The sequence below is a fragment of the Phoenix dactylifera genome, chromosome 4 (assembly GCF_051530095.1).
Source record: "Phoenix dactylifera cultivar Ajwa chromosome 4, Ajwa_hap1_PhDact_Kaust_v1.1, whole genome shotgun sequence".
Lineage (NCBI taxonomy): Eukaryota > Viridiplantae > Streptophyta > Magnoliopsida > Arecales > Arecaceae > Phoenix > Phoenix dactylifera.
Window position 1 is genome coordinate 41664913 of NC_143193.1, and position 144179 is coordinate 41809091.

The window sequence follows — 144179 nt, forward strand, 5'->3', positions numbered from 1 at the left end:
AGTTTCACAACCAAGCATCATAAGCAGCAAGTCACTAGACAAAACTGAGCCAATTAAAGAACAAGAGTGCAGTTTAAGTAAACATCCTGTAGTTGCACACTTCCAATAACATATCAATCATGTTTTAGTTGAGAAGAAAACATAAAAATATAAAAAAGAAATTATGTTTCTGTTTTATTATTGTGTTGAAAAGACAATTTTTGGGAAAGAAACCATTGACAACAGGTAAATATCATTAAAAGATATCAATGGCCTAAGAAAATGTTCTAAACCACATTGAAAATGGCATCATCTTCTCTAAAGTGTTCGTGTCAAAGCAGAAACCATTTTTTGTACATTTTAGAAGACTGCTAGAAAAGTAGGCTGCTTAATATTCAAAACATGATCCACCAACAGATACACCTAAAAAATGAATAAAAACATCAGAGAAGAAAGATCCATTTGCTTCTAATGGACAATTTCAGGATTTGTATATGTTGCTCAGCCAATAAATTGATAAAAACAAAAGCAAGAGCCAAAAAAATGAGTTTAGATTATATTGGTCATGAATTATTGTTTCAGTTGCACATTGCCTGAGAACTCAAACATTTTGAGTTTTTTTTGGCCAGTATTCTTGTCATTTGTTAACTCTAAACAAAGAAAAAAACAGGAACATTATCATCTCTTGGACAATGGCTGATGTGCAGAACATATGATCAGCAAAACTGATGAATAATATGAAAAAGTGACCTGTATTTGACAATTGCACTCCAATCTAATTACAACAGAAGCCATGTAAATAAAAAAAAGGTGCACATATTGATCAGAAGTCATCTAATTACATATCCAATTTAAAATGTCCCAACATATTAGCTCTCATGCTCAAATTTAAAACAGAAGCAAAGTTGGTTCAAGGTGCAATCCACCACGTTAGGCTACGAACTAGTTATTTAGTCCTGGAGGAGATCTGAGCTTAGCTTTAACATATACTACTGCTAAGAGATAATGTCAAGCTCCAGATTGCATTAATTTTGTCACATACAAGTCCATGCATTTAAGGTAGCTAACTATTTTATGAAATGGCGCTATGATGGAAAGAATTTAGGTCTAAATGTGTGCAACATCAGCTATAAGAAAACATAATGATGAAAGTTTAACCATCTGTAGCTGTGAATGTTTTCTACTCGCTGATTCTTGCTTCTCGCTTATCTATTCTGATCAAAATCTATGATTGATGCTCCCTGGCTAGTCTCTTCTCCCTCCATGTGGTCAAAAGCCTAATGCTTCCTACGTGGTGCGAAACACACAGAAGGAGAAAGTATTCAACATTCCAAGCATAGATCTAAGACTTCAAAAAGGTTTCAAAGAAGAGGATTTGTTTAAGAAGTTGAAGGCTGAATATACTGCAAAAAATAATGTAACTTTGACCAAACTGCTTTAATCAAATTCCCAATCGAAAACAGGATTTTCAACTCTCTCTCAAAGAAAAAGCTTTAGTGAAAATATTGCATATATCCAGACCATTGAAAACTTAAAAACAAGATGATACCTTCAAGTCCCTAAAACAATCATAACTGACGTCAGTCTCTTCAAATACCTAGTGAGCATGTTTGGTGCAACTTTGGTCAAGATTTATGATATATCCTGATGGATTATAAAAGAATGAGATTTCTTGCAGTAATCTGCGTGCGCCAAATTCTTTGAGGTTGATCACTCATGAATCACTAACAATACTTCCCACATCCAATTTAGTTATTCATTTCTAACATTTCAATGTCACATAGTCATCATGCCTTACAAACCAAATGCTACTAGTCCATGTCATCTTAGACCAGACCTTCACAAAAAGGAAGCACTTGTTCCTAAACAAATAATAATGAACAGACTAAGATTGAGTTTGAGAAATAGCATAAGAGAAACAAGCATCGATGATTTGTTTGTCTAAATTTAAAAAGAAAGAATTCAAAAATTCAAATATGGCATCTTTTGGAGGGTTACAAATATGATAATTATATAGGGAATACAGGTACCCAAATAACAACAATTGAGGCTTTGAAACTCACAAATTTTTCCTTAGATTTTCTTTTATGGAAATTTATATTACTATGATGATGCTTGATTCTATAACTGAAGGCCCTGTGTATTTATCTCTTCTTCATAGGTAGCTTTAAGAGGGGGGAAAAGCGGCACCATAATTCCAGATTTGAAATATCTATTGCATTCCCTTTCAAACCCCTCTATCTCCCATGAACTTCCTCATATTTGGTACCAGGTTGGCCTAATTAACGATGTAAGCCTATGCCATTGTACTCTTTACTTTCTTTATTCACTCCATTAGTCTCCACTTCCTCATAAAAAAATGCACAATTAAAATGATATTCAAGCTAATGTGCCACATGATATGATGACCTTACTGATTCCTAATAATGTATTAGATTGTGAATTTCTACCATGAAACAGATATTTTGGTCCTTATCTGATTGCTTATAGCATTTTACTCATCCATCCATCTGAATACAAATATTGTTCTTAATTCTGCATTCCAGTCCTACGACATGTTGCTGGTAAGTTTATAACCATAACAAGATCCTTCGCTACCATTTCATTTTATAGCACACCCTTTTTAACTTCTCCAATTTAACCATTTAAATGTTCTTCCATCAATTTCATATTCCATTTCTAGCACCATCCTTTATAGGAATAAGCTATATCTGAACTCCATGGTTTTTTGTTTTCTTGTTCTCCTTCGGATTGCATCTAGTAATTAATGTCGCACACTCAACAAAGACGCTTTTCTTCTAACGTTAATGCCACTACATTGCATGTGTTCTGAATTTTCACAATGTAAAGCTCACAATTTTCTAGAATTCACTTATCAAGATATAGTTCAGAATCCAACTGTTCGGACAGTTGTCAATTTTACCATCCATTATCATTTTATCAGAGCGAGATAATAAATACATAAGCTTAAAGGCTTCATGAAAAAGAAGGACCTCGAAATGATATGATGAATACCCTACACCTTTAACAAGATGCCAGAGCCACTTCAAAAGATAAGAGAAACTAGAATCACTTGCCCTCCTCACACTGAAACATCAGTCACCTTTCCTTAGCAAACCACCATTATAATACAAAATTGTAGTGTTTGTTATCAGATCCTTTTCCCCTTAAGACTGAAAGAGCTTTTGAATTATTCCAACACAGTTAAATCAGGAACGTTCTAGAAAGAGAATACAGTTCACTCAACATAAGAAATGGGAACTCTTCTCAACATAATGGAACTCTTCTCGAACCATGCATAACATCACCAGCTCCAACCATGCATAACATCACCACTCAACATAATGGAACTCTTCTCGAACTAAAGCTAGAAAATAAGTTCTCATTCTACGAACCAAATTTTAAATCCTTCTAAAGCACCTTTTTCTTTTACCAAAACCATTGACCAGGAGACCTCAACATACAGGGTTGCACAGCTGGAAGGGTGAGCCGGGAAAAGGAAATGTGTTAATAAAGGCCACAAACAGTCCCAATTTACATCATCATGAAATTCCTAGCTCACCTCCTCCTGAATCCTAATTATAAACTCAGAAGCCACAAGGAACATATAAGATATCATTTCCCTGATAATGGAGCTGCTCTTATAAGAGTGCACGCTCTCTAACACAAAATATCAAGCTCTTGCTCATCATGAATATCCCCCTCCTCCAAATGACACCTAATATTATATATATAACTAGTAGAAGAAAATTATGTGCATTACGCGCATACAAGAAAAAAACCAAGACATATCTCTATCAATGATAAAATATAAACATCTTTGGGCTATGAAAATACCCCATTACATATCTCGTATGACATCATGAAATACTGCACAAACTGGGGAAGGAAGCTGATGTGCAGGAGCTGCAGTGCTTCACACCTTATTATCATGATACGCCCTAACAAACTAAGGCTCAACCCACATGCACATAAAACAACTTATCTACAGGAGAAGTAATTAAAATAAATTGCTATAATGCGCAGAATACCAGACCTAGTCCCAATGCAAGATACATGATTACTAAATAATCACAATTCTTCATAATTCTGTCAGGATGAAGTTTTTTTTCTCTATTCTATCCAGATAGAGTCAAAAACCATTGATACGTTATAAACAGGCAGCTCATAAGAAGGTTTCGCATGATGATGTTGTTACCCAAGGGGCACCTCCAGTAAATTTGAAAGCCACATTCAACTGCATACATGTCTTTTCTTCAGACATATGGCAATCACCAATTATAAGTAGCCTAACCCCGTGCTTTGCTTTTAAAAACTGCCTCAAACAAGTTTGCTATGAAAAAACCAGGACTTTTGTCCCTTTGGTCATCAACAGAAAATCCTAAGCTCTTACACTGCTTCACCAGCAACAGAATCAAGCCCTATGCCTTCAAGCAATGTCAAGCCTAACTTAAGCGTGTTGTCCAACGAGTTTTAGAATTCAGCAAACACTAAATTTTCCATGAAACAGAATGCACTGGCAGATCCAAGTCTAGTCAGCCACCCTCCTCAGTGCCATAGTTTTAGTTTACATTAAGTTGCATCTCAAACTACTCAATCTCCAAGACAATTTAACAAGTAAAATGGATCCTCCTTTTTTTCAAGTCCTTACAGATGGAAGTGTTGATAGGACCTCCACAATATCCACTGCAACTGGGCACAAATCCTTTCTCTTCATGCACAGGGGAACAAAAAGGGCAAGTACGCCATACTTGTCCACAAGGAAAACCTCTTTTATCCCCAAAAACATAACTTTCTTGGAAGAAAAAAAATCCCTCAAGCAATCAATCAATATAATTCTAAACAATACCCTTTCCTGTAGCATGAAATCAAATCATCTCAAGCCCCAAAAAACAAATATGAGAGAGGGGAAAAATACAGGAATAAAGAAATTGACCTGATAGATCAAATAACAAATAAAATCGACTCCAAAGAACATAAATAAACGTGTATATATTTTTTAACAAAATGAACATAAAGATTTCTTTTTCTTTTTTTTTTTTTGATAAGACTTAGTAAGCAAATCTCGCCTCAAACTTCATAAAAACAAGCAGAATCACTCAAATCAAGAAGAAACACCCCCTAAAAACTCACCTCGATGAGATCAGAAACAGTGGATCTCCCGAGATAGAAGCCCTAGAACCGATCAAGGACCTCCAAAGAACCAGTGGACTGGGACTCCTCAAAGACTCCCCTTCTCTCTAATTCTCCTCCTCTATTTATCCAGGAAGATTTCGGGTGGAGTTTGGGCTCCGGCGGCCGCTCCGAACTCGTGACCGGATTTTTTGGGGAACCAAAAGAAGAAGGGAGGCGAAGAAGAGGAGGCGGTGATAGTGGGTGGAGAATGGAAACCACCTTAAAACCGAAAAATATAAAAAAGCCGAAGAATAATAACGGGGTAAAAAGGACAAGATTCGTGGCCGACTATTCAAAATCGCTCGCCGATTCCGAGTCCGGCTCGCGTGGAATTCGCGATTGTTTCCTCGCCATCCTCGCCATTTCATCGCGAGCATATTTTAAAACGAGATAACGCAGAGCTAATTCTCCCCTGCCGCCGAAAGCACAGATGTTGGTGATTGATTGGCTCTAATCTGGCCCAAATCTCTCCTTTCTACCAATATCCTTCTGCCACTTAAGTCGGCAAATTCTTCGGCGATTTATACCCAGTGATCCCTAATAAAAATAGAAGGACAATTCTCACGAAACCGAGCGAAACGGCGATAGACTGTATTTTCCCATCATGACCCACCCTTTGCGCCAATTATTTGATGCCACGATGGTTAGGAATTGTTGTGGTAGAAAAAATTATTAGGTGGATCATAACCACAAATAAATCCATCTAATAATTCCACTTCAGGATAAAATAAATACACCCTCCATATTTTCACCGTATTTTATTTTTATAATACTATCATTCAATAGTCCTCAAATGGATGATAGAAGATGGAGATCATATTAATTGAAAGGGTCAATCATAGAAAAATCAAACCAGAGTTACAAGTCAATCATAACTAGAGATCTTATTTCCAAAGATAAAAAAGATGCGGACTAAAAGCTTACGTATTCCAAAAATTTGGCTAAACCATCACACTGATTCGCTTCTCTGAAAGCACGAATAATAATGAAAAAAATCTAAAGATGCAGCACGACAAGCAACATGCAGAAGAAGAAGATGGTTGTAAGAATCTGTAATCGATATCGAGCAATCCATTTGATCTCCATTAATGAATCACCCTCCAGCCAAACTCTCCAATATCCAAGTTGTTTGAGTGGCAACAAACAAAGCATTCCAAGAAGCCTGAGGGTTCCCAGAGGGTTACATTTCTTTTTCTTTTGATTCATAGCCAGGCTGGTTGAATGTGTTCAACCTGATCTGCTGCTTATTTTTTGGCAAAGGTGTATGTGGTCCATGCTGCATGTACAGCATGATGAGCTTAGAATGGAATGGATGGTTGTGATCATTTTCTTCTTCTCAATAGGTTGGTGGACATGGTAAGTATCTTTTCCCATTTTACAGTTTAATTGGATATCAAAAGCCTCCATGTAACATGTTGAGAAAGTGTGAAGGGACATATTCAGATTCTTATGGTCTTGGCGAAGGTAGCAAATCTTATCATTAACTATGAAGAATAAAAGTACATTTTAAGCTTATGGAATATAACTTTTGGGGAATTAGATTTTGAAATGGTTGGCATCTGGTGCTACCTGTCCTGGTTGAACTTTTAGGTCCACTTGATTCTAGATAAAAATGGTGGTGAACTATTTATTAGACAACAAATGGCATGCCTCCCTTCTGAATCCCTTTCCCTCATGCAATTAACTTTAATAAATGGAGGCATTATGATGTTTGATTATAGATGGAATTTATATCAAACAATAAGAGCCGGAGTACATCTTTTAGGAATGAAGAGAGTGCAGATGTGACATGAAAAATCTCCCACAAGGAAGATATATGATGGATGTAAACTCATGCCATAATGAACTATTTAATATCTTTATCAATTGAAAAGAATGCACATCTACCATGTAATTCTTTTTGAGAGATTTCTACTTACAATAGCACTATTGAAAAATAAATATATATCTAGCGGTGGTGGCGTGGATGTGATGGTGAGAAATGGGATGGTCTTTCAGGCCAAGTATGTATTCAGAAAGGTTAACGGAGATGCGGATTATCTCGGACACTCCGCGGCCTTTTATTTTATGATTTTATTGGATGTATTCGTATTCGTAATACATGAAATACCTGTTTTAGCAGCAAAAATAAATATATAAAAAACAAGCATCATTATAGTTCCAACCCTATTTTTTTTTGCTCCGATGTGACATCTAGCAAATAGTTAAATTCTAATGTGACCCTTATCTATATATCCCACTTATTGCACCAATCTCCAACTGCCATGAAGATCAAAAGATCCAACAAGAAATAATTTTTTAATTTTTGGTAAAGCCAGATATATTATATTATTTTAGAGTAAAAACATGCATGAAAATCAACTTGAAAAATACTCGAAAGGTGAGTAGGAACGATAGAAGCCGAAATTCGCAAAGTGGCCACGTAGGCTGAGTGAAAGTGATTTTTTTTTATTGAATTCTTTAGAAAAGGAAGTATATTTGTCAATTCTTATTCTAATCAAAAGAAGAACAAAAAGATAAGCACGCATCTTCAGAAAAAGCACAGCATACCTCATTACTCAACGACAACGAAGGCCACAAGAAGACATGCTGGGGTTTGGAATTTGGGAGGGCTGACGCATGCCTGTGTAAGCCAGGCAGCAGATCAAATGCGATGCCCTCGACAGCAACCTAAATAATCGACACCTGGACCTTGAAATGCGAACCAGCCAGTCTTATTCAAACAATCGAGCTCCGCTCTTTGGTCTCTTTCCCAACCAAAACACTCGTATGTTTCACCTTCTATGAAAGAATCATTAAAGGTCTAAAATAACGGAGGTTGCAACGAAATAACAACCCAAGTTTGAATAATGAAAGTTCCACCTTTGCTACCTATTTTATGTCATTCATCTTTTACAAATTAATATCTTACCATAAGTTTACAGATAAATTGGATTGGAGAATAAGGACATATAATGCGAAACCCAAATAATTGGGAAAGATTTAATGATTATGATTATGAATTTTAATCTTGAACAAGCATGAAAATTATGACTCTTTCCTTGGATAGATTGATTGTAGAGTATTAAGTACCTCGATTCATACCTGAACCAACTTGAAATTAATATACCATATATTTCATAACTCTCTTAAATTTATTTTTAATTTTAACATATAGGTAGTTATCAACATGTGTCTTTTTCTAGCAAAAGAAATATGTCCTTTCAATTATTCTTATTTTAATCATATATATTTATTATGGCTTGTGTTTGGATTATTCTTGATATCTGGAGAATCCGGTAGACAGACAAAACAAGTTATAAATTCGATTCAATCTGGCTTAAATAGAAATCGATTGTCTTTGGGTTTTTTTTTTTTTTTTTTCAAAATCACTTTCAGCCCTAGTGGCATTATTTCTAATTCCAGCGAGTAAAATAATTCTTTTAAATGATTAACAATGCTTAATCAAATAAAGTTATTATGTTTTCATTATTTCATACTTTTATTTTATGATAAATAATAACTATTATAGCAACTACTATTTCATTTTCAAGTATTCACAATTCAACTAAATCTAGATAAATAATGGTTAAGATGTATAGAAAAAAAAGGTCCTTCATGTGGCTTTGCTTCCTTTGGCGACCCGATTGCCCATTTCCTCGACCTCATCCTCGTCCTCCTAATTCAGCATCATGCATCTTGATCGCAATAGAAGTCCTTATCATTATAATCTATTATGGAACACTTTTGATGTACCCCAATGATATATGTCCCTGTTCCTCTAGAAATACTTAAGCTTGTCTTCCTTTCTCTTGTTGTATTTTATTCCACTTCTTTTCTTCCGGTCGTTGCAACGTTGGGAAGATTTGAAGGAGTTCTCCACCTTGCGTGTGTGGACCGAAGCCATTCAATCCGTTTTGGAGAAGGCGGTGGAATTGCGAGGATTTGGTGGGATTTCGGTGAGATGTCCGCTTGACTTGCAAACGCCGCGTCTTTTCTCCACCCATTTAGCACGTAAACCTCATGGTTTGGTCGCACACGTAGTTAATTTGATGACTGCGAGAGGAAGGCAAGAGGTCTTGCAGGTCCGTAGGATGACATGAGAAGACTCTATGGGGAATGCGCGTTGTACGCTGACCCATGCAAGAGACGTGAGAGATTCATCGACGTATTTAAGAGGGTTGAATGCAGGGGCGGCCCAAGCCTTAGGCGACCTAGGCGGTCGCCCAAGGCCCCGGCTCGAGAGAAGGCCCCCGCGGCCCCGCGCGACGGCATCGTAGCCTCGTAGGCTACTAGGCTCCTAGCCTTTCAGCTCGGCCTCCCGCTCCTAGCTAGCTACAGTGTCACTGTCTGTAGAGTAGAGGCAAGGCCGCAGGAGCCAACGGCTACCTCGACAAGACGCGGGTGCTCCACTCCCATCGGCCATCGCCCATCATTCCTCTCTGGCTCTCTTTAAAATCCTCATCGTCTCCACTTTTCCTCCACTCCTCAGTCCTCAATCCTCTTCTGTTCTGTACTTCTGTAACTCTGTTCGACTGGGTCTCTGGCTCTCTTTAAAATCCTCATCGTGCTCCCGCGCCTCCGCCAGTCCGCCTCCCAGTCCCCGCCTCCCCGGGCCCCGGCATCCCGCGACGGTCCCCGCCAGCCCGCCTCCCCGGCATCCAGGCGGTCCCACCGCCCGCGACCTCCTCGGCTCCTCGCCTCCCTCCCGGGCCCCCGGCTCCCGTGAGGCCGTGTCGCCGTGACCCCGTCGGCCCGTCCGGCTCAATCCAGCGAGCCGGCGAGGTCGTCTCCTCCACGGCTCCGCCTGAGCGCCTCCCAGTCCCCGGCAGCATCCCGGCAATCCTGCGAGGCTACGACCTCCTCGCCTCCCTCCCGGGCCTCCGGCCCCGGCTCCCGCCTTCCGTGACCAGTGAGGCAGAGGCAGTGCCGCAGGCCGCAGCCCGCAGGCCGCAGTGACCTCCACCGCTCCACGGCTCCACCTCCTCGCCAGTCGCCTCCCTCCCCGGCCCCGGCTCCTGTGACCATGTCTTGCCGTCACTCCCGTCTCCCGTGAGCTGTGACCTCCTCCGCTCCTCGCTCGCCCCCGGCCCCGGCTCCCGTGAGGCGTGAGGCCGTGACGGCAGACGGCGTGAGGCTCCCTCCCCGGCCCCAGCTCCCGTAGTCCCGTGAGGCCGTGACCCCGGCGGGCCCGTCCGTCCCCTCAGTCCCTCCCTCACGTCTGACGGTCTGACTTCTGAGACTGAGCCTGTCACTGCTGTCAGTCTGACACTGTGACGGTGACTCAGTGGGCATACACGGTGTGATTCTTCTAATCCCCTTTTGATTGTGATTCTTCTAATCCTCTTTTAATTATATTTTCAAATTTCAACATCCAGCGTTTAATTCCCCTAATTTTGTTGCAATTTCTATAATTTTGTTACAATTTTTCACTTCTATTTTATACTTATTAAAAATTTATTATTATTATTATTATTATTATTATTTTAAAAAAGGCCTCATTTAGTGAGTTCGCCCTAGGCCCCCAAATGTATTGGGCCGCCCCTGGTTGAATGCAACTGGGTCGACTGGACTTGGTCATGCCTGAATCCAGAATCTAGACCCATGGCTTCAGTTTGGAGTTGGGGCTGGGTTGAGGGCTATTCCCAACTCAAGTTCAATATTAGATTTTCTCCAACACAAGCTAGCCCCATCTTAAGCTATAATCATATTCATGCTGGATTGAGTTAGTCTGTATTTGAGCTAACTTCGGTCTACTTAGGCCAAATTGTATAAGTAATTTGAGATTTAAAAAACAAAATGTTAAGTTTGTTTTTTGGGTTGGGATCTTATTTCGCGCATATGTCTAGTTCTATAACTCAATAGGACTGAAAATATAGTTAAATGAAACAAAGTATTATGTGTAACTTAAAAACTCAACTAAGCCTTTATCCCAAACTAATTGAGGTTCACTACATGAATCTTTTTTCTTCATTCTGCTTTGTTTAGAGCCGCACTTTTTGAAAGATAGAAGGATATCATGTCATTACTTACTATTTTATCTAATATGAGTTATGGCCTACCTCTACCTTTTTTTCCCCCCCATTTTATATGTATCAAATTATTTCTTTGTACCTATACATCTTTTGATCTACTTTGTATGTGTCCAAACTATCTAAATAGTTACTCTCTCAATTTGTTTCCAATTGGTGCTATCTCTATCTTTTTATGAATAACTCTATTTCTCATTTTCTTTTAGTATATTACCATATTATTTTTCCCAACATTCTATACCGTAAAGCATAACTAATCATATAATAAATTTTATATAAAATATAAATATAATATACATGTTTATCCAGTTTGGTTGAGTTCGATCAAACTAGGTAAAAGATAAGAACTTCATGCTTTTATTGACAAATGGAGTTAACATGTCTTCCCTTTATTTTTGATCATGCTCTTACTGACAAATGTAGTTAGCACATCTTCCCTTTATTTCTCAATTGTAAGTGAGAGAAAAATACAAACATGCAGAAAATTTTTGTTCAAATTTTTGGTTGTAGTCAAATATGAATTATACATAATATTTAGAGAAAATTATAGTATCACCCCCTCTAATTCAAGCAATTCTCACTCAGATCTTCTATTTTTTAAATTTTTTAATTGGGTCTTTTGAGTTACCAAAATGACGTGATATGGTCTTTCGAAGGGATGACGACAAGGTGGGTACAGATCACATGAGTTGGACTAGGCAGATTGTGGCAGATCAAGTCGGATAAAGCTACATAATTTCTTTCATACGAATCAAATAAATAAAAAATAATATAAAATTAAATCTTCATACTTCATATAACATTAAACAAAATAGAGTTGGCGACATAAAATAGAATGAACCAAATTTTTAACAATAATAGATATGCAACAAACAAAAATATTATTCTTTAGAAAGTCAAACTTTCTTGAAGCAAGAATATAATCATCCCAAAAAAGTATAAATAGGCATGTAACTTGTAGTTGTTCAATTCATTTATCTTTCTCACGATTGATTGCAAAAGTTTCTTCTTCATTGTCATCATAATCATCAAGGATATATTGAATTATGCTACCTTATAGTTGCATAGATAAATCTAAAAAACATATAAAGAAAAATAAACTCCATAAGTCAATAGTATATAGAATATAATAATAACTATAATAAACAAATAAATCTTTAGAAAAAAAGCATTTTTCTTGCATTTAATTTCAGCGCATAACCAATTTTGAGCACACATCAATACCTCCAATGTTTTATAATAAAGTTTACTATGATGTGGGTTCAACAGTCTTTACCATTTATGCTGAAAGTAGACTTTGAAGCCACTATTGATATAGGAATAGCTAGAATATCCCTTGCTATCAACCATAGAGTACGATAATTGACTCCATGATTTTTCTATCAAGCCAAAATATCAAAATCCTCAGTTCTTGGTAGCACTGCACCCTCGAGGTGGTGATCCAACTTTACTTTCACATTCTCAATCTTCTTTTACTACCAACAAACAAATCAAAGCCAGAAAAAAAGGTCCAGTCTCTATCACAAAAGATAAAGTACCATAAAAACAAGCATTAGATGTCATTCTCTCATACTCATTAAGCAATTCATAGCAAATATTCTTAAATCCTTTCAATTTCATCTAAAGCTCTATTACCATAAATTTGAGTGAACATCCACTCCAACAATTTCATCTTGAATCTTGAATCCAAAATAGTTGCCACTCCCATGACACCATGGATTACATTTCAATAACTATCAAACTTCCCTGGCATACTTGATTTAGAAAATTTCTAATCAACTCATTTGGAGGCTTAAGCCATCCACAATGCTATTTTCATCTCACATACCTCGGTTAAATATGTATCATCTGTGCATAAGTAGTTTTAGAAAACATCTTCGAAACATTATAAAATAACTCGAACTTCTCACAAATATCTTTTGCTACCTTCCACTCTTTGGCTGGCATGCAAGTATAAGATGAAGCACATTGTTTTAGGCAAAAAAAGATATCTTTATAAACCAATGAAGTAGAAAGCATAAAAGATATAGAGTTCCGTCGAGCCTTGCAATCAAGAACCAACTCTTTGGTGCATGAAATACGTAATTGCCTTGTTATTTCTTCAAATTTCTGCCTTCTCATTATTAATCCAATCCAAAGCGCAACACTATCAAGTATCTTCTCAATACATTCTTCAGTAATTTGCAAAACATCTTGAACAACCAAATTTAGAATATGTGCGACACAATGCATAAACATAAGCGAACCATGCAATATAAGTAAACTACTTTGAAGTTTTTCCAAGAGATCTCTAATCATGGAATCATTGGTACTACAATTATCAACGGTCAAAGTAGACTTCCTATCAATATTCCATTCTAACGAGATCAAGAAGAAAAACAGAAAGAACTTCTCTTTTGTGTGGAGAAGGAACATAAATAAACCTAAAAAAGTAATTGAGCAAATTATAAGAATATAGCTTGACAACAAAACTATTTAAAGAGAAACAAAATCACGAATATTTTCTATTTGTCATAGATAAGTTACTACATAAAAGACAAATTAAAATCATCAATGAAATTGCATATGTAAATTTAAAAATTGCATTTTGATTGGAAAATATACCTTAAAATCTAGTTCTGTAATACCTAAGAATCATCAATCAATTGTGCTGTGGCAACCATTAACCCTTTCCTTCTTGATTGTGTTTCCAGAAACCATCTTAAATAATGGTTGAAGAGAATACAGATATCTTCTAAACCCAATGTATTCAATTACATTAAGAGGGAACTCATGCAAGGTAATCATATTAGCAAGCTCCTTTCTAGTCACATCTTGATCAAAATGATAATTGCTCAAGCTCTTTTTACTATCTGCCTTATTTTGTTCATTTCCCAAAGCTTTTAACCTCATATCCGTTATATCCCTATATTTTAGTCTTAGACATCTTTTAAGTGTTCATGCAAATGAGATGTTCCATGTCCGCTCCCCTTAAAAGATATTTTTTACAAAAACCACATTGTGCTGTGTCTTCCCCATCAACTTTTATTTTCATAAAATGATTTCACACATCCAATGTCAACTTTCTCTGTTCCACTTTCATCAATATCAACTGTATCACAAGTAAATTCATTACTAGTCGGGGTCGAAGTATTATTTGCTTGTGAAGATATGGACCTAAAAGAACCAAAGAAATATAAATAAGAAATTCAGATGATCAACAAAAAGTGTCAAGCAAGCAGAACCAATAAATAAGAACATGGTATTGGCACCATCCCCCAACATACAAGAAAATGATAAAAAAAAATAAGATGATTGAAGAATAAATAAACAAAGTGAATTTTCAATGTGCATGTTATAAAGCTCAATTTTAGAGATGTGTGTAATGTAAACTTTGCATGCTCAAGAAAATAAACATTTGGATTCATTACTAGTCAGGGTAGAACCACTATTTGCTATGTATATATTTGTACTACAAATTTTGCTTATGAGGTTAGACATATCCATGCTCATGATACTTTAGATTCTGACAAATCATCCATCTTCTATTTGGTAAGCAATGAAGAAATAAAGCTAGAAATTCAGATCTTCTTGCTCAGTATTTATTGTAAGCTAAAAGAACTTTTCATAATGCATATCTGATCTATTAGTTTTTCTGATTCAATTATTCAGCCTTGGGAAGTAAGTATGTGGAATGCTAACAAGCAAGGAACCTTCTGTTTGCTGAGAATATTGACCCACATTATACAACATCAAAAATAGAGGTATGCTTCTAAATATGATTAACTCGATCCACATTGCTTTTGTCAACTAGTTGGTGCCATTTTCCCTTTCTATTCTTGCTATTGTTTTTCTTGTCTTCCCCTGTATTAATTAAAATTAGTTTGATGTTGGCATTGGGCAAGTTGATAGAAACTCGGGAAAGACTATAAAAGAGATCGCTTTTGATATCAACGAAATTGAGAAATTGGAAAAAAGTTTAGAAAACACTCATACTATTATTGATCTTCTAGTCATATATGCCACAAAAATATAAAAAGTAAATAAGACTATAAAGGGAATGCTAATAACGAAATAATAAGTGCGACTATAGATGAACATATATAGCTTTGACAAATCAAGGAGCACACGAGACATATTATGTAATGCTTATGGGGCAGCTCATGATATGATGGACTACAAATCAGGAGCAAACAAAAAGAGTGCCAGCATATGACCAAGTAATACATCAACATAAACTCATCCTAACAAAATTTGGAATCATATAATGGTGTAGATGGCATGACAGCACCATGCTATCTCCTCCCTTCTCTTGCACTCCTCTAACCACAAACCCTAGCCCCCCGTTACCTAATCATAGAGTAAACGCCGTTCAAATCAAAAAGAAGATCATAACAACCCACACCTAAGCGAGAGATTGTGGGCGTTGGTGTCAGCGCAGTGACAGTGCCAACGAGGGATGAGGGCTCAAAGAGATGAATACCTTTACCAGGGCAACCCTGTTCTTAGAGAGGAGAGTGGGTGCAGCTAAGATTTGGGAAGGGCAAAAGAGAGGGGATGAGCAGCCAAAGATAGGACGACAATCAAAGGGAGGAGATTGGATGTATTACTACGGCTTGCATTTGGAATTGGAAATAGTCAAAGAGAGGAGATGATAGACGACCGGACGAGCGACTCGAGTGAAGGGTGGATGGGGAGAGGAATTTAGTGAAAGGTTTTGAGTTATATGTATCAGGTTGGGTTTGGAGCGGGCATTGCTATTTGCCACACCCGCCCTAAATCTGCTGTGGGTTTTAAAATCAAAACATGTCCCAACTACCGACTTTAAATGGATTGGGTAAAATCCATCCCATTCGGGTCGAGTACCTAATTTAGCAGCTTGAATTGTTAGCTACCTAACACCGTTAGCACACCATCACAAAGGACAAAAATGTCATCTTCCTCTTTAACCTTCTTCAAAGTCCATTTTGCTACCCCCAATTATCTTCCATTCTATCCATTCCATTTTGATCGTCCGCTCCCATCCTTCTTTGATGATCCTCCGACATTTATCAACGATCATTCAGCCAGACCTTTGACCATTCTAGCGGTCTCTAGGCTAGCCAACCGAGCCATCTTGGGAGGCCATCTGACCCCCTTCTCCAACTCGTGAAGAGAGTATATCCCATCTTCCAATAGTAAGCATTATATCTAATTTTCTCCTTAAAAACACTAATTTAGATGATATTCAGTTTCATGTTGCTGTCTTAAATTTTTTTTTGGGCTCAATTAGCCAATGTGCCTCTTAACGGGTTTACAGTTAATATGCATGTGCTCCTCTATTTTTATATGCCCTCTCCATTTGTTAATGTTTCAATATGATCGTTTGTGCTTGGTTCGTGGGGATTTAGGGTTCTATAGTCCCTCTTTAGACATTTGGATGTAATATGGTTCAAGGTTGGAGGAACTGGTACCGGGCACCGTACCGGTTCTCCGACGGAATGGCTCTGTACAGGTCGTGTCGGGCCTGTACCGAGAGAGGGGCTGTGCAAAGAGAAAAAGAGAAAGAGAGAGCGAGTGGGAGAGAGAGGGCTGGAGGAGAGTGGAGGACGCCGGCCTCCGACGGCCTCTGCCACCCACCCTTTCTCTCTCTCCTTCTCCTTCTCTAGCTCCCTCTTTCCTTCTCCTTCTCCAGCTCCGGCAATGGGTTCTATGTCCGTTGCCGAAACCGTACCGGTGTCACTGCTATGGCTCGGGACGGCCAGAACTGTTCGGTTTAGGACGGTTCCGCCGATCCTGATATTATTGAAAATCTCCAATGTTTACTATTTAAAACTACTTTAATCAATTTTTTTACTTCATGCATATGCTCTCCTATGATTCCTTTAAGATAATTTTTTATGCCTTGTTCACTGGTACGTAGGGTTTTATGGCCCTCTTCTTTTGTAGTTTTGGTATTTAGGGTTATGTGGTTACGATGTGCATAGTTAATCACTAGTTGATATTTTTTGGGGTACTAGAGAAAGTTTTTGGTTTTTTAATGCCAAAAAAACAATCCTGCTAGTAGAGATGGTCAACCACCAATCCTACAAGCATGCTTAGAGGAATAAGTATAAGACCTCGTAGGCATGTGTAAGGCACTAGGCTATTGCCATTTTGTTTCAAATTATGTTACCCTTTCCTTTACCTTGTTTAATTCCTATAGTTTGACTACAGTAGAATGATTTGTTCTCTATTTTAAGTCCAGTTTGGCAATATATTCATGTATGACAAATAAGGAAACTATGCTTAGAAGTTACCTGACCCATGACCTATGCCATCACCAAAGATCGAGAAATCATGAGCTATGGATCTTTTTTAACAAGTAAATTGACCATTAGCTTTCATCAACTCTTCTTTGAAAGCCTGAATTTCCCATATTTCCAAAGTGGAAGATGGAGGCAATCCACATGAACCATCTTCAAGTGACCTAAACCGCAATTGTTGTTCGTCAGCGAGTGTGCTTGCAAACATACTCATATCAACCTCTGAAAGTTCTGCAACTAGAAATCCCACAACAAATGGATGTTTCACCATTGGAAGAACCACAGCTCCATAGTCAGGTACAACTTCCACCTAGAACTCACAAGTGCAAAGAAATCATCAGCAAATAAAAGATTAGCAACTAGTGTCTTTAATTAATGGATTCAAGATATGGTCAATCTTAGTCATCCCAGATCGGACCAGCAAAAGTTCGGGTCCTGGGACAGCTACAGGACACTGGGTCCATGTAAACTAGGATCCAGGTCTGTACTTATGGGTCCTGGTCGGGTTAGTGACCTCGGATCAGCTAATACTAACCAGTACAGGCCTCAGACTCTATTGAAAGAAGAGCAAAAGAATTTTGCATCTTGTACGTGGAGGAGAGACCAAAAGAGAAAAGAGAGAGAGCAAGAAAATAAGGGAAGAGGAAGAGCCAATACCAATAACCGTACCATAAAACCAACCACCAGCTCAAAAAACCTACACTGTTCCTAATTTTGACAAACAAACACTAAAAACCCTCTAAACAATCATTAAGATGACAGACAATGAAAAACAAAAGAGAAACAGAGGTATGTAAAAAAAAATGGCATCCCAGGTGTCGGGACAGCGTTGCTGTACCAGTCTCTAATTAAAATCACGTCCAGGAGTGGGATTTAAAACCTTTCTTTAGTTTTTATTGAAAATGGCTAGTTAGATGAACATACATGCTGTCCTGAAAGAGCAGCTTCAGCAGCATGTAAACCAGCTGCCATATAGCAAGTTTACTAATTAAAGTTACATAATCTGCACCTAAAACATCAATTCCTGGATAAAATGCAACTCGACATAGTTCTAACTTCTAAGTTTCTAACTGGTCCATAATCGCCAGCTGGTCTCGCATTCACCTACAAAATAGATATTTGAGAATTGTTTCCGAAGATGAGAAGACACAGCAATCAACTGCACAAATTGTTCATAAAAAAACCATTCTATAAATTTGCAATTGATTTAAATTTTTTAATCAGATTTTTTGCATGGCAATCAATTGCAGGGAATCACAAATGTATGATATGAGAATATACAAAAGTAAGATATTGTGATGAATATTGTGATGAATGCCCAGCCTATATATTGAACTTAAATTCAATTCAACTCTCACCAATTTAAAACTATTTTTCAATAAGAATGTAGACTGAAGAAATTGCCAAAATGATCCTACAAGCACTCTGGTACTAATCTAGATATAAAAACCATAAAGAAAATTTTTTGAATTATAAGCCATTCTATGATATTGTGGGAATGAACGATAGAATAGAAAATCTAAAAAAAAAATATTGCAAGAATCTCAGACAACTAAATCAATTGTATGCCAAGAAGAAGTAGAAGCTATCACATGCAGGAGTCAAGACAAAGCATGGTCATCGTACCATACCGAATCAGGCAGTATAAGTACTGAACGTACCGGTTTAGTACCGTACACGGTGTGAAAGACGTACCGACACTGGGTATGCCGAATTGGCTCTGTACTGTACCGTAACAATACAATGATAGCGTAGCACCGATACGGAGCCCCAGTACCGAGACGGCATACCTTGGGACAAAGTATACACTAAGATAACAAAAGTAGTAATTAGGGACATTTAGAATGAAATTTCTGCATAAAGGTTGAATACAAATTGTTAAAAAGCATTTTAGAACAGTGACAAATATTAGTAGTTACGGTACTACACATAGATAACATAATTTGTAATCAAAATGGTATACACTAAGGGTCTATTACAAGCCTAGAACCATCTACATCAAACTTTCTAACACTATCCAAGAAGATAAATGATGAGAAATGTTAATGCAAATGATAAAACGTTAACTGATAAGTGAAGAACGTTAAAAGCTAACTCAAATTACAAAGATCAATAATGTATCATGGCCAAAACTAATAGAGCAAGCAGAGAGCATATTGAATGCAATTTCAATAGGAGAAAAGAAAAAGAAACTTTGGCCCTAGTCAAAATTGATGGATAAGCAGTACCAAAAAAATGATGGATAAGCAATATTATAACATGATCAGCTTCATTTATTATGCAAAAAGACGAGTGAGATAGATGAAGCCATCAAAACACACGTAACAGAAGTAGGGTTCTATACATTAAAGGAAGAGATTTCCCCAGGGTCTTATATGGCCAATTCATTACTTTGGATTTGAAGCAAAATTCCGTAAAAATGATAGACAATACGACCTCAATGTTGTAAGTCCAACCAGACAATAGTAGAGATGAGGACATCAAGATGGATGTGATGGAAAAGCATATATTAACATTAGAGGTGTTAAAAATGTGTGGCAAAAAATGATGCATCAAGCTTGTTCAAGCACGATCGTTAAGCTCATCATATTTAACTATTTGGCATTTCACCAAACAATTGAGAAGACAACTTGTGGAATGATATCTTACCTATATTTCTAAATGTATGCATTACTAAGTTGTAGACATTAGTACTTGTCTGTGTGTGCATACATATAGTTAGACAAAACACTAAAATATTGAACATCAGATGCATTTGTCAGCTGAAAAATTTGGAAGCAGATTCATAAATCATAACACAAATAATTATGCAATTTCATAGTAATTTGAAGGTTCAATAGGTGAATAATATTGTAAATCACTAAATCTTTTGGAATTGAGAAAAAAAGGAAAAATCACTGTACTAGTAACCCATTGTCAGCGTCCACTGCCTATAATCATAAGATGAGGAAAGGCTTAGCATGTGCATATGAAAAACATTATAAAAGTCTAAAGAAAATGCTAATACTTAAGAAAAATGAATTTTCTGTTACCATATTCTTAAACCTGCGTCTTTGAGAAACATAATGTTAAGCTTTTTGTTCAGTTCAGCAGAAGTGGACAAAGTAATGCTGAAGCAACTCTAGTTATTGAATTAGAGTCTTAATATGCTCAGAATAACAAAATACATTTCTCAAAAATTGTCACATCCGGATTTCTTGGGATGTGAAAGGTAAAAGGCCTCCCCAGACCCTACTATCCATCTCACCAGCCAAATAAAATGCTCACTGATATGGCTCATAGCAGCACAGAAGAAATCCTATCAACATGAGAACTAGCATCCTTAGGCCCTTGATATGTGTGTGAGAGAGAGTGAGAGAGTAAAGATAATACATACATATATCTGTCCATAAATGCATATATACAAACACAAGCATACACACGTCATACAAACACAAATCTAGAATTCTAGATGTACCTTAAGTTAAAGCACTATAGAAAATGGATCCACAAGCATGTAATTTGATCAATCAAAGAACATGATTGCTATATGCATAATTAACACTATAAAATTCTTAACCAAATCAACTAAAGGGAGTAATATTTGTACAGTTTCATAGCAGAATATGAATAATACCTGTTCAAGCAAAAGCCACAATGATTAAAGGCTCCCTTATCTTGACCACTGAATCCATTTCTCTCTCTCCACCCATAACCATATCCATCATCTCATTCTCGCCATCACCACTGCCAGCTCTTTTCCCTTCTCTTCCTTAATAGTTTTCTCCCATCACTACCTCCCTCATCGTAGCCTCCCTTACCAACCCACCTATTTCCCTCTCTATCCCAATCCATCAAATCACCTCTCTTTATTCCCCCATCACCACCATCCCAGTAGTCCCCCTCCCTTAGTCCATTCAGTCATAGACTCTCTTTCTTCCCTCATCTTGCCATCCACAGGAGCCCAAAGAACCCTAAAAATTAGGCATCAGTCTCCAAGCATAGAGAAACTGTAGATTAGGAGGCAGATTATCGTGAACAGTAGATCTGTGCATTAAAATAGGAAAGAAACAGATTACTATTTTTACTTTTTGGAATTCTTTTAGGGTTTCTGTAAGATGGAAATTCTCGTCACCACTTCCCTCATTGTAGCCTTCCTTCACAAACCTACCTTTCTCTCTCTCTCTACCCATCCCATCAGATTCTCTCTTTATTCCCCCATCAAATAGTCCCCACTCCATTTCCTTAGCCCCTTCAATCATAGCCTCTCTCTTTCTTCCCCCACCATCCCACGCATGGAGCCCAGAACCCTAAACATTAGGGATGAGTCTCCATACAGAGAGGCTGTAGATAAAGAGATAGAGATTTTCATGAAAGGTAGGAATGTGCATCCAATAGGTAAAACAGCCTAGGATTTTTTGAGAATTCTTTTGGAATTTATATTAGATGGAAATTGGAAATAACGTTCAGCATTTCCATTATTTTGAGCTGTGATTTCAGAATCCCAAGAAATCTATCATCACCGTAAGAAAATTGAGAAGAATCTCAAAGGACTTTATTAATTTCTGGTTGATTAATAACTAAGTACGTAGGTGGGGTATTTATAGGAGAGATCTCCTAGGCTTTTCCTAATTCCCTTAGGATACAAATTTACTCAAACAAAATAAAGAGAAAGTATAAATTAAGTACTGGACTTCAAACTCGTCTAACATGAGTTTCTAGAAGAAATAAACAAGAAAATTTGGCAAAAAATAAAGTAAAAATCGTCATGAAATTATTAAACCATGTAAGGCGTTTTCATTGATATATGGAAGTTCATTAGTATTGACACATCTTCAATAAACCATCATACATCCAACTGTCATTTTGGGTGATTCAACATGCATTGGAAAGCTAGCTCGATGTTGGATAATGTAGAGATAGTTTCATCTGAAAATTTAACTGTGTTGATGATGATGAAGCTTCATTTGGATTGATGGGAACTAGACTACTTTTCTCAATACAATTGGATATAAACATCAAAATTTGAGCTTATTGGACACTGCGACTCAAGTGCCACCTTGTTTCCTTCCTTGAAAAGAAGTGCTTATTGGTCCGGTGTTCTTCTAGAGTCTGTTCTATTTCATTGATATATCATTGAACAAAACTCAAGAAATTGTCCATCAAGCTTGTTCAAGCATATCTGATGTAGCCATTCCATCCTTTCGAGCTTCGGTGAGATTCCATCACATATATTATTTTTTTTTTAAAAAATCTCTTTTTTGTATTTGAATCCTTCATGATTTTTGTTTCACCTTGGTAAGTATATCGTCCTCCGCTTTTGCATCATAACCCCCATAAGATGTGGTTATTGTTCACGGCCATTGTACCATGAATAGTATTATGTGAACAGTACCTATAGAGTAGCTATGCCCATCAAGTTGTTGTATAAGACCTAAGATCTTTCAATCTCATCCGTTGATTCAAAATAAACTAGTAAAAACCAAAAATAACCAGGAATAAAAGGAAACTAAGCAAATTGGCAAATAAAAAATAAATTTGAGAAAATTGTAAGACCTGCAGCCCTGCAATACATTACGACATGATTTTACATCTCCATCATTCACTTCTATCATGCAAGAAGCTGTCTAGAGTTCTTCTAGTTCAAACGTCAGCCACTCTGGCTGATTCCTTCTCGAAATGATAGACATATGATACAGTTAACACTTGCCACCATGATTGCATAATTCCTTGTGAGACTATGAGGTTCACATGATTATTCTCATCTTGCATTTGCTGTTTTTCTCTCTTTTGCTGTCCTTCCACTACCATAAATCTTTCACCCTGCAGTCCTAAAGCATCTGAAACAGCAGTTGTTATCAGCCATTAAACAGGCCTTTCTAAACATCTGGCCAGGACTGCAATAGGTCACATATTGATTTAACTAGATTTACTGAGAAGCAGTCTATTCTGATTCCCAATACAAGCCTAAACAGTCCATGAGAATGCACTTAGTGTGGGATATATTAAGTGAATGCAAATGGAAGGGAACATGTTCTGGATTATGCTTGTATATAAGGAAGTTCTGTAAGGAAGTTGACCAAGTTGTTTTGAAATAAACATGAGAAGTTTTTTTCTTTCTAACCTGCTCCCTTCTTGGTGTATTCTTTGGGCACAGCAAACCCATATTAGTGGTTGTTCTTTTTGATTTCCTACTTCTCCATCAATCAGCCCCTTTGAGTCTTCCATTTGCATTCTTTCACCTTAAAAATTCACTCATACTTTCATCCCATATTGCTAAGAGTTTATCTAACATTTTCTAGATGTTTTTTGTTTTCAGAATAGTGTGAAACATAGTAGCAATTCCCTTAATGGTTCTATCTCCATGACATCCAGCAAAAGTCATCAAACCCTTTATGTGATATCTAAGTTTGATAGAAGGTCTAGCAAGTGCACATTCTTCAGAATGTCCTTAGTAACAGTATAAGGACCTATTTCCTTTGAGCCAATTAAATACTTTAGTGTGAGGACTACAAATAGTCATCTCACCATCCATTTTTTTTTTAAAAAAAAAGAATCTCATCCAAGCCATGTTTTGAGCATCATGACCTCTGTCTCTAGAGGAGTAGTTATCTTACTTAAAATCTGCAAAGGCCTTATGAGATTTTTAGGCAGAAGTATCACCGTCTATGCTTACATTGATTTGTCGATGAACCAACCAACATATTATTTAAGACTTCATTAAATGGCAGTTATAGATGAAAAATGATTCTCCATGCAATAAATGCAATTACAAAAGGAAAATGTGCAACATCTTAATCAAAGTTGATATGTAGTTTGGAGTCGAGGAAACTACAAGTGATGACATAACCTGGAATACTGAGGCCATATGGGTATCCTTAGACATCAAAGAAGATTTGGTCATTCTTAATTAGATACCCTCAGTCAGATTTCTCATTTTATAAAATATGGTAGATTCAACCCCGAGATTTATCAAGATATTTTCAACTACATCAAGGGAAAAAAAATTTATTTTGTAGTATAGCACTCTAAAGCACATAAGAAGGAGACGAATGCATACCAACCATTATGAAGGACCTTAGGAAGCAAAAGCAACATTAAGTAGAGTTAAGGTGGCCATGTTCCTCTCAATCTTTCATACAAATTACCACATCTTCGAGGACAGGTTTTGCCAACAATGGAAGCTGAATTGCATATTTGCGTGTCCACAACATGCATCATTTCTGCCATCAATATTTATTGGTAATACATTAGCTTGTCAAGCCCAAGAAGGTCATGCTGGATTTAATGCAGTAAAGGGCTACTTTGAAAGCCATAAAAGTTAGCTGCACACTAACCAAACAATGGAACATATTCATACGAGACAAATATGCCACCTTTCTTTCATGTAAACAGGCTCGGTGCAACAAATCATTCTATATTGGCAACTACTTCAAGAACCCTTATTGCTATCACTTGAGAGGGGTTTGATAAGGTTGAGTTTAGAGGTTTTAAATTCTAAAATCATGATTTTATCATTTCCTGACTCAAAAGAGTAGGTATTGAAAGTTGAGAAATTTTCTGGGAAGTGTTTGGTCGTTGAAAAGGAAAGATCTAGGATACAAAGTTTCAAGATGATAGGGAGGAGAAATTTATGAACTTAGAAAATCTTACTAAAGTAAGAAAATCTTTCAATTTCATGATTTAAGGAGTTTTATGAATTTCTACAGCACCACCAGACAGCAGAATTCTAAAATAATGAATTGGAATTTCTAAAATCACCAAATATAGTGATTGTAAAGTGCATCCAAATGCACCCTTACTTCCTTAATTCATAACAGAGTGTAAATAACTATCTGTTGATCCACAGTTGCCAACAGTTACATTAGCAAATGCAGGATCATCTACCTGCATGCATCTCAAAACAGGCTCTAAAGTCCTTGATTTCAAGTGAGATCTCCATGTCCACATTTCTTGATAGATTCACTAACAATACTTCTATTAACCTTGTTAATGACATGTAATATAATGCCTCCAATAAAAGCATCCTGTGTGCTAGACGCCTAAGATATAAGCTAGCACATTGGTTGATTTTCTTCAATTGTATGAGACTTCATATCCTTCTTGTTATATTTCAGGATCCAACAACAAGGTCACGCTGGTCAACATGAAGTGAATAACCAATACTACTTTGATCAGATCATAGACTTTATGATGCCAATTTGCAAGTGAATCTAGAACTCTACAAGTGGCAACATTGACTGAGACTTTAATATAGGTGAGAAATCTCAATTTATCAATAAATTCTTAGTGTATGAGTCTAAATTAGAGTTCACTTAAAGTTAGAGGTGTATGAGGTAAATATCACAAACCATCCTTTAATAATTGCACTAAGAAATACACCTATATACTCTTGGGCTGTGTTTGGATGAGGAATAAAAAGGAACAATGCCATTTATCCTAGTTATTTCAGCCTTTTTAACCAAGCACTCATTTGAGCACTTAGGTTAAATCAATTTTTCAAAAGGTAAAATTTAAAAACATATATTTAAGAAAAACAAGTACACAATAAATGCTTCAGTTTTTGTCTTTCCAACACATTTACCCTGCTCAACCCAAGAATCATTTACTCCTATGAAAAAGTGGAATAGTTTATTCCTCCATTTTTCTCTCTAGCTTATTCAGTTTAACTAAGCTAACCCAAATATTTTATTCTCAAACCACATGCAGCCTTGAAGTAGGTTATCAATGGTTTTAGGTTTTGAAACTTTATCATGTCAACTATGATGCTTAAAGTGATTAGGCTAGACTAGTTGTTCCTAGAAAAAAAAATATGATTGTTCTAGAATTACTTAGTATAAAGTAATGGAAGATCAATAAAATGTCTTACACGCACATATGTGCTTTTTAGCCTGATAAAGTGATGAGTGTTAATCTAATATGCTTTCAGACTTATCTAGAAGAATATTAGATGAAGGTCAAGCTTTTATTGTATTTCATGCAATCCAATTAATATTATTCATGAATGCTTTTTGATTTTTGTTAATCAAGATGCTTTAATTACCTCTTTTACAAGGTCTCTATCATACCAATCCATATGGACCATACCATATCATACCAGTAAGGTACCGGTACGGTACTGAGATTCAGTTCAGTATACGAGTCAAATCGAGCGGAACCATCGTGTTGTTCCATACCATCTGAAATTGGGATGCATACCACACCCACCTATGCGGTACCATGGTTGTAAGAACTCAGGATCTCACCTAAGATAGTATTGGGTTTCTTGATTCTATATAAGTACCTAAGATCTACCCAGCGAATAATCGATGTGGGACTAAACACACGCCCGCACGGATCCTCATATATTTTTCTTGTGCAACAATCCAGGACTTCACGCAAAATGGCTAGCCGGAAGTATTATTTAGGTTCCTTGATCCTATATAAGTACCCAAGGTTTACCCAACGAATAATCAATGTAGGACTAAACACACGCCCGCACGGGTCCTCACATACTCTCTTTGTTTAAGCCCTGACGTCCTCGTCAGACTAAGAATTTAAATCCATTCAAATCTGATCACAAGCACCAAGATCGGCCCGTGGTCAGCCCCAATGGATTTGTGTTGCAATGTTCCCCAGTCCATATAGGTTATGGGTCGGGACCACTCGGATACTATTTGTAATAACCCAAAACTTCACCCAAAAAGGCTAGGTGGAAGGTATTTAGATTTCTTGATCCTATATAAGTGCCCAAGATCTACCCAGCGAATAACCGATGTAGAACAAAACACACGCCCGCACAGATCCTCACAATGGCTAAGAGTGAGAATAAAATGTTGAAATCTATCTCGGTAAGGGATGCATTTCTTACCATATCAACCATATCTTACCAAACTGATAATGCACTAAAATGGCTCATGGTACTGGTTTTATAGGTCTTGTTCTCTGTAATCTTCATCTCATCTGCTTATTCTACTAACTTCATGTGTTTTCTTCCATTCTCATGCTATTTCTCCTCGATCTTCTCTTTCTTATATATCTCCAACATGCACCAAAGCATTCCACTACTACTTACTGAAAAATCATCAAGAAAAGCTTTGAACATACAGAAGTATTCATTCATGAAAGTTGTTGTAAAACTAACTTCAAACATTCTTTATCTTCTTCAATTGCACAAAGAACAAGAAGCAAGTTCCAAACTTCCTAAAAATCTCACATATTGATTGTCAAAATTAGATAAATAACACCAACTTAAACACCTTACTGGTAATCAAACAACATCAATGTAGCATCAACGTCACAAATAAAATACATGACGGGAGTCGAAACATATATGTAAGCATTGCCCTAATATTTACTAAAAAATTATCCAACAAAGCTTTTGATGTACAAAAGCTTTCATGAAAGTAGTCATCTTTGAACAGTCTTTGCCTTCTTCGATCACGCAAAGAACAACCAGCAAAGTTCATACCTTCTTGGAAATCTCACATATTGAGCATCAAAATTAGAAAAATAACACCAACTTAACCAGCGTACTAGTAATCCAAACAACGTAATGGTAACATTAACATCACCAAAGATAAAGTGCATGACAGGAGTTGAAACACAAATGCAATCAATCTATGATCGAAATCTGAAGTAGATTTCCTTTATCAACATTCGGTAGATGATTTAGTTTGGAAAACAAAGACATCATCTGGGACGGTTTGAGGATCAACAAACCGGCAAGATGGCATCATGCTCGACAACTATTCGGATTAAATCCAGCATCTCGACGAAGAACTGCAGGAACTCGAGGCTGGGCAGGAGAAGCGAGGCGAGGACCAGCCCGCCCTCGCCGCGCTTCTCCCCGCGGTGCGTGAACTCCACCGGCGTGGCGGGTGAGACCCGACGGATGGCGGCGGCGGAGGAGGGAGGCAATTCATCGGTTGCGGAGTCCAGTGAGGACTGGGGATGGGTGGTGGTTTCGGGTCGGCTTGTGGGGGAGGGTGGGAAATGGATGGCGCTGTTGAGTAGAAAAGAGGGATATGGATGGCGCCGGCGCCGGCCGTGGCGGAGAGCAGGTTCTTACGGGAGGCTTCGGAAGTGGAGGCAACGGTTACCTGTAGATGCTCAACTGCCACTTGCCCAGGCGCTCGGGAAAAAGCTTCGAAGTTTCAGTTTTTATGGCACATTTATCCCGAGATTTGTCGCTTGCTGGGGAGTTCAGCAGGGAAATCATCATCCCCTGGTATATGAACCCGTCAGGTAATAAAATTTTAAAATTAAATTTTAGGGGTAATTAATGGCCAGTCCATTGTTGGACCGGACTATAAATTTTAGTCCCTGTTGACTCTTTTTGTAACAGCCGATCCATCCCAGCTTTCCATTTGAGATGAAAATAGCTCTGAAGTTCTCACCGATTCGGCTTCATCCCCTCCCTTTTTTCACTCTTATCTTCACACGGAAATAGCTCTCATCGTAGATTTCATATTTTCCCCTTTTTGTAATCGTATCTCCCCACGAAATTTTCCATCTTCCTCATCGATTCCGATTAATCTGCTGTCCCCTGTTTCAAACCCTAAGACCGTAAACAAGTTCCCACCGGCAAATCACTCTTGCTCCCTTGTCCTGTTAATCCGTTCTTCTGTCGACTCTATTTTCCGGCAAGTCTCCGACTGAGAGTTCTAAGTCGACGGCATTTTGTCGAGTCCCACACCAAAAGCTTTCCTTGACGCTCGCGACTTCGCCCTGATAGTTGGTCGACGGCGCTTCGTTCGACATTGCTTCCCAAACCCTCTCCGAGGCGTATTGCCAGTCCTTCTACGGTTTGTAAACCCTGCATTATACTTTCTCGATTTGTTTTTCCTAGCAACAAACTGTTATATAGTATTGTAGGGCATTTATTTTAAAAATGTGCGGATGCTTAGGATTTGAGAAATTATCAGATAAAAATGTTGTGATATCAAAATGGAGATTTTTGTCTTCAAAAAGCCTGATTATTTGATTCCATTTCTGTCCGTTGTTATAGTTTTTTAAAATCATTCATTATCCCGTCAATGTTTTACTCAATTATATGTTTCTATATTTGAGTTGATTTTATTCACAATTAGTTTTTGAATATATTTGTGTTGCAGACATTTTTGATGGCTCCAATTCAGACTAGACGCAAAGCATCTACTGTTGGCCCAAAAAATATGGTCAACAGTAGGTGTTACTTCAGTCATTTTGTCAATTTTATCGTCACCCTAGTCCCGTTAATATCTCATAAGCAGAAGGTTAGGATCACCGGCACACCTTTTGGGCATTTGCTAGGTCTTCCATATATTAAACAGAGTAGGCTTGTCCTAGACACTCTGCTCTCCTTCTGGGATGACGAGGAGGAGGGTTTTTGGTTTGGTAAGATTTTAGTTCCTTTTGTAGGGAGCGATTTTGCACTAATTCTTGGTTTAAGTGCGACGGGCGATGAGGTAGAACTGCATAGGAAGAGGAGGGTTACGTCTGACCTCATCATCCGTTTTTTTGAGGGGGACCATAAAAAAACCAATAGAAATGCAGTTAAAAATAAATTACAATTTCTTGTTGGAAAGAGCGGACAACAAGATGTAGAGGATTTCACAAAATTATGGCTTCTATATCTCTTTGTAACTATACTCTTTCCAACTATACACTATTATGTTCCTAAGGCATTATGTTTATATCTTGATTATTTAGACTGCTTAGGTTCATATAGTTGGGGTCTTGCTGTTTTTGCTTTTCTTCGCCAACAAATACCTAGTCTAGCCGATAGTGTAAGGTCAAGGAATATCACCGGCAAGGGATCAGCTAAATATATGGACGGTTGCACGGTTACTTTGGTGGTAAACATCTTAATGTTTGTTTTAAATTTCATTGTTAAGATATATATTTACTTCTAATTTGATGTTTCCATTGATTTTTTGCAGGCATGGGTTGTTGAGCATGCGAACGGCCTTGTTGGAAGCCAACGACCCCCCTTCATGTATCCACGTCTCCTGCGTTGGAGCAATGCCCCATTCCCTCACAAGGTGGACGTGATTGCTGAAATCATGAAGAAGTTAAAACGATATCAGTTTTGAATTTTTATTTCTTACATCAAAAATAATTTAAGTTGATGCCGAACTTAAGTTTTTGCTTGCATCAGGTGATCGAGAAGCTAGAGCCTAGAGAGGAGGAGTTGCACATTCTCTCGCGAGGAAGGCCACGAGACGTTGCTCCGATAGAGACGCGAAGCGATGATGCATTGCAAAAGGGTGTACGAAAAAGTTTCAATGTTTGTACAAAAAACTTACAAGCATACTAGACTTAGTCACGTACCTTTCAATTGGCGGCACACACTTATGTACATATAGCACACACCTCTCATGTATCTGCACATCATTATTTCTTGGCAGCACACACTTACAACTACTCGACACACATCTTTCTTGACTTGGCACGCATCTTTAAATTGATGGAAAGTTATTGTTTCTATATGGCACTCAATCTATCCTGTCTCTAACCATTATTATTTCGCAATTAAACTAACTTAAATCCATTTGGCACCTATTTACTTCCATTCGGTATGCACTTTTCATTTGCCAGCATACACTTAGCTCCATTTGGCACACACCTATCTTCTCTACACACATCATTAATTCTTGCTAGCACATGCTTACAAACACCTGGCGCACATATAATTCCATTTGGCATTTAGTTAAATACATACACTTAGTTGGATAATTTTTTTGTTTTAGTTACCTTCATCTAGCCATAGCGAACCCCATCCAATGGAAAGCATAGAGAAACGCATGAGATTGGTTGAGAGGTGTTTAATAACACATGGCTTCAGTTTACAAGACCCTGAAACCATTGGGGATGACGAAGGGGGGGACGATCGCCGGTTGGTCCTGATAGATAAGAGGTTTTCCAGAGTCGAGAAGGTCATCTAAGATAAGGGTCTCTTGTCGGATGACCAACGAAGTGAGCATGCGACCGGTTCTACTGTGGTAAGCAAAGTTTGATGAATTATTAACTCATTCTTCTTGTCGAACTTGTATTTTTGTAAGAAATTAATGCCACACATTCTCAGGTGAGGGAAGAGCATACTGCACTTGTTGAAGCTCTGGACCTAGTTGCAGTGGAATTAGAGGATATGCAACATAGTACAGAAGTGGTAGAGGTTTGTAATTATTTTCTTCCGGCATTCTTTGATTTTAGATTTGTAGTGTATATCGTTATTACATAAAATGCATATTCCTATCAGATTATTTGGCCCACTGATGTCCAAGGCGAAAAGTTCCTCCGAGATGCCATAGTTTTGGATGAGGCTATGGACCAAGGTGTAGCGGAAGAAGAGGATATGCACCATAGTGCAGATGACTTGGAGGTAGACTAACTTTTGCATCCTAAGGTAAATTATAATTTCACAATTAAATCATTATTGGTAATTACTGAAATTGCATATTACTAGCAGGTTATTTGGGCGACTGATACTGGTTGCGAGAAGAAATATGGATCGACCACCGAATATGTCTCCTCCTTATGCAGACGCGTGAAGTTTGGAGCACGCGAGAGAAAGGCAACGGAGAAAGCAAAAGCCATATCCCAATTTTTGAAGACTTATTGTAATACCCTGAAAAATTTATATGTAAAGAATAGAATAATCATTAAATTAATCAGAGAAGGTTAATATTGGAAAGAATCAAAAGATAATGGCATAATTGTAGATGCATTGAAGTGGCAAGGGCAAAATGGAGATTTAGCATTGTGATGAGACTTAAAAGGGGGTTTGAATAGACTGAGGCGGTGGATTTGAGCTGAGGGATTCACAGAGAAAAGAAAAAGAGGAGTCTCAGGCAGAGGAAAAGAAAGAAAGAAAAGAAGAAGAAGAAGAAGAAAGAAGAAGGGAAGGGGGAATCGCAGAGGTGGAAGAAGAATCGGTGGTGTTGCCGGCTGAAAGGAGAAGTGCTAGTCTCCTTCCCCTCTACGCAAAGACCTTGATTTTTCGAAAAGAAAAAGATAAATACCCATCCCTACCAAGTCTTTTAATCAAATTAGGCTATACAAAGGATGGATGTGATCTAGAGAGGTTAGATAGAAGTGTTAGAGCGCGTTAAAAGCGAGAAAATTGGATTTCGACAAGGTTTTCCGATGCTGCAAAAAATCTGTGTCGAAGTCCTAAGTTCAGTGAATTGTTTCGGAGGTCAATCGGCCTCCGTTGTCGATATATGTTACTATTCTGGAAACCCCTATGAGTGTAGAATGTTAGGTAAAAATTTCATAAAATTTGGAGTCTGAAAAGTGGATCAAAACTGGAATGAAGTAACCCGCTGTCAGTTCGGGTTACTGTTCATTTGGGATGAAGAAGGTGAGAAAAAATGATGGGGGTCGACTCACGCCTCAGTAAAATTTTAGATGAAAGAGGAATTCGATTCTTTCACGCACCTTGACCTTATAGCAATGGTGTAAGGTGTGTGGGTGATGCTCTTGCATCATGATACATATAAGGGGAAGATTAATTGATAGGAAAAAGGGAAAAAGGAAAGGATTTGGTAAAGGGGAGAGTTAAGTCAATTAAGATTTTCTATATTTATGATTGGCACGCAGATTATGGCACTTGATACAAGACAAATGTATTGTAAATGTATGTATCAGTTGGGCAAGAAGCTAGGAAACAAGAAGAAGAAGTCCCCTGCTGCCTGTAAAGTTTTCGAGGCGTATCGAGGTCGTGTCGGATTGACAGGTGAGTGGGAGTTAAGTACCTTGCACCATGAGCATTCTTAATTCATTTTCATGAATGTCACCAAGTGTGAATTGATTCCACTTGAGCATATTGACTGATATTGTAGTAGAATCCTCAACAATCTTGTTTCTCCATGCTTGATTATTTTGTACATACATTTGAGGGAACATTGAGAGGATTACAAGGGTAAAAGAATAGTCAAATTGGTTCTGAGTTGTGAAATGACTTCTTTTGTAAATTGATTTCATTTTCTCTATTTCAAAGACTTGTAGAGCCTTTTCAGTGGTATGTTGAGTTGCATTACACTTCCTTGACTCCTCGCTCCCAACTCTGATGTTAGTTTATGATTGGGTTGTGGTCGAGTGAGTGGTAGTCTTGATTATACTCCTTTATAGTTGAGTATTGGGAAGGTGCATTATGTCATTTATGCATGGCTTGGCAGTATCTACAGAACACCTATAGTCGATGGGGTTAGACATTGGTCTATATGCACATAGTTGTCCCCTGGGTGGATGCAACCCAGTCCCTTCCTAGGGGGAACACAGCCCTAGGCGTAAGATCGGCCGGTCCTGCGACTTATATCTGCTTGCCGCCGGGCATAGTAAGACCCCGCGAGGTGCAGTATGGCTTACCGCTGGGCAAAGTAAGACCCCGCGAGGTGCCGTTTAGTATTCAGATATAAGATGATTTTATGGATTTATGTTATGGATACTAGCCAGCATTTACATGATCAGTGTGGTGTCTTATTCTGCATATGCATGTGATAGTAGAAAGTTGTTGTGGTTCGCCTGGGGCGTAAGACCCACCTTCCGATAGCTGTCTAGTGATGACTTCGCATATTGACATCCTGATTTACATATTTCAGTGTTACGATCTGTTGAGCATATTCATGATGTATCATTCATATTTATTTGATTATTCTATATATGCTCCAGATGAGTTGATTGTGATTGTGGTGATACTGTGATGATTTACTCCATATTTCTTATGTTGAGTTATATGTATCCTGTTATTGATGACTGCTCATATGTTCTTGAGATTTTATCTCGAGCCATAATTATATCTTGTCTCATGTGCATAGTACTCTCTACTCCACTCATTGAGTATTCATATACTCACTCCCTCAGTTGATATCCTTGTTGCAGGGCAGGTGCCGTATAGAGAGGTGCAGGACTAGAGGTTGCCTGCTAGCTGTGTTGCTTCATAGTATAATGTAGAATAGAGGTTTATATACTTTTGGTGTATTATAAACTTTTCAGTTGTATATAATGTGTAGTTATAGACATAGATCCTGTTGTGGATATGGGTTGGCCATGGATGGATTGGGAACTAGGTTTTATACAGATCAGTTGTGTGTGCCTATGATAATGTATTGCTATATATTATCCAGGTTTATTATGTGACAGGTCATGTGATTGCTGCTCTGACAGGTGGAGTAGTTGTATGTTTGATATATCCTGACAGGTTAACTTAGATCAAAAGTGCTCATTTTGTGCATATATCATGCCAAAGTGTTTCGGAGGTTTAAGGATGTTTGTGTTAGGTTAGTAGGGTTCTATGCGGTGGGTGGTGGCCTTATGCCTACCCGCACCTTAGGACCGTCGCGGCGGCCCGCCGGATCGGGGCGGGGTAAGTGACAGAAGGTGGTATCAGAGCAAATGTTAAGAAGAGTCCTGTCAGAGCAATAGGGCGAGTCAGGATTAAGTATAGGATTATACTATGGAGCATAGGATTTTTCTGTATGTTATTTTATGAGTCATTTACAATTCAGTAAAATATATTATGGCTCAGTGTGTAACGACTGTCCTCTCTTTTTGACTCTTTTAGAGACATATAAAGAATACCTCCAAGGAGAGGATCTGCTCGTCCTGGAAGGAGGATGGAGCCAGATATAGCATTGGATGCGGGTTCCGCACATGTCAAGCCCCAAAAAGAAAAATCTCTTCCTGCAGACAGGCGGAGAGTTGATGATCAAGGGGAGGTAGGAAGTAGAGATCCACTGATAGAACAACTTTTGGTGGAGAATCAGGCTTTAAGAGAGCAGATTGCTCGAGAAAAGCCTCCTGCCCCGTCAGCGGCATCTATCCCACCTCCTGCACCTATGCCGAGAAGTATGGCAAGGCGGGCTCTGGATGATGAGGGGTTTATGTACAAGACTTTCTGAGGCTCAGAACTCCGGAGTTTAAGGAGGAAGAAGGTGAGGATCCTTAGAGATTCGTGGAGAAAATAGAGAAAATGATTCGGAGATTGTCTTGTTCTGATGCAAGGGCCATAGAGCTTGTAGGGCTCACTATGAAAGAAAATGCCTGGGACTGGTACCAGAGGCACGTGGAGGACAGATTGTATAGTAGAAATCCTCCAACCTGGAAAGAGTTCAGGCAAGCAGTAATGGATGAATTCTTATCTCCGACGGAGAGGCAGAATTGGGCTCTTCAGCTTGAGAGGCTGAAGCAGATGCCCGGAATGAGCGTAGCTGAGTACGCTCGTGAGTTCACCAGATTGGGGAGGTATGCTCCTTACATTATCCCCACTAAAGCTGTCAGGATAGCAAGATTAAGGCGGGGTCTGATTTCTCCGCTTTATAATGCAGTGCTAGCAGTAGAGGTCTCCACTTTGTCCAAGCTTATTGATAAAGCAAAACAGTGGGAGACCAGAAGCAAAGAAGAAAGGGCTAAAAGAAAACAGAAGAAAATAAATGTGGGGAAAGGGCAAAGTAGCAGAGGTAGATCCGAGGGAGCAGGTCTTCTGGAGGGCCCGATAGAGCAGTCTATACGCTCTGCTCCACCTGCCCCACGTAAGAGGAAATAGAGGGAAAAAGGTCGATCACAGGATACTTTTCTACCATCAGTACCTTGTCCTCCAGTCACTATGGCCAGAACTGAATCCAGGTTCCAATCATGGCCAGTGTGTAGCATATGTGGGAAGCAGCACCCTGGCAGATGCAGAATGGGCCAGAGAGTGTGCTACAGATGTGGACAGCCGGGTCATTTTGCTAGAAAATGCCCGCTGGGTGCCACCCAGCAGTTTGTGCCTTTGGCATCCACCCTTCTGTGCAGATGGACAGGTCTAGTAGTAGGGGGCTTGTAGGCAGAGGCAGAGGTCAGACACAAGCATCGCAACAGAGTGCCGGACCATCTCAGCTGTCAGCTCCCATAGGCAGAGGACAAGGAAGGGTGTTCACAGTTAATCCGCAAGAGGCACAAGCATCGAATGCAGCGGTGACAGGTATGCTCCTTATTGATAAGATTAAAGCTAGAGTACTGTTTGATTCTGGGGCTACCCATTCCTTTGTATCCCCTTATTTTGCTAAAAAGTTAGCTAGGGATAAGATACTGATGCACATTCCCTTAGCTATTAGTACTCCTGTAGGGGACAGTATATAAGTGAGATATGTATATCCTACCTGTGTGGTAGAGATAAAGGGTAAAATACTCCCAGTCGATTTGATTGAGTTGGCAGTGTTAGACTTTGATGTCATTTTGGGCATGGATTGGTTATCAGACAATCGTGCCACCATTAACTGCCAAGAAAAGAATGTTATCTTCAGACCTTTAGATGGGGGTGAATTTGCATATCAGGGGGATCGGAGTGAGGTCCCAGTGAATTTGGTGTCTGCAATGAAAGCAAAGAGGCTGCTGGAAAAGGGGTGTCAAGGCTATCTAGCTTATGTGATGGACACCTAGGTGGAGTCTGTTGATCTGCAATAGATTCCAGTTATTAGGGAATATCCAAATGTATTTTTGGGAGAATTACCAGGATTACCACCTGATAGAGAGATTGAGTTCAATATTGAACTTTTTCCGAGTACAAACCCCATATCAATTGCTCCCTATCGTATGGCACCCACAGAGCTGAGAGAGCTGAAGGTGCAATTGCAAGATCTGCTAGACAAGGGATTTATTAGGCCCAGTACTTCACCGTGGGGTGCCCCAGTTTTGTTTGTGAAGAAGAAGGATGGGTCACTAAGACTATGTATGGATTATAGACAGTTGAATAAAGTGACCATCAAAAACAGATACCCACTTTCCAGAATAGATGACTTGTTTGATCAACTACAGGAAGCTGAGTACTTCTCGAAGATTGATATGTAGTCTGGGTATCATCAGTTGAAAATCAGAAAGGAAGATATATTGAAGACTGCATTCAGAACGAGATATGGGCACTAGGAGTTTCTAGTGCTTCTGTTTGGGCTGACAAATGCCCCAGCAGCGTTCATGGATTTGATGAATAGGATTTTTAAACTTTATCTTGATAGATTTGTGATGTCTTTATAGATGATATCCTCATATACTCTAAGAGTCAGATTGATCATGAAGAGCATTTGAGGATAGTGCTGCAAACCTTAAGAGAACATAAGCTGTATGCCAAACTTACCAAATATGAGTTCTGGCTACAAGAAGTTGGATTCTTGGGACACATAATATGCAAAGAAGGTATCAGGGTGGATCCCAAGAAGATTGAGGTAGTTATGAATTGGCCGAGACCAACAAATGTAACAGAAATCAGAAGTTTTCTAGGTGTGGCTGGGTACCATAGGAAGTTTGTAAAGGACTTCTCAAAAATAGCTGCCCCATTGACAATGCTGACTCGGAAGCAAGTTAAGTTCACCTGGACAGATTCTTGTGAATAGAGTTTCCAGAAGAAAACAACTTCGAGTAAGTTTCTTTTATTAACTGTGCAATCTCACATTTCTCACAAATAAAGTACCTTAAACATTTCAATGAAATATGTAGACACACAATTTGGGAGGATGCAGATAATTTGAGACCATCATGCACTAGTGATGCCGTAGTCCAGCTCCTTCATGATGGGCCACTATGCAATGACGTATGTAAATTAGTGATGTACCTCACTTTAATCTACATCATTTGCTTTTTAACATATTTTCTGAAGTATAGGTCATGAACGTGTATTTTTCTGTGATGGAGCTATTCCATCGAGAGTACGTTGAGCCCATTGATAATTCAAGTATTTACCTGCGTAGCGAGATACAGGTTCTTTACATCAACATTTTAAATTTCGTAACTGCGTATTAAAAATATTTAGTTGTGTGCCATTATAAATTTTATAGGCTACTGTGGTTCAACATCTTTCAAGCATCCATGAGGTGACAGCTGATGTTACTAGAAGTATTTTTGATTCTTTGCAGCCTAGTATTCGGAAGTGGTTAGGGCAAATTCAACTTTCCAATCTCAAACAGTGTAGATATTTATTTATTCCAATGAATACGGGATGGCATTGTTATCTAATTGCTTTGGACTTGATGAAGCAACGTTTTGAATGCTACAACTCAATGTGGAGCTTTCATGCATCAGATGCTGCTATCAAATATGTGGGTATCAATTATATAATTTTTTATATCTTTTTTGTTTTTAAATTGAATCACAAGTTAAGCAAATATAATATATTGTGGACATTCTTGTAGACATCATTTTTGAGGTATTGGCTAAAAGACTGCATTGGATACCATATCCCTGATTGTCCCATTCGAGAAATTCGAGAGCGCGCACAATAGACACCCGATAGTGTGGACAACGGGGTGTATGTGCTCATGTTTGCAGAGGTATTGATACGTGGCACTTGCAGACCATTGCTGGAGGAGTTCCAAGATCCCTCTTTATACAGGAGCTGGGTTGCAGGAAAAATTTTGTTAAATAATCGCTGTCCTACATTTGATAGGTTCTGGTCATGGTATGACGAGAAGAAAAAATAGGCATAGAGATTAGAGCCTTCAGATGTAAAATAGTCTTTTAACATTTTTAATTTCTGTGTAATGTTACATTGAGACAAATATGATGATTAAATTGAATGATTTTTCAACTAAGTAATTTGCCTATCTCTCTTTGCTGTCGTGCTCTATAGAGGATGCCATGATATTGCGTCTGTGTAATTTGCTAAATTTTATATGTGCCATGCCGTGCCATAATCTCATGACCGTGAGCCATGTGATCTTATGTAATGAATGGGTGTAATGAATTGCTACTGTATCTAATATGCCTCTTAAAATGAGCCAAGAATTCTCATGTGGCACTCTCATCACACAAGTAATTCCCTAGCTCAAATCCATAAATGGTCCAAAATTGGAAAAGCAGGTTTCAGTTGAAAACAACCTTCTACGATAGACTTCAACAAGTGTGCCGTTGCAAATGTTGTTGTATGCAAACATTAACAAAATGTGTGCCAGGCTATTAGATGTGTGTTCATTATTGGTATACTGTGTGCTTGGCTTTAGACAATGTCATCTTGGCATATGTTAAATGTGTGCCAAAATAAGCTTCAGAAGTTCCATGCATAATTAAAAGTGTGCAATATAGTACTGATGTCTGACAAGCTATATAACCTGATAATGAGCCATGGATTGTAAATGTGTGCCACGTGCCAAGCTTTTAGAAGTGTGTTCATAGCGTACTTAGATGTGTTCTAAGTATACTTTTTTGATTGCATATAAGTCTCAATTGTGTGCTAGGATTTTCCGTGCATAGTACAATGTGTGCAGAAAAGAACTGATTGTGTGCTTGGTTTTAGAAAGTATGTCCGAAGCATACTTAAATGTGTGTCCAAAGCATACTTGAAGCATACTTCAATATAGTGTCTTCAAAGCATACGTTACTGTGTGCAGTGATTTACTAAATGTGTGCCAAGATAAACTTCAGGTGTTCCATGCATAATTAAATGTGTGCACTGTAGTACTGATGTCTGCCAAGCTATATAACTGATAATGAGCCATGGATTGTAAATGTGTGCCATGGCAATCAATGGTGTGACAAGGGTAGCTTACTATTAATCGGTATAGAGACACACAAAAATATGAATTTCTTGAAGTTTGTGTGATATATTTATGAAATAACAGCAACAATAGCAGTGTGTTGTTGCAATATCTGAAATTCATATTTCAATTGACCATCATTCTTTTAAACAAATTTCCTAACTCTCTTCTAGAATTGGAGCAAAATGGTTGTAATGGCACACCGAATTTTCTAAAATGCATGGTGCCAGTTGAACCATTTTCCTCCATTTCGCAATTTTAGTTAAGGAATGTGTTTGAAAGCCAATGCAACCTTCTGAGATAGTCTTAAACTAGTGTGTTCCAAGCAAATGTTGCTGTGTGCAAACTTTAACAAAATGTGTTCCAGGCTTTCAGAAGTATGTACACCGCATACTGAAATGTGTTCCAAGCATACTTTATTGTTTAAATAGAAGTCTCAATTGCGTGCTAGGATTGCAAAAGTTTCTTACTATACTTATGTCATCTGAGTGAAACCATCAGTTTCCATTGCTACCGGCTATAGCATAATTAAATGTGTGCACTGTAATTAGTAATGTGTGCCAGGCTTCATTTCTATGCCGATGTAGACTTGTGAAGCATTGATGACCAAGGGAAAGAAGACGAATTAAACTCCTTCTGAAATTATTGATGACTGTTTGTGGCATCAATAAGAATATAACTGAGTTTCTAAGACCGCCATTTGATTTTAACAGTGTGCCATGGTATACCTTATATTATTAACAGTTCCCAGACTTACACATACTGTGTTCCATGCATAATTAAATATGTGCAATGTAGTCTGAAATGTGTGGCAGTCTTCATTTCAAGACCGATGCAAACTTCTGAAGGGTTGATGACCAAGGGAAAGAAGAATTATTAAACATCTCTGAATTTATGCAATAATAGAATCCATAATAGTGTGCCAGTTCAACCATTTTCCTCCAATTAAGGGTATTAGTTTCAAAGCCAATGCAAGCCACTGAAGTGTACACCAGTATGGAATGTGCGCCAGAATTTAGAAATTGTGTTCGAAGTATACTTAACTGAGTGCCATGCTATGTTAATGTGTGCCATGGTGTGCCATGTTATATTAACTGTTTGTAGACTTATAAATACAGTGTTCCAGTAACAATAAACGTTGTGCTGGGAATAGCTACATGCTGAGAAGTACTTATGTCTGACAAGATACATAACCTGATTCAACAAAACAGATTGTTACTGTGTGTCATGGTGTGCCATGGTTTGCCAAGGGTTGCTTACTACCAATCTTTATAGAGACATGCAAACATATGAAGTTCTTGATGTTTGTGTCTTATATTTCTCCAATAAAAAGAACATGACTATGAGAAAAATGAAAAATTCAGATCTCCATACATTACACCTAATATCCAAAATATTTAGTCGATGGCCACATTACAAGTCTTTCTGTTGTGCCCAAGCTTCTCGCAGTGTCCACATTTAATATGACGCACTAACTCCCCTTGCAAAGGTCTTCTCTTCTTTTTAGGTCTACCTGAACGAGTCTTTGTGATTGGGGGTAGAATATGAATCTCTTCTGAGGCACTATAAGGCTCCTTTATATCAAGAATTGGACTAATAGCTTCGGCATATGTTGCTCTATACAATTCAGTTTGGAAACAATTATCAGTGAAGTGGTACAGTGATCTACCAGCCTTCTCAATGCATGCACATGCATGCTTACATGGCATGTGGAATATTCGCCGCTCGCCGCAAGAGCAATTGCTATTCTGGAGGTCAACTTTGCACGAGTAGTTTGTATCCTTTACGTTATATATCATTATGTTTGACGTAAATACGGATAATCTCTGACCGTATTCAGCATTTCTATGCAATATTTTCTCAGGATCAGGGCATAGATGTGTTTGAATATTGTAACTTCGATTACACTGTTCATGCATCAATGTTATTAACATAAAGCCTGATATGGTCAACCATTTGAGGAACGGGGAGATGGCAATCCTCCATGATCCAACTGTTGAAACACTCTGCCATGTTAGACATCATAATACGCCATCGTGGACCTGGGAATACTGCATTTATCCAATGCTTTGGATTTGCATGCAGGAGAAAAGTTCTACTTCCTGGAGCTTCTAATGTAAGCTTGCTAATTAATTTGTAGAAAACATTCAGCATTGGAGTATAGGCAGCAGCATTTAGTAAATCGAGCAGCCTCTTTCTCTCACTTGCACGATAATGGACAAGCACCTGCATTAACAATAATCAAACGATGAGATCTACAACATCCTAAATTAGTTAGATAAATTATGGGTTGAAAATTAAGAATATGACATTCCATATCTAATTCTTGAAGTTGTCTTTCACGTGACGGAAACTATATGAGTGGTAACTGCCAGAAAAGTACTTCGACACTGATTTAATAATTTCTTGATGTCTATCCGTCATAAATATGATTTGCTCACTTCGCCACTCACTGCAACTATAAATTGCTTCTTTCAAAATTTGACAAAACCAGTCCCAATTGTCATCAGTCTCTGTATCGACCACACCGTAAGCAATAGGAAATATATCGTCATTCGCATCTTTGGAAGTTGCACCAAGTACTACTCTTCCATCCTTATGCTTTATAAATGTTCCATCCATAAAAATCAGAGGTCTACATCCTCTTATGAAACCAACTACTGAAGCATGAAATAAAATGAATAGGCATCTGAATCGACCTTCAATAGTTTCATACTCAGCTATGCTATCGGGGTTGGTCTCAAGAATGGCGTCGCAATACCAGCGTATCCGATCATAAGATTTTGATCTGTAACCATAAAAGTCCTTCATAGCCACCTCTTTCCCATGCTAAGCTTGATGATACGGCAATTCAACACCATATTCTCGACGAATATCCTTTACGATATCAATCGGCCTATATAATGGCATATCTTGAAGTTTTTCTTTAACAATATTTGAAACCCAACGTTTCGAAGCCTTAGGATGCGAGCGAACTTGCAACCCTCCGCCACATGTATGCTGACTGTTCATTTTTTTATTTGTAAATCTTTCTTGATTGCCAACTCGGGAAGCATGGACACGCCATTCACATCTTTCGTATAAACATTGCACGGTCAGTCGCATACGATCATTCTTTACAAATACAAAATCTCTATAATTTGCAATGCAGAAGTTGCGAATCGTGTCACGAAGAGTGTCCACATCATTGAACTCTTAACCGACACCCTCTATAGAGGTTTTCCAAGCATCCAAAGAATTTGTTTGACTAGGTTGCTCTTCGATTGCAGCTCTTGTTTCTTCAACAACTCGACCAAAATTACTTGAGCTATCATTCGAAAATTTTTTAGATCTGCAACTCCACTCGACATTTTGGGATGGGCCACTATCCCTACAATAAGTTAAACAAAAATTTGGCATACTAACTAATAAATTTGTGCTTAACATGAACAAACTTACATATGAAATATGCAATACAACAAAGTTTCAAATAAGATTACCAAAATAGAAACATATGCAATTAACTTCTGCATTACCTCATATCAATGACGACATCGGCTGCTTCGATCAAGCATGGAATGTGACTAACAAACAACTCAATCACCGGCGCATTTAAGTTGATGTGTATTTGATGCACATTCCGAACATCCTTATCGCTCAGGAGCGTAACAAGTATTCTAGACTTGTTTAGAATAAAATATTTAACTTCTACCATTGTATTAAAAAGATGTCTCCACCTTTCCACTATTTTCTTGTAAATTTGATCGAGATTAGTGTCCTCGAAGATGGAAATAATAGGAGCTTTCCACCATAAGAACCAATAGCCATGAAAACATGGCTACTTGTTTTTTCTGAAGCCATGACAATGGAAAAAGGATAGAGAGATGAACTAATTGAAGTTTCGAATGCTATTTCAACAATGAAGCAAAGGAAATGCTGCCACAGGAACTATTTTTCGTATATCAGCAATTGAAGTCACACAAGAAGTTTTGCAAATAGGATATGAGCAATGGCAGACACACAAGAAGCTAATTTAGCTAAAACAAGGTTTTCATTTGATGACAATCAGAAAACAGAGAAGAACAGAGGGATGTCTCAGTGGATTATGAGAAATCAGATTAGAATTTCAACCTCTTATACTCTTGTGCAATGAAACCATGCAGCTAAAAATCGAAAGGGACTCTAAGCAAACGAATGAGGAAGAATCTGAATTTTCGCCAACTCAGAGATAAGAAACTCGCTGTTTCTTCAACGGTTCACCTATAACATCTAACATTTCTTTGCCTCACTAACAATAGAGAAACACTCCCCCGACTCTCTGCCAACAGATAAGTTTGCAAAAGGGATATCGCAAAGAATCAGTAATTACCGCAACATGAAACAGAGACGTGGGAGCCGAACCAACCGAGAAGCTCTCCCGACTCACCGCAACAGGAAAAAGAAACGTGGGCGCCGAACCAACCGAGTAGCTCTCCTCGACTCCTTTCCAATGCAGATACTTAACCACGATACCAATGGAGAAAATCTCCCCTTCCACTTGATTATTTCTGCTACAACAAACATGAAAGGAAGAAGCCGAACTGTTTCCCCTTTTTCCTGTTTGCGGACGACTGCCAATGGAGATACTTCCTTAACCACGATACCAATGGAGAAAATCTCCCTTTTCTAGTTGATTATTTATGCTACAATAAACAGAAACGAAGAAGCCGAACTGTTTTCCCTTTCCATTGTTTGCGGACGATTTTCCAACTGTTTCTTCTCTTAAACCATAACGGCAACAAAAGGCAACATCGGAAAAAAAAAACAAAACAAACCTCTGTTAAGGACCGGTAATTAAGATTAACTCTAATCTTGGACCGGAAAGCTCGGTTTGGGTCAACAGGGACTTAGCGTTACACTGTAGTCATCGGGGGGAAGGGGGGTCGGGAATTAATTTACGCTAAATTTTATTTATGATTTTCTCAGCAGAGTGTGAACTGGATTTTGGTTGGCGTATTCGTCACATTTTTCTATTAATGGCATTAATTATGTATCAGGAGATAAGCCTTAAAACGCCGTGCAGGAACACGTGGAAGTGCATCTCGAGCCTTAAGGCCCTAAAGCCCACCGTTGTCGGGCAGAGCTGCGGGCTGCTTGGAAGAATTTATTCTATGCGAGGAGGATTCTTAGCGCCTAGCAGGTGCATTTCGAGAAGAATTTTTCTATGGCGATCGACTGAATTCAGAATGTGGATAGGTACGATGACGGTCATCTTCTCATCCTAGAGACTCGGAGATTGGTTCAGAAGATGGATGATTTTCAGACAGCACATGTGTACCAAAAGACGAATAGAGCAATTGATTGGATTGCCTCCTACGTCGTCCGGCACTCCGGAGAGCTTTTTTGAACATCTATAGCTGACATTTCCATTCTTTTGTACTCTTTACTTTCTTTTATTTTGGCTCGATGTACTCATGTTAGAGCTACATGAACTGTCGTTTTCACAAAAAAAAAATAAAAAAAACACGTAGAAGTGTCTGAACCTTGGCATCATGTGGCAATATCCATCAATATGATATTCAATAGTGGCTCATCAATAGTGGTAATTTTGTAATTTTAAAGAAAAGCATGGTTAGTTTTGAAAGGATAAAAAAAAAGTAGAGGTTACCATCTACTCTCTCTCTCTACTTTCCCCTCTCCCTCTTTTTCTTGCCTCTCCTCATTACTCTTTCATCCTAAGTCGATCATGAGGATGATAGTGTTATTTTGATGATTAACAAGCAATTATCTAGAGTATATTATAAGTTAAATTGATACTTCATTTATAAGTTCATTACTCTCAGTATATTTGTATGAATTGATATAGATACATGTCTTTGTTCATTTGAATGAATCTAACCTTGAGATGCAGCAAAATGTAGATTGAGTCGACCCAAAGGATGATTGGGTCGACCCCGGCACATCAAGAAGTCATTTGGCACACTTCTGCAAAATTGGCACAGATGAACAGTGAGTTGGGTCGACCCAAGGTAAGCATGAGTCGACCCAAACTTCAAGAACCTCAAAACATGAAAGAAATATGTTCTCTGGATTTACTGAGAGGGTCGACCCAAACAGTGGTTGAGTCGACCCAAGCTTGAGTCGACCCAAACCCTGAGAGGGTCGACCCAAAGGCAAGACAGAAAGGCAGACAGAAAATGGTTCTCTGGAATTACTGAGAGGGTCGACCCAAGAAGAAGTTGAGTCGACCCAAGTGAACTTTGAGTCGACCCAAAGAATGGTTGGGTCGACCCATGGGAAGGAAGGCTGAAATTTCAAGTTTCTGTGTTTTCTGAGAGGGTCGACCCAAGGAATGTTTGAGTCGACCCAAGTGAAAGTTGGGTCGACCCAAGGACAGGTTGAGCCGATCCAAACACGGGCTGAAGCATAACGGCTAGTTCTGCAGATGTACTTTTTGTCCTTCCCAAGGTCAGTAACGGCTAGTTTTTCAAATCTAACCATTGGGGCTTGTCCAAAGGATGTGGGAAGCTATTTAAAGGGGGACTATTCATAAGATAGAACAACTTTTGAAAGAGATATCAAAGAGTACACAAGAAAACAAAAGTGCCCTAATCTTCTTCATTCAAGTGCTTCATTCAAGAATCAAAGAAAGGGGTTGAGCAGATTCAAAGAGTCATCAAGAGCTCCATCCTCCCTTGAAGAGTGAAGCATCCTTGACAAAGAAGAGCAAAGCCACTTCAAAGCGATAAATACTTTCTAACTCTTCTTTGTAGTTAATATTGTTTCATTTGCTCATTTAGGAGTTTGAATCTTTCTTTTTGTTTGTCGAACTATTTGTAAAGGTTCGTTGGTGAACCCGTAAAACCAACAAAGGTTTTTGGTGAACCCGAAAAACCAAAGTGTAAAGGTTCGTTGGTGAGCCCGCAAAACCAACAAAGGTTTTTGGTGAACCCGGAAAACCAAAGTGTATAGGTTCGTTGGTGAGCCCGTAAAACCAACAAAGGTTTTTGGATTGTGAGCCCGGAAAACAATCCAACTGTAATCCGCGAGATTATAGTGAATTCCCAAGGGGTCGCTTGGGGAGTGGACGTAGGTGCTAAGGAGAGCACCGAACCACTATATATTGTTGTGTTTGTGTTGTGCTTGTGTTTACATTTATTCTTGCATTATCTTCCATCTTTGTTCTAGTTTAACTCATTCAAATAATCTAAGAAAGCAACCACCGCACTCATATAAGAAAGCCTTTAAAACACCAAAATTGAGAAGAAACCAATTCACCCCCCCCCCCCCCTCTTGGATTGTCGCCTTGGGCAACAAGTGGTATCAGAGCAAGGTGCTCTAATAGTACTCATTGATCTCACAATCAAGAGTTAAAGATTATGACAACCCAAGTGGGATGTTCTATGAGTGAGGGGCAATCCACAAATAGACCACCTCTATTTAATGGCACAAACTACACATATTGGAAAGCTAGAATGAGGATATTCATTCAAGCTTCAGACTATGAACTATGGCAAATCATCACTAGAGGACCTCACACACCCACACTTAACATAGAGGGCACTATCATACCCAAACCAGAAATGGATTGGAATGAAAGTGATAGAAGATTAGCACAGTTAAATGCAAAAGCTATAAATGTACTTTACTGCTCATTAGATGTAAATGAGTTTAATAGAATATCTACTTGCACTACTGCCAAAGAAATTTGGGACAGACTTGAGGTCACACATGAAGGGACCAATCAAGTTAAGGAGTCAAAGATAAACATATTAGTATACAAGTATGAATTGTTTAAAATGAAATCTACTGAGTCCATAACTGAAATGTTTACTCGTTTTATTGACATTATAAATGGGCTTAAGAGTTTAGGAAAATCTTACTCTAACTCTGATTTGGTGCGAAAAATTCTCAGGTCTCTACCAAGGAATTGGGAGGCCAAGGTAACCGCTATTCAAGAAGCAAAGGACCTCAACACACTACAGTTAGAGGAGCTTCTAGGATCACTCATGACCCATGAGTTGACAATGAGGCAAAATTCAGAAGATGAGGTCAAGAGAAGAAAGCCCATTGCTCTAAAGACTACCACCCCTAAACAACTAACTGAATCGGAAGATTCGGATGATGATGAAGAAATCGATGAAGAAGGGATGGCTGTGCTTGGGAGAAGATTCAGAAAATTTATGAGAGGTAAGAATAGGTTCCATAAAAAAAAACCCTTTCTTAAAGGTAACACAAGCAAAGAAAAGGGTAAGGACAAAGAAAAGAAAAAAGAAACTCCCATTTGCTATGAGTGTAACAAACCCGGGCATTATAAGATAGATTGCCCAGATTTGAAGTGGATGGCAAGAAAGTTGAAAAAGAAAAATTTCATGGCTGAATGGAGTGAAAGTGAGGAATCAAGCTCAGAGGAGGAAGATCATCAAGAGATGGCCCAAATGTGTCATATGGCCAATGACGATGAGGTAGATTCTGAACTTGACTGTGATTTTACTGTTGATGAATTACATGATGCATTCTTAGAACTCATGGAAGAACATAAGAAACTAATTAATAGAAATAAAGTTCTAAAAGAAGAAAATCAATCTCTTATCAAAGATAAGTTAAAGCTGTCACATAACTGTGAAACATTAAGTAGAAAACTTGCAAATGAAACCAAGAATCTAATTGCTGAAAATATCAAGCTAAAAGAAGATGCTGAAGAATATAAATCATTGGTAGATAAATTTACTCTTAGTTCTACCAAATTAAATTTGATTCTTAATAGCCAAAAAGCTGTATATGATAAGGCCGGTTTAGGATATAGAACGAATAGGAAACAAAAATTCTTAAAGAATATTTTTGTAAAAGCTAAAAGTGAAAATATTACTTGCTATTGCTGCAATAAGTTAGGACATAGAGCATATGAATGTAACTTTAGAAAGTCCAGTCAAAACAAGTTAAGTTATAATCAAAAGATTAAATTCAAGAAAGTTTGGGTTCCAAAAGGAACATGGAGTACTAACCCTAAAGGACCCAACTTAGTTTGGGTACCTAAAGTTTCTTCTTGATCTTGATTGCAGGTGTGTCTTGCAGCTGATAAAGTGGAAAAACGATAGTATCTAGATAGCAGCTGTTCAAGACACATGACCGGTGACGAAGATCAATTTGTCACCTTGGAATCAAAGAAGGGTGGGGTAGTAACCTATGGAGACAATGGTAAAGGGCATATCATTGAAAAGGGTAAAATTTTCATTGCTCCATCTATTTTTGTAGAAAATGTCTTATTAGTTAAGGGTTTGAAACATAACCTTCTTAGTATAAGTCAATTTTGTGATAAAGGGTTTAAAGTTACATTTGAAGCATCTGTATGCATAATCACTAATCCTAAAGATAATAGCATTGTACTTGTAGGACAAAGGCAAAGAAATATTTACTTAGTAGATCTTCATGAGTTAGGCAAGAAAAATGGTTTATGCTTAATTACTAATGAAGAAAAGAAAAATGAAACTAGTTGGCTTTGGCATCGAAGATTAGGACATGCTAGTATGGAATTAATATCAAAACTAGTTAAGAAGGAATTAATAAAAGATGTGCCCAAACTGATCTTTGAAAAGGACAAAATATGTGGACCATGTTCATTGGGAAAACAAACTAGATCATCTTTCAAATCGAAGAATGTAGTATCAACAACTAGACCATTTGAACTCATACACATGGATTTATTTGGACCTACTAGAACTACAAGTCTAGGAGGGAAGAAATATGGACTAGTCATTGTTGATGATTTTTCAAGGTATACATGGGTTTCATTTTTGGCACATAAGAATGAAGCATTTTCAGAATTTTTGAAACTATATAATAATATCATAAATGAAAAGAAACTCACCTTAGTAGCAATTCGAAGTGATCATGGTACGGAATTTGAAAATCAACACTTTGAAGAATTTTGCACTAAAAATGGAATATCACATCAATTTTCAGCACCTAGAACGCCTCAACAAAATGGAGTTGTTGAAAGGAAAAATAGGACATTGGCAGAAATGGCACGCACAATGTTGTGTGAGTCAAATCTTCCAAAGTACTTTTGGGCTGAAGCTATAAACACTTCTTGCCATATTCTAAATCGAGTTTTAATACGACCTATAACCAAGAAAACTCCTTATGAACTCTGGAAGAATAAGAAACCAACTGCTAAATATCTTAAAGTGTTTGGATGTAGATGTTTTATCTTAAACAATGGCAAGGAGGATCTAAGTAAATTTGATGCCAAGTCAGATGAAGGTATCTTCTTAGGATACTCCACATCTAGCAGGGCATACAGAGTATTCAATAAAAGAACCTTAGTAGTGGAAGAGTCAGTCAATATTATATTTGATGAGTCTGATAGTGAGTCTGCTAGGAAAGAAAATATTGTTGATGATGATACAGGAATTATCGACTTTGAAAAGTTGAATATTGATGACGTGCCAAATCAAGATAAGGGAGATGATTGCGTGCCACCACAACCCCAAAACTTGCCAAAAGAATGGAGGTATGCACATGGACATCCTAAAGACTTAATCATTGGTGATCCATCTCAAGGGGTAAGAACTCGATCATCTCTTAGGAATTTAAATGATTATCTTGCTTTCGTTTCACAATTAGAACCTAAGAATTATGAAGAAGCTGAAAAAGATAATAACTGGATAAATGCCATGCAAGAAGAATTAAATCAATTCAAAAGAAGTAATGTATGGACATTAACTGAAAGACCAAAGCATAATTCAGTAATTGGAATAAAATGGATATTTAGAAATAAATTAGATGAAAATGGATTAGTTATAAGAAATAAGGCTAGACTTGTAGCTAAGGGATACAATCAAGAAGAAGGAATAGATTTTGATGAAACATTTGCTCCAGTAGCTAGATTAAAGGCTATTAGATTACTTCTAGCATTTGCATGTTTTATGGATTTCAAATTATATCAAATGGATGTGAAGAGTGCATTCTTAAATGATTTTATTGAGGAGGAAGTATATGTAGAACAACATCCAGGTTTTGAGAATCATGAATTTCCAAATCATGTGTTTAAACTACATAAGGCATTATATGGATTAAAGCAAGCACCTAGGGCTTGGTATGATCGATTAAGCAAATTTCTGCTTAATAATGACTTTAGTAGAGGAAATGTAGATAAAACTCTATTTCTCAAAAGAAAGGACAAAAATCTATTAGTGATACAAATATATGTAGATGACATAATCTTTGGTGCCACAAATGATACTCTTTGCAAAGAATTTGCTGATTTAATGCATGGAGAATTTGAAATGAGTTTGATGGGAGAACTAAGCTTCTTTCTAGGATTACAAATCAAACAAACTAAAGAAGGCATTTTCATTCATCAAACTAAGTATACAAAGGAAATACTAAAGAAGTTTGGGAATGAAAATCATAAGGGAGTTGGCACTCCAATGAACCCTACTAGTAAGCTAGACAAAGATGAAAAAGGGAAGAGTATTGATATTAAGCTCTATAGAGGAATAATTGGATCCTTGCTCTACCTTACTGCTAGTAGACCCGACATCGTATTTAGTGTAGGAATATGTGCTAGATACCAATCCGATCCTAAGGAGTCACATTTAAGTGCTGTTAAGAGAATCCTTAGATATTTAAGAAGAACTACCAATATAGGTTTATGGTACTCAAGAGACTCATGTCTAGATTTGCTTGCATATTCAGATGCTGATTTTGCCGGATGCAAATTAGATAGGAAGAGCACAAGTGGCACATGTCAATTCTTAGGAAACAACTTAGTATCATGGTTCAGCAAAAAGCAGAATTCAGTGGCACTCTCCACAGCTGAAGCTGAATATATAGCTGCTGGCAGTTGTTGTACTCAAGTATTATGGCTTAAACAACAACTAGAGGACTATGGAGTTAAGGTAGACAATATTCCTATTAGATGTGATAATACTAGTGCCATCAATCTTACTAAAAATTCAGTTCAGCATTCTAAAGCCAAACACATAGAAATAAGGTATCACTTTATTAGGGATCATGTGCAAAATGGAAATGTATGCATTGAGCATATATGCACTGAAAAACAATTAGCCGACATATTTACAAAACCATTGAGTGAAGATAGATTCTGCATGCTAAGGAGGGAATTAGGCATATGTGATCCTTTTTATTGAAGAAATATAAAAGGGAGCTAGTAGTCTCATGATACATTCCTCTAACTTCAAAAATCCCATGAAACATGAGTCAAATTTGTTATCTATAGATTCCTTACTCATGTATCATTGTCCCATAAAGAGTTTATAAGGATTGGAAGTAAGGAAAACTTTTTAGAAGCAAAAAGGAAGAGAAAAGAAAAAGTCTGCACTTGGGTCGACCCAACCCAGAATAGGGTCGACCCAACGTTGAGTCGACCCAAGAAAAATCTTGAGTCGACCCAACGTCGGGACCCCACTGTTAAAAGGGGACCCGAGAGCATTTCTAGGGCACTGTTTGCCCTTTGTCTTCTTCCGAAAAACCTAGTCCCCACTCTCCAATCTCCACTAAACTCCTCCAAACAGTAGATTTCCTTAAGATCTTGGAGAAATGGGACCCAAACGAGCCGTAGCCAAGAGATCCGGAAGAGTCACACGGATCCAACGGGAGGAAAGGCAACCTACCGAGCCATCTACGGTGTCTCCACGACGTGAGGCACGTGCGGAGGCCCCTCCTCCTCCTTCCCCCTCAGTGATACTTGCAAGATTTGCGGAGAGGCCGGTTACTACGGGGAGAAGGATCCATTCCGAGTTCTTCAATCAAGAAGGGTTTCGGTTGTGGGAATGGATCCAAAGGCAAGGTTGGGAGTATCTTTGCTCCCTAGATGTGGTGATCTACCCCGGATTGGTTCAGGAGTTCTATGCCTTCCTCAAAACTGGTATAGGAGGGCTTGTTTCGGAAGTTCGAGGGGTTCGAATTCGAGTTTCCGAGGAGAGCTTGAGTGAGCTACTTCATCTACCCTGCATAGGAGCCACTCCGGAAAAGCCAGAAAACAAAATGAGAGCTCTACAGTTGATCATGGAAAATGAGAACTTCGACTTTTCCACGAAGGTAATAGCTAGTTCTCTTTCCGCTGAAATGAGATTACTGCTCAATATGATAAATAGGATTTTATTTCCAAAGACCGGGAGATTCGATCTCATCACAGAGCGAGATCTAGCAGTGATGGAGTGTATGATTCAGGGGATTCCCCTAAATCTTCCGGCCATGATACTGAGACAGATGAGGAAGGTGATGTGCAGCAACAGGGTATCACTACCTTATGGTATGATACTCACCTTGATTTTTAGACAGCACGGTTTAGCTCTCGAGGAGGAGGCATCCAAGAGTCTACATCATACTGATACATACACTGCACGGACACTTATACGCATGGGATATGAGAAAGTGAACGGGCAGTGGATTCACACTGGAGCAGGCATTCAGGGTGAGGCACCAGAGGGAGATGCACTAGAGGATGAAGATGAGGAGCATATGGATCATCCTACTGCACCCTCAGAGGCTGGACCATCGTCATCCGTTCCTCCGACAGATACGGATGAGTTCTGGAGCAGGATGACTGAGCTCATGTCAGCTCAGGCGAGGACTATCACTGACGGACTGACGAGCCGATTGGACGCCCGATTAGACGTCATGTCTGCTGAGATCAGTGATCTGAGGCAGCAGATTGGAGCACTCCGGAGAGAGAGAGAGACCCATGGACCATCTGTGCCACAGGCTGCTGAGTCAGAGATTTCGGCACAGAGTCATCCAGCTCGTCGTGCTCCACGCCAGACACAGTCTCACCAGGCTCGACCTCTCCTCGCCACGTACACTAGGAGGATGAGGACTAGATCCCAGCCGTTAGAGTCTCCCTAGGTTGATCTTAGCATCTATGTTTAGAGCCTAGGCTAGATATCTAGTTCTCATATGTATCTTGCTTTTATCATGTATCTTTAAATCTTGATTAAGGAACATTGTATCTGTTTTTTTTGTTTTTGGACATGAATGTATGAAAATGTTCCTATTTTGATCAATGAAGTTTGAAGTTTGTTGTTTATTGCATCTTTTCCATATATCTTTTTGATGATAACAAAAAGGGGGAGAAGTAAAGAAAGAGTATTTATTTATTTTAGGAAGTAAAGAAAGAGTATTTATTTGAGGAGAAGTAAAGATCTTAGGTGAGAAGTAAAGATTTTGTGTAGATTAGATAAAGCAACAAAAAGGGGAGAAGTAAAGATATCTTTAGAGTAAGTAAAGAAAGAATAATAAGAGCAAAAGTAAAGAAAGTTAAAGAAAGGAGAAGTAGAGAAAAAGAAATAAGAATTTATGCAAGAAAAGAGAAATAATTGGGCAAACAAATTAAAAATCATATAAGAAAGCTTATACATCTAGGGGGGAGCAATTTGTAACAATGAAACTGATTAAATCAAAAATTTTCTATCAAATTTCAGAATTTGGCACATATAAATTCAGAATTTGGCACGCACCTCTCGCACCCCGATACATAACCTGAAACTCATTTTTATCTCAAATTTTTGAAGTTTCATCGCTAATAAATTATAAATGAAAGGGGGAGCAATTCAAAGAGTCAAATTGGCAACATTTAAATAATATAGGGGGAGATTTCACTCTTATATATGAAAAGCTGAAATTCAGCAATTTAAACCCTTTTATAAACTGTTTTTAAAGACAAGTATCAATAGGCTTATACTCTTTATTTTGTAATCATCAAAAAGGGGGAGATTGAGGATGATAGTGTTATTTTGATGATTAACAAGCAATTATCTAGAGTATATTATAAGTTAAATTGATACTTCATTTATAAGTTCATTACTCTCAGTATATTTGTATGAATTGATATAGATACATGTCTTTGTTCATTTGAATGAATCTAACCTTGAGATGCAGCAAAGTGTAGATTGAGTCGACCCAAAGGATGATTGGGTCGACCCCGGCACATCAAGAAGTCATTTGGCACACTTCTGCAAAATTGGCACAGATGAACAGTGAGTTGGGTCGACCCAAGGTAAGCATGAGTCGACCCAAACTTCAAGAACCTCAAAACATGAAAGAAATATGTTCTCTGGATTTACTGAGAGGGTCGACCCAAACAGTGGTTGAGTCGACCCAAGCTTGAGTCGACCCAAACCCTGAGAGGGTCGACCCAAAGGCAAGACAGAAAGGCAGACAGAAAATGGTTCTCTGGAATTACTGAGAGGGTCGACCCAAGAAGAAGTTGAGTCAACCCAAGTGAACTTTGAGTCGACCCAAAGAATGGTTGGGTCGACCCATGGGAAGGAAGGCTGAAATTTCAAGTTTCTGTGTTTTCTGAGAGGGTCGACCCAAGGAATGTTTGAGTCGACCCAAGTGAAAGTTGGGTCGACCCAAGGACAGGTTGAGCCGACCCAAACACGGGCTGAAGCATAACGGCTAGTTCTGCAGATGTACTTTTTGTCCTTCCCAAGGTCAGTAACGGCTAGTTTTTCAAATCTAACCATTGGGGCTTGTCCAAAGGATGTGGGAAGCTATTTAAAGGGGGACTATTCATAAGATAGAACAACTTTTGAAAGAGATATCAAAGAGTACACAAGAAAACAAAAGTGCCCTAATCTTCTTCATTCAAGTGCTTCATTCAAGAATCAAAGAAAGGGGTTGAGCAGATTCAAAGAGTCATCAAGAGCTCCATCCTCCCTTGAAGAGTGAAGCATCCTTGACAAAGAAGAGCAAAGCCACTTCAAAGCGATAAATACTTTCTAACTCTTCTTTGTAGTTAATATTGTTTCATTTGCTCATTTAGGAGTTTGAATCTTTCTTTTTGTTTGTCGAACTATTTGTAAAGGTTCGTTGGTGAACCCGTAAAACCAACAAAGGTTTTTGGTGAACCCGAAAAACCAAAGTGTAAAGGTTCGTTGGTGAGCCCGCAAAACCAACAAAGGTTTTTGGTGAACCCGGAAAACCAAAGTGTATAGGTTCGTTGGTGAGCCCGTAAAACCAACAAAGGTTTTTGGATTGTGAGCCCGGAAAACAATCCAACTGTAATCCGCGAGATTATAGTGAATTCCCAAGGGGTCGCTTGGGGAGTGGACGTAGGTGCTAAGGAGAGCACCGAACCACTATATATTGTTGTGTTTGTGTTGTGCTTGTGTTTACATTTATTCTTGCATTATCTTCCATCTTTGTTCTAGTTTAACTCATTCAAATAATCTAAGAAAGCAACCACCGCACTCATATAAGAAAGCCTTTAAAACACCAAAATTGAGAAGAAACCAATTCACCCCCCCCCCCCCCTCTTGGATTGTCACCTTGGGCAACAGATCATAATCCCTAGGAAGCACTACCACCATTTTTGTTGGAGTTCGTTGCTCCACTAGCTCAAGTCACCAGTTGTAAGGGCTCCTCCTCCCTCCCTCCTACCATCAAGTGATCGAGGACAACTTAGCAAACTACTGCCACCATTTTGATATAACATAGATGTGCATATATTTATTTTCATTTTAAATTTTCGTATCGTATATGTATGATGAATGAAGATAATACTTTAGTTGCATATATTGATATGAAAAAATATTGATTAGTTAGGTTATGCACAACTGCTATTTAAATGTACTGCTAAAAGCACTCTCCTTATGCTTTAAGAGGATGCTCTAATAAAAATTAGTTTTTTTGACAAATCTTTTTTGATTGGGCATATGCTCAAGGAGAGCATCTAATGCAAAGCATCTATGTATGTACTGGCTAGCACCTATGGAGGAATTCTATTGGGAATATTGATATATATTTTGTTTGACAGACCCCCAGATGCATGGGAGGCGGCATTGGGGTAAATAGGTAGATATTAGCTATATTATTGTTCATTACACATTACTTCTGAATTGTTGTATATTTTTTCATTGATCGTGCCCTTTGATATGGCTATAAATGATGAGTAGACAATTTTCTAGTATTAGGTTCAGCTAACTTTTTCATTTAAAATAATGCTAATGCTCATCCAAATCTGTTTTCCTATATGTACTTAAAGGTCGTTTTGCTTCATATGGCTACTTCTTGCTAAATGTAGCATTTTATGGCATTTGATGAAGAGTAACCTATGTATCTTTAGTAATATTTATTTTGTCCCTAAAAGAAAAATTGTGCTTTAAATTTAAAATGCGTCTATGATGTCAAAGCTTTAGAAATGATCGTGCCGATCAGGACATAGTTCCAGCAGAAGGCAAAATTGAGCCCTGGTGAAACCTTCTCACCCCCTGCCACCCCCTTTCCCACCCTGCGCGCACACATACTTATCTAGTTATCTCCCTTTCCCAACTCAAATACTACTTTGTTATTACTTTGCTTTTGACCATAAATGGATGAAGACGAGACCCGAAGGACTTCAAGACCTATATATCTTGTCAACGTGTTAGTCAATTGTAACCCTGAACCGAACTAAGAATGCATGGTCCTTGCTATGGGTGCAATAAACCCCGACCCAACTTAGTTTCTTGTTCGAGTCCTAATTTTGGACCCAGACCTAACCTAATAGAAAATCGGGTCGGATCAGATTTGCCGCTATAATATTTGGCCCAACAGGTTATTCGGATCGGGTCGAGTTGGGTCGGATCCATGTATAACCCGAACCCAACTCAAAAAATTTGGGTCCAGTTTGGGTCTGAGTTGGGTTTCTGTTTGGGTCAAACCATCCATGGCCTCCCTCTTCCCTATATTGTAAAGAAACTTACATTCTTCCTAAGGATTGCTCCCTGATAATTGGCCATTATAGGGCAGTCTTCAAATGGGGCTGAATGATTACCAACTGAAGGCACCACATGCATGTAAGGAGCAATGACATCCTTCTTGAGATTCGCAATCTCAACTAGGTATCTTCTGAAATCTATGAGCAGAAACATAGCCGACCCAAGCTTCCTCCGAGCCTCCAACATGTTGCTTGGATGATGGGCTACAATCACATGATCCTTTCCACTCGCTCTCCTCCACTCCTTTTGGCTCATCAAGTAGCCCACCGATTCATTTTGCAAAAGCTCATTCTGACCAACCTTTCCCTACCCATGGAGCTTAGAATGCCTGTTGCAGCTTAATGATAAGAAGAACTACACAAAGATCACATTTGCATGGCTCGAATCCATTACTCTAATTGCTGAACAAGGCCTGATGACACCTAGAGAATTTAAAGAGAGAAGATCCAATGTAAGCCAGTATTCGATATTGTGCTACAAATTTAAGCCACCCGGGTAGGTCGGGATACGATTACAAACATCCAGCCATATCTAATTTTTTCTTCCCCTTCCAACCTAATAGTCCAAAATGAAACTTAGGAGGCAAGTCATACATATGAGCAAAGCCTGATTCGAGTCGCATCGTTTTCTTTTTCCTTCGCCTGAGACCCTCACATCCTTCTTAGAATTGGAATTTTGTCGAACACTGATTTGAGATATCATAGGAGGAGGAGGAGGAGGCAATAAGTCAAGATGATGATTGCTATGATCCCTGAATCGGGTGTTGAGCTCTAATGTCTTATAGGCAAGTGCTAGCATAAGAATTGATTCAGGCATGAGGTAACTGCTGCCGGACCTTAGAAGAGTGAAGCAAGAGAAAACTAAGAGGAAGATGGACAGAAAGATGGCAAAGAAGAAGAATCTCTTGGTCACAAAGGACAAAGGCTGCATCTTTCTCTCCGACATGGTCATCAAAATAGAGCATTGTTGCACAAGGACACCTACTTACGTATATCCATTAATTTATTGAGACAATGGTCAATGATATTGGCCTAGATATAGAGCTTGGGTCGGGCCTTAATAAAACTTGTTTGCATCTTTATAGGCTGCGGCCTGCGGGTCTAAATAATTTTACAGATTCGAATTAAGTCGAATCAGTTTGGGTCTGTGTTTAGTAAACCTAAATCCGACCCAAAAAAATAGAACAGGTCCAATTTTAGCATCCGATCCAGCCCTACGGGTCTTCAAAAATAGATCGGGTCGAATCTAAGCAGGTGGGGTCGGATCATGTCACGAGTCAACCTGACTTATTTATAGCTTTAGTCAACGCATCTATTACATAAAAAATCAAAGTATTCTGTTTTTAGATATAGTGGATGTTACTTTCTAAATTTATTATAGTAGCGTCATAAAAAGAAAAAGAATTAGAATCGTGTTTTGCACCACAGCTGTACAGGCTTTCGTAGCTGCCCGTTTCTCTCTCTCTCTCTCTCTCTCTCCAAATATTCTTTGCTTAGATGCAAGTAATAATATGAGTTGAACCTCGTATCCCATTTGTTTTCTTTTAATCATTAATTGAGAAATAAAGTGTCTGCTGCGATTTGGGATTTTGGGGCACTTGGCAGGTATCCGAACGTTGTGATCCCGAGTGATACCCCACTATACCCTTCGAGGCGTGGTCTCGCAGGTTATTAATCTCGACGTTGGCCTACGCCCTCGATCGTCTTCAGAAAGAAGGAAATTCCTTTAGATTTCTTAGGGCAAGAGAGAGGGGGGGAAGATGTCGGGGATCGAGATCAGCGAGCTGTTGGAGAAGTCGAAGGAACTGGACTTGCTGAGGAAGCAACAGGACGATCACCTCCAGGAGATCAACAAGATCCACAAGAAGCTCCAATCCAGTGAGTTTTCCTCTTCCTTTTTCTCTTTTTTTTTTTTTTTCATCCGATTGCATGATCATTTGTAACTCATCCTTGCTTTTTTTTTTTCCCCGTGAAGGAATCATTGATTTTGTCTTCTTTTTGGATTTGTCTGTTTAGATTTTGGCATGATTTATCGTCGAGGTTGGAAAATTATGTCATAAAAATAGCGCCTTTTTGCTTGATCTTTGTCATAAAGGTGGTTTCGTAGGCTATTCATGTTTCATTATGGTAAATCTAAAACCATGATCTCATATTCTAGATTCCGAGGCTACTTGTAAACAAATGAGATAAGTGTGTTTTTTTTCCTCAAAATTAAATCTTTTAACACACGTATGAGATGTTGGATTGCATCGATTTGGGCGAGTTTCTCTTTTGGGTTCAGGAAGCCCCCTAGTTCTTATGCGCTCTTAGAGTTAGAACCAATGGAACTGTTCCGCTGGGTGATCCCACAAATTATTTTCCAGTGCTGCTTATTTTTATAATTAGGTCATATGTGTTATTTAATTCCTCTGCAAAGATAAATCTCAGTTTGCCTTTAATTGAATATCATTTTGAATATTTAGTTGTCGCACGTACTACGTGCAGAATTAAAATGGCTGAAAATAGTACTCAAAGGAGGATAATTTAAGTACAAGGGATCCTGGCTGAAATAAATCCTACTAAAAATATCGTACAGAAAATTAAATAGAGTAAGCCTGAAAGAAGGTGCACAAGTTAAATTGGAAAGTTTCCATAAAATTTTCACGTTTTGCGCAGGTGCGTTCGTTGAAGTAATGTAGGTAATAATAACTCCCTTTAACATTAGGGCTCAAATCAGGCCATACATCTTGAATTGAGAACGACCTCGACAAGGCATGTAAAATTATGGTTTGAGTAATGCCACTTTATGTTTTTTGTTGGGCATGGGAAGCAACCTGGATGTTAGCTTACACATGGGCCTAACTTCGCTTACTAGTAGTTTTTAGAACCACTAATTTTTGGATGGGAACATGATAATGCTGATTTGCTTGTTAAAACTACTTGTAATCCTCCTTCAAGCGCCCTGACAGTAAAGGCTTCCTGCTAAACTAAGAATTATCTTTGAGGAAATAAACGTTAAGAAAGTGAGCTATACGTCCTAAACCTTGGGCATTAACTGTTATATTCTGATTTCTGATTAAACATCACTGTTACCTCTCAACAAAATGACTGAGAACCTGACATTACTATTAAATCTACTTAATTATGTCCTTAGAGCTCATTGTCCTCATTTTATTGTAGGAATCATCTCTTATAAATCCAATGAGTTATATGATTTGCATTATGCTTGTTTTCCTTGCAAGCCTCTTAGTTATTGGAGGTGGTTACTTCAATTGCTTGAAAAGCTTTCAAGATGTTTCTAATCATGCAAGATACCCCTTCCTGAGATTTTCCATGAAATATTATGTATAATTCTTATCATGGGAGTTCTCATGATTGTTATATTACTTTCGAATGGAATGTTTAACAACTTAAGCTTCAATATAATCCTTGCTTCTGCAAGTTGCATCTTAGATGACAATTTCTATTCAATCTTTAAACTGACAAACATAAGGCATGAGATATTTTCTTTCTGATCCAACAACTTACAATGAACATGCTTAGTTGCTATTTTCTTGTGGTAAGTGGTAACATGCTACAACAGCCACCCTACGATTACTTACAGCAACACCAAACATGATAGATCATTCTCAAGGTACATTATTTACTGAAAGAAAACATTCCAATGCCTATTATCTGTCATCTTAGAGAGAAACAAAGCAAAGATATTCTCATAACGGCAATTTAACAAATTTGTTAAAGATAACAATTCTTATCACACATTTAGCATGATTGGCAGGAGCTGCAAGCATTTCTAAGTTACTAAGACAATCATGTGCGTATGTTATATCAAATCAAACATTCAAGAAAGCTTGTTACATGCTCGTAGAAAGATATGATGAGTATCTTCTAAACATTGTCTATTCTGAATATATGCTCTTTTTCATGGATTTTCATTCCTATTAGCTATCAGAATGATTGTTTACTTTTTTACATGCCTTTGTATTCATAATTATTGTTGACAACCTGAATCCTCCATTTTTTCCTTTTTTTTCCCTTTGTTATATTTTGGCGTGCCGGTCTAGCTCCAGAGGCGGTTGCTGAAAAATCAGGAGATATCATGTTAACTAGGCTCCGGAATTTATATGTCACAGTAAAAGAACTCTCTGACAATGAAGTGAGGTATGTGCTAAGAATTGTGGACCATAGCTACTAAGAATTTCTGGGCATGCATATGTGTTCTGTAACTCTGTTATTGTTTAATAAGATCCTTTATGATGTTTGACCTAGAAAAGTGATCTGATTAATGGGTCAAGTGCTGGCAAGCATAAATCAGCTACGTTAAGTTGTTATCTTAAGCAATATGTTCCAAAAAGCACAAAAAGACTGCTGTCCATCAAGGAAAATAGATCTGGCTGTGTAATTACTCCAGCAGCTGTTATTTAAATCATCTTGCGAAAATGCTTGAAGATAACTTTAAGCTTTACATTTGATATCACAACAAATCCAAGAGGGAATTATGTATATGTGGATCACATGCTGTATAGTAATGGTATTTAGTTGACATGACAACATATAAAGCTGCTCAAAAAGGTTGAAATCCTTTCACTAGAATCCTTCAATCAAACCACATTAAACAGAAACCAATGCTTCCCTTGTTGTTATCTTGGAAAATTAACAATTGTTAAGAGTAAAAAATCACAATATAATGCTGGTGCATATCCAAGTGAAATTAGCTCTACAACTAATGTTTTTTTCTTAGTTCTCATTTTGTTTTATTCTTTTCCATTTTGCTCTCTTAGAAATCTAAATTTCATCGCTTGTGGAAGAATTCTAATTTGCAGCCTTTGGATGAACCAGCATATCCCCTATCATTTCCTTCCTTTGATCATTTTTTTTTGTTTTTGAAATATCAACAGCATGACTAGCATTTAGATGTTGACTAATGAATCAATGTTTTAAATCAGTTTAAGCCAATACTTTATTTTCTAGCTGGATAATCAATAACCTAAAGTAATTATTAGTTAACAATGAAAATGAATTTGGCAAGCAGTTTCTTAGATTTGTCTGGTTAAAATGGAGTCAAAATCTCTTGGTTAAGAAGGAGTTCATGTTCACATCTGAACTATCTGGAGCTTTTGGCCCGCGGACTAAATAGTGTTTAGTTTGTTGTCATTGTTCCTTTTCAAAATGAAAACTTTCAAATTTTCATTCAAAACTATTGTTGGGACACTGACTATCATCTTTAGAAATTGTGGCTTCACAAGTCTGCTGACTTCGGCTACTGATTATTTCTGTTTTAGGTTTAGTATTTCTGGGTCTGGAATAGTGTCTGCACATAAAAATGTTTACGTTATTTTCAACTATATGAAAATTTCTAATGTTGTATCAGAATATCTCTGATTTGACATTGTAATGTAATTTCCAATGTTAGTGTTTCAAGTGCATTGATGAACCATTTGGATGCTTTACTACAATCGGGACTTTCAGCTGCACAGAGGAAAAAGATAGGTTAGTATTATAAACCTGGAACCGGAGTGTCTTTATATATACAAATTATGAAATGCATGCTGAATGTTTCTGCAATCAAGATGGAAATCGTCATGTTTTACTTAGAAGCTGATATTTTGTTTAGGCTTCCTACAAACTTCAAACTTCTATAAAAAGGTTGATATTCTGAAAAATTTTGATGCTTCAACTTTTTTGTACCTAGTAAAACAAACTCCCTTGCAGGATGTATTTGACAGTTCTATATGGTTAACTTCTTTATCAGTTCCCTTCGGACCTCGTGGATAAAATCACTAGCCATTTAGCACCAAAGTTGTTAGTGGAGCCTTAAGTTCATATTTTATTGTCATATATTCTTTAATGTAGATAGATGGTGATACATTATATTCTTTTTAACATATTAAAAAGCTAGCATGGCAAAGCTTTTATGTTTCGAGCTGCCTATGGTGGGACTGGAAACATTCAGAAAAAATGTGACTATAACTGTAAGTTCCAAGTTCCAACTGTAAGGGGTCACCCTAGTAAAACATCTTCACTAGTATTTCATAATTTGTACCAATGCTGGCACCGAGAAAAATCTATCTCTACTTTTTTCCTCCAGGCTCAAAATTGACAGCAATCCTATTTTTAAACTTGCTTCATGTCACTTCTAGTTTAAAAATCATTGTAAAATCTGATCAAGGCACATTTTACGCAATGTAATAGGTAGAGATTTTTTTTGTGCAACAAAATTGGTGTAGATCGATTTCAATCTGTTCTTAATCATGCAACTGCATTAAGACCATTCTCAAGAAATTTATTCCATACATATTTCTTGTTCATATAGAGGGGTGTGAGACACTCATCTAATCATTTTTTCTTCTATTGTGGGAAGGGGAAAAAACTAAGAGTTGCAACACAGACGCAGCAACTTTTGTTGCGCACCCCCCCCCCCCCCCCCCCCCCCCCCCGCGAAAAAAAAAAAAACTCCCCCCTCCCTTCCTTTTCTCTGGAAATTATTTAATAACTGAGATTTCTTTGGTTAAATTTGATCAGCATCTGGCTTTAATGTTTTGTGGGGATTCCAGATGTCTAAATAAAAAGATTTAACATAAAAAACTGTGTTGATAACTTCATTTTGGAAATATTTTTTGACTTTGAGTTTGTCAATTAGTGTTAATAGCATTGTCAAGATGGTTATGGTTAAAAGTTTTGTACTCTCAACCCCTTTAATAGCATAAGTGTTGGTAATTTATTGCAGAAGTCAGTGAGCAGAAAAAGAAGCGAATGAAGTCAGAATCAGATATTTCTCGATTTCCTTCTGCTGCATCTATGAGAAGCCAACTCGAGCAGGCTGCTAATTTGAAGGGAGAGCAGGTAATCAATTAGATCTGTGATGGATAGTTTATGTTGGATAATCTATCACTTTTTGACCTCATTATATTTTTATTTATCGCCTAATCTATTGCAAATATATGGCTTAATTTGTTCTTATTTGTATATATTTTTTGAATATCTGGACCTTAATATAGTTTTTAGCATTGACAAATGCAGAGATGAGAAATAAAGAGGAAAATAGAAGTTAGTAGTGAGAGACTTAAATAACAATATCCTGAAAGGAAAACATGTGTAAAATATGAGGAAATATTGTAAGCAATGTCCAAGAAATGTCTTTACATGGAACAATTAAGGAAATGTTTCGTCATTATTTATGTTTTTGGTTATGTATGATTTTTCTAAAATACTTTCTTATTAGAATGTCCATTCCTACTTGAAAGAACCCATTAAGAATGTATTTCTTTTTTTTTTTAATTTTTAATATATGAAACTTTCTTCAAGCTTAACATTAGTTTTCAGTTAAACTATCTCTTTTCAAGCTTTTTGTTTTACTTTGAGGAAAAAAAGAAAAGAAAAGTCCATTCGTTTATATTAGTCTCCGATTTCATTGTTATTTGTTATCACACATTCCATTTCTCATGCATTTCCTTTTTTGCTTCATGTCCTTACTCCTACAATTTGCTCTCCTCTTTTCAAGCCTTTTGTTTTACTTTGAGAAAAACAGAGAAGTCTATTCTTTTATATTAGTCCCCAATTTCATTTTTATTTGTCATCACACATTCCATAACTCATGCATCTTTTTCACTTCATGCCCTTTCTCCAAAAATTTTCTCTCCTCCACGTGCTTCCCTATATTTCTCCCTGCATTCCATACCTGTTCCCAGTTATTCTTGTAGTTTTAATTGCCTCTGCTTATTTTACAATAAGCGAAATCAGACTTAACCTGAAGTCGTTTCTGTTTCTCTGGAGAACTACATTCGTCTCATTTACTACCGTCAAGACATCCATGGAGATTAGATTAATCGACCACTGTAGGTAACATATAAGAGCATCTCAGATAGACATCCCAGGCTAAGAATTATTATGTATAGAGATCTTTGTGGCTGATGCCATTCAATAGCACGTTAGCCAACATGGTATAATAATGATAGAGAGCCCCTTTTGTATGTTTCTAGGGGTAAGAGAACACTTGCTACCATAAGCTAGAGAATGCCAAAGAGGTCAAGCAGTGCATAGGAGCCAAGTGATCATTCTATGCTAAAAGTTCATCCGTGTGGGGTCAGTTTAGCTCATTCTCTCCATAGACATAGGCATCTTTCTGCATAATACATAATCACTTGATTTTCCTCTTGCTCTTGTTTCTCTTTAACTTTTCTATGATGTGCTCCTCCTTTAGGCCTACCATTTTAGATTGAGAACATCGTGATGGTGATCCATAAGGTTCATGATGTAGGTGGCTATCACATCACATATTTAAGTTGGCTCTCAAACCAACCAATTAGTTTACTCCGGTTTCATGGTTTGAGTTCGAGAAGTTTGATGAAAATGAAATTTCATATTATGTCTAGGTGGAAAGATTCTAGTTTAGCTAGGTATCCAGAAGTTATTGCTTGCAAACCCATAAGGCCTAGCAATTAGAGTTGTTAGAATCATGATTTGTAGGCCAAAGAAGATTTGATTGTGCTTACTTGATATAGGGAATGCGACATGTTCCTCTCAAGAAGTTGACTGCAAATATTTGTTTGAGATTTGTTGGAAACCTTGTACCAGGAGTTTACTTGGTGGACAGAAGGCTTAAACCATTCAAACAACCTCATATGAAACCTGGAATATATTTTATCCATTATTTTAAAGGGTCAGGCCACTCTAAGCTTCTAATAGTATAAAACAAGTTGGGGGGGTGGGGGGAGGGGAGATGAGTCTACTATAGCAATTCATATGCTCACATTATCATCATCTCTCTCTCCCTCTCCCTCTTTTTTGCCTTTGTTCTTTTTTCTCTTCTCTGTTCATCTTCTCTATTGAATGCCTTAGATGTACATTTTTTCCTGCCTCTTGGTCTTTATGACAAATCTGATTACTGTGCTTTCCTTTAAGGCATGTTGCTGCTCCTGTTTTTTCACATCTTGTATTGTCTCAAAAAAAAAAAAAAAGAAAAGAAAAGAAAAAAGAAACAATCAGCTGTAGGGCATATTAGTTCCAATCTCAGGGCTATATGGACAGAATTTAGTGTAACTATGGTATTTAGAAGACGCTAGAGGTCAGCTCTATTAGTCATGGGTCATGATCTCTTATTTGATTCCTTCTGCCGCCATAATATTTTTGTAAATTGTTCTTATAATTTCTTTGCTTTTTGCTTCTTTGTTTCTCCTATGTAATTTTTGATAGAGAAGAAGTGCTGGCTGCAGTAAATCACTCTTGTGAATAAATCTTGAATTTATATTGTTTTCTGCAACATTTTTGTTGTGCATTGTCAATGGTGATCGCTTAATGGGTGCCTAATATCAAATAGTCAATGTAGAGGATCTTATCATGTTATCTCATACATGTGATTGGAACAGGTAATACATGGTAGTGTAGTCACTATCAAGGAAAAAAAGCTGACTTTGCATTGTATTTCCATGTAGAAGAAGGATAAATAGAATGTACTGTGATAAGTGCCACCCAGTACTGCAGTATGTACTGTGTGCTGTATCGGCATATCATGAGTGAATACGAGCATGTGCTGTGCATTCTGTGCTAGTATGTGACTGGTACACTCCTGTACCACAGTAACCTGATAGGAAGATTGAGCCATATCCTATTAACAAGTCTGTTTGGTTGTGAGCGGCTGTTGTTTTCTATGTCTGGTATTTGAATTCTGAATATAGCAGAACCCCAAAATGATAGCCGATCCAGTTAGGCTAGGAACCATTTATGTCAAATTAGTCGTATTCCAGATTTGACATAATATCTTCAATGGGCCATCATAATCCATGTTTTCTCATAAGTAAAGAAGGGGAGATACTTTTCATCATCATCTAATTCTTGTAATAAAATGGTATGAAGCATAGAGGGTGGAGCAATGTTTTAAGTATCCACACATACTGGGAATCACAGGGCATACCATGCTGACACAGTATGGTGCTGGTACAGGTGCAGTGCTGCTCCACCAATGTACCATGTATTGGTACAAGGGTGTACCATATGTTACCGAACCCCTATGGGGTATAGTACCAAGGCTTAAATGATTGGGGTGGAGTATGGAGGTTATTAAAATAATGGCTTTATTATGGAATGGTTTGTAAACCCAATAAAATCATGTTCCCAATGCATGAGAGAGAAAACAGGCTGAAGGAGAGCTACTATTACGAGTGATGGACCAACCTGTGGACATGTCAGGCGAAGAGCAAGTAGGGCTCCTGGCTCAAGAATCTTTGTTTTACAAACATTCATAATTACAAAGCTAACTTATCTTTGCTCTCTCCATTCAGCAATTGTATTAAATTATTGACAATGAAACTGTGAGTCTTCTTTACCAGGGTTCTTACCTGAGTTCTGTGTGGGACCATCATTCATAACTGAAAGCTTTGGAAGTGGATCAGAGTAGATCATTAGGTGTCAGGTGCTCTTGGGGCCAAGTGGAAGAAGTCTGATTCATTCATGCTTGTTTCATACTTTGTGGACTGTAGCATCTTTGCAGAATCAGACTATCATCTTTCCAAAATCAAGTGTACTGCTTGACTTTGTGCTTTAATTTATCTTTTTTCCCATTGCTTGCAACTCATTTTGGGATTGCTGTAACTCAGGCACGTTGAGTAGCTATCATATCTCAATTTTTCTTACATTAGTTTATAAATATCACTAAAACTTGGTATTGTTTCTATAATTACTAGTGCTATTCATTTCAGGTGGCAGCTAGGGTCACTGATGATGCTGAAAATGCTGAAAAGGATGAGTGGTTTATTGTAAAAGTAATTCATTTTGATAAGGATGCCAAGGAGTAAGTTCTTTTTTTGCCATCTTGACTTCATTCTTTGGTTTTAAATGAAGTCATATTATTGATCCTCCAAGCGTTTTCTAAATAAAGTAGTCTGTTTCATACTGTAATATGCTTTCATTTTTGATATGCTGATGGGATGGTGATGGCAATTCAAGATGCATGGAGCCAACACAGCTTGTTTTTGCTATTCATTGTCTAAATACTGATAAATAGTTTCAGCTTTTCTATGATTTACAATTGTAGTAGCATATTCTTAGTGTTCACATAGGTATGATAATCTGCTCATAGAATCTACGCCAGTGGCTTTTCTTTAGCTTTTGAGGGTGATTGACTTGGTTTTTTGCATGGAACTTATTCTTCTGTCTGGTTTATCTGCCTCAATGGTCTTGTCAAGGGAGTAACATAGGCAGTAGAAAGAGATGCGGTTGAATTAGAGAACAATAGGGCTGGGTTACCTTTTGTCAGTAGGAAATATAAAATGTTAGTACTATCAAATACACGAGTTAGTTATGAATTGATAAGGTAAATTCCAATGTCTGCCGAACCAGGCCCAACCGAGAGGTAAATTCCAATGTCTGCCGAACCAGGCCGAACCTCTCGGTTGGGCCTATACCGAGCCGACCTGGTGGGGGACTGGGTTCGTTTGCCTATTGTATTTAGGACCCGGTCGATTCACCTATTGTATTCGGGACCGGTCCCGAACCGGCCGGAACCGATCATGAACCGGATTGAACCGGCTGGAATTGGGCGGAACCGGTGTGAACCGTCCGATTCGCACCGAGTTGGGTCAGTTTCGAACCGATCGCCCTCTCTCTTTCCTTCTTTTGTTATAATGAGGCATTGGGAAGGTCTGAGCCCAATGTTCATTTTATTCCGCACTTCCCTCCTTCCCCTCCACTGCGAATATCACACCGATTCAGTACGATTAAAAAAAGATCTAAGTCTAAATAAGATGTGCTTTCTCACCTTTATCTAATTTCTTTTTTTTTGGCTTCAAAAAATAGCTCGAAATTTGCAAAATGAAGATCATGCCAAAATTTTTGATTTTGGCTTGATTTTATGATATGTTGTAGATCTATGGATGTTCTACATGACGACATAAAATTTTTATTTTTCAGATTTTATATAATTTTTAAAAATTAAAATACATTTTCAGATTAAAAAATAAAAAATATAAAAATTAAAATAAAAAAATATGTAAAATCAGAAGCTTATTTAGGGGCATGCAAGTTACTCTCTAGCTAAATTTGGTGTCCATTACTAAAGTTTTCATGCGATCATGCGCATAGTGGCCTAAGCCTAAATTTGAAAAAAATGAATTTTTTTTGCCATACCGAATGTCGATACGACACCTATACTAGGTACTGATTTGGGCCGATACGACGTACCGTGATCATAACGAAATTTTACTATTTTTAAATAATTGATAAACTAACGTAGTTGATAAACTTACAGAAATGAAACCATCAGGAAAAAAGAGAGCCAGAGCATGACATTAGATAGGATCGTAGGCAAATGCTCTCCGGTCAGCACTATTGGAAGTGCAACTGGTGTAACACAGAATTCAAATGATGAGGGGTAACTAGGTTGAAGCAGTACTTAGCTGGTAGTTACTCCGACGTATCTATGTGCTAGAAATGCCCACAAGAGGTTCAACAGCTGATGAAGAAGCACTTTACTGATTTTAGAGTAGCAAAGAAAAGAGTTTTCAAGAAGAAGGTAGAGGTGGACCGCCGAGTGGCAGAGCCACCTTTCTATCACAGAGTGCTTTGGACCGTGGACAGCGAGAGGTACCCTTAGATGGGCTTTTTGTATTATATGATGGAGAGGGCAAAAATTCAAATCAAGAAGGCAGATCCGACATATGTTTAGGAGTACATCAACATCATTGAGCGGCGGTGGGATTACCAGATGCATAGAGACTTGTATCTAGCAGGTAAGCAAAAATATTGAAAATTAGACTGCATGTGTATTTGTACAATTTTATTAAGACAATAACGAACTCTATCTGCAGCATACTACCTAAATCCGTAGTTTCAATACACTGTATCTGGAATCGATATGGATGACGAATTTTTTGCCGCTCTGCGTAATGTGATTTACAAGATGGAGCCTGATCTAGAAGTTGCGGCCATATGTCCAGAAGAGGTAGGTTAACTTAAGTGATCTGTGTAAGTGAACTGGTGTCTTTAATTATTAACATATTACAATATGGTTCTTTTTTATAAATCAAAATATTGAGAGAGGGCACGGACAACTTTGGAGTCTCGATAGCTATCATAAGTAAGAAAGTATGAATCCAAGTATATTATACATCAAGAGGACATTTACCTGGTGTTAGATGATTACTAATATGATACTATCTTATATGTAATTTTTTTAATATTTTTGTAGCTGAATTGTAGATTCATTTTGATTTTATTATGGTCTTCTCGAGTGGCTGTGAGTGCAATTGGTCCACCTTCGCCCTCATCCATAGCAAGTAGATGAACCGTCTGACACAAAAGCGCTTCAACGACTTTGTATAAGTTTACTACAATTTGAGGTTGAGGTTGAAGTTTATTTAGGAGAAAGTGGAGCTAAAATACATAGATCTGATCTATAGTGCTTTCGTTGATGATGAGGATGATCCTATGATTGGATGGTTTGTGGGCTAGCAGCAGGAGCCAAAGCTTGATGAGTGATGATTGCCTCCATGATCGACCAGTTTCGTAGCCAGCGGGGCTAGGATTGATGCAGGGCAATGGGCAAATCGCAATATTCCACGCATCCTTCCAGTTGATCAGCCACAACTACAGGAGTCATTGGGGAGCCAGTCATCACATGACTCCTTGTCCGAGATATCTTTCAGAGATATGATCGAGAGATGATTGGATGAGGCCACTATACTACTCGGTCGACTTGGTCAGGAGGGTGACATCCATCCTCCCAACATAACGAGGCAGAGGAACACAAAGTGTAAACAGGCAGAGAGGGGCACGAAGGATAAGCAGGCAGAGAGGGGCACGAAGGATAAGCAAATAGCTGCTCAACATACCAAAAAGAAAAATAAAAGGCACCTCCAACACCTATGGAGAGCGCAGAGGAGCCAGTTTACTCAGATTCAGGAAGCTAGAGCAATAGTTCTGGTTGTCATGGATCTGCTGTCAGGAAGAAAGTGGACATGAGACCACCATTTATGAGATAGTTGCAGGATGGTCTTCGATTCACAGTGAGTCCTAGTTTATGCATGCTATATAGGATAGGGACCACGATGCATGATCTGGTGGAGCTCGTGAGGATATGATTATATATAGAAGATGGGCTTTTCGAGATCATTTAGGAGGACACGATGCAGCTGTAAATGACATCGCATGTGGAGTAGGATTTATAAATGTATTAGATTTCGAGTCGTATACTGGATTTTATTATCCGCAGCCACAAGTAGCCTATGACCCATATGGATATGAATATGGTGCATTTGAGGCATCGTCTTCTGGTGGCTACTATCCTATGCAGTTTGGAGCATCTTACATGTTGGATTTTGCTGCCGACTTATTCGGATGGGCCTTCATAGATGTATTATCAGCTAGAGGATATCTTTTAGAGCTTGAGTTTCAGCGAGAGATCCGAGAGTACTTATAACCCAAAGCACGTTTCTTATGAGATGAACATATAAGACTATAACGCCGCTTGGTTAGAGGGGTAAGTTGATGTATCTCCGGACTATGTTAATGATCCGGATATCTACGAGAGTTATAGCTACTCGACGAGATTTTAAATATCGGTATGTATGATGTACTTCAAATATATGTAATTGATTGTATTATTTTATATTTTTTATCTCACTAGTTGATTTTAGGATATTTTATATTGCTTCTTGTAGCATGTAACATCTCACTAATCATTTTATATTTTGTATCACTTTAAAATAATGAGATGCATTATTTAGGTTAAATCGGAATTATAGAAACATCAAAAAATATCAAAAAATATTAAATTATATTTAAAATCATTGAAAAAGTTGAAAAAGATTGATTACCAATAATTAAACTTGAAATTTTCTTTTTTAAAAAAATTGGGCATGCTGATCGTACAGTGTGCCGTTATGGTATGGAACTGGTACTGTGCCGAGTGGCTTGACGACTGATATGGGTTTTGGTACCAGTTCGGCCGACCTTGGTAAATTCCTACATTTTTTCTTATTGATGCATTTTCCCTAGTTAAAAGGTTATGAGAAGTGAGGATGACTCTTAGAAGGATCGAGTCAAGGCTTGGTACAATGGACCATGATAGGATTTTGCCATCTCTTTGTTAAGTCTATGTGCTAAATATATAGCATCCTGTCCCAAAGGGTAGAAAGAGAGTAGAAAGTTAGTGATCATTCAAGCTCTGCACTGGCTTAACCCATTTAGACCATTTCTTCTAAGATATGTGACAGCGATGTGGAGAGATGGAGGGCAAGGGCGTCTGTTCAAATTTTTCTAAGGTGGGTTTCTCCATTCCAACCATGTCTCCAAAATGCAGGAGAGATTTTGGGTGTTTTAAGTTGAATTATATTATAAATCCCCACAAAAGAGCCAAATATATCCAACCACTTAACAGGTGACAAGATTAACACCCTAGAAGTGAGTTGGGTGACTTATTTGGGCTAATCTATAGGTCTAAGGAAATTTCGTCTTAATTGATAGAGACTATAGGACAAGGTTCGCCGTACCGGTACTGGTAGGCGTACCGGTTTAAACCGGTACCGAACCGAAAGACTCTTCCCCGCTGGAGTTGGGGAAGACGAAGAGAACGAAAGAGCGAGCGGGGGAGGGAGGGAGGGAGGAGAGGCCGCCTGTGGAGGGCCATGGGGGGGCCCGCGGAGGCCGTGGGGGCGGGGGAGCTATGGGGCGTTGTGGAGGCCGAGGCCGCGGCCGCGTTCCCTGTTTCGAAAGAAACAGGGGACGAGGTTTCGAAACAGGGGACGAGGCCGCGGAAAAAAATATAGAATTTTTAAGTGAAGTCGACAAATCGGAGATTTTTAATTTGAAAATTTTTAAGTGAAGTCAGCAACTGATTTGCGGACTTCACTTAAAAATCCTATATTTTTTTCCGCGGCCACGACCTCGGCCTCCGCCGGGCCCCCGTTGGCTCCCCCGCCCCCCTGCGGGCTCCGCCTCCCCCCCCACGGCCTCCGCCGGCCCCTCGCGGCCCTTCGCAGGTGATGGAGGCCTCTCCTCCCTCCCTCTCTTCCCCGCTCTCTCTCTCTCTCTCTCTCTCCTTCTCTTCGTCTTCCCCGGCTCCGGCTGGGTTCGGCCCGTACCGGTTTTCATGGCTCCGGCGTACCGGTTACACGCCGGACCAGTCTGATACGGCCCAAACCGGCCGGTATGGGCCGGTTCGTCAGACCATGCTATAGGAGACTTAGAAAACTTAGAGAGTTGGGAGTAACCAATGACATAAGATGCAAGAAGCATATTGGAGGGGCGGGCACCTAATCCCCCATCATGTCCACATGGCTCTTCCCCTGGTCATGAAGAATCCTAACACAGTAACCTTAGGAAAAAAAAAGAACTAATATTTGAAAATATATAAGATGCAAATTTACAATGAATAGTAAACTGAACTTATTTCTCCTTGAGTTCAAAAATTTTGTCATCCTATTTTGTAAGTGCCAAAAGTAAACATTTAATAATGATGTCATCATATTTTTCCAGGTTTGCACATGCCAAAATGCCCAAAATTTGAAGTGTCCAAGATTGCACGTGCAGTGTTAGAGTTCCATGCATCATCAGATAGAAAATCATGTCCAACAGAACGCTAGCTAATACTAGCACTGTAATTTTGACACATGCTGAAGTGCCATATAATATCTTTCCAGACTTGATTTCCCGCTAATAGTGAATACATACATCATATATAGGTTTTGAGAAAAGCATATCCAGAATTTTAAATAAATCCATCATACTACAATGCCCAGAACCATAGAAATGAGGCCCATTGGTCAGCCTATGGACATCCCTATCAATGGTTTCTTTTTTGACAAGAAGCCATTTCTCATGCTTGACCACAGCTACCTTGTAAACTCTTTACAATGTCCTATTCTTGCACACTGATTTGGTTCAAGAGCAATTATAGCACTTTGCTCTATGGTCAGTCTCGTGAAATCTGGTACATAGCAATATGATTTTAAGCAGACACAAACCACAAACCACTTACAACACAACATTCCATACCCATGTGCAAGGTCAGGCTAACAGTGCTCGATGACCAGAATGGTCACTTAATCCTAGATGCTTCATTGATGGCTGTTGTTAAAGGTGCAATGTCCCAATCTACACAATAAAATGTTAGGTGCATAAAGGAGCTAATCTAACTCTTTAAAATCTTGCCACCTATTGATAGTAATTGGATCTTTAGAAGTGATGCACCTGAAATCAGGAAATAGTGTTTTAAGAGGTTGCTTCTGTATGCGGCCAGTTAGGGGAACATATAATGTACATGTAGTATGAGGGCTGCATATGAAGGTACATACGTGGTTACTATTTTTTAACTATTTAAAAATAAACATAATACATTAAATGCAATAAGGAGAACAATCATGATAGCAATTCTTTTTCAATAGATAATACGAATATTAATAACAATAACAACCAAACGCTTTTGACTTAGTATGTAATGCCCAATGGCAATAGTTATACCATAGTCAATGCATTAACATTATTGATAGCTTTATTAGGTCAATTTGAAATCCATGTCAAACCTACTCATCAGGTTGAATCTACTTCATTTACTTGGGCCCATATAAGACTGGGATGCATGTGTGGCTCCGGAATGCTAAGTGAGCTTGCATATGCATTCACACATTGTTAAGCCGGCCACATATGCTGTCACACAATGCTAAGTTGATCATCTTCTCCTATTCATAAGTGGTGTGGCTGTATAGAGTAACCACATGTAGGCAATGCGATGCGGTAAAGTGACTGCATCTGCGTATGTGGACGTACATGTAGCCAAGGATTGAAGATCCGGTGGCACGAGGCCCGTCCTAGCCGCCCTGTCCCGTTCTAGCGAGATTATGGCATGTGGAACGGGTACGGGACCCAAAAACTCACTTCCATCCCGTGTCCTGACCATCCTGCCTTCATCCCGACTGGTCCAGCATCGATACAGCTGTTCTGGTCAAGACATGCCCTCATCCCTTTTTTTAATGATGTTTCGGCTCATCGTCGAGAGAGAAGGAAGAAAAAATCGGTCAAGTCTTACCTTTTTTCCGATGATGCTTAGTTCGTAGGCTTCCTTTCTCTTCTTCTTCTTCTTTCGTTTTCCCCTTGATAAGACGAGACTTGAGCCAGTCACGAGGCTAAAGCCAGTAATGGGGAAGTCAGAAAAACACGTGCGTTTTTTTTCCCTTCACAATGATGCAAAACTAGGGTATCTTTCATGCAGCCAAGGATTGAAGATCCGGTGGCACGGGGCCTGTCCTAGCCGTCCTGTCCCATTCTAGCGAGATTATGGCACGTGGAATGGGTGCGGGACCCAAAAACCCACTTCCATCCCTTGTCCTGGTCATCCTGCCTTCATCCCGGCCGGTCCAGCATCGATACAGCCATTCTGGTCGGGACATGCCCTCAGCCTTTTTTTAACGATGTTTCTGCTCGTTGTCGACAGAGAGAAGGAAAAATCGGTTCAGTCTTACCTTTTTTCCGATGATGCTTAGTTCGTAGGGCTCCTTTCTCTTCTTCTTCTTCTTCTTCCGTTTTCCCCCGGATAAGATGGGACTTGAGCTAGTCACGAGGCTGAAGCCAGTATTGGGGAAGTCAGAAAAACACTTGCATTTTTTTCCCCTTCACAAGGATGCAAAACTAGGGTATCTTTCACGTGAAAAGACTCCATCATTTGATCGCCAACCACAGGGATCTCAAAGTGCTCAAAACTCCGTCATTCGTCCATCTGTATAGATCTCAAAGCGAGCAGTTGATGATTAAATGGTGGAAAGATGTTCCCTCCTCCTCCCTCCCCCCCTCTCAATGGTGGAAAGATGGTTCGATCACCAACTAGGACGCTCGATCGGGACGACCGCGGGGACGGGGAAGGATGCAAGGGATCCTATTCTGTGGGGAAACTAGGACACCCCCGTCCTACAGGATTTAAAACCTTGTACATAACCACATGCACTGTATCTTTTGGAACATTGTCAGGAAACATTGTGTGTAGTGTCTCAACTAAATATACTGTCTCAGAATGCGGCTGCATACACATCTAACATAGCTTGGCAAGGAAATTGTGAGTCATGGATACATGATCCTTTACATGTAAGACCTATTGCTCATGCAATTTGGGATCCTCATTTCTGTCAACCATTCATACCAATTCGTTATGTATGGATGATGAGATTCTATCGATATAGAGCCAATTCGTGCATCCAACAGGAATTGAACGTACGAATTTGCCAATTATGAGTTGGGCGCTTTAACCATTCAACCATGGATGTTTAAAGGGATCATCATACATCGTGAATAACCAAATTCTAATTGAAATGAAATCTTTAGGAGGAATCAATGAAACGACATCAATTCAAATCCTGGATCTTCGAATTGAGAGAGATATTGAGGGAGATCAAGAATTCTCACTAGCTAATAATATGATTACCTTATTTATTAATTAGAATTTTCTTTTATGTTACAGATAACTGTAATTAATATGATTTATCTTGGTTTATTTATGGTTGGTTTCTTTTTACTTCTTTGAGGGGAAACCGTGAATTCATGATCTGACTTGTTTAGGGTGCAATAGTTGATAGTAGACATCATTACTTGCTTAAAAAGAAAAAGAAAACTAAAATTATTTGGATGGCTTCCACAAAGATAAAAATAAACATAGTTTGGTACTGTAATGAGATAATTGCAATCATTACCGTTTTATTGATTGTGTTACGCCTTACTCTAAATTCTATTTTTGAAAAGCTTATGCAAGATCATAGTTACATTTAGTGGGTTTTATTGGGATATCATATTGTACTCTCTATATTGCCAATCTTTATGAAATGTGCAGATTTGAAGTGCTTGATGAGGAGCCTGGTGATGATGAAGAAAGTGTTCAGAGGTAGCTTATGTACAATCTCTCATCTTTATTTTTTATTAACTTTTTGGCATTCAGTTTTACTTGTTGCAAAAAGACTGAGCATGCTATTCTGTGTTATTCTGTTTTCGTATTAGCAATCTCTTTTTGGGCATCCCTTAAAAATTCCAAGTCACCAGAAACAGGATGTTGAACTAATTTATGGCGTAGCATTTTTTCATCACAAATTTGTGATGAGGAGCATTCTCTAGCTCTCATTTTTCAACCATAATAATATCTTTAATATGTATAGAATGACTTGGATACTTCTTCTCTGTGTCCTTGAAATGAAGTACACATACTTATTTGATGACTGATTTTTTCTTTTTCTACATTCTTACTAAATCAGAAATAGTTGTATTTTCATGTTTACCAAACTAGATAGATGAATGATCATGTAACAGATGCTGAAATTAATGGTCCAGATTGATGCAGTGGCCCCCAAAAAAAAAAATCTGCCACGGAGTTGATTCAGGATAGGAGCAATCAAATAACTAGTTGAGGCTGAGGGGAAGGCATTGAAACCAATGTTGGCAGGGCCGTCCTGAACTGCCCGAGAAACCAGCGGAAGGAGAGAGGGAGAAAGAGAGAGAGAGAGAGGAAGAGAGAGTGGCTGGCGGCGACCAGAATTAGGGCAAGGGAGTGGGGAGAGAGGGCTTTTGAGGCCCTCTCTGCTCTGTGTGTCAGAAAGTTGATCAGCAGAATGATCTAACATGGAAACCAAGTAGCAAACATAAATAGAAGGAAACAATGTTTCAAAGTTTTGGAATAGATGTTGACATATTCTTTCCACAGGATTAGATTGAAAAATCATACTGAGTCAAGGAAGGCCTCAGTATTTGGCTCACTTCAGCATGGAGGATGTAAAGCATATAACTGATGACAGGCCAAAGAGAAGGATTTATCAAGGCTTGTTCAAAAACTGAGTAATTCCTGTCCTACACTAGGAAAAGAAGGGATAAACAAGTTAGTAGCTTGTGAGAGGAAAAGAAAGTTCATGTAGCTCTCTTAAGGTTTCTAGATAGGATGTTTTGAAACTATGGCCAAGATTTCTAGGGCTTTCTTTATGTCAAATTAGATGAACTTGTTGAGCCACCTTGTCCATCCCTTCTTTTGGGACCAGTTGATAGGGTGGGAATTCCCTGTCAGCTTAAGGTTTTGGGACCAGTTGGCAACAAAGCCAAAGTTTGCTGGAAGGCCATGAGTTCAATTCCCTTCAAAATGCCAATAATTATTTAATTAACCTAATTGTTATCTTGTCTAAGTTTGCTGGAGGTCATAAGTCTCAATGTATGTGATCAGTGGGGGATGTTAGGCCTAATATATGCCATTGCCCATTCTCTTCAGCTTAAGCTGTTGAGGTCAATTGGTTAATTTAACAAAATTTGAAAACAAAAATCAGTGGTTAGGCTCAAGGAGATTAGGAGGAGCGAAAGAAATATTTCATGTCAGGTTATGCTAGTTTACGACACATAACTGAGTCAGCTATGAAGAATTAAGCAATTAAAGAAGAATAACAGCATTACCAAAACACAAGAAGAATAACAGTAATAAATTAATAAACATAAGTGAGAGAGATAAGATTTTAACAAATCTGATATATTATCCTGCTGAAAAACCAATCTACAGTTCAAATATTCCAGCAAGAAGAAGAATAACAACAGAAATATATAAGAAAAGAGAAAACTAGCAGATAGAGGAGAGAAATAAGAAGAAATATGACAAGGAGGAGTACGAGAAGGAAAAGCAGTCATACCAGGCTTTTTGTTTATTTCTCAATAATGTCTTCCCTACAGTGCTTTGGATCTCAATGCAGTCCACTTATAAAACCACCCACCCACACATGTGCACATGCACGCGCACACACACAACCTCTAAAAACCTAGGCACAGGTATACATAACATACAAGGACACATGTGCTTGTGCATTTTGATGCTTATTCAAAAAAAGAAATTTACAGGGGAGAGTTATAGATGCTATCTAACAAATAAATTAATAAAATAGCCACGGTTTTGTATATTGTTTAATTTATTTGTTAGATACATATAAAGTTATTCAAGATGTGTTGAGACACTTAAGTTGATAACTAACTGTGATATATTCATATTTATAATATAATGACATTTCACTTAAAGTGTCCATATAATTGTAATAAATTTAATTAAGATGTGTTGAGGCACATAAGTTGATAACTAACTGTGATATATTTATATTTATAATATTATGATATTTCACTTAAAGTGTTCATATAATTGTAATAACTTTATATGAAAAATATAATAACACTTTGCTTGAAATGTCCACCTAATCTTGATAACTTTATGTTAAAAGCATAAGGACACTTCACTTGAATCTCCACAAAACCTTGATAACTTGGTATTGAAAAAAATATAAGGACACTTTTGAGTATTCAGCATTTAAAATTAAGAGTGTGCTGCCGGACACTCCCCAAAAAAGTCCTAAGCATCAAACTAATTTTTGCTAATGTCAACAGGGTATGGAGTGAAGTGTCCATCCATGTCTTGTCATGTCGTGTCAAAGTGTCCAAAAGTATCGACACTTCCAAACAAACAACTTAAACGGAGTGTCCAGGTAATATAGTTAAAAGTTAAACAACTTAGCCCCCAGCTATCTTTGACATGAAATAAGAATTTACTAGTGGAGAAATGAAAGAAAGAGGGATTTCATGGGGCGTTATTTTTTAGGGTAGTGTAAATAGTGCCAAACATTGGATTTCCCTTTTTCTGCTAAAAAAAAATTCTTAAGCTATCACCATACTGAATTAAACAAAAAAAATGCACAAGACTAAAAACTGAAGACTCAGCAAAATCTGAACTGGTTAAGCAGATTTCAGGTTTCAAATTGTTCCTTGTTCATTTTGATTGGATGGATTAGTCCAAGACACTTTCATAAGTTGATAATCGTGCCATTTTGACACTTTGTGGCTCAGATTAATGATCAGAAAGACTTTGGATCCAGTTCTTTCATCCATTGCATCCTTTAGTGATGTGGAACAAGTGATCTTCAATCACTGCTGTATCACTTCTCATATACTTTAATACCATATGGTGACCTGGGGTCTCATACTATATAAGCTTGACAAGAAGCAGTAAGCTCAAGAGCAATGATGGCAGAGTAATGACTGGTCTGTTTAAATGCAGTAAGCGTATTATAGGTGATCCATTGTGCATAGACTGAACAAGGTCTAGTACTCTGTTTTGATTCAGGTATCCTTGAATGGATAATTTCAGTCCAACATGTGCTTGATGTCCTACAATTAGCACTTCTGCCAGTTGTCTGTTAAAGGTAGAAACAATGAAAAAAGGAGAAAGGTGTTAAATCTCTCTCTCTTTCTCTCTCTCTCTCTATATATATATCTGTGAAAATAGAAGATGGGTGGAGAGGCTGAAAGAATAGATTAAAGGGAGAGCGATGATGAATTTTTTTAACCATACTATTGAGGTGAGTAATCAAGAAGCCCTAAAGCAATGTTGATAACTAACAGGTTGTCTAAAATATGCAAGTTTGCAAAAATAAGGCTCAAAATACATGACATTAGCTTATTTGACTAACAAATCTTTAGTCACATGCGATCCACATCTTCTTGCTAGTTTTTGAACCTGCCATCTCAGATATCTCTGTGTCAGTCTTTTTAATTTATTTGGTTCAGTGCACTTTATTAACTGTTTCTTTGTTTGTTCTCTGACTGATTATGAGCACCTAATACATCTCTCTTTTCCTGTTGGAGGCATTTCTCTGCCTCACCCTTCTCATCCCTTTGCTTTCAATTTCGGCTCTTGAAAAAACCATTTTTTACTATTGCACACTATTGGTTCAATTGATGAATTTCACCATCCTTTTTTTTTGTTCTTGAATCCCTTTTCTGGAATTAATCTTTTTATCATTAAAACAGTCCAGTTCTATTTATCTAGCCCTGTGCCTAGAATTCAGTTAATTTCTTGTTTTATGAAGTCTTCCAATTCACATATAAAACATGATATGTTGGGAATAGTTTCATTTTCTGTATAGACATTGTTGTTATACCGAGTACGAGAGTCACCAGACCCTTCATCTTGGAAGAACACATCTTGAAATTCCTGTGATCGTTGTCTCCACACCACATTCAGAGTTTTGTGAATTGTGCCTTTAGGCACAAATTGCTGATCACCATGTATGGTAACTATAAGTGGCTTGCTTCTCATCTGCATTGACTACCTATTTCCTAGTGTCATCTGCCTATGGTTTTGCATTTCCGCTCTGTATCTTGCTCAGCAATCTACTATGCTATCAAAAGATTTTTTCAACCTGTTCACCATGCACTTTGTCAACCTGAAGTTTTATTGTCAACCTCACCATGTCAAAGTTCACTGGTGGTCAAAGTACATCATTCATAAGCTAAAACTAAATTGCGTTTATTATGCTTGTTATGTCTGTATTTATTACTCTGCATTCTGTGATCAGCTTTGTGTGGCAAATCTTTCTCCATCAGACTTTGCATGTTAGTATTGCACCATTACTCTTTCTGTTGATTAGTTATCTTGGTCATACTGTTCTTTTGGCCTTGTATTCATGGTTGTGCATCCTTAAACATCACCTCTGCATGTATCTTAGACTCTCACCCATGGTCTGCCATACTGATCGGTACGGGCCGGTACGTACTGGTACCGGATGGAACCAGTACGGTACAGCTATATTTTTCGGTTCCGACTATTCGCAACCCGTACCGGTCGGTACCGGCCTGTACCGACCCGTACCGAACCGGTACCAGCCCGTACCGACCGGCTCGTACCGATGTCAATTTTTTTTTTGGCTTTTGGCCCGAACTAGCCGAACCGGTACAATACCGATTTGGTTCGGTATGGTACCGGTACCGGTGCCCACCGGTACGTCGGTATGGTCGGTACAGCTATCACGACCCCCGTCCCGTTCCCGGCGGGCCGCCGCGACGGTCCTAGGGTGCGGGTAGGCATAAGGCCACCAGCCACCGCGTAGAACCCTACTACCTATCAATCATCAATAAATCTTGAAAAATTTGGCATGATGCATGCACAAAATGATCACTTTTCCTATAGTGACCTGTCAGGATTATCTCAATACATACAACACACTACCTGTCAGAGCAGCAATCACATAATCCGTCACATAATGAACCTGGACAATATATATCAATACATTATCTCAGGCATATAACTCATATGTATAAAAATCTGGTTCCCATTCCATCCATGGTCAAACCCATATCCACAACAGGATCTATGACTGTAAATATATACTATATACAACAGAAGGTTTATACTACACCAAAAGGGTATAAACCTCTATCTACATTATACTATACTATACTATGGAGCGGCACAGCTAGCAGGCAATCTCTAACCCTGCTCTTCTCTATACAATACCTGCCCTGCAATCAAAAACACTAAACTGGGGAGTGAGTATATAAATACTCAGTGAGTGGAGTAGAGAGTACTATGCACATGAGACCAGATATAATCATGGCTCGAGGTGAAATCTCAAGATCAATAATAAGATGAACATGATCTCAACATAGAGAATATGGAGTAAGTCATCAATATCACCACAAACAATATCAACTCATCTGAAGCATATATGGAATAATCAAGTTAACATATATGCTACTCATGAATATGCTCAACAGATCATAATGCTGGAACATACAAATCAGGTGTCAATATGCTGAAATCATCACTAGACAGCTATCGGGAGGTGGGTTTTACGCCCCAGGCGAACCAGCAACAACTCCCTACTGTCACATGCATATGCAGGATAAGACACCATATCGATAATGTAAATGCTAGACAGCTGTCGGAAGGTGGGTTTTACGCCCCAGGCGAACCAGCAACAACTCCCTACTGTCACATGCATATGCAGGATAAGACACCACACTAATCATGTAAATGCCGGCCAGTATCCAGAACAGAAATCCATCTCACATCTACATACTAAACGGCACCTCGCGGGAATTCTACATCCGCGGAAAGCCATACTGCACCTCGCGGGGTCTTACTATGCCCGGCGGCAAGCAGAATATAAGTCGTAGGACCGGCCGATCCTACGCCTAGGGCCGTGTCCCCCCTAGGAAGGGACTGGGCTCCGCCCACCCAGAAGGCTACTATGTGCACAAAGGCCGATGTTCAACCCCATCGACTATAGGTGTCCTGCAGATACTGCCAAGCCATGCATAAATGCCATAATGCACCCTCCCAATACTCTACTAAAAAGGAGTATAATCAAGATTACCACTCACTCGATCATGACCCAATCATAAACTAACATCAGGGTTAGGAGTGAGGGTCAAGGAAGTGCAATACAACTCAATATACCACTAAAAAGGGCTCTACAAATCTTTGAAATGGAGGAAACGAAATCAATTTACAAAAGAAGTTATTTCACAATTTGGAACCAATTTAATTACTCATAAAAGAGTATAATCAAGCTACGACTCACAAGTCTTTAAAATAGAGGAAATGAAATCAATTTACAAAAGAAATCATTTCACAATTCGGAATCAATTTGATTACTCATCAACCCCTCGTAATTCCTCTCAATGTTCCCTCAAATGCATGTACAGAATAATCAAGCATGGAGAATCAAGATTATAGAGGAATCTACTACAATATCAATCAATATGCTCAAGTGGAATCAATTCACACTTGGCGACATTCATGAAATTGAATTAAGGATGCTCATAGTGCAAAGTACATGACTCCCACTCACCTGTCAATCTGGCACAGCCCTGATACGCCTCCAAAAATCTACAGCTGGCAGTGGGGAACTTCTTCCTCTTGTTCCCTAGCTTCTTGCCCAATTGTGACATGCATTTACAATACATTTAGTCCTGTATCAAGGGCTATAATCTACGTGCCAATTATAATATAGGGAACTTTAATTGATTCAACTCCCCCGTTCCCTAAATCTTTTCTTTTCTTTCTTTTTTTCTTTTTCTATTAATTAACTCATCATTTATGTATACCAGGGATTCCCTTGCATGAGTACAAGGTCCCTTTTAGCTTGATCTAGGCTTAATACTTTATTATAGCATGAAATCCCTTATTTTCCACCCGGATGAACAGTAACCCGGACCGACAGCCGGTTACTTCATCCTGGGTTTGATCCACTTTCCAAACTCCAAATTTGATGAAATTTTTACCTAACATTCTACACTCATAGGGGATTCCAAAGAGGTAACATGCATTGCTATCGGAGGTCGTTTGACCCTCTAAATAATTTGCCGAAGTTGGGACTTCGACATAGTTTTTCCGTAGTGCCGGAAAAATTTGTCAAAATCCGATTCTTCCTCTTTTAACCGCCTCTACAACCCTTATCCGACCCCTCTAGACTATATCCACCCTTTGTATAGCCTAATGTCATCAAAAGACTAGATAGGGACGGATATTTACCTTTTTCTTTTTGGAAATCGAGGTCCTTGCGTAGAGGAGAAGGAGATCTACATTTTTCCCTTCAGCTGGAAGTGCACCCGGGATTCCTTTCCCTTTCTTTTTCTTCTTCTTCTTCCTCTTCCTTTCTTCCTTTCCTCCTTTCCTTTCCTCTTCTTCTTTTTCTTCCTCTCTGTCGCCTGAGAACCCCTCCCTTTCTTCTCTCTGCTTCATTCCCGTGAGCCACCAACCACCCCATTTAAATCACATCAAAGCACTATTCACCTTTGTTTAATATTATTAAATTCCCATTTTGCCCCTAACACTTCAACATATCTACAACTATGCCATTATCTTTTGATTCCTTCCAATTTTACCCCTTATATCAATTTTAAAGGACTATTCTATCCCTTTTTATATATAAAAAAAATTTTGGGGTTATTACAACAGCGGACCTTTCTATCACCTCTTAAATTTACTGGTGTAGTATCTCTTGAATTATTTTTTCTTGTCAGCAGATCAATTGTATACCTTGAGGCCAGATTCCTCTCTCATACCATATGCCTCGTAACAAAATCAACCTTGTGTTTCTATTTTACTTTATGTAAAAAGGGTTCCCACATATTATAACTTATGTTTAGCGTTATGCCTTGGTAGGAACTGCATCCACTGCAACATTGGCATCTTCATTTTTACTGTTAACAATTGTCATATATGCAACTATGGAGAATCATTGTTTTCCATACATGTTAGATACATTTTTCAAATCCAGCTATTTTCTTTTTGTTCCTTTTTATGCTACCTTGGGTTTTTCTATGAACTACTGCCTTATTGGCCAGGTAGACATTGAACAGTGGTAAAATTACCGTTTAATTTTGTTTCTGTGTGGGGACTATGGATTTCATGCTGCATGAGATATCCATACATTTATATCTATATGACTTAAATGATATTCAAATGCACTAAAAATTTGTTATTGTTCACACCTGTACATGATTCAGGAATTGATTGAAACAAAATACTTAAGGCTTTTATTATGTATATGTTGTTGGTTTATAGTTTGCTTATAAAAAATGTACTAATCACAATTTGCCAATCTGTGGGTGATTATGATCTCTTGTATTCTTATAATTCAGGAAGTACAAGCTGCCTATGTCACGCATCATTCCTTTTCCAAAGAAAAATGATCCTTCTAGTGCACTAGATTTTCTCCCAGGCAGGCAGGTCTTGGCTGTTTATCCTGGAACTACAGCTTTGTATAAGGCAACTGTGGTCAATCACCGTAAGGTAATAACAGTTGAACTGCACTTTTTATACTGTATCCTATAATCTCTAAATATGTGGTTTTTGGTTTGGCATCAATCACTAATTTTTCATCTTTTATTGATAAAGAAATATGACTAGCATATAGTTTTGTTTCTTTATATTTGAAAAATTCTGGTTTTAGGTGAATGCGGAAGAATTTTTTTTTAAATTTTATTTACTCATATCAACTTTAACAAGATTTATGATTAGGTAATTGGTTTTCTGATCCTCTAATCTGGACTCCTTTTATTGATGGACGTTTATTTGACACTGCAGTTTAGAATTTTTTGTATAGGAGATCTCTTTCATGTTTTCTTCTTGAATGTAATCTGCATGATTTGTTTGATTTCAGTCATTAAATTTGTGGTTCTGACATGTAAAAGAATTCTTTATTATTTTGTTAATGTTCCAATAAAGAATTTATGAGTTAGATACTAGGTGGATGTGTCCTCTGAGGGCCCTACCTTATTGTATTTTTTGCAGTAGTTCATATAAGAATATAAGAGATGGAAAGAAACAGATGAGGAATACATGCACATGCATACAATCATATAAACATGCATGTGCACATCCTTGGTTTCTCTCAATCCCTTTTTTCTGACTTTCATATCCATCGTCCATTGTAAACTTGCAGTACATCCAAATCCATCTGGTATGCATCTTGATCAATGGCCATAAAAGCTATCATATATGATTATCTCATCCTAATTGACACTATGATCTGGTTTAGTAGATATTTTGGGTCAATGATGTTTACATTGCAGTTCTACCTGTTTATATGCTTGAGCATGCATGTTATGATTTTTCAAACCATTTAAGATTACTTCTGCTTGCTAGAGCATGATCATGTGCATGTCAAGGACTTTTTGGTATGCATTCAATTTACACTGTCACTTCAAATCAAGGTACATCATACCATATCGAACCGGGCGGTATAGGGCATACCGTACCATACCGATTCGGTGCCAGTATATGGTATGGAGGGCGTACTGCCACTCAGTACGCTGAACCGGCCCCCGCACTGGGCGTACCGCTATGGTAACAGGGTGGCATCGGTATGGGTCTTGGTATCAAGTTGACGTACCTTGCTTCAAATCTTATGTAAACATTATTCATTGATCTGAATACATGTAAAATAGAATCCTCTCATTCATTCTTTCGTGCATTGCAGGCAATAAAGCTTACTTTCTAGTGGTTTTGATATTTCTTCATGATAGTGGTACAATATACTAACTTTCTTCTCTTTCTTTACATGGTGCTTACAATGGTTTGCAAACTTCCAGAGGAAATCTGATGAGTAAGTCTTTTGTCCTTGTAGCCATGTCCTCTCTCTGTTAAGAGATATTTCATATCATATTATCTATAATCTAGTTTAGTGCTATGCTTATGACTCCACATGAACGCTTTTCTATTTCACAAGTATACTAGGCATCATATGTTATTCGATATAGAGAAGAGCAACTAACACCACCAAGAATGTTGTTTTCTATGATCTAGTTTAGTGCTATGCTTATATCTCCAGATGTGTTCTTTTCTATTTCACAAGTATCCTAGGCAGCATATGTTATTCGATATAGAGCAGCAGTTAAAAGCAACTAACAGCACCAAGAAAGATATTTACGATGTAGTTTAGTGTTATGCTTATAACTCCAGATGTGCTCTTTTCTATTTCAAAAGCATCCTAGGCATTTTATGTTATTTGCTATAGAGAAGTTGTTGAAAGCAACTAACACCACCAAGAATGATATTATCTTTAATCTAGTTTAGTGCTATGCTTATAACTCCAGATGAGCTATTTTATATAAGGATCTGAGGCATCATATATTTTTCAATATAGAGAAGTTATTGAAAACAACTTACACCACCAAGAATGAAATTATTTAACTACGAATATGCAGCTTTTAACATGCTTTGCTATAACTTTCAAAAAAAATGCTTTGCTATTGTTGATGACGTTTTGTTATGCATGCATACAATAACCATAATGAGCAATACCGAGCATCAGAATTTGTTTTAATGATAGCTTGCCATTAATTTTTGTTTGGAACTAGATCTGCTGTCATCATTAGTTCTCAACAAATTTGAGTCCTTTCCCAAAGACCTTATTGAATATTTGATTTGAATGCTTATACCAATTCAATTAGTTCTCCTCTATTTTGTTTCCTATTGGTGAATTTTTCACCATAATATTCATGGTAAACCATCCACCTCAGTCTTCTCATCTTTACAATGCTTATCATGTATTTCTAGCCCTCTTTATTGCCCTACATTTGGAGCCCTAGAGTTTTGCTGGTCTTTAGGGCTGTCTTGTTGAAGTGTTTTCAAGCTCACGGCATGCGTTGATCACATAAATCTGGAATTAGTATTCAAATTTTATCTTCAACTAGTTTTCAAATTGTATCTTCAACTCTCTTGTTTTTTAGTATAATAAATAATAAATGCCATAATAAAATTGTGTTACTTTGGTATTTATTTCACTTCTCTTTCCACTGTTGTTGCATTCCATACTTCTTTACTCTTAGAATTTGTCCTGCAAAGCTCTTGCCCATCATTTAATTTTTGGCACTAAATCTCGCCCCCCATCTCATTAATTGACATTATAACATATATCATTAAGCCTCCCTCCTGAGTGTTAAGATGCCTTTTCTATCTATGATGAGAGATTTAGGGCCAACCTTTAGTGTAGATCCGTTGGTATTATGGAACTATATGTATTTAAGTTTTTTTTTTTCTTGTATCTACATTGTCTTTTTGTTCTTGGCAGCTATGTGCTTGAGTTTGATGATGACGAAGAAGATGGATCTTTACCTCAAAGAAGTGTACCATTCTACAAGGTGGTTCCACTTCCATAGGGCCATCGCCGATGAAGTGAAATCATGCAACTGCTATTAGTCTTCAGATATTAATCTTCAAGCTACAAATGGACTCTCATGATGTTGTATATGTGGGCTGTTTAGGTGGTGCTTTGTTCATTGTTTTACAGAGTCATGTCTACTTCATCATGATGCTCCCACAACACACTTGAGCTGTTGGATCATCATCATCATTGCTGTCTTAACACAAGCATCATTCAAGCATTAGAGCTAGTAAGTTAATGTTAAATCTAAAACAGATTTTTGTCTGATAAATGTTATGAACTTGTAAGTAACTTCATGCAAGTATGTCGTCGATTTTGAAACTGGAGGGAGCTAATTGTAGCAAAACTCATTTGCTCCTCCTCCTTGTATGTCAAAACTAAGTAACATATATAGAGGCCTATACATAGGCTATAAGCGCACTAGATGGGAAATGTAAATGTTAATTATATAGTTCTCTTGCTGCAATGATATTCCTGCAGGGTGTTTTGTGATCTTTTTCATATTTATTTATTTTGTATAGGAAGGCACTTACTTAGAAGAACCCCTACATCTTAATCTTTTGCATGTTCCTCTCTGGAGCTGAACATGCCCTACTAATTCTTGCCTTGTTTTCTTTTTTTATTTTTTTGGTTTTCTTGAATAAAGAATAAAATAACTGTAGCTAAATGAAACATAAACAATCAAGTAACCAGAAAATCCAGACAAACAAGGCAAGTCTAATTCTTGTTTTTTATTTTGATGGACACATATTCTGTGCTCTTGTTAAGGCATGGTGCAGGCAGGAATTTACTGTTTCATAATAAAAATAATTGAACAGCTAATGCATGGCTTCAAAATCCAAAAGACTCTTGTGTTGGTCAAGGTATTTGCCACCCTCAGCCAAATGTTTGCAGCAACCAGCGAAAACTTTGGAGTATTAAGGATCAAATCCTGCCTTTATTAGGACTGGCACAATTGATGAAATCCTGCCTTTATTAGGACTTGGTGAATTGCTCCCGAACTGGCGAAATTACTTGTTTGTTTGAAGTGTTTTGATGAGTTTTAGTCACTTTACCACCATATAGAAGGACATTTGAGTATACTCTTTGCTCGGGTTACCCAACAGAGTGTTGGAAATTAATTAAAAATGATCAATGTTGGAAAATAAGAATTAAAGCTAAAATATCATGCAGAATATCTGATGTATCAAAAACAAAATGGCCAGCTTGAGATGAGGTGCATGTTTGCTAACGAGAGCCATCGATGCCTCTCTCTAAGGAGGTGCTACAAATGTTGGCTACTTAAAAACCTCCTTTATGTGCATGTCCATTGAAGAAAGAGGAGTGAAATGAATTGGAGAAAAGAAGGAATTATGTTGATGGAAAAAAAAAGAAATGTGCAGGGAAATAATAGAGGTGTTAGAAAGACTTCTTGTTTTTTTTTTCTTTCTTTCTTTTTCATGTGGTGATATCCTAATCACAAGGCTCTCAATAAATAGACTAGAAAGATTTTGAATGCCTAGTTGGCCCAATCTCTCCCATCATGTCAAAAAGATCTCAATAACCCTCTAATATTTTAAAATGAATAACGCACTAGTCGGAGGTAATAACTAAATAAAATGAAAATTTTGAAACTTAAAAATTTAAAGAAAATAACATACTTGAAATTTTAAATTAAAAAGATAAAATTAATCAAAAAACTCAATTTTCAAAATCTTTGACGAGCTTCACAGCTAACAAAATAATTATTTGGCAACTTATACAATATAAGGTGTCATTTGAACTGGAACCTATACATAGTATTGGTGGTTTCCATCCAAGAAACTATGGTGAAGTGAGTTTTGACTCGAGTCCCTGAACTACACTTCTACTAGCCATACACACAGCAAATATAGGACAAAGTTTGGACTAGTTCACTATTTATATCCATATATTGGTATCTTGACGTTTTTTGAGAGTTTCTAGATAACGAACCGTCTAATACTTATATGGCCTAACAACACCATAAAGGAGCCTTTCAAAAGTACCAAGACTAGTACCTCATAAATGTCTACCTTGGGCTCTTTCAGTCATTGACTCTTTCTAGTCTATCATGTAATGAAAATAGAGGCACTCTAATAATCAAGCATTCAACTTGCTTCTCTGCATCAAACTTTCTTTATGAGATCTTCAATAATAAATGTTTGGGTTTTTACCATCAATGACTATGTTATCGGCTTTCATTCCATTTCCCTTGATCACCCTGGAGCTGCATTCCTAGAGAGACCCTTTTCGCAATACTTACAAATTCAAAGGAGATGATACATTTATTAAGAAGGCCTTTTATAGATTGATGTCTTCCTAGAATATGTCTATTTATCTTGTTTTTTTAGGCTCAGTAACCGTATTAAAATTTGGTGATCATATTCCCTAGAAATGATTCTTGCTTAATGGGATTTCAATAATCAAATATCTAAGTCAAACAACTTCCATGTAAGTTACAAAACTTATAAGCTTAGCTTCCGAGGTGCTTCTAAAAAATACTGTATATTTCAACAACACCTCAAAGAAAGCAGCATCACTAGAAAGGAGTCCATATCTTTTAGCATACAGAATATCTAAATTATCAATACTCTAACTTTCCCAGTATAACTCTCTAATACTAGAATCTTGTGTAATATAAAGAATATGGTTCCTTTTAAGCATTTAAAGACTCTAAATAGCCACTACAACCACTTAAATGAAAAACTTTTGTAATAAAAAACTCTTTGCAATTGGCTAATACATTAATAAATTAATGAGCTCTCATCGACATGTTTTAAAGCTAAAAGTTAAAGCTATAGTCTCGTTGTACTTTTAGCTCTTCACGTCCCGTCACTTAGTCTATAGCAATATTAATCTCCTAGTATGTATATTGAAATGAAAGGTGCTAGACCTTAAGTGCCAATACTACTCACAATTTCTATGATTACAAGATAGTCTTTCAAGAAACATACTTACCTCCTTAATAAGGAGATTGAGGTAAGGAAATAATTTTTGATAATAAGCATAAAGAGCTCTTATTTGAAAAATTAACCATTTATCTTGGTACCCTAGTTTCTACCTGTGGACATTTTTGCTAAAATTGGCTAAGTATCGACTTGCAATAACTAATCCGGTAGAGACATGCAAGAAGAATCTAACCCTAGTAACCTAACCATCTTGCCTATAGGGAGCTCTCAAGTTGGTCCGTTGTTCAAAGTGAAAAGGCTGCCCCTTAACCCAAATATTTTTACAGTTTAATTGGCCCATGAGACGTTTGGAACCATTATTATAAGGTAAACTGGATAGTCTTCAAGCAAATATGAGGGATCTACATTCTTATCAAGGAAAGAAAGGTGGTAACATACTTTCCAAATTATTCATAGAATGGTAACTATATGTAAAGATATTTATCTCAAACCTCCATTGACGTTCATGAGGCTCCATTTAGGACATTTATCTTGCTCTACATCACTCAAGGTACTAATAATGAAGCTCCTCTTGAGAATCTTTATGCTGGGTGCATTGCTTGTATAATCCTTTAATAACTTTATAAATGCTTGATTACTTCATAGTTGAAACATTATATTTTCATAGAGTCTAGGGCATATTTGTCATACCTCCCATATGCTCTAGTACAAAATTGGTTACTCATATTTGGAAGCTAGGCCAGTCAAGAACCACCCTCCATCTTTTTATTCCTTAGTGAAATATTAGGGCAAAAATTGCTTTCAGAAAATAGATTACCAAGTAGCTTAATCCTCGTTGTATTTTAGAGATGAGTGGTAATATGATGAGAAGAAAGCCTCACATAAAAAGCATGAGATAGTTGATATGTAACTATCTTGTTGTTTCTTTTTCTATATACTATATATATGAGGATTAATAGCGAAGCAATAGGAAAGCCGCACATAAGAAGTGGAACTTTTTGCTAGAGATCTCCATGCGACCTCATCATTTCTTTTTAGGTTATTGACTTTATGATTATATTATCACTCAAACTATTCCTTGGACACTCTTTCGGAAAGGTAATAACAAATTCTCTCCATTGGGAGAATAAATCATTATATTTATTATCAAACCTTGAAGAATTGTAGGAGAATTAGCTACATCCCTAAAGTAGTCCTTAAGGAATCCTATGCTGAATGGCAACCAACCATGATGGTTAGGCGAAGGGTTTCTTACCTCTGCTCTTTTTTTCTTTTCTTTTACCCCTTCTGCTGAAATAAAAATATTATATTGTTCTAGTGTAAATATATCTATTAGAATCATAAAATAAGAGGCCACAAAGCTCAATAGAGAAAGAGAAAAGAAAATTATGGATGTCTTTCATGTGTTTGCAATATAAAAAGATACCTAGTCCACAATATTGTTCGACTATATGTGGATATAAATTGTCTTGAAGAAATTCATAGTAAATGTAACCTACCAAATATCATAATATAGTAGATGAGTACCATTCACATGAGCATCTGGCATGGTTATCTAGTATATTACAGTTTTTGAGTCATCTTCCAGCATAATGTGAGTCATCCAAAGTATTATAATTGCATAAACATAAACCCCTCGAAACTTTATAATTGAGATTGTAATATCAGATAGGTGCGACCCACTTGTAGCCACAAGAAAAACAAAGACTTGGCTCAACAAAATTAGCTGCATCACCGATCACATTGCCATCAAAGTTAGTCTTGAGCAAGCTAGGAGGTGGAGTTGCTCAAGTGAAAAGAGTTATGTAGGTGGAAACAAAGATTGTTGATAGAAAATCCTAGATTTCTTTACTATCAAAAACTCCCGAGTAGCATTGGGATGAATGGATTCTGAAGTTTGAAGAGCAACCTTTATAATGATTAGACGAGGGCTTTGGGATGTATTTTCAAATATACAACTATTGCTAGCCAACCAAATATCATAAAATAATATAGCATATGAGAATCACATCATTCCTACCCTTGCTTCTTTCCACCTTTTTCTTAAAATATTGACAAACAGTATCCGTAATGAAGGAAGGGATAGTAACTGCACTAGAAAAAGGCAAAATCTTCCAAATACTCACTGGCGTCAGACATGCAAGAAGAGTATGGCTAACAGTTTCATATATACCAGACAACAGTTGTGATGAGGAGATATATGAAGACCACATTGATGAAGAACACTTCAGCAGGAAAGATGATTCTAAGTTGCTTTTTAGAGGAACCACAGTATTCTCAGATGAGTACCAAACTTCCAAATATAGGCAACATCTTTGGTCAAAGGATGGCCCAATAGAGCTTGTACAAATTTCTGGCTTTTACTTTAGAGCATGAAGAAGTACTCCACCCAAGCCACTAAGGAGAATTGAACACTAGCACAACCATGGATGGAATTCTTCTTGCTAGTTCTTCATCAAAAGCTTGATAGATGAGAGTAGCATTTCACCTATTCTCTCCTTCTACAAACAAGTCTTTCACTAACATATTCTACAAAATGCCAATATTGACACTTGTAAGAATGTGTTTAAGTGGCATAAAGAAATTCATAGATCATCCAAGACATTAGTAGACCTTCTATCTCGTACGACTCATTTGAGATTGGAGAGTAACATGTGCAAATAACTTTCTAGATAGAAGAACTGTTACAAGTATGAATAAAAGGAGAATGAATAGTCTATGATTTATACATAGTTCTTATCAACAAACACTAGAAATTATCCAGTCCAAAATAAACCTAACAACATGCTTAGTCATTAAGGCTTCATGTCTACTTGGAAAGTGGGGGATCCCCCAAACCATCATATCGCATATATTAACACACCATGTTCCAAGCTAGTAGATTAATCATTTAGAGTTATCAATAGAAGCTAGTAGATGAACTCTCTTAGAGTTATCAAAAGAGCCCCATTGGAATTTCTCATGATTTGATCAAGCTTCTAAAATAACATATTTTGGAATGATAATGTTAGCCATCAGGTAGATAGGTAGTGAATAAATTACTAACTTTATAAGCATAATTTTGCCCATCATAAATAAAGATATCCATTCCAAACCCTCTAATTAATCACGAATCTTTTGCATTAGAGAATTAAAATTAGACATAGTTGGCCTCCTTCCTGAAATCGGACCTCCCAAGTAATAGTATTTGTCATTACATTTTGCAATATTTAGTAGGTTCTTTGCAATTGAATTAGTCTTGAAGTTAAATCTCATTACAAACATGTTTAAATTTACCCACTGACTAGATGTTGAAAAATAGTCCTTGGCTATAGTCTTGAAAACTGCAATATTTGATATAGTGGCTCCGGCAATCAACACACAATTATTGAAAACAATAGGTGTGAGATTGAAGGGGCTGAAGGTATCAGATGATGAGCAAGAAAAGTATAACTAGATACTGAGGCATTTAGCATCCAAGATAATGCATCTACATAAATAAGGAATAAGTAGTAAAAGGGGACACCCTTGTTGCAAGTCACTCGTTCATTAAAAGGCCTTAATATATATGCTATTGAGCAACAAAGCAAATGAGGGACTCACAGTGTAACTACACACCCAATTGTTCCAGCCCTCATGATATTCCATCTACTGGAGGAAAAAGTATAGAAAGGCCCATCTTATCAGATCATAAGCATGCTTCATATCCAATTTTATAACTATTAGACTATGCCATACTAAAATTTTCTCAAGATCACATAATCTTATGTGCTAGTAAAATGTTATCAGAGATTCACCTGCTCGTAACAAATGCTGATCGATTAAAGAGCTCAAACAATTTGCATTCTATTCACCAAAAACTTGGCAAAATTTTGTAAAGCATTGTACATAAATTGATTGACTAGAAATGGAAAGATTCGACTGTGTCTGGCCTTCTGGGTAGCAAGGTAATGGAAGTACTTTCCAAGCTTGAGGTAGAAAAAAATGTGATGAAAAATTGTTTGATAGCAAGACAAACTTCCTTCTTAACAATTGACCAATATGTATTGAAAAGAGTGGTGAAAAACCATCCATGCCTAAGGCCTCATCCCCTAACATCGGTCAAAGAATGTTTTTCAATTTTCTTTCAGTCATCTTCCTTGATAACATCTTATTATCAGAATTAAATAGCATATGACTTGGAGGAGGAATAGATGGGGCAATCTCATCATCAACATCCGTAGCCTATCTAGACTTGAAGAGCTAAAGCAATTCATTTCCAATGGCACTGGTATCATATTAGATGTTTCTATGCATTCTGATCATAGTCAAATTGTGGAAAAAACTTACATTGCTATCTCCATTTCAAAGCCAAGCTACTTTAAACTTCAGGTACCTATTAGTGAAGGAGAAAACGATGCTGGAATAAGCAAGCATGAAGAGACACAAGTTCTTCCAAAAAGGCCTCCTTGATCACATTTCTTTTGTTGCAAGTCAAAAATAGTAGATTCCATCTCGTCCAACCTTCTAAAGATGTTATCTTTAAGTTTCTTCTACTGTTTCAACTCGCACTTAGTGAGCTTCGGCTTCTATGGACTTGATGCTTTGCATTCCCTTGAACTTATAGATTTCATGTACCTTGCATAATGTTCCAAGATTGAGGGTTAGACAATCAGAACTTGTCAATGAGAAGGGAGATTTTGAACGAATCAGAGTAAAAGTATTAATATGAATGGAATATTTAATTAGAGGAGATGTTTTGTAGGTGCTGTACCTAATAATCAAGGAACTTTGAACCTAGTTTTTGGTTGCAAATGCTCTATTGATCCACTCCTATGCTCTTGCCTAGCTATTACGATTATTATATAAAGTTTATTGAACATTAGTGTAGCCAAAATCATGTAGATTGTTGGTTAAAGTAGAGTCTTTAAATTTTCTTACGCCTTATCTTATCGATGATCACTTTGCCCCCCCCTCTCTTTTCTAGTTGGCCCATCAATACAACTGAAGTCTCTAGCTATAAGAGTTGGTAGTCCTTTATGCAATGCCACGGAAGGTTCTCTCCGCAACGATCTTCTCTACCAATGCTCCATATTAGTGTAGGCTGCAACTAGGAGCTAAGGGTCAGAATTTGGTTCTCTAATAATAGCAAACACTTGCGAGATGCTATTATTGAAGATATCTATAGAAGCAAAAATTCTATTGCCAAATGGTGATGATACCACCTGAAAGGCCTCGTGACTCAATGGTTTGAGAATAACAGTGAATCAAAAGTCCCCATTGGACAAGAAGAAGACCTCGGTTAGCAAGACAAGTTTCAAAGAAAATACAAATCTAGGGTTTATGCAGTTGAATAAGCCTTTTTCCTATTGTGAACGAGGGCTTTCTTGCCCACCTACAATTCCATAGCAGCACTTTTATTGGATCAGATGGATGGCCGAGATCTTTATAACTTTGCTAGCAATCACTGTGACCCCTCTCCATGCTTAATTTTCATCTATTTTTTATCCTTCTTGTATCACCATTCTAATAGTTCGATACTGGATAGTTTCTCCCAATGGCCTTCTTTATCAATTCTACAGTGACATCGTAGGCGGATGAGGTTGGGGAAGTGCTAGATGAGGTTCTCGACCCCTGATAAGTTTTTTTTCTTCTTGTCCGGTTGCTAGATAGCAGCCAAACTAAAAGAGTTTTTGCCTTCCTTAGCCAACTCAATCCTCATCATGGTTAGACCAGACTTGGGGGATTGGGCTTTGGTGACCACACTAAGATGGGATTACAACATCTTGCCTTGTTACAAATGATCTCAGCATGAGGTATGGGCTTGTATTTAGGTATTTGGGGCTTTATTGTGGGTTTATACTTAGAAAATTTAGGCTCAATGGCATGCTTTCCACTCAATCCTCTAGGCAAACTGTGTCATTTGGCCTACTTAACCTAGCTGAACTATTTTCTAAGTCCACTACAAAATGGGCTTCCTCTATTTGGATATCCAAAAAATGCTGGTTCATATCTGAGTTGGATCTTGAGATTCCTTTAGATGGTCCATTTCTAGAAGAAAATCAATGTTAGTGTCGGTTTGACCTGAACCATCCTACCTTTTTTGCCGCCACCACTAGGACATGTAGTAAATCTAGAAAATGAGTGCTCAAGTGATTGTCACCTAGCAACCTTGGCTGGTTTCTACTATCCATCTGAGGTCGGTGGAGAACTTGGTGAAAATGGATGACTTAGTGGAGAACTTGGTTCTGGAGCTTGAGTCAACCCATCCTCCTTCCTAGCCTCCATCTTGGTTTTCTTGGAGTTTTTATTTCTAACGGTCACCAACGAAGGACTCTACAATGGCTAATGGGGAGAGGATTTTTGACTCAGGTCACCATCATTTGGCCATAGATTTGTTGGAATTGGGGGTATGACCTAAAATCCATGAAAGTATGATCTAAAAATCATTTGTATATCTAACATAAAGAGTTATTAAGAAATCATGACTGTCTCTTATCTATACATTTATATGGTATGTGTCATACAACCATAGAGTTAGAAAAGTGTCCAAGAATACTCCAAGGGTTTATCGAAATAGATAAAGTATTTTTCACAAGGAGGATTGGATATTTCTAAGTACTCAAAATTTGTCCATAGTTATGGATGAGGTTGGGCATTGCATCATAAACCTATCATGATGGAAATATCATAGAGTTTCTCCTTCATTAAGATCAGACCTCTCATTAAGATCTTGGAGTGCCATCATATTGAATAATCAATACTAGCAATCCATCTCACAAAGTACTGTCGGGGTAGAGGTACGAACAAGGTGCACAAGCTTGCAAGTGGTCCCTTGACTTGAAGGATAGAATATCTTATTGTACTCTAGAGGTCAATAAACTTGTGATCAAACTCGAGTATCAACCATAATATCTTACACTTTGTCCTTGATAAGGACCACAATGATTTACTAGATTCAGATACAAATGAGGGTTAGGCTCTCCTACATGAAAACCATCATATTAGTATTTATATTATAATAAAAATGTAGTTAGGCATAATAGACTTGGCTGAGCAATGACTTGAAAGATTTTGAAAATAATTATCATTTATAAATTATTATAGTTAAGAATTAATTATTTTCAAAAGTGATGTGTATGAGTAGTTTTTATAAAAGGACGGTTGATATGATCCAAGTTTCTAATAGGCCATAAAACCTTATGGCTATGGGTTTGATAGTGCGATACTAATAGTCATATGAAGACACTAGAATGATGAGAGGATTAAATTGAAGAAATAGTTTATGCACGAACAAGAAGATCAATTAATTTTGTCTTATCTGCTATGAGGTTCAGTAATGCGATATGGGCTCAATATTTCCGTGTCGAGCTATATAGCTAATGTGTGGCTAAATGATTTTGAATCGATAGGTCATTGATGAGCGAAAACCTGAGTTAATTTATCCCAATAATGCATCTAGCATGGGCTATCTATCTCTAGGTCAATTAGAATAAGATTATTATTCTCTCATAGATTGGATCAAGAGAGTTTTGGATTTCATCGGAGAATAGATTGGGTTAAAGAAATAGTCCGGATATAGGGATTTGGCTAGATTGGGGTCAAGCAAGATCGGACTTGGGCTAAGCCTAAGCCCACTTGGATGGGATTCAAGTAGGGGCCGGTGGTTGTTCCTTATATGCACCTATTAGAGGGTGCATGTTTGCTGGGGTGCACCTTTCAAGAAGGGGGTTGCCCCTCATATCCGACACTGCTTGGTCTCTCAAGTTGGAGTCCAATTAGCATGCCCAAGAGGTAGCATGGATAAGTATACCACCTCCGCTCCATTATCATCTCTCTCATTAGAGTCCAACTAGGACTTTGGGATGTCCACACAAGGAAAGCCCTAGGGCCTCCTCTTATCTATAAGAGGAGGGGTGCCCTTAGGGTTTATTGAATCCAATCCACATGCCACACAAAGGAGAGAGATGGAGGTACAGGACTAGGATTTTCTTCTTCAAGAAGAAAAGTAGGAGAAAATGAGAGAATTCTTGTTGGACTTATCTTGCAGAGCATACTCTTGGCTTGTAATTCTTGGAGACTCAAAGCTAGATAAGTTCTAGATACATATGCAAATTGAAATGGCTGAGGATAGTAGTTCTTAGAGGGTCATGTGCTTTTGTTGCCTTAATATCTCCTTACAGAGATGTGAGTGCATTCTATGTATTCATGATGATTGATTGAAAAAGAGCAGTGTTGTTCCATATTCTATATTTTATCCCACTACGCAAAACCATGTTGGATGGGCCCATGCTACCAAAATCAAAAGTCAATTAGGGACGTAATAGGGGAGAGGGCACCTTATTGTTCCGATCTATTATGACAAAATTATCCAGTTTGAAGGTCCATGTATTATTTCAAGGAGATGACACTAGTGCTGGAAATTGGCAATTCACATCCCAATGGCTTATTTGACTACACCAAGGTACACAATCATTGTAAATTAACTCTTACTAGAAGACCCTGCTTTCTCTTATATGGACCGACCATGCTTCAATGGTGAGGTAATGTCCACCTTCATATATACATGGGCTTTGTCGACACTCAGATGATCATTGAACTTGTCCATAACCATGGATTGGCTAGCTGTAGAGATTATATTCAGAATGGTTGATTTCTTCAATATTGCACTAAAAGTTAACTTCATTGTTTTTGCTTGTAGGATGAAGTCTAATAATACTCAAGGATTTGGTTAGCAATTAGATATAGATCTCTTATCAGGATATATATTGCATTCTATTTTAGATTGAAATAGGAATAGGTAATGGTCCTCTGCCATTAAAAATGTGTTCACCTCATTCAACAGCTTTTCCTTCTCCTTGAACTCCTTCGCTATCAACTCCATCGGCACTCATCATCCTAAACTTTTGGCCACCATGCCATGGATTTCCATTCTTGGCAAGCATCCTTTATTTCATCTTCTAGTTCAACCAAAACATCAGCAAAGTGACTCTAAAAGGCTGCTATTTCTTCCTTCGAGATTTTAGAGATCTACAAGAGGGGTTGGCAAGGCTAGCCCTGAACCACCATTGCCGATGAACATTCTCGTTACCTTTCTCTAGGAGTAGGGATCTCCATCTATCTAATAGCGTAAGTCCTCAAGGTAATACTGAATAACGGTCCCAACCATGTCATTGATTTTTTGTAACTCATTGGCCACCATTGTCGAAATTCAGATGGTTCTTGATCATCTAGGGTTCCGGAAGTTGTTATGTTTTAGAGTGATCTTAACCCATTGAGTGTCTGTTTTGTTGGCTTTGAATATGCCTTTGCTCTCAAGGACCGGCAGAACCATTACCATTGTGATAGAGTACATCTTTTGGTTCCTCTATGAAATTACCTATTAGAAAGTGCCACTAGAGGGCCATGAGCCCATGAATAAGAGCCAAGCAAATATTGGCTCTTGATCTTAGTGTCCATATTCCAGATCCATCTACACCCCTATCAAGAAGGTTGTTGTATGGCTTTGTATGGATGGCCTATTGGTGGAGTACTCCAAGAAAGATATTGTTTAAGTGAAAGTTTCACTAGTTAGCAAGCTTACATATTTTGCATAAGGCAAATACATATAGGTTTGTGTTTCCGCCGTCCTCAAAAATCTGCTTGTCCCTAGTCTGGATCTCGACAAGGGCGAACCTATTTGCCAATGGGCATCCTATGTATGGCTTTGTTGACTGCAGGAGAGTTGGCCATGGCGTATCAGATTGCTTATTTTGCCAGGTGATGGAGAAGGTGACTCTAATCTAGAGTCATCATTCTTGCAAACTAGACCATGAGACGATGAAGCTGATGATGGCTGGAGCAAAGTGAGCCAAATCATTCGACTCAGGCACCTTAAAGAGCTAAACTTGTGAGACAGTTTAGTCGAGGATTCAAGTCAAATGTGTTCCTTACTTAAGATTGTAATTGGGGCTTAGTCCTCTATTCACTTGGAAAGGAAAAAAAAAAAAGCAAACAAGGTTCATTTTTTGATTATATGTTGAATTGTCCCTTTCTCAATAAAAAAAATAAAAAAATGAATAAGTTATTAAAAAAATAAAACTTTCTTTGGAAAAGACAAATAAAACACTACTACAAAAATTATCATATAATAAAAAATAAAAATTTTCATTCTATATATATAAATCATGATTTTCTTTTTCGAAACATGCTAAATTTTTCTCCAAACATTGAGTTCCCACTTAAAAAAAAAAAAGGGACAGATTCTACCCAAAAAAAAAAAAATGTCACAATTCTCTCAATCCATCCGACAAGGACTCCTTAAACGTGGAACAAATGCCAAGATTTTTCACATCAAAGTTACATGAGGAACATATTCTTAACTTTAGCTTAACACCACAAAACTTTCAAAGGCTATATATTACCACCAACAATTTTGAAACAAATCTACATTTTAAATAACTCAATCATAATCCCCTAACTTTTAGTCAGCCTGGCACGTTCCGAAGACACCCCTTGCCCAGTTTCCGCCCCGGCGCCAGTTCCCTCAGGATTCATTTCGGGGACGGTAACCGGAGGCCCTCCTTAGCCCAATCTGGATGGTAGCTTGGAGATAAGCACCCGTACTCCCTTCCTTTCTCTTCCCTACTTTTCCCTGTCTAAAACCCCATCCTCTCCGCTTTCTCTCTGCCGCCACGGCCTCCATCACCGTGATGGCAGCCGGAGCCGCCGCCACCCCGAAACCCCTCCTCCCCTCTTCGTCTCCCAAGCTTCCTCGAACCACCACCTCTTTTTTATTCTCTTCTTCGTGGTCTCTGTCCGGAGCCAACAGTATCTCCCTCGCCGTCTCCCGGAGACCGACCACCAGCCTTCCATCCCACCGGCGCGGCGGCCTGCTTGTCGTCCGCGCCGCCCGCGGCAAGTTCGAGCGAAAGAAGCCCCACGTCAACATCGGCACCATCGGCCATGTCGACCACGGCAAGACCACTCTGACGGCGGCCCTCACCATGGCCCTGGCCTCCGTCGGCAACAGCGCACCCAAGAAGTACGACGAGATCGACGCCGCCCCCGAGGAGCGCGCCCGCGGAATCACCATCAACACCGCCACCGTCGAGTATGAGACCGCCTCCCGCCACTACGCCCACGTCGACTGCCCCGGCCACGCCGACTACGTCAAGAACATGATCACCGGCGCCGCCCAGATGGACGGCGCCATCCTCGTCGTCTCCGGCGCCGACGGCCCCATGCCCCAAACCAAAGAACACATCCTATTAGCCAAGCAGGTCGGCGTTCCCAACATGGTGGTCTTCCTCAATAAGCAGGACCAGGTCGACGACGAGGAGCTCCTCCAGCTCGTCGAGCTCGAGGTCCGCGAGCTCCTCACGTCCTATGAATTCCCCGGCGACGACGTCCCCATCATCTCTGGCTCCGCCCTGCTCGCTCTCCAGGCCCTCATGGCCAATCCCAGCATGAAGCGCGGTGAGAACCAGTGGGTCGACAAGATCTATGAGCTCATGGCTGCCGTGGATAACTACATCCCCATCCCCCAGCGCCAGACCGACCTCCCCTTCCTTCTCGCCATCGAAGACGTCTTCTCCATCACCGGCCGTGGCACCGTCGCCACCGGCCGTGTCGAGCGTGGCACGATCAAAGTTGGTGACACCGTCGACATCGTCGGCCTTCGAGACACCCGCACCACCACCGTCACTGGGGTCGAGATGTTCCAGAAGACCCTCGACGAGGCCATGGCCGGTGACAATGTCGGCCTGCTTCTCAGAGGTATCCAGAAGGCTGACATCGAGCGTGGAATGGTCATTGCCAAGCCTGGCACCATCACGCCCCACACTAAGTTTGTTGCCATCGTGTATGTGCTCAAGAAGGAGGAGGGCGGCCGCCACTCGCCCTTCTTCCCTGGCTACAGGCCACAATTCCACATGCGGACTACCGACGTTACTGGGAAGGTCTCGTCCATCATGAATGATAAGGATGAGGAGTCGAAGATGGTCATGCCCGGAGACCGCGTCAAGATGGTTGTGGAGCCTATCATGCCTGTTGCCTGCGAGCAGGGTATGCGGTTCGCCATCAGGGAGGGCGGCAAGACTGTTGGGGCCGGTGTCATTCAGTCCATTATTGAGTGATGGAACAAGATAGATAAGATTATCCCCTATTCTTGTGCTCCTTACTCTATTGCTTTCTTACCACTTTGTTGATAGGGGCTGCTTGACTCAGTTGTACTGCTTGGTTAGTAGGTCAGCCGTTATTAAATCAAAGACACACCAGCTGCTGGTTCTCAATCTCAGGACCACCAAAGATCCACATTTGTCATATATTTCCAGTTTTGTGTTTCTTTTTGTTGTGCTGTTCTGTCCTTGTGGGTAGAAACTTGAAGCAATTAACTTTGTAATTTCATTTTAATTGTTGTTTTGGATGACCGGTGTTCGGTAGTGGTAGTTCCTATGTAATAGCAGAGTGTTGCTTTTATGAAGTACACTAGGTTAGTTTATGAAATTCGTGCTTTGAAATGAAGGTACTATTAATGCTTCAATCTTAAGATAGTTTCTCTTGGATAGGGAGCAATGGCTTTTCTTTACCTTATTGCCTGATAGACTTGATTACAAATTATGATCATCACGACTACTGAGTTGTTGACTATGAAAGGTATCAATAATGTCAAATTATATTGTTATATGTCTATATGCTCAGATGGTTTTTTGCAAACTAGAAATTATGGAACTCTGTTGCTTTCAATGACCAATTTCATTAATGCTGGTTTCTACATGCATTACAATTTACAAAGGGTTGCAGCTATATCAGTTTCCTGATTGTCATGTTTTGCTATGAATGTAAGTAAAAATAACAAGTCCCCGAACTTATAATGTTTAGTTCTAAAGATGTTCAACCTTGAAAATATTTGATAACTGAAAATCATTATAACCTTGAAAAATAACTCAACATTCTGCTTTCCCTGTTATATTTATGCATTTTTCATATTTATACACTACAAATTATTTTATATGTCTACATACAGTCGTACAATAAAACATTGTTGGTGTCCTGTTCATGTAGATTCTTCTTTTTTTCTTTTTCTGCTTTTTCAATATGTGGTTCCATGCACGGATGTCTTTTCTAGTATTGTTAAGGAATATATTCACAAAAAGAAAACAGAAAACTAATAACTGAAGCACAAATTTGTAGAGAAACTTTATTAGTCTGTCATCTTATTTAATACTGATGCTTGCTTTCTTTTTCAATAGGATGCTCTATTCCTTGCTCAATAATGTTGGGGGGCGGCTAAGGGGGTGCCCAAAGGCTTCTTGCATATTACTGTTTTCTACTGTTTAGCCCACCTATTCAGCATGTAAAACCATTTTATAGAAAGTTTCCAATTTTTGATAATGGATCTTTCGATATTGGTGCACTAACATTAAGTTGGAAACCTGCTACTAACTTAGACCAATATCATGATGATACAACATCGATAAGTCCGGTACGGAGATTGGTTTGGCATACTAAGACTCGATACGTCCCCCGTACCGAGTCTCGATTTGGTATAGTATGGTATATCTAGTATGGGGCGCTGTGCACTGGTACAACGAACTTTGTTGCCTATGCTTGCAAGCTGTCGGTTAAAAGTTGGGTTAGGAACTTAGAGCTTGTTTATTATTCATCGATTAGTACCTCTTTCACAACTATTCAGCATATAACACCATCTTTATGTAATAACTCAGAACCTCACCCAAAATGGCTAGTCAGAAAGTATTATTTGGGTTTCTTGATCCTGTATAAGTACCTAAAATCTATCTAGCAAATAACCGATGTGGGACTAATACACATCTGCACGGATCCTCACATACTCTCTCCGTTTAAGTTCTGACGTCCTCGTCGGGCTAAAGGTTCCAATCCATTCAAATCTAACACAAGTACTACGATCGGCCCCTATTCAGCCCCATGGATTTGTGTCGCAGTATCCCCTAGTTCATATAGGTTATGGGTCGGGTCCGCTTTAATACCATTTGTAATAACTCAGGACTTCACCCAAAATGGCTAGCCGGAAAGTATTATTTGAGTTTCTCGATCCTGTATAAGTATCCAAGATCTATCCAGTGAATAGCTGATGTGGGACTAAACACACTTCTACACAGGTCCTCACACTTTATCTTGTTATTCTGAAGGTGTTATTGACTGCAATTTTCACTTAAATTTACTTGGAATTCTCCTATTGGTTTATTCATCCCATAATGTGATATTCTTAATGCTGGCATACAGCTGTAAATTTCTGAGGGCCTAACTCGAATTCTGTTTCTCAAAAGGCTAGCTTGAGAGCCATATGCTCAGATATTTTTGCTCTCATGTCCGCATCCATCGGTAGGATTTTGTTGTTGGTTTCATCTTATTTCTATTGTTTTGAATATTTTGACAGCTGAACATTAATTGCATATGCAGAATTCTTGTTATTATTGTTTGACGTTTGTCTTTAACCTAAAATTTGCCTCTGTTGTCCCACTTGTTGATTTAAGATGTTAGAGAACAATGCAGAACAAACTTTTCAGCATTCACAATGATATCTAAAAATTGGGCCTTCATGTTTCAATCTGTCAAGACTCTTCCAATCTCCTGTTTACTTAAATATCTCCTCTGAGAACATTTTTACTCACTCAAAACTGTTAAATGGTCGCGATGAAAGATGTTAGATGAAAGAACTAAGTGGCTTCTTTCGCTGATGACACAACGTAAATTGTGTCAGAGAGTGGTTTGTACCAATTGTGAATTACAAGATTGAAACTCATTTTATCTTTCTTGACTCTACAGTTAATTAGAATGTTCCAGAAGTATTTAGGTTACTTTTGAGTAAAGTAATCTTAAGACTTTTTTCATTGACCAAAATGGATTTTGTTTTTGCTTCATATTAGACATGAAATCATTAAATGATGGCATATTGTGAAAATTTTGATTTATAGTCTCTTCTGAAGTGCTCTTTCTCTTTACGTTGTGCTTTCTTTTATAAAATGTTGTTTTGCCTGTCAGTGACTCAGCTAATAATCGAAGACAATAAGAGGACTTGTTTCTGTGCATTATTTCTCTGGTCATCTTGATTAATCACAATTTAATAGATCTAAATCTAAATATTGGTATTTGTTATTGTTCCTGGGAAAAGTATCCTTATGGAACCTCTTCTGCCTGGAAGCAACATCCTAATGTAGGATGGAGTTTTTCCTTTGCAAGCTTCAAAGGAGAATGTCAAGTTACTTGGTTGCAGAATCAAATTTTAGGCTAAATTATTTGAACGCATAATGTGAACCAGGTTAATTTGACCATCTCAGTAGATAGTAATATGGCTTAGTAACTTGATATTCTTTTTTTTTGCAGCTTCCCTCTTATCTTAATAGAGACATGGAACTGATGGCCTCTAATTGACAGCATATTTACATCATTTATTGTTAGCTTGCAATTTATTTGTGCAACAATTTTGATTTTGGGAGGTCTTGCACATAGGCATGTTGGCCGGATTTTGTCAAGACGAGAATAGTGGCTATGTATTTGACCTTTTCATTTTATTTTTTCTTTCTCACTAAGTGGTAGGCCTCAAAAGTGCTAATAGTGGCTGTGTTATGTTTAGGAGATTAGATGGGTATTGTATCTTTTCTCGAGCAAAGAAAATGGATTGGGCTTGAGATCTGTTCAGCAAAAGTGAGTTGATTTAATTAATATTTTCAATGAAGCATTTAGATGTTTGTCATTACAAAAATTTAGGTTTTCTATAAAATTTAATCTTTAATAAATGCTAAACAGCACTTTGTCTTAGGAATCAGGCATTAGCTATGAAGTAAGAGATGTATGATGGATGTTGATATTTCTAAATCTTTAGGAGTTCCAATCATTAATTGTTGGGTTTTCTTTTGAACAAGTTCTCAAGGAGTTTAAGTGGTTTTGTAAGACTCAAAGGACAGTATTATCCATTTTTTAAATCGCAGGCCAACACTGTTAGTGATTTTTAAATTGGAGTCTTACAGGTTTCAGAAGGACAACGAATCCATTTGCAGCAGGGAATCGAATAGTTTGACAAGCCAGACACATTTAAAAAGCTACTAGTTTTAATTTCATATCAGGTCTGAAGCTCTCAAATGAGAGTTCTGTTTTTGCTTAAAGCCTTAAACAAAATGTTACATGTAATTATCTTCTTCCTTTGAAAAGCAAGAATTTTGCATGTAAGAAACAGACTTTGATACTCAGTGCAGTTGGATGCTGATATGTGCTTTTATTAGGATGATATAGGTCTGCGGTGATGCTTTTTAATTAGTTTGAGATATCTATTGTGCAATATTCAATGCACAAGCTTTACGATGTTTTTTTTTTCCTTCATTGTATATGAATTTTTAAAACTATATGTCTTTGCCAACTTTACCATCAAGCTGGATTCTTGGTGTAAACTTTGTGATTCCCTGTTGCTGTTAAGAGAAGCAATTTAACTGGATTAACTAAATAATGAGCTATTAGCATGCGTTCTCAAATATGTGAAAAAAATGAATATGCTCGAATTGTTGGGTTACAGTCTTTGTGAGCTGTTAACATTTTTGGCTTGTAGTCACATTTTTTTGGTAGTATTTTAGTCATGTTTAGTCACGGTAGATTATATTTAAAATACGCATAGTTTTGTCTCCTGGATTGTTGGAGACCAAAATTGACCATAGCTTTTCTTATTTGGTGATGACTTCACTCTTTATTCATAAGTAATATAAGCTGATTGGGGATATAATTAATAAAATTATGGGTGCAAACAAGTTGGGCTCTAATTCTAAGTTGCTCAGGATTGGCTCATAACTGTGTGGAAGGGGATACTAGAGCTTTGGCTGAGTTCTCCACCAGATGTTCGAGCTCGCTCTTTTGTCAACCAGACTGAGCACGAACAAGTTTATTATGAAGCCACGATGAGCAGTAATTGTTCTTTTTGAGCCAGACGTGTTTCATTAGTAGCCCTATGCAAAGTTCAACCTTTGCTTTTTTTTTCCCCCCCAAAAGATTACCGCCTTCGATCGCTGCCAAGTTGACTGGGCTAATATTGGGGTTTGAGATTGTGTGACCCAAGCCGGCCCTACCTATCTGCTGCTCAATTACTTTTTGTTTGCTGAAACAGATGATTCATATAGTTCTAGTATGAATACATTTAATAAAATCAGAAAATAATAAATTCCAAAGTGCTCTAGACAACTCTCTTTTTTTTTAATCTATAGAATACCCCCTAGTTAAAAAGCAGGTGGAGTGGAAAGAAAACAGGGTGTGGCCCGCCTAGTATGAATACATCTAATAAAATCAGAAAATAATAAGTTCCATAAGTTCCAAAGTGCTCTAGACAACTCTTTTTTTTTTTTTTAATCTATAGAATACCCCCGAGTTAAAAAGCAGGAGTACAACTTAGAGCTAAGTGGTGGGGACCAAGTGTTGGTCACTCACTTCCCACACCAAAGAGTCCCTTCCTGCTTCTTGGCGTTGGCCTAAACAAGGTGTGCCGCCTTGACCGAATGTAGATAGCGCCAGCCAAAGGAAAAATCGGCACTTTGCTCCTCCAAAGTCCAAGTATTCTTGGCTAAGAATGGAGTCTTGCACTCCTTTTCGGAACCTAAAACTGTGGTAGCCAATGAAGACAACTCACATGAGATTGCTGAGGCATCAAAGGCAGCTTTGATTCAATGGTGAAAAGGAAATACAAATAATCTAAGGAGGGAGGATAGTCCCTGCTTTAGCCAAATCCAAAGGGGGTTGATGTACCCTGCCTTGGCCCAAGTCCCTTACAATGTCCCAAAGGCCCTCCCCACCTCAATTCGAGTCTATTTGTAGACCCTTTACATTGCATTGGCTTCCTTTTGGCTGGCTGTTGGGATCCTTTGGCAACTCCTTCGGAACTCCCACTACAGGGGCTGCTGTCTTAATTCGGTTGCCATTTGGTTGCTAACATTGGGCTGGCTGTTGCTTGTCTTGGCAGTGGTTGTTTGCAGTTTCTTGCTGTTGATGGCATTTGATTGCAGTGGTGGTTGCTGGCGGTTCCTTGCGGTTGGCCGAGCTCTGACTACTGCAGAGGCCTTTGGTTGGATGGTTTTGGCTGTTGGCACTTCCTTGGCTTTGCCTCTGCAGTTGGCTGGACATGTGGCTAGGGCCTGGTGGGCTGGCCAAGCCCCTGTCGCGCGCGGTTTGGTGGACTGCGCGTGGGCATGGGCAAGCCAGGGGCCGCCCTTGATCTCCCATGCCTGACCCTTTGGTTAGGCCAGACGGTTGCTGCCGCCACTTGACCCATTGGCCGCCTGAGCGCTATCAGTCTAGCCGCTGGTCGCTCGGCTGCTCGGTTGTCGCCCCTTACTTGCGCCCGCGCGCACACGGACCTGGCTTGCCAATGGTCCGCGCGCGCAGGCAGTTGCCTTCCGTTGCACATGGCGTGCATGCGCTGGTCTCTTGCGCCACGGGCCCGCACGTGCAGCTGGTTCCCGGCGGTTGGCCCTTGCTCGCGTGCGCGCTGGACTTTGGCGCGTGCCGGCCGTTGCCTCTCGTTGGCTGCCCCTTGCGCGCGCGTGCGCTGCTCTTTGGCGCGCGTCGGCAGTTGCCGCCCATTGGTTGCCCCTTGCCTGATCGTGCGCTGTTCTTTGGCGCGCGCCGGCAGTTGCCGCCCGTTGGTTGTCCCTTGCGTGCGCATGCCCTAGCTTGTGCTGGGACTGCCTTGGCCGCGCTCGCGTCGGTCCCTCTGTCGGTTGCCTGTGGGTGCGCGCGCGCACTGGTCTGGACCAAAGGCATCCAGACCTTGCGCGCGACTGGATATTTGGCTTAGCCTTTCCGGCCATTCGGTTTGCCTTGCGCCTGGCTCTCCTGACCAGACGCCTGTCCCGATTGCAGAGGCACCGCAGCCGATGGTCTGCGGCCTTGGGCGTGCCTCTGCCGTGCCTTGTCGATGCTGCCATAAGTCCAGCCTTTGCCTGCCAAGGCTGGCCGAACCTCGGTTGTGCCCCCAAGAATGAAAGATGGCCACTAGGCGGATATGAGCCTTGCTCTTGCTTTGCCTTGGCCTCCATGATTTGGCTGATTTAGTGAGGAGATATAGAGGGAACCTCACCACTAAGGTGTATGTATACAAATAGGACAAGTCTTCAACTTAGAGCAGTACCCTAGTCGGCTAAGAACAATATATAATGGTGGAATGGAGTAACTGATAAAACGGTTCCCAAGGTTTTGTTCACGTAGAACGGGAGAGCAAGGCCTAGATGATGGAAGGAATGGAAACCATTATACATGGTGGAAACATGAAACTATAGGGACAGATGTTAGTATAAAAAATGAACTACCGGCCTTGGAGTTATAGAAAAGAATATATAAATATGAGGCCGTGAATATGAACCAAATCATCCACTAATATATTAAATTTTTCGTAATTTAGTTCATTATCTAATCTATCACCGTTATGTAGGTAGTATTTTAATAATGAAAGTTCTCCATAATGATTAAGATGTTGGAGGCTGCAACTTCTCTATTCTTTATTTCTTTATAAATAGCAGCCGCTGCCGTCGTTGGCTCGTTACTTCCATAAATAAAACGGCCAAAGCGTCGGTATACACTATACACCGTCCCTTTCCAGTCGCCCGAAAGCGACCAGCATCCCATTTCGCGGTCGGGCCGTCATCCCAGGTGACGATTATACCCCTATCAACTAGGCGAAACGTTGTCCTTTTTGAGGGCATCTAGGTAATATCATCTCTCCTTTTCCTTCCTTCCTTCCTCGTGTCCTGTCTCGAAGCCTCTCTCTCTGGGGAACCCTGGTCTCCTTCGATCGGAGAGCGCAAATCCTAGCATGGCGAGGAGATCGCTTCCCCTTCTTCGGCACCTCCTCCGCGACTCCATCGTGGCCGCCCCTTCTTGTTCGCCTCCGGGTATCGCTGGGAGCCGGCGATCCGTGACCTACATGCCCCGCCCCGGCGATGGCGCGCCGAGGGCGGTGACCCTCATCCCCGGGGACGGAATTGGTCCCCTAGTCACCGACTCCGTCCGGAAGGTCATGGATGCCATGCACGCTCCGGTCTATTTCGAGACCTACGAGGTTCACGGCCACATGACCACCGTCCCGGCGGAGGTCATCGAGTCGATCCGGCGGAACAAGGTCTGCCTCAAGGGCGGTCTGGCTACCCCCGTCGGGGGAGGTGTCAGCTCCCTCAACGTCCAGCTGAGGAAGGAGCTCGATCTCTATGCTTCGCTCGTCAACTGCTTCAACCTCCCCGGGCTGCCGACGAGGCACCAGAACGTGGATATCGTGGTGATTAGGGAGAACACCGAGGGAGAGTATTCCGGGCTTGAGCACGAGGTCGTCCCTGGCGTCGTGGAAAGCCTCAAGGTATAGCTTGGTTTTATTCGCTTTTATCACAGTTTAAAGTTAGGAGCTTGGGAATCACAGTCCATATAAATAAAACAGGTTGAGATCATAAAATAATTTAGAAGGATTTCAGTCCATAGTAAAATTATGTGTTTGTGAGGGAGGGGACTAGATGTTGAACTACAAATTTATTCACTGTTTGGTATGTTTCATTGTCTGGATGATGATCTGTGTGAGATGGACTTGGGTACAAGTTTTCAGTTTGGATGCATGCTCAAGAATTTCTTCTTGCAGTGTTGTACATTTTTTGTTGTACGCTTGTATTGATAACGATCTCTGTAGTGTAAACCTAAAGTGTTTGGGTAATATTGTGTGAATTGTGTCATTGGCTTCTTTTATAGGGCTTCTTTCGTTTTAGCAACTGACATTACTTTTAAAATTGAAAACTGAGTATTTTCTAGGTCGTTTCTTAACTTCATGACAACAGTTAATAACATTTAATATTCGAATAACATATCTGGTTGATTCAATGAATAAGATGTCTGATTCTCTTGCTTCGAGCGGGACACCCAACCTCTAGAAGAAAAAAGGGGAAGGTGTTGTGAAGGGAAGTTCAGCTTGCTCATAAGTCAAGGCAAGACTTTAAGTACCAAGGGATTTTAAGTTGTACTTCTTCAATCTCATAAGGAAAACAGTTGTGACTTGTCAGATGATTTTAAGTTTCCAGATGGCTTCCTAGCATGTGCATGCCCTCATACTAGCTTAAGATTCCTCTATGCTGGAAGGTCTTTTACTATAAAATTAAATTTGTAATGGAAGGTAGTAAGGAAGATATGGTATTGTTTTTGAATGACTATTTGGTTGTGATGGAGTGGATCAGAGCCAGGAAAATCCATACAAACATGGGCTTTAAGATGGATCTGCACTTGGACCCAGCCCTCGACTCCCCTTTTTATGTAGTGCTGGAGATATTGCACCTGCCAAAAAACTTGTAATCTGCATGCTAAGCCTGTATCTATTGTTGTTAAAATCCATTCATGTTCTGGATCTTACAATCCCGGACAAAATGACCCTAAATGTTCGGAATCTCATCCTTGGATCTGGATTAGCTTGGATCATAAAATCTAGATTTGTATTATGGGTTATACTATCACTTACATCAAAGGATCCAACTTGATCCTATTTTATACATATCAAATCATGTGGCAATCTATTTCCCATTCATCTACTTTGTGGTTCTCTCTTTCCCCACCCCCCAGTTTTCTGTTGTCCATTTCTGTTACCCTTCTGAAAGAAATCAGAAAGTAATTTATGATACACAATTTGATCCACGAATTGATCCAATCTAACCCTCTCTACAATTTAAGTTTGACCCTGATCCCGACAACAGTTTTTGTGACCATTTAAATATATGTTCTCCTAACTGGCACCTATGACTAGTCACCTTTGTTGCTAATTCAGTTTTGATCGTTCATTCAAGTTTTTGTTTAGTTCAAATATGGCTTTAGAATAGTTTTTTGTTTACACTTATCCTTTTCTTTTTTTTTTTAATAACATCTCAAAGCTGCTATCATCAGGTGTTTCCATCACCCGCTGACATGATTTGTGCTTTGCTGAGCTGCAGCAAACTGGCATGCATGTAAAGAAAAAAAGAAAAAAAAATATTAACAAAATGATTCTGAAAAGGGTTAAATGCGATTGTTGTTGGATGGCAGCTCTGGCTGGGCAGAGGACGTGCCAGCCATTCCAACATACTGGATCAGCTATTAATTTCAAGCCAACTACTTTAGTCAACTACATGTTTCCTTATTTGTCAATTAACTCTAGTCAAGAACAATGTTCATTTTCCACAAGCTTTTCTAAATCCTTTTTCAAAATTCAATTTGTGATAGTGTAGGCTTCCCTTTTTGTTTGTAACCTTTCCATAAAGACCACACTGTTTGGGCCACCTCTTATCTTTGCTGTTTATATTTTAGCATCTCAGTTGGTTTCTAATCACTTTTTTCTTAATTGATGTGTCCCCCATTTCTCCTCTAATATGCTTTTATCTCATTGTATTCATGCTAGTTCTATTACGAATTCATTCCAATCTTCTCATCAGCACTTTGAACCATAGTGCAATTTTGTAGACCATGTTGTTGTTTTGTAATATTTTCCCTTTAAGTTATGCTTCACCTTATCAGCCAGTCTGGATCTAATCTTCTTATGTAATCTTCATCTTTTGCCTTTTTTTTTCCAAGAAAAGGTAAGATGAAACTAGCATACACATTGGTTTCTTTCGGCCAACAATTTTTTTTCCTCTCATATATAAATTGATGCATGAAAAGCCCTTCAAGAAACATGAAATATTTTTTCTTGGTGGGTTGTGGAAGCTCGAAACAGTCTTTCAATCTTAATGTAAACAATTATAGTTCACTCGTCAAAATTTATTTATATTCCTTACTTGTTTTGGGTTATTTTCTGTTTCCTTTACCCTAGTTGATTTTTGTTTTTCGGACTTTGCTCTGGATGGCCATACATGCAAATTTCTTGTCCCAACTCCCAAGCTAACCTTTTTTTCTTTTCTTTTTTTTTTTAAAAAAAAAACAAACACTGATCATTAATTGGTCTATTACAGATGGTGTCGAGATTTTTTTCCCTTTTTTTGTTAATGAGTTGGATGTTGATAAGTCGTAATGAAAATGTTTTGATGCTGTTATGATAATTCACTAAAGTAATTGATCCTGCTGCTTGAGATCAATTATCAATATGGCTGATAGGTACTACTTCACGAAGTGTCTGTTATTATGTTACTTAGATTGACTCCCAATGGACAAATATGAACTTGAAGGTCGAAAATACCAACAAACTGAATTGTTTATCTCTTGCTGTAGAATTTTGATTGCATTTGCTGTTTCTAGCTTTGTTGCATGGTCAGTTTCATGGTAATCTGAAAGTTCTGGCTATTTCTTATATTCTTGTGTGTTTACTCTTAATTATTATATTGCGAATTCAGTGTTTGTCTTGTGAGGACCTTCTAAGTTCTAATAATTAAATAAGAACTTTATTGCAACATATAACCTGTTCATGATGAAATAATAACTTTATTGTAGCACATGCCATCATTCAGATATAGAAATAATATGCAATTATGCCCTTCTAATTAATTTCCCTTTGCAATACTTGTTTGGGAAGTTCTCTTGTTTTTGTTTTCTCTCCTGTTTTTTTTTTCTCCCTCACTCAACTGCTCTGCTAGGTGATTACAAAGTTCTGTTCGGAGCGAATTGCAAAATATGCTTTTGAGTATGCTTACCTTAACAACCGAAAGAAAGTTACAGCTGTGCACAAGGCCAACATTATGAAGCTTGCAGATGGTCTATTTTTAGAATCTTGCCGTGAGGTTGCAACAAAATATCCTGGGATAAAGTATAATGAAATTATTGTTGACAACTGCTGTATGCAGCTTGTTTCAAAGCCTGAGCAGTTTGACGTAATGGTATGCTCTTTCATTAAATTTTAAGTGCTGTTGTGAAATTTTCTGCATCTTGTGACTGTTTTCCTACACTTGAAAGGACTATATCTAATTCAACCCACCTATCTATGATTACAATATATTCATGTTTTGGTATGTCTAATTATAATTTCCATGATCTGTTGCATTTAATGTATGCTTTTAGGTCAAATCATTCATATCATAAATTGATTCCGATTTGTATTATTTCTTTTCTGAATCTAAGAATCCTTCAGTTGGTGTTTAGTAATGCATTTGTGCTTAGGATAAGTGCTGAGATAGGGTAGAAAAATGAGAAGTTTAAGTTGGTTCCCAACTTTTGTGTTTAATAAAACTTCACTAGTGTTATTTTCACTATTTGTTTGATCTACCGATGGTAAAGGGAACTTATGCATCATCATGAATTTATTTATTTTCTTGCAATCTTATGAGAGGCTATGTATTTCTGGAACCAGTGGATCATGGATGACTGTGTGCTCCTTACTTGCAAAGTTTGAAATTTCAGGGAACATAAACAATTCAGGAAATAGATATAAGGAGGAGAAAAACAAACTTTTAAATTGTATTTTCAGATATCACCATCTATGATAACAAACTTTTAAATTCACTTTATCAGATTGTAATTATCATGCTATCAAACTTCTAAAATGTTATTTTCAGATATCACCATCTATGATCTTCCATGTGCTGTAGCTCCATCAAGGAGATGTAGCATTCTACTGCATGGCATAATAATTATCCTTATGCTGCCTGATCTTGGGCTGCATTACTTAGTATGTTGTTAGATAGTCTTTTAAAGGCGTAAACTTGTTCAAACAAAATCCTCAGCTGATGTTTTCTGTGTGACAACTTCGAAATAAAGTATTACTTGCTCAAGTGCAAGAATACACAGGAAACAAAATTATGGTTACTTGCATAGCTTCCATACTTTGAGCATTGGGCGCGATAGCTTAAGCTAACTCAACTAATGATATATAAAACCATTTCAAGCATAGGCGTGTACTAGGTGTTGCAACATTTACAACATATTTCTGATTTTTTCCATCATTTATGCAAAATGAGACCAGTTTCTTCCATTTTCTATATCTATAATGCCTGTGAATCTACATTACAACACACACAACACACATGCTGCACATTATATTTTTGATAAAATGTTTAAGAATGCAAAATCATTGGCAAAAGGTCACTTATGTTGATGTATAATTATCTTTCAAGCTGGTTTCCCATTGCTTGGATTTATGCAGACCCATGTCCCCTTGCAGGTGACACCAAATCTTTATGGCAATTTGGTGGCAAATACAGCTGCAGGCATTGCTGGAGGTACTGGTGTCATGCCTGGAGGTACATTTCAGAAACTGCTACCTGTAGTTTTATTTATGTACTTTCTTGCATGTGGTACATTATTCAGCAAAATATTTTATACTCTCTTCTTGCGTGAGCTTTACTCCAAACTGTATAAGTGTGGATTCTGTCTCCTCGAGAATGACAAATACCACAAATACAAACTAGCATGTCTAAATAGCCAATCCCTCACCATGGAGTGATACAGCATCCAGCGAATGATGTTCTGGTCGTGATGATTCAGAATATTGCGAGGCATCTTGAGGGGTTCTACTTTTGCAGATCCTTCATGGGACCAAATTCTTGCAGGCTATTATTTGTGGATTACGACTCCCATTAGTTACCTCATAGATGCAGCACTTTTGGCTTAGTTATGAATAATTAACCAGTTCATTTGATAGCCTAAAATTTATCGCGGCACCCTTGGATTGTTGCACAGGGTAGCAGTGAAGTTCTGTTATGGTGAACTTAAAGGAAAAGTATATGGCTAATCTTGCTAACAAGTCTCTAAGAGTTAAAAATTCTCTTTCAGAGCCTAAATCATTCGATTGTGTTTTCAGGTAATGTTGGTCAGGATCATGCAATTTTTGAGCAAGGTGCTTCTGCAGGCAATGTGGGAAATGAGAAGCTAGTGGAGCAGAAGAAAGCAAATCCAGTGGCCCTGCTTCTATCATCTGCCATGATGCTGAGACATCTTCGGTTCCCATCATTTGCCGATCGATTAGAAACTGCTGTCAAGCGTGTGATTGCAGAAGGCGAATACAGGACAAAAGATTTAGGTGGCAACAGTACCACCCAAGAAGTTGTTGATGCAGTCATTGCAAATTTGGACTGACTGCACCATAGCCTACACCCCATTGGTTCTGGAGCAACAGGCTAATACTTGCCCTGGAGTATTAATTTGTATTTTCTTTATTATTTCAATACGGCACTGCTAAAGATTCCTTCTTGGAATCCAACTAGCATGAATTTTTATTTTCTTTTTGTCAACAATTGAACTGAAGAATTGGCTAATAAAGAGTAACTTGATGGGTAACATTTTCAGTCAAGGTAATGTCGCTTAGAAACTGTGTACAAGCTAGCCTGAAAAGAAACAGTAGGTGCACAAGTGTCCAAGCGTGCAAGTAGTTCCTGCCCCTTATTCCCCATACCCTTCTAACCAAAAACAAAGAACTCTTTTTACGTTCTATCCTAGCCACAATTGGTGGCCAATCATGACCCCGTATAGTGCTTTTAGCCATTTTTTTTTGTTTTTTTTTTTGTTTATGGGTAGCCTTTCATGGCCCTGTATAGCTCTTTTACTTTGGCTTCTCCGCTGTTTTGCTCCGTTGCTTTCTACATCTCATGCGTTGTGCAGTTTCCCTCGAAATCAACGAAGCATGGTGATATGGCCGAAGATTTTTGCTTGAGGAAGCGCGAGGGATGTGCTTTCGATGATCTTGTTAAGAGGAATTGCTGCTGTGATGGTCTTGGACCTGCTTGATGTGGCCCAAATTCCGACCCACCGATCATGAGACGACATATGGCACTATGCGAGAAAGGGAACTTATTTTAGTTGAATAAGTCTTTCTGGATTGAACTTGATTACCAAGAGGTTGTTTTTCACCTGACTTACGACTTAGGAGGTCAATACTGGGGGGATAAGGACTTCGTGTCTATAAAAGAGAGGCTTGGCATAGCAGGTAAAATAAAGACTCTTCTCTTTGATTCATTATCCTGGTTTTGTTCTCTTCTATTCTCCAAAATCTCTTAAGCATCAAAGAGTTCTCCATCGGACATTACGCTGGCTATCTTTGTTCTATTTTCTTTGCATTTGCAGATTCGTGCTCTTCAAACTTTCAAAAATGTAACCCATCCCATGTTTAACCTAATATGAGCAGGTTTGGGTTTTGAGCTAAATGGATTTGGGTTGTAAACAGGTTGACGTGTTTAATCTGTTTAACATTTGGATCGAGTTCGAGTTTCCAAATTTTGACCCCTAATCTGTTTAACTAATTTAACCTATTTAAGATTTGTTTAACTTGTTTAGAACCTGTTTAATCCGATCCGCTTAACTTGTTTAACCCATTTAAATCGAATTAACCTATCAAAAACCCACTTTAACCTATTTAACCTGACTTGACTTGTTTCATAAATGGGATATGCAGGTGAGATCAAGTTACCTATTTAATTGATCCAGATCTAAAATTTTGACCTATTCAATAAATAGGTCGAGTTCGAGTTGATGAATATTTGACCTGACCCACATCCAACTCGATCCATAGCTACCCCGACATGACCTGATTGCTACCCCTAGCTCACGGTTGGTCCATAAGAGTATTAATATTTTGGGTCATCTCCAATAGTGCTATTACCAAGCTCGATCGGAGAAGCTTTGGTATGGGTGCTATGCTTACCATCAAAATTGTTCCACGATACTAGTGAGTGTGGGAGGAGGAGGGGAAGGGCTCAGATTAACATAATCAAGTATTGCAGAGAAGAGCAACCTTGAATTTGGCTTATCCTCCAAATCAACCCAAATTGCTTTTTTACCTTCCCTCCCTTAAAGACTGAAGTGATAGATAATGCCTATAGAATTCAACCTCTACCTTTCGCTTAAAGACTTGTGAGGTTATGCTTGGTGTTTCTCACTTGCACTAAATTATCTGTTTTCTCCCCTCGTTGCGATGAGCCTCCCGTACTCCTGATGTTAGGTTTAAAGAATCAAGACTTAGACTTACCCCCAAAAAAAACAATCAAGACCTACCTCCCTCATCCCAACTTAAGGCCTATTTAGATGGTTAGACTGAAAATATTATTGAATTTGTGGATTGGGCCAGTACAATCAGTAGACCTACTTTAAGACCAGACTGGCCCGAATCCCATAAGGAGAAAAAAAAATCTCAATAGGTCCTTAAATGTGTACTAGTCCAATCCATAAATCCAATAGGATTTTCAAGCCAGTCATCCCAACATGCCATTTTATTAAACAAATAACTCAACCTGACCTCCATCAGATTGAATCAAATTAAATAGGTTACGTATTGCCACCCTACTTCAAATCCCCAAATATCTTTCCTTTCTTTCTTATTCAGTTTTTTTGGAGCTTCTACAGAGATTCTGTTTAGGTTACTAGATTTGATATCCTAGAGGGGCCAATTGGGTTTAGGGACAGGTCTGGAGTATATGCAGGGAATTTCTTCTCTTGTTTAATGCTATGTGAAGGGTTGGCTTAGATCCATCCTTGAAGAGTCATGTCTGCTTGCTCTTGAAGATTAGAGGTGTTATCTTCCTACAATTAGGTGCTACTCTTATGGTAACCTCTTGCAAGCAAGTATATTGCAAACATTTCTTCCTAATTTAGCTATCTTCAAAATAGTTGGCAATTGCTAATGCCAAAATTTGCTCGTTTAGAATGATCTTTTTCTTTTTTTTGCTACAACACATGATTCACACTACTCTAATGTGAATACATCCAAAAAAATCAGAAAATAACAGATCCTGCAAGAGCTTTGGCAACTGTGCCTCACCAGTTTAGAGCACCCCACCTGAGCGATCCACCATGAAAAAAGCCATTCAGTTTGCAATAGCATTCGCCTTCCTGTAGATGTGCCTCGCCTCAAAGGAGACGCATCCTCTCACCAAGCTCTAGATGTCCCAAAGTAGGGGATAGAGCCGAACTTTCCTCGCATGCTCTTGAATTTAGCCAACCACTATAGCTGAATCATCCTCTAACAAAATGGTGTTAGCTCTTAATACACGTCGGGCATGGTTGAGGCTAGCTCAAGAAGCCCTCAACTCTGCTCTAAGAACTATGATGTCAAAGATTAGGCTCTCACCTATTGCTACCACTCTAGAGGTCGGGCCTCTGATTATAAAGCCCGCTCGACCCCTCCTACCACCATCCATCTCACATTCATCGAAGTCGATTTTAAGAAAACTCAGGAGCGGGGGCTCCCAGGTGATAAACATCGACTGAGACGCTACAATAGTAGAGGTAGAGTCCTAGGTAACTAAGCTGTCATAGGCTCTCCGGGATGACTAGTATGGATGACCTCAGCAGCCCACACCCGAGCCTTCTCTAGGACTATCCTCGACGACAAATTTCTCTCTCCAAAGATTTACGTATTCCTAGAAATCCAAATATGATGGGCAACATTTGCAGCCAAAACCGCCTCAGAATGAAAGTGAGGCCTACCCGACCAACCCCTCAGGATCTGAAGGAAGGAGTCAGCCAAAGTCATCGTCCGATGCACCTCCGGGGGGAAGTTAGTCAATCTCCAAACTCGCTCCACCCTTCCGCAGTGAAAGAAGACATGATCAACAGACTCCTCCATCTCGCAACAGGGACATGTCGGTGGGATGCTCAGGCTGCATCTACTCAGGACAAACCTGATCGGAAGTTGTCCTTAGGTCACCTTCTATAAGCACAGGGCAACTCTCAAATAAAGACCAATCCTCCAAATCCAGAAAAATCCTGTCTCTAAGTCTGCTCATCTCTAAAGAGGCCGTAGAGATCTCTTGCTCCGACTTTCGAACTACAAGTTGTACTCCAAACCCTCACATCAAAAGTATGACACCCAGAACTATAACAAATTGCAATCTCTTTGCCAAGTGCTCCCCGAAGAAACAACCAATTTAGCTGGTGTCCCACTCTCTCCTCGGGCTGAAGCAAATCTCAGACCCATATACCGTCTGCAGCCTCCACATTGATTGTGATCGGCCAAAGTCTTAGAGGAAGATCACCCATCCATGGATCCCTTATGACATCCATACTGCACCCATTCCCAATCAGCCACCTGGTGTTGGCTAGCACCATCAAAGCATGCATGCAAATCTCCTTCCACATGAAGAAGCTTCTCCACCTACCTTGGGTCACCCCATTTGCAGTCCATGGGCCATTCTTGGTCCCCATTATCGTACTCAAGAGGCACTCGAGTTCAAGAAGAAACCTTGCAGCATGCCTAGCAGCTAGCACCACTCTCCTTGTCATTAGTGACTGGACGCTTAAGCCCCCATTCTACACTAGCTAGCAGATCATTCCCTATATGACTAGATGCACGAATACTATGCCCCCATGTCCCCACCATAAGAGCCCCATAGAAAGCTCAAGAACATATGTTCAACATTCCAAAGCGTGGACTTTGGTATGACAGTGTTGGACATGAGGTAGACCAACATAGAGCTCAAAATTGATCTCACCAGGATCCAGGGGCGGCCCAATGCATTTGGAGGCCTAAGGCGAACTTTCTAAAAAAAGGCCTTTTTATTTTTTTAATAATAAATTTTTTAATTAATGTAAAATACTTTAAAAATTTATTTAAAAATAATTTGTCTAGCTTTTTGAGATACAAAATTACTAATCAAACTTTTGTACTCAAGATTCTAAAAATAATATTATCAAATATAAAAAAGTTGAAAATGATAAAACTTGATTATGTCCAAAGAAACAAACTCAAGCTCTGACGAGCGGTGCCGAACTCAATGACGAGAAGTGGTGCCGGAGACTGACGGATGGAGTTGGAGAAGAGGCCGAAGTCGCAACAAGAACACCCCTGAATAGCTGAAATCTCGAGAAGCAAAATAATCCTGGATTCAAAAACTTGGTGATGACTGAGTTGCCAAGTAATTGAAATACATAAGATAAAGGAAGAAGGATAAGGTTGCTCCAATAATTTCCACGAGGATATCTTTGTTATCTAAAAATTATAAACAAGCCAATGTGTGTTATTGGTGGGTCAGACGGACAGTTCCGTCCTATAGAAGCATAAGAAAATAAACTATGCTGGAAGAAACAAATAGTAATGGCTACAGAAAACTACTGCATTCCACACATGCAAGAAAGAGGAGATGAGGAAGTTGAGGACATCGACACCACTTAAGTAGAAAGAAAAATGGTTAAAATATTAGAAATGAGAAAGGGATTACAGGTAGTCCATTAACCCAACAGCCTGTAGGAGAATGGGAGATATATGGGAAACTGGACAGATCCAGAAACAGAATAACTCCAAACACAAAAACACCCCATGTGATTTTTTCTTGATCACACACCACTCCTTCACCAGCATCCAGATATATCTTTCCTTTCTTCTATTTTCTTCTACTGATGCTATGTACTGATCCCATCGGCCCATCCACCCACAATTCTAGCACTTGGTGAATCACTTCTTCCCCAGGTTTTGCCCTCACAGAATTGGATGAAAAAATTTGAATTTGGCTCTTCAAATGTTTCTCCTTTCTTTCTTTCTTTCTCTTCTCCTTTGTACACTATTGTCTACTGTTTGGTGCCTCACAAGTCCAGGAAGCCTGGCTTGCTTCCTTGGTCCAGGCTTTGACAAATTACAAATGAACAAAGAATAGATCAAAGTAACATTCAAGATTTACACACCTAATCAGAGATTTACTTGGCTTCCAACAGCAATGGAGTGCCTGTCCACTTAGCCCGAAGCGAAACTTGGGTTCCTGGATGTTCGTCCGCCGACGGTTCTCAGCGAAACACAAGTCTCCGGCGAAGCTCAGATGCTGCGGTCCGTTGGTCCCCAGGGAAGCACAGGCCGATAGGCGTCGGACTCGGACTCTGCCACTCTGGCTCGGTGGCTTCCCTTCTTTCTCTGGAGAGGAGAGAACTCAGGCTCTGAGAGAGAAAGAGGCAGCATCGCATGGTCACAGCGAAAGGGGAGAGACTGGGAGAGATGGTGACTCGGCGAGAAGGGGGGAGAAGACTGTTGCCTGTTGGGATTTTCTTTTGTTTTTTGGTACGAGTGTTGGGATTTGCTTTACAGCGAACAAGGAACAGAGAAGACTCTGTTCCTTGGACCTTGGCCCTGGCTGCGATGGGATTGTGCACGTCTGAGAGGCAGCGTCGCAGGCTTGCAGTCGCGGGGCGGCAGTCGGCAGAGGCTTACTTTTCAGTCGTATCGTCTTGAAGGCTTGAAGTTGAAGGAGGATAGCTCATAGCCATAGCCGTAGCTGTTACTTCACTGTAGCTTTATTTCGAATGCGGGGGCCTTCTTTCGGCCCGAGGCCTTAGGCGGCCGCCTATCTCGCCTAAGGGTCGGGCCGGCCTTGCCAGGATCAGTTTGGCCATCATAGATAGGGTCGAGGACTTCCAACTCTCCAACCGCTCCTGGATGTGATGCATCATACTGGTACACTTGATCGACTAAAGTCTCCTCCTAGTAATAGGAATGCCTTGATAAGTCCAAGGCCCTTCTTGCTCCTTAATCCCTAAGAACTCCCTAATGGTAAGCTTCACCCTTGACTTGATCTTCGTGCTAAAACAAATGGCAGACTTAAGGAGATTTTTGTTCTGGCCAGAGGCCATGCAATAGCCCCTCAAAATCTATCTCTGAATTGCTGCATTCCTCATAGAGGCCTAGTTAGCAGAAGACAGTCGTGTACAAAAGATAAATGGGAGATTGGCTGGGCTCTTAAGGTAGGCATGTAGGCTTCGATATAGATTATGTTCGATTGATTTCAATATCGTATGATTTTATGTATCTTATGATTTAGAATACTGAATATGAGATAACGAGTTTTATTTTAAAATAGATTTGGACTCACAGCCAGACTATGTATCGATACCCTACCAGTGGGGGTTATTTGTTGGTATATCGATACCCTGTCAATGGAAGTTATATATTAGCATATCGACACCCTACCAATGGAGGTTATTTACTAGTATATCAACATCCTACTAGTGGGAGTTATACGTTAGCATATCGACACCCTACCAATGGAGGTTATTTACTAGTATATCGACATCCTACTAGTGGGAGTTATACGTTAGCATATCGACACCCTGTCAGTGGGGATTACACGTTGGCATATCGATACACTACCAGTGGGGATAATGCGTTGGCACTTTGATGAGCTCAAATTCTGGCCTAACTATAGAGTATAAATGTGGTCATAGTTTGTGGCTGTTGAGATGAACTTGATAATTTGAAAGATAATTGATTTATGAAACAATATTCGAAATTTGAAGTGACTGGATGGCGTATCGATTTGGCTTTGAATCGATGTAATTTGCATGTTTAATTTTAGTATATTATTATGATTATCTTATTGTTTGATTTATCTAGCTAAAGTGATCATTACTTGTTAGGCTGTCTGGCTCATTATGCGATTTCTTATTTTTTTTTAAAGATTCAGAAAACTAGCCTACTGAAATTTTTCAATGTGGGAGATCAACTAGAAGAACTGTGGCACAAGTTATCTTATATTAGAGTTTATTTAAATTATGAGATATTGCAAGTTGAGTTAGTTAATGAAATAAAGATTGCATATTATTAGTTAAATTATTTATACTGCCTAATTTTGATATCATGATGAGATTTCTTGGATACTCGTGGAGAGAGTTTTCTATCTCGCGATCTCGGGTCGGGGGCATGGCACGCTCTCTCCCTTGCTCATTCAATCAAGAAAATGATTCAAAAATTTGGTTAGTCTATCAAAAATCTATATCTACCTCTTATGATCCAAGTATTCATCTCAAAAAGAATTTAGGTGAATGAGTTGATCAAATTAGATACTCAAAAATCATAGGTTCTCTCTTATATGTGGCAAACAAGACAAAACCTGATATTGCTTATACTATAAGGAGACTAGGTAGATATACTCAAAATTCAAATCAATCTCTTTAGTCAGCCATTGAAATGGTATTTTGATATCTTAAGAGAATCTTTGATTTTTCTCTCTTTTACACTGGATATCTTGAGGTGGCTGAGGGTTACAGTGATGTAAATTGGATTACTGATTCTCTTGATCTTAAATCAACCATCGGATATCTCTTTCTTCTCGGCAGTGCTGCTATTGCTTGGCGATCATCTAGGCAAACTATTATATCTTGGAACACTGTGGAGGCCGAGTTGATTGCTTTGGATACCACCTATAATGAGCATAGTAGATTAAAAATCTTATCATAGAGCTATCTTTAGTACCTAAGCCAATTCTGGCTATACCAATCTATTGTGATAATAAGATCATAATAGAACTGACAAATCAAAAGAGTACTAACAAAAGGATGAACTGATATATCCGAATTTGTTATGAATTTGTAGGACAACTCAAAAAGAGTAATGTCATTTTTTTGGAATTTGTCAAGTCTGAGAAAAACTTGGCAGATCATTTAACCAAGTGTTTGTCTAGGAGTGGAGTCCTAGAGTCATCGAGGGGGACGGGGCTTAAGCCCATTATTTGGTCACCGACAGTGGATACCCAATTTTTGTGATTGGAGATCCCATGAAGAAGGTTCAATATGATAGAAATAGGCTCTGGGTCTATTATTTTGGATTACTCAATCCACATTACTACTTTTCTGCTTCGTGAGATGAAACAGAGTATTCTTCTCTCTTTTTTTTTTCTCTTCTTCCAAACCTCTTTCGAGTTTTCTTTTTCATTTAGGCATTTGAAGAAGTCGGTCGGGTCAAACCTCTCTAAAGATCGTGCTCATTAGAGGAGGATTGGGCTGAGCTGGGTTGTTGTATCTTTGGGGCGAGATTACTGCAAACCTACTTGTAGGGGGTTAATAATGTTCTTAGATCAGTGTATATTATACGCCTCGATCTAGACAAACTCTTTGCAATCTTTTGATTTTATTCTAGTAAATTATTCTCTTATAATATTTTTATAAAATAAAGATATAGCAGGTTTTTGGTAAAATATTTCCAGCATATCTTACACTACTTGGCTAGGTATATCATTTTGATTGTGCATGACCAAGTGATCCAACTACCAATATTCAAATAACAAACATTCCAAGCAGTAAGTAATATAATAATCATTTATTGGGAAGTACTTTATCCACTTTCCCGTCAAACTTTCGACTGCTTTTGAACACGCGATAGTGATGGCACAGAGCAATAGACGCTGCATGTGAAGAGTTTGGTTTCCATCAACCTACCAAAAAATAAAACAGTGTGTGCGCATTGGATCTCACCACTAATCACATTATTTTGCTTTTCCCATCATTCTAGAGGTCAAACGTCCATCTCAAGCCCAATCCTATTTCAAACCTTCCTGATCTTGTACCAAAGAACTCCTTGATCCACCGGTACACGTTTCCATATCCTGTACCACTAGTCTTTTTATCTCTCACATAGGGAGAGAATCCATATCCCATGGCTAATTTGCAAATTTTTTAATAATAAATATATTTTAAAAAATCAAATTTTACATAAATATTTTTTTCAAATTGATATTTGCATGCATACTTTCGTACAACATTTGTTTTACTATTCTACTTTTTTTTTTTTTTATTTTTACATATATACCCATACCATTTAACACTATTAAAAAAATAAAGGTTTTAAATTAAAATGACTAAGATATCCTTAATAGGTATATATACAAAAAAAATATATTTATAAAGCAATCGCCATAGGAGAAAAAAATAATTTTAAAATTTTAGTTTATTTTTAATAAAAATAAATATAGTTTTTATTAACCATGTTAGAAAAACTGTTATATTAGGAATATTTGTGCAAAAATAGTATTTTATGAAGATACAGAAATAATATAAATTTTAAGAAGGTATTCATATAAATTTAAAATTTTAAAATATATTCAAGTTAATTTTTTTTTTAATATTTTTTTTCTCTCTCACAAGAGGAGAGAACCAGACACATTCATAGATCCTCGATAGCTTATATGTTAACCCCCGAACACCAGCAGAGAAACCTGAGCTCGGATAAGGGACGCTCGTTCTCCTATCCCTCCTGGAACGCTGCTACACCGCCGATAATTGTCCCCCGAACTTTACAAACCAAGAGTGAGATCCGAGTCCCAAAATTTTGGGGCTCATAAACTAAGTGAACCCGCTTTAGAACGTGCAGGGGAAAATTCGGCGTATTGTCTTTTATGGTGGGGAAAAACTAACCCAAATACGGACAATTAGAAGCACTGTAGCGTTACCCAAAAACAAAACTAACCCATCACAAAATACGGTCAGTCCGGGCAGCTCGGTCAGTTGTTTCTCAATCTCTCGTTTTATTTCGTCTCTTCGGACTCTTGGCTCGTCATCGAAAACGCCCCCTCCGGAGATCTCTTGCACTCTTTTTATCTCCCCATCGCGATCGAATTTCTAATCCCAGATCTCGTTGGGCTTTGTAATTGTATATGTATTGAAGGTTTTGGTGATAATTTCGTAGAAATTGGTGGTCGGGTCTCGGCGAGAATTGAGGTTGGAATTTGCGAATTCCGAAGGAATGGTAGCAGATTCGTGCTCGTCCGACCAGGAGCAGGACGAGCCGGACGCCGTGTTCGTGGAGGTCGATCCCTCCGGTCGCTATGGCCGGGTAGGTTTAATTCAACCCTAATCATTCACTTCACAAACTTATTCTTTTCTTGTTTCAATTTTCGGAATTTGGCGTCAGTTTTTCTCGTACGAAATTTTTAGACCATGACCATAATTTGATACATTTTTTATGCATTTGTTACTGAATTCATGTAATCTGTGCTTATGCTTACGACATTGCGGTCTAAACCGATTCTTTGGATGATTTTGCTTGAAATTTTTTTATCTTTGAACAAATTTGAACAAATTATGTTAGTCTAAATGGAGTTGTTTTTGTCATCTTGCAGTATCGTGAAATATTAGGAAAGGGTGCTTTCAAGACCGTGTATCCTCTTAATGCTATAATTTGTTCAAGATAGTCTTTATTTATTATTACTCTATGGATTTGGGTTTTGTACTGAATTTTTCGATTAGTTGGGATCCTTAATTTGGGGGATGATTTATCAGCTATAAAGCATTTGATGAATTGGAAGGCATAGAAGTTGCTTGGAATCAGGTGAAGGTGGCTGATGTGCTGCGGACTTCGGATGACCTGGAGCGCCTCTATTCTGAAGTCCACTTGCTTAAGACTCTGAAGCACAAGAATATAATCAAGTTTTACAACTCGTGGGTTGACACCAAGCATGACAATATCAACTTCATCACTGAAGTCTTCACATCCGGGACATTACACCAGTCAGTATTTTTGCACCTCCAATTCCGATGATAATTCATTCATTGTGAGGATTTCATTTGATCATGATTTCTTGTTGAATTATTTATTTGTTTAATAGGTATCGCAAGAAACACAAGCATGTAGATGTAAGAGCATTGAAGAATTGGTCTAGACAAATATTGAGTGGCCTTCTATACCTCCACAGTCATGACCCTCCAGTTATTCACAGGGACTTGAAATGTGACAATATATTTGTGAATGGAAACCAGGGTGAGGTGAAGATTGGTGACCTTGGATTGGCAGCCATTCTTCGACATGCTCATTCAGCTCACAGTGTTATTGGTGACTACTGCTTTTTGTAGTCTAGTTTGTAGATGATCCCGGAGGTTTTGATGGATTTCTCATCTTTTTTATTTTGATTGTAGGTACGCCGGAGTTCATGGCTCCAGAGCTGTATGAGGAAGAATATAATGAGTTGGTTGACATTTATGCATTTGGCATGTGCTTACTGGAGCTGGTGACATTTGAGTACCCATATTCAGAATGTACCAATGCGGCACAAATATATAAGAAGGTGACATCGGTGAGATTTCTAAATCTAACATGTCTATACAGGATTATGGCTTTATTTATTTATTAGGTCTATAGCTTGCCTAATTTTGTGCCATTATGTTTGTCATCTTTTATCATTCTTTTGGATTAATATGTTGGAAAACTAACTACTTCAAGGCCTTGTCTCGTGTTCACGAACAAAACTGGGATTCATGTTTGTCCATCTTTGTGATGGTTGTCATTTATACTTGATTATCAAGACTCTAAGATATCTTTTTGAGGTTTATTTTTTTTTCCTTGTCAAAATTGTAGACTTAAATTGCGATAAGTTAATTTTTAATTTGAGCTATTTATTTTTATTAAATATGGTAAGGGGGCCATAAATTGTTCTCAAACATTGATTTTGATGGATTACGCACTGATCCATAAGCTAGCCTGTGACATAAGTCAAGGAAATCGCATCTCTCATCATTTGGGTCGAAGTAATTGTCCCTGAACATGCTGACTATGCTGTAGGCTGCTCATGGAAGATGGATTTTGTTGGCAGTTTTGCATTCTCAGAGGATGATAGTGGTGGATATATCTGTGTTTTGCTGAATGAGAAATGATGAATCATTTCCTCCGTTAATCCTCATACTCTGACAATTTGGGAAGCTATGTTATTTAGGGGCTGTTCAGTTGAATGTGAGGTTTATAAGACAATCATAAAACCTGATTTTCTGTGGCAGGTCTTATAAGAAACTGGGGGAGGCTTATTTTTCAGGAAGCTAGTTTTCAGATTTTATGACATACTAGTTTTTACGAAGAGATCTTATGGAAAGCAGCCAAGCAAGTGATTTTGTAAAAATCATCTACTGCAGGTTTTTAATGAATCCATTTTAGTTAGAACAACCCTAAAATATCAAATGTGTAACTCTCAGGGATCAATTCTGAGGAGTGCTTGAGTTAGTTACATGCCTTATTTAGAAACGGCGATTAGACAAGTGGTTAACTTTGTGGCCTGTATCTTGGTGTGCATTGTAGTATGAGAGGATATCCGTGTTAGTTACATGCCTTATTTAGAAATGGCGATTAGACAAGTGGTTAACTTTGTGGCCTATATCTTGGCGTGCATTGTAGTATGAGAGGATATCCGTGTATTCAAGGAGGAGAAGATTTTAAAGTAGGTGGCTTTTGTTTTGAGGGAGAGAAAAATCAGAGGGGTGCCCAGGTTGTATTTGTTGATTAAAGGTAGGTAGATAAATATTTAAATGGTCTTTGCTTACTTGGTGCACTAATTACTTCTTTATTTTCTTTTTATTTATATTGTTTGGATGGTTGGTTGTGCTCATTGTATACCGTAATAATACATGCTTTTGGTGACAATAAAAACTTTCGTCAAATCATTTGTATAATTTTATGTCCTCAACAAATTTAATAACTTAAAGGAGATGTAATATATAAATTAAGAGTTTTTGGGCTGAAAGTTCTCTATTAAGTGATTTTTCATATTTAGTAGCTTCCCTTAACTAGAATCTGGCTCTCTCTCTCTCTATGTATCACTTTATGTCCTCAACAAGTTCTCTAATGCCTGTCCTTTCACTTCATCATCTTCTATCTCTTTCCTTTCTTTCCCTCTTATAGTTATTTCTTCTAATGTCTGAAAAACTAGACCTGAATAGTCAATTAAACCAGTTGAACTATCAACAAGCCAGGTCTGTGGTTTGGATATGCTAACAAACCTATGTTATATGAAAACTGGCAAGAATCTGTTGGTTCAATTGGGAGCCATTCAAACCATCCTAGTCTTTCATGAACCAGCCAGATTTCCCTTTTTCTCTTAAGAGGGGTTGGCTTTTACTGTAGTCGAGCAAAAGGGGTTAAAGCTTTCTTTTCTTCTTGCGAGAGTGTGGAAAGCGGCCATGTTTCCCTCCTTCCCTCACCAGCTCACCCAAGACTGTGATTCCTTGGCTTCCCAAAAAATTGTCTCTCTCCTTTCAATGTTCATATGCTCCATAATTGTCCTAATAGCAATGAATGAGAGGTGGATATGAGGATTAGTAGGGCTTGCGGTCTTTGGTGTTGACCATGGGTGGAGGAGATAGCACTAGGTTTTGTGGATGGGGCAAAGTAGTGGTCCAAGGAATAGAAGAGGGAAACCAATAGAATACCACCAAGGATTTTTTTTGATTATTTTTATATGCTTATTTTATCATTTCTATTTTATTATTTAGGAATTGGTGGAGAGATTGTGGGTTCACCACACTCCTAACCCATGATTCATGTTTCCTTATTCTTATTCTCTAGGGTCCATGATAGGAGAAATTTTTGAGATTTTATCACTACCATTTCTCTTTAGGGTCCTTGCGGCATAAAAATTTGATATCTTCTCATATATTGTTGTTCTTATAATTAGTTGTTAATTTGGAATTGGATGTAGAGTTGGTGGTGATCAGACCTTATTATTACCTCTAGAATAGAAATTTTATCGATATTATTTATTTATATTTTAATGCTTTATTTATAGTTAATTAGTGATGAATATAATTTATCTCATAGTGATGTCACAATTCATTTTTTGGTTGATCCGATGATTGAACTAGTGACGCCATAACTTTTCTGGCAAAAGATCCATGTTGTTAAACATTGGTGTGTTGTCCCTGTCTACTTACCTTGCTTCTTTTACTTTATTTTGATATTCTTTCCTTTTCTCCTTTTTTTCTCTCTCGCTTCGTTCCTTTTCCTATTTCTTTTTCTTATGTTTTACTTGCATCATTTTGCCTGTTCTTTAAAAAGCAACTAGTAAGAATCTTGTTTTACTTTAAAAAAAAAATGTATTGACTTTCCTTCTTCCCTTGCATTCATTTTCTGTCATTTATTTATTTACCTCTGATCCCTCTTCCTTCCCATTTCTCATGTCTCCTTACATTTTGAGAAATGGTCACAAAATATTATGAAGGCCATAATCTATCTTAATTGGTGCTTGGCCACCTAAGTGTCCTCAAGATTTGGTAGTCTCGTAACAAGCTTTTCAGTGCTAGATATATTGCGGAAGTGTGGGTGAGGCTTATATTTATCTTTTAGGATGGTTTGGATATTCGCTGGGCTCTAGAGATGTCAAATAGGCAGTTTATCAATTTTCCATCTCTTTGTATATAATAGCTTATTTATTTACAATGTTTAGATGACAAGGTTGCTTAATTCATGCATAGTTGTTTGTTTACTATATTGTATTGATTATCTGTCATTGGTAAAGTTGTTTGTTGCATCATCTTACTTGACTATTTTAGCCTTTTTCTCTTTTTGTTTCTGAATGATTGGTAAACCTTGTTGAAAAATTTTGTTATACTAGATACCATAATGTGATAATAAAGTAGGCCCTTAAATAAATGTATAAGTTGCACTGTAGTTTACCTTTTCTGGTTAAATTCTAACTCTTTAAATAGAATTTGCATTGTTTTGCTAAAGGCTTTGCATTCCCATGGCACCCCTTGTAATCTTAACGGCAGTAGTATCTTGCATGTGTAGTCAAATCCATGTGTGAGAGAGGAGAATAAAAAGAACTGAGGGGGGAGGGGAGGATGCCAATGGAGTGCTCGGGACTTGGGAACATGATCTGCAGTACCCATCAGTCCATACAGGCCAAACTGCCTCTTACCTGTAGATTCTCGGTATGGCTTTGTACTAAGTGTTGGTACGAATAACCGGACTACACTGGCACTATATCGGTTGGGACCGTTGGGTATTGGTAGATGTACTGAAACTAGTACAGCAAATCTTGCATAGGACCATGATAGCAAAAAGGAAGAAAAAGAAAAAGATCCAGATGAGTAAAAAGAAAAGGAAAAGACTGGAAATGGGGGAAGTGGAAAAGATGATGAGTTTGAAAAACAAAAGCTGGAAATGGATGGGAGTTACTCGGGAGATCATATTTAGGAAAAAGGTAAAAAAAAGAGTCTAGCTATAAAAGGGCAGCATAATTACTCAAGAAAGTTTTATTATATACACCTTCTCTAAAATAGTAGAGATTGTGTTTCTTTCCTTTGGAACATAATTTTTTCTTTTGTTCTTCTTCCCTTTCCTTTGTTTTGCCCAGGTGCAAAAATTACTTTTTTTTTTCATTTTTGGTCCCTTCCCTTTTTGTTGCATGAATAGAAAAGTGCAAGCATATCCAATGTCAGCTGAAACTTCAGTTGTTGAAGTTGTTCTTTAATAGTAAATTTCCAACACAATTGTTCTCTTTTTAATGACCTAAATCTTCTCTCATTTACCGTGTCCTGGGTTGTGACCCTTGATTACATCAAACTTGATTTTTCCTTGACATTAATATTTTTGGGTTGTTTGATGGAGTGAATTTCTTTAATTATCTCTATTTAAGTGTTCTATAATCACCTTTTGCAATATCTTTATTTTGTCATCAACCTAGCTTCTGGAGTCTCTTTTTTGAATCTTGAAATCCTAGGTGCACTCAACAGTCTAATAGGAAACTTTTAATCTAGTAAAACCCTCCATAGTTTTAGATTTCTATCGTAGTTCCAAAATGCGTAGTCTGCTACCCTATAATTAGTCGTTTTTATTGTCAGGTTAACATTAACTCTAGAATTGTATGTTTACTTGACTAAGAAGGCCATCATATCAAATATTTCACTAAGATGATTAATGAGTTAAGAGCAGGAATTCTCAAGATGTGATCTATAGTTGTATGCATCAATGCATAGTCCGAATGTTGGTGGCAATTCCTCATAGAAGCTTCATCTTAAACTTGACTGAGAAGCAATCATAGCATTTCTATGCCCAAGGAAGGTCAGCCTGTATGCAAAATATATCAAACCTAGGATGATAAATTTGTGCCAATTATCCCAAAGTTGTTGATTTTATGACGTAGGGTGGGTGGATGCAAATAGCTCGCACATAATTCTTTTGAACTCTATATTTACTCCTATGTTTTGTCATATTATGTATTATATATTTGAATTTTGGAACATATGTCAAGGGTATCACCCCGAAACTTTCTCGTACATGAAGACTGTTGCTTTTTAATACCATGGATCAAGTGGTTCTCCATATTGATTTGTCTCTTATGATTAATACAGTGCCGATAGGTAATGGGCTGGCTATAGGGTACATATTTTCAACCACTATGGTTCACTATCTTCTTGTTTCAATTTCTATCACTTCGATTTCACATAGCAAATAGTATAGTTTGACCGTAGCAGGACTGGTCTATATGCCTTTCCTATGCCTTTCCTTTTCAAACTGGACCTAAATGTTTTGGAAAAGCTCACTTCTATTTGGATTGATATAACTGTTATTCTTCATAAACATTTTCTTCGGGTATCTAAAGGCCTGATTTTCTGGGCTGGACAAGGTAAGGACAGAAAATGGTTTATACCACTTCAAATCAAAGGCCGAATATCAAGGCAACCCATATTTTCTTCTTTTCAAGGGTTACCTTAAAGTAATCATATTTTTCTTGCTTTACACTAGAACTGAGACATGCAAAGCTCAGAATTGATGTGTTTCATGTATGAAGGAATTGTATGATTCATATTACTTTTATTTTTATTTTTCTTGCAGCTATATGTCTACAATAGTACTCAGCATGAATCTTAAGCTTTCTAACTGGTCTGTGGCTCAATGAATTCTTCATCATGTGCATATTCACAAGCTAAATTTTTACTCAAACTAATTGATTTACATATATATTTGTAACCTTTATTTTTTCTTTTTCTTATTTGACTTTCTGCACAAATCTTAACCTGCTTCTTACAGTATTCCATTTATGGTCCTTGTGGCACATGAGCACTCTTCATTGGTTGTCATTTACTTCCTTTTTGGGACATAAATCTTTTTCTAGAATCAATAATCAAGGATGTGCACTGTATTCGGAAGAAAAAGCATGTTATTTATACATCATAAGTTCTTTGATATTGGTTATTTTTGAAGTATCTTGGTCAAAAATGGTGTTCCATAATAAATTTTTTTAAATTTTTTTTGTTGCACATATACTCCATAACATGAATCAAGAATCCTACTTTTTCATGGGACTTTTTCTATTGAAATTCTTCTAGAAAGAAGATTATATGACTATTATCACTTCCTCAACTAAACCTTTTTGATGTTTAATTATCCTCCTTTTCTCATTTTTCTTTTAGCTTATCTTATTCTCTTCAGACATACGAATGTAAAAGTATAAGAGCATGAATAGCTAGTAACTCATCACTTGCAACCATTTAAAGCCAAAATAGCCAAGTTGACGATAATGGGGATAATACTAAATCAAACTACAAAACTACTTTACCCATCTTTCTGGCTGGTTGAAGCACCTTTGACTTGTTCTTCCCATGGGCCAGCCATTTTCTGGATATAAACCAACTGGATATGGACTGGTTAGGTTTCGTTTCCTGTAAATTGTCTAGCATGGACTATATGTTTTTAATGGTTATGATAGTTGGGGGCAGCAACATGGTTCATTTCACATGTCTCCTTGATTCCAAAGGTTTGAAAATTTGGTTTTGGTTTTGGACAGCTCCATGGAGTTTAAGTTCATGCTGTGTCAACGATGCTAGAATTTTTGCTTCACGTTTTGGAGTTTTGGTCCAAAAATCAAGAAAATTAAAAAAAAAAAATTGAAGAAAGACAAAGGAATCGACAAAAGTTGTCATTTTATTTTCTAAGGTTCTCTACCTATCTAATTCGACAATTTTGAGCTGAAAACAGTATCACATAGCAGTGAAATTCAACCATATTGAATTTGGGCATTTCTTTCTCATATTTTAAGATTAAGTGGCATATTTATTTTATATAAAAAAGATCTTATTCTTATAAAATGTCTTCTAGTTATTCAAGTTCATTGTTATACAGTACTATACTAAAGGCGATTTAGGAGTTTTTGGTCAATCAATCATCATGTTTATTATCTATTTCCCACGTTTAGCTTAAGAAAAAGAAATTGGCCCTATATGGCAATAAATACCAAAAGAAAATTGACAGGGCATTTATAATTAGTTTTAGTAAGTTTTGGTCAAGCCGGCAAACCACCAAAATTAGTTAATATTAGCTAAAACTGATTGAAATCTAAGAGTATGAGCTACTTTTGGTTCAATCTTAGTCGAAAATTAATCCTTGCTCCATATCAAGGACTAAGAAAATTGGCCAGTTTGGTATGTATAACTCAGTATAGTATGTACTAGGGGTCTTAGGTAGGGCTAGGAATGGGCCTGGTTTGGGCTAGCTCTGGATTGGGCCTTGGGCAAGGCCCGAGATTGTTTGGATCAGGTTTGGTCCTAAAAGTAGGGCTTAGAAAAATTTTGGGCCAAGCTCGAGCCTGGCTCAAAGCCCGAGCCCAACTTCTAGCCTGAAGTCGAGGACTTGAACCTGATGCAATGTTGCTTGAATTCATTACTAAGATTTTCTGTCAGAGTCTTTCGAGCTGAGTTGAGCATTATGGGCCAATTGGGATAAGAATCACATTAGTTGGGCCAATCCAAGCTGGGCCCAGCCTTTCAGCCCATACGAGTTTATTCGGGTTGGGCCGAGGCTGGACATGGACCGAATATTGGAAAAAATATTTTGGGCCTAAGCCCTATTAGAAGCTTTAAAAAATTTTGGGGCCAGTCTCAAGCGGCGGTGGCCTAGTTTGGCCTGGCATGTTTCTGGCCCTAGTCTCAGGTTGGGCTAATACCACAAAATCTCTTGAATTGATATCAAATCAAATAGTTTGGTATAGATCAAGGTTGGGTTTACCCTGTGCCAAGGCCAAACCAATGACCAGATTGAGTATTGCTTGCTATCGCTTGGGAGTGTTTTTTAGTGTGGAAAAAAGGAATGTTCTCCACTTCTTGTTGGTGGAAACATGTAAGGGAGATCCTAGGGGCATCCTATGCCAACCTTGGATTTTTGAGTTTTAGGGTTAGAACAACAATGATATTGTTTGAACTCTAGTTGAATGGACATAAAGAAACAGTTCAAGTTGTAAAGCATGTAAACTTGAGGAATTTAATTAAAAATTAGTAGAAATTAGCCTCTTGTCATGTGTCTTGGTCAATACAAAATAGAATTGCATGCTACTCCTAGGATTCTTATAGATTATTTTACGTGAACGAGGATAAAATTGAAAGATTTACTATATTTCTATGTAATGCTCTTTTTATAAAGTGGCTTTTTAAAAACCTTGATGCTATTCCTAATTGCTTAGTATTTTAACAAATATGATGTCGTGTAATTTACTTTTGATTCTAAGTTATATAGTTTATGCAAGGTTTGCGGTACCGATCAATACCGATGCATACCGTCCATATTACTATACCGGTACTGAAGTATGCAGTATGGAGGACGTATCGACACTCGGTATGCCGAACTGGCTCTTGTACCTGGCGTACCAACACTATAATAGGATGATACAGACATGGGTTCTAATATCGAGATGGAGAACCTTGATTTCATGCGTTGAATAGGCTTTTCGTTAACTTCTGCATCAAAGAAGACAATGCCGATGGTACTTGTATCAATACTCCTACCATATTTTTTGCAAAATTGTACCACTAAGACAAGAAAGCATGATATAAAGGCTACAAACAGATTCATAGACCAAAAAATTAATTCTATACCAAGGGTGTCTAGGGTGTATCTATATATACTCATCAATGCCCTCTGTTGCAGGGTCGGCGGAACCGTTCCGAACCACCCGGTTCGAGGCATCTTGAGCTGTACTGGTGGCGGACTGGGACGGTTTTGGCAACGAAATCGAGACGCCGCCACCAGAGGGGGAGAAGGAGAAGGAAAGAGAAGAAAAGAGAGAGCGAGTGGGGGAGGGAGAGGGAGAGAGGCCGGAGCTCGGGCAGGAGATGGGGGCCACGACCGGGTCCTCTGTTTCGTTTGAAACATAGGTTCGGCCGCTAAAAAAATTTGCAATTTTTAAGTAAAGTTGGCAAGTCGATTTGCTGACCACTTGAAAATCACGAAATTTTGAACAAAACAGGGGACCCAGCGACCTTCGCCACCTGCTTGGGCGCCGGCCTCCTTCTCTCTCTCCCTTCTCTCTCTCTCTTTCCTCTCTCTCATGATCTGCGTTCACCCACTCTTGTGTTGGTATAGACTCGGCCCGGCATGACATGGGCCTGTACCGAGTCGTATTGCCGGGCAACTAGTACGGTGCCTAGTATTGACACAGTAGATTGTGCTCTGTTGGCATGATCCTTGATTTGGCATGTGCTATATCCATACTTCAGTGCTATGAGTTCGATTCTTGATATCTCAAATAATTAGAATTTAACTTGTTGAACGATTAAATTTTATATCATGACCTTTTTGGAGCCTAACATATTTCCTATAAATCTAATGCATCAAATTGTTCAAAAGATATTCTTCATCTTTCTTTGGAGATTATGCTACCATTAGTGAATCCTATGAGTTCAAGTTGCTTCAATGTATTAAAAAGAGGCAGGCACGTAGTATCTAGAGGTTTCATAACAAATAATGAATAGCAGATACTATAGCAGGTGCTATGTACCCAAAATAGGATGCAAAAGTATATAAATATTTTTTCTTGCTATATATCAAATATCACATCTTTGCACCAATTCATCTAAAAATAAAAGAATCAAGAAAAAATGTAAAATATTATCCACCTAACATCATAATATCATGTCAACATCCATATAATGTAAAGTTTCACAATATAATGAGAAATCATCATCTGCTAAACTTAATAACACCACTCATAAGATAAAAAAATTGATACAAAATAGGAATTGTAAATAGATAAATAGTTGCTTTTCTTAGATTGCCTCACTAAGCTCCAAGTTGAAGAGCTTTGCTTCCATACTCTAGATATGTTACAACCCTCAGTGAGAGCTAGTTTAGTATTTTATTTTCACCTAGCTTTTAGCCCTTATGCTTCCTCATTCTATACGTTAATAATGCATTCACTATAAATTCTATATTTATTTTAAGGAGGCTTGCCAGGAGCGACTAAACATTCATGGACAATTTTAATGACCTGATGTTGTTACTAGCTCAAATTATAAATGAAAGCATGTATGGAAATGATGGTGATGGGGAAGCCTGTCTACCAATATGAATTCACACTTCGTCTGATAGATCTTGTAATTTGTGGATACTGTCACATGCATTATTCCTTCTAGATCCACTCATTAAGTCTCTCTTGTCTATTTCTTGCCGTGGATCCGTTACCCCTGCTTCATATCTTAGAGGACTATTGACCCTCTCATATTTATTTTCTTAATATACCCGTAAGTACCTAGGTTAAAAGATTGATAGGTCTTGTGAACTAGAGTACTGTCACCTTAAACATCTTCATGCTCATTCCCTTATGTCTGTTGCATCTTCATCCGAGTTTGACTTGTATGCCTCCATCACACCTACTTCAAATACAGATGCATTTATACTAGTGTTGAGCATTGTAGAAATGACCAAAAATAAAAATCCAATGTTTACATATTTTTGATATATCTGTCATTTATTCTAAAATGGGTAATTCAAATTTTATTTGGTTTCTTTGGAATATCCAAGCCTGCTGAGTATTCATTCATGTTTTTTAAGATGTGAGAAGCATGGTTACTGATGAAGATGCTGAATTATATTGTTCACTGTGTTTTTTCACCCAACTACATCATATTCTCCATTTCAAATGTAGTTCATGTATAAGATAATCTAAGAAAACTCCAAAGCATTTAATTTTCATTTTTATGAACTTCAAATTATTAAACCTCGTTGACAATCTAAATTTTCAGTCTAGATGGTTTTTCATATATTCTCTATTGAAGTGTTTGAGTTCATAAGTGAGTAGATATATGTCTTGTTTTTTTTTTTGTGTGTGTGTGTATCTGCATACGTACATATAAAGGTGTGGATAATTAAGTTGGGCGGCTAACCATATGTTTTGATATAGGGAATAACTAGAGGATGCAACTGTCTGTGTATGTGTGTGTGCATGGACACTAGGATGTCTGTATGCTTACGTGTGTCTTGGTGGTCCACACTTATCTTTAGACCTTCAGTGATAGAGCTAAGGACTTTTTGGCTGTTCATTTGCATTTAGCATTCATGCCTGCATTGGCTTTCAGTTTTGGTGCATGCATCTTGCCAAATACTCTAGAGGGATACCACCTTGTGAGCACAAATCTTGACGACATCAATGGCTAGAAAGTTGTTGATTCCACTACCAAATATTTAACAATAGATGTATAGTTTAAAACATTCTCTCTCTCTCTCTCTCTCTCTCTCTCTCCCTCTCCTGGTGTGACTGTGTTTGTGCATGCGAACATTGCATTTTGTTTGCCAGATCTGTCTGCATACTCTTGCATCTATAAATATGAGTTAACTCATAACCTGTATAACAAAGACATTGTTCCTCTTTTTTTTTTTCTCTTATCAGCTGAGTTTTTTCATGTAATCTCTCAAAGTTTGTTAATTTGCAAAACCATTTGTTGGATATTAATCACAACTAAAGCCTCTATTTGACATGCGCATAAACATTTGTGTTATATACTATCTAGACTTTTACTGGAGTTTCATATTGGTTCAGGAAAGAGTTCTTAAGCAACATGCATACTTATTTTGTTGGTCAACATATAGACACTCAAAAAAAATCAATAATAAATGAAAATGCTGTCATATCTGTTATAGGCTAGTGCTTTTAGCTTTCCTCTTACATTGGTAGTCAAATATTTTTTGAGTCGAAAATATTTTTCATGAAGTTATCCAATGTGCCTTTTAAGCCCATTTTGGTGAGGCCGTTTGTAGATGAGTCACATCTCTTGCAAGGTCCTTATTTTGTAAGTCTGAGAACTATTAAGTTTTATCTTTTAATGATATAGAAGGTTCACATCCAATAAGATCTTTATCTATCTGTAATATAGTAGAACCTGATCATTTTCAGCCCATTAACAATCTTTAGAGCATATTTTCCCTCTCAACAATTAAACTTTCTTGAATCTCATATCTATTTGCAAAGATTTGTTTAATCCTATGAAATATTTTTCTATTTACATTATGCAGTTTCCATATTAGCAATTGGTGTGCATGAATTGAGGAAGATCTAGCTTTGGTGATTGATTGGATTCAGCATGGTAGATGCTCATTCAATCATCTATATTGATAGCAAAACTCGTTGGACTATTCTCAGTTGTGTTACTTGTATACAGCATCCTATTTTCCATAATTAAAAAAGCACTCTAGTTACTTTTAAGATACAGTCAAGATACATCCCCAATATCTCCAAATATGAAGGGGAGGGTGTTTGCTTTCTTTTTAATGTTAACCTTTTAATGTTGAATGGTCTATCAATTTTATAGTCTATGATGTTAATATGAAATTGTGGAGTATGGATTTTGGCCTATGGATTTAAATGGTGAGGTCTTCCCGGAAAAGTTGATGCTATTGTATAAAGTGTGGGCTATGTAATTTCGATGACCTGCTTTGCTTTTATAGATGCTTTTTTTTGTACATGCATATGTATATATTTGTATATGTATGCATATCTGTATGTTTCATGCACGCATATAACCATTAACGTATTCTAGTTGTATCATATCCCTACTTTTTAAGGTTTGCTGGACTGGCTTATCTTTATGTTGTTGTGTTTGTATGCCATATCGTGTCCATGTTTCATATCCACTCATCATAGACTGGTGTTTTTAGAACAGTGAATTTCCCACTTATCTGGTTCTCACTCTTTTATTTTTTGTTGTGTAGGGAGTCAAGCCTGCATCATTGGCAAAGGTGAAGGACCCTACAATTAAACAATTTATAGAAAAATGCATTGCCAGTGCTTCTGAACGATCGCCTGCTAGAGAATTACTAATGGATCCTTTTCTGCTATGGGATGGTGAGAATGAAAGCATAAGCTATCATCTGCAGCATGTTTCCAGTCATGCACGTAAAATAAATTAAAACAAACTACCTTCGCAAAGGGCCTAGCTTTTGGTATTGGTGTTTGTCATATAGATGTTCTGAGATTTGTTTCGTGTTTTTTCTTTTCATAATATTAGATTGCAAATGCAGATAATGTTACCAGTTACGCATGTGCAAAAGAGCCGTCAATTACTGGCCGAGATTTCACAGTGGAGGGTCAACGCAAAGACATAAAGACGATATTTCTAAAGCTACGAATTGCAGATTCAACAGGTTCATCAAATTGTTTATTTTAGTCCTTAGTTGTACATGTGGCTTTTGTATTTTCCTCATAATATCATTCATAGTACTGCCCCTAATTTCTTTCTGCAGGTCAAGTTCGTAACATCCACTTCCCATTTGATATTGAAGAAGACACATCAATCAGTGTTGCCACTGAAATGGTTGCTGAACTAGACCTTACAGATCAAGATGTTACGACCATTGCTGCAATGATAGATGCAGAAATATCGGCCCATGTTCCAGGATGGATGGCAGGTGAAGCTCTTGATGGTCATGTCAACGAGTTAGCTTCGGATAGCCATGACTCTGAAGGTGAAGATGTACATTCTCCTTTCCCCAACGAATCAGATAATCCTCTAGTTCTAGAACAGCTACCTTCTGGTCGGAAGTACTGGTGTTCTCCTAGGAGAACTGGGGAGGAGTCTCCACCATGGCCTACACAGTCAAATGTATCTGCTGAATTGAATTCGCATGCAAGTGATGATGTACCTGTGGAGGTTTGTGAAGGGAAAGATGTTAGCTTAAATAATAATGACCAGAGGGAATATCACTCTCATGGAAGCACTTCATCTAACCAGCAGAAAGATTCCCCCCATTCTAATGGCAGTGGCAAAGACAATTTGGAAATTGATTCTCCATCAGCTTCTCCTGATCTACCAAACCCATTCCCAGCTGATATGGTTAATCAAGATAATGAAGTAGTTTCTTTATGCCACTTGTGTTACAATCAACATGGAGCCACTGATGGGCAGTGTGGGATTGATGATGAACCTCCTGATACATTATTGGAGAGTGAATCTGAGGATGTGAGATCTGTTGTTCAGAAGTTAGAGAATTTGTTGGTCCAGCAGCAGAAAGAAATTGATGAATTAAAAAAGAAGCATGAGATGGCTATAGCAGATGTTTTAAAAGGACTGCCTCCTCATCTTTGTACTAGGATATTAGATAAATTTGACTTGAAAATTAATAATAATAAGGTCCATTGTTAGGTGGAATTCAGTGTGGGATATTCCTTGGCTGTTGTTCCTTCTAGCCAGCAGTCATTGTCATGTTGTATGGCTGGCTCTACTTTGGATGGTGTTTTGGGATGACCTTACATTGCATCAGGCACCATTTTTAGAAGATGATGGCCACTAATTCTGCGGGTGGATGAGTAGGCTTTCAGAGGCAAGTCAAATGTGCTGATCCTGCATTGTAGTTTTTTTTAAGATGCGGCTTTTTTGAAATCTTGTGAGAACCTAGATAAGTTGGAATATTAGAAAGGCTCTCCTATTAAAAAAGTGCAGTAAAGCATCTTTTTCACTTGATATCATAGAACCATGCCATGGTTTCTGCATATCCAGATCGACTCCGATGCTGCCGCTGCTCAAGATGCTTTTCTAAGCAAAAGTTCATGTGGACTGTGGCTTGAGGGAAAAATTATTTCTCAAAAGCAAATTTGAGCAACTTGTGTTCATTGTTGAATATAGCCCATAAATTATTGGAATTTTTATTGTATATATTTACAGAATCTGCATTTCATATATGGTAATATCATGACTTTGGTCATGATTTCCCTGTAATTTCTAGTG

General features: G+C 38.3%; 5 protein-coding genes and 1 pseudogene across 10 annotated transcripts in view; 4 read left to right on the forward strand and 2 right to left on the reverse strand.

The window, feature by feature from the left end:
• Positions 1 to 5512, reverse strand: part of LOC103717560 (uncharacterized) — a 14791-nt gene extending 9279 nt beyond the window's left edge. Inside the window, exons 1-2 of one of the 4 annotated variants that reach the window (XM_039133851.2) lie at positions 5113 to 5391; positions 1138 to 1266 (exon numbers count right to left, since the gene is read on the reverse strand). The gene's annotated coding sequence lies outside the window, so the exon portion shown is untranslated. Of the gene's footprint in view, positions 1 to 1137; positions 1267 to 5112 lie in introns of all 4 variants that reach the window. The other 3 variants (XM_039133850.2, XM_008806000.5, XM_008805998.6) reach the window with 3 other exon arrangements.
• A 52012-nt stretch (positions 5513 to 57524) lies between these two features.
• Positions 57525 to 58490, reverse strand: LOC149767792 (putative arabinosyltransferase ARAD2; annotated as a pseudogene).
• Positions 58491 to 59095: 605 nt separating this feature from the next.
• LOC103717559 (SAGA-associated factor 29 homolog A-like) lies at positions 59096 to 89109 on the forward strand. The gene is made up of 9 exons (XM_008805997.5): positions 59096 to 59437; positions 61603 to 61699; positions 62952 to 63028; positions 64266 to 64381; positions 68233 to 68324; positions 77343 to 77393; positions 85943 to 86093; positions 87395 to 87408; positions 88876 to 89109. The coding sequence occupies exons 1-9, from the start codon at positions 59320 to 59322 to the stop codon at positions 88961 to 88963; spliced, it is 804 nt and encodes a 267-aa protein (XP_008804219.2). The 5' UTR covers positions 59096 to 59319; the 3' UTR covers positions 88964 to 89109.
• Positions 89110 to 102263: 13154 nt separating this feature from the next.
• Positions 102264 to 104358, forward strand: LOC103717558 (elongation factor Tu, chloroplastic-like). Its single transcript, XM_089930122.1, has one exon. The coding sequence runs from the start codon at positions 102527 to 102529 to the stop codon at positions 103949 to 103951; it is 1425 nt and encodes a 474-aa protein (XP_089786248.1). The 5' UTR covers positions 102264 to 102526; the 3' UTR covers positions 103952 to 104358.
• Positions 104359 to 111414: 7056 nt separating this feature from the next.
• LOC103717557 (isocitrate dehydrogenase [NAD] regulatory subunit 1, mitochondrial-like) lies at positions 111415 to 118038 on the forward strand. 2 transcript variants are annotated; one of them, XM_008805994.6, is made up of 4 exons: positions 111415 to 112176; positions 115391 to 115630; positions 116911 to 116989; positions 117550 to 118038. In XM_008805994.6, exons 1-4 carry the CDS (start codon positions 111640 to 111642, stop codon positions 117822 to 117824), a joined length of 1131 nt encoding a protein of 376 aa, XP_008804216.3. In that variant the 5' UTR covers positions 111415 to 111639; the 3' UTR covers positions 117825 to 118038. The 2 variants fall into 2 exon arrangements, with proteins under 2 accessions (XP_008804216.3, XP_008804217.3); XM_008805995.6 differs by having other exon boundaries at positions 111558 to 112176; positions 115403 to 115630.
• Positions 118039 to 127922: 9884 nt separating this feature from the next.
• LOC103717556 (putative serine/threonine-protein kinase WNK3) overlaps positions 127923 to 144179 on the forward strand; it is a 16287-nt gene continuing 30 nt past the window's right edge. Inside the window, exons 1-8 of one of the 2 annotated variants that reach the window (XM_008805990.6) lie at positions 127923 to 128265; positions 128552 to 128589; positions 128712 to 128939; positions 129038 to 129261; positions 129345 to 129502; positions 142168 to 142300; positions 142477 to 142599; positions 142699 to 144179. The exon at positions 142699 to 144179 is cut by the window's right edge and continues 30 nt beyond it. In XM_008805990.6, coding sequence (XP_008804212.4) covers positions 128176 to 128265; positions 128552 to 128589; positions 128712 to 128939; positions 129038 to 129261; positions 129345 to 129502; positions 142168 to 142300; positions 142477 to 142599; positions 142699 to 143597 — 1893 coding nt within the window. In that variant the 5' untranslated portion in view covers positions 127923 to 128175 and the 3' untranslated portion in view covers positions 143598 to 144179. The remainder of the gene's footprint in view (positions 128266 to 128551; positions 128590 to 128711; positions 128940 to 129037; positions 129262 to 129344; positions 129503 to 142167; positions 142301 to 142476; positions 142600 to 142698) is intronic. The other variant, XM_008805991.6, reaches the window with a different exon arrangement.

Excerpts from the sequence above, each read along its gene's own strand:
- LOC103717559 (XM_008805997.5), top strand. The coding sequence starts at position 59,320 with ATGTCGGGGATCGAGATCAGCGAGCTGTTGGAGAAGTCGAAGGAACTG. Across the intron at positions 61,700-62,951 it reads CTCTCTGACAATGAAGTGAG|TGTTTCAAGTGCATTGATGA; the intron begins GTATGTGCTAAG and ends TTCCAATGTTAG. Across the intron at positions 63,029-64,265 it reads TGCACAGAGGAAAAAGATAG|AAGTCAGTGAGCAGAAAAAG; the intron begins GTTAGTATTATA and ends AATTTATTGCAG.
- LOC103717558 (XM_089930122.1), top strand. The coding sequence starts at position 102,527 with ATGGCAGCCGGAGCCGCCGCCACCCCGAAACCCCTCCTCCCCTCTTCG.
- LOC103717557 (XM_008805994.6), top strand. The coding sequence starts at position 111,640 with ATGGCGAGGAGATCGCTTCCCCTTCTTCGGCACCTCCTCCGCGACTCC. Across the intron at positions 112,177-115,390 it reads GCGTCGTGGAAAGCCTCAAG|GTGATTACAAAGTTCTGTTC; the intron begins GTATAGCTTGGT and ends CTGCTCTGCTAG. Across the intron at positions 115,631-116,910 it reads CTGAGCAGTTTGACGTAATG|GTGACACCAAATCTTTATGG; the intron begins GTATGCTCTTTC and ends GTCCCCTTGCAG.